Here is a 120,590-nt window from a genome sequence, read left to right as displayed (position 1 = left end):
ACAATGATACCATGTAAGGGCAGTGGGAGTGACAAAGTAGAACTTAATGTTACAGTACTGTGTCTATTTCAATTTTTCTTTTTTGAGTGGGTAATTTGGGCTGGGGCTTCATTACGCTTGAAACAAGACGAACAAACTTTGGAGAACGTATCAAAGCTTCTTTTTTTTTTTTTAAACAGAAAACAATTTTATCTTGCCTTTTTTCATTTACATTTTACTTTCTCGGTTCCTTTGAACTCTCACACAGCCTTAGTCTCTTTCTTTGTCTCTTTTCTCGTTCTTTTCTTGTTCTTTGGTTTTTGCGTTGTGTTGTTGTAAATGAGAATTTAAAAAAAAGCGTAATGTCTTTCAAGGTGCCAAAACTGAATGATTCTGAACTTGGATGCATCAATCCTGATGACGAATAAAAATCGAACCCCCCGTAGGGAACAGAACAAGTCATTGTTGTATCGTGTTTGCTCTAAAAAGACAAATATTACCGAGTGAAATTAGAGGCTTTGAGTGCCTCAGCCTAGGACAAAAGCAAACAGTGGCAGGATTTTGGGACCCGAATGTCTCAAAGCATTGAAAAGTAAGTGATGTAAGAATGACCTGGGAAAAAAAGGATGGAAGACGAACTATTAAAACCCTACAGTATGTAAATGTCCCCTTAGAATCGCTTTTGCCAACTGGGCCAGGACATTTCTTTTTTTCCAGGTTGTCTCCAAGATTACAGATGTACAAAAGTACACACAGCACACAACCACCACTCGCTGATTTGCGAGCGCTGACGTGCCCACGGAGACATGCGCAAAGTTTCGAAGGTGAGTTTAACCCATTAGTTTTCTTGCCAAGTGCAATGCCGACATTCATTTTGCTGACTAGCTAGCTAATTAGCTAATCAGCTGTGAAACAATGAATGGCCTAAAAGCTAACTTCCAGGAGCGCACGTAGGTAAGTGCTAAATAATGTACTTGTTGTTCTCCAGTACCACTCCAATGTCCGTCTTTGGCTTAGCACTGCCGTTACAGATACATGTTTGTGTTGCAGCGCCCCCCTCTTGATTTGTGGAGGTACTGCTCTGTTTCTTCTGTTTCATCCATATCTATAAGCCTGCGAGAGATGCGTTCAAATACAGACGACGTGAACGCATGAATGAACAAGTACGGACAGAGGGCTTCGTCCATTTCCGTCTACATATCTAACGTTGAGCATAAATGAGCCTTAAACGTTAGCATCGCTTTGCATTCATGCTGTAGACGAGTCGTGACCGTGGTCGTGACTATTTCAAAATGCTCAGATGTGTTTGAAAACTAAAATGTAGTCATGTTTTCTCAGAGAAACCGTTAGAATGGCTTTAGCTTACCGGAGTGATAGTGGTTAAAAGAACGCACCACTACATTGCAGCACAGCAGGACGTCCCCAGGGTGCAAACTGTGTATTACTACACGTCGGTGGGTGTTTATTTGCCACTGGTACAAGAGTTTATTTGTTTTATTCGATTTTTCATGTTCTCGCTCACTCGTGAGTTCAACGATTCCTGTGTCGTTCATTCCCTCATCATCTTCCCATCCTCGTTCACTCATCCACTCGACAACTCTCTCACACCCTCATTCACTTTCCCAGTCCGACCCCAGTCCCTCTTCCTCTTCTTCGCTCACACGTTCACTCCCTCACTCCATCCCCCTGTTAGCCTAATAGCCTTCCACTACCAGGCTGACCCGCCGCTCCATCAGCGGTGGAATAAAAGTCAAATCCTTCCCCATCAGCCTTGACGTCCTGCTGCATGATACTGTGTCTCTATGTGGCCCCTCGCTCCCTCCTTCTCTTTCTCCATCCCTCTGTCCCTCCCTCTCCCTCTCTCTCTCCTCCCCTGGTGCGATGATCAAAGTGGCTGGCATGTCTCTCTGCAGCACTGCTGTGATCACTGAAGAGAGGCGAGCGAGGGAGGGAGGGAGGGAGGGAGAGAAAAGGGAAAGGAGCAGTTGTTCAGCCTGATTCAAGCAGCATCACAGTGCCCCCTTCTGGTGTGGAGGTACATTTAATCTCCTATTAGTATTCGACCCCGGTGACCTCGCCGACCTGCATAAATCCTCCGCAGAACCATAAATACGGTGGGGGGTGAATTCAGTTCACTGACTTACTTGCAGAGCGAGACTTTCTTTGTTCAGATTAACATCAGTATGACCCTAAACCACATATTGTATCACCTATAACACCTATAAACTCAAGTTAAAGGATTTATTTTCTTAAGGGATGTTTGTAACACACAGCTCATCCTCAGACGACTGACGGACACTGAGGCGCCATCTTAAATACCCACAATCCAAGTTAACCAAGTCACGTGATGTATCACAATGGTCTGTATTATAAAGCTCTCAAAGCACTTTACAGTTTTTGCCATTCACCCACTCACACGTGTTCACACAGTGCGTCTATGTGCAGCACTTCCTGAACATCTCCAATCTGTGCGGCAGTTTTTAAACCCTTGAAACACAAATATCTAAAGGTAGAGATGTGTTGTTTTTTTCCACACACAATTCCACCAACACGTAACACATGTCCTGGCCAATCAGAGCCAATCAGAGCTCTGCCCTGTGCCACTGTTTACCCCTCTTCAGATTAAAAGAGGGACCATGAAACGTGTGATGTAATATGACAGGCGGACATTTATTGAGTAGATGGAAAAAGAAAAGTAAAATGTAAAAGCATTTTAAAAACAGTTTTTGCCATTTTGTCTTTTAAAATATTCAGTTTCTAATCCATAAAGACAGAATGAGGAGATCTGTTGCTTTTTGGCTGCAGGAAGTTTCTGCAGCCAAGAAATAGTTTGGCACACAAACGCCCCATAAACCGACAAACTGTCGCTTTTGCACTTTTGTTTTTGTATGGATTAAACAAATTAGATATGTTAATTAATGAGCTCCAAAGGTGCTGGTGGGCACATTTTTATTTTTATTCTATAATTGTATTTTATTACCTGTGGACAGAGCGTGGCTAGATGTTCCCCCTTGGTTCTGGTCCTTGCGTGAAGCTAAGCTAACTAGCTGCTGGATGTAGCTTCATGTTTAATGGACAGAGAGAAGAACGCAATGTCTTTGTGGTTGTGGACCATTGAGTTTTTTTTTTAGTTTTTTTCTACTTTTATTTTAATAATAGTTCAATTAAAAGTTGCAGCCCCCAGGTCAGGTCTCAAAATGTATACGTTAGATTAGTTAATGACAATAAACAGACAGAGAGCACAGACATTATTGTAATTTCAAAAACTAAATCATAATTTCTACATGTAGCACATACAAGCTTCACAATTACTGTTAAAATGTGAATGCTAATTATTTTTGAGGGGGCAGCAAGTCTAGACCTTTATTTTTTCGATGAGAAAAGAGGACCACGTTTCTTAAACGGCAGATAATAGCGTAATAGAACATTTTCTTTATCAGGTGAGCTCGGAGGCATCGTGGCTGATTGGTGTGACGCTGCAGCTCAGACAGGAGAGGAGCAGATTTGGGGGGAACAGCTGCTGTGTCCTCCCTCACCTGCAATTAGCAAGCTTTTTAGGTCACGGACAGTTAGGGGCTATGGAACAAGGCATGCTCAGACACTCAGACACACAGACACACACACACAGAGACAGACACACAAACACACACACACACACACAGAGCAAGAGAGAAAGAGACAACAGACTGAGGTTAAAGTCAATTCACTTCAAACATTAAATGAGTTATAATTAGCAGTCCTGACATGATGTTATAAGCTGGTGTGTCAGACTGAGAGAACAGGAGAACGTCTGCAGACAGACAGACAGACAGACAGACAGACAGACAGACGCTGATCTGCCGGAAAAAAAAGTGTGAGAAAGAGAAAAAGAACGAGTGTGGGTGAAAGATATGAGCTGGGACTCTTCGCCCCGTGCTCAGACTGTGTCATGAATACAAAACTCTGTGTTCGTGTTTGCTTGGGTGAGGAGCACTGCAGTAAAATGTAGTAAAATGAAGCCCTGATGCACCGGAGCAGATGTAGACCTTGCACCGATATGATGAGTTGCACAGATAGCAGGTACGCTGGGGACAAACGCATCCGTCAATTTTGTAATGGAGTCACTGGCGGACCACCAAACACAGTTAATGCGTTTTTATATGATGCGAAAGAGCACGGCGAGCGTATTTTGTAAAACTTGAACACATGACTGCGTGACATTTATCGGTAATCCAAGCTTGAATAAATTAGGTTTTTTGATCCAAGCGTAGTAATTAGCTCATGAGAAGATTTCCACATGCTCTACCTTTAAACAAATCATTTAAAGCACTTTTAATTGATGCTAATTGCCTGCAAATTTCTAACCAAATAAGAATTGACCTCCCAGTAGCAGAACAAGGATAATTCACGGTTTAAAGATAAGCTGCAGGTGTCAAGCTTCGTAAATACTCTGCTGCAAAGCTCACAACTGTATGGCACAAAGGGGGAAACTGCTGAGGAGGTTATGTTTTCACCCCTGTCCGTTTGTGTGTTGGTTTGTTTGTGAGCAAGATTACAGAAGAACAAGTGAACAGATTACGATGACACTTGGTGGAACGATGTGCTGTGGGTCAGGAAAGAACCCGTACAAGTTTGGTGCCGATCTGGATCAGGGGGCGGATCCAGGACTTTTGTTTTTATCACTTTCTTAAACATTGCGAAATATTTAAGTTTTCCAGGGAATAATTCATGGGTCTTGATGAAAAGGGAACTGATATCCATGATATGTGTGAAATCTGGTGCAGCGTGATTGAATTGGAGGGACTGTTGATGTTGAGATGTTTACTGACCAACATGCTAAGTCTAATTGTAAAGTCATGAAAGCCAATCGGTCGTCAGACCTTTGGCTTTGAAGTTTAAACGGAATCCTTTCTAGCCTGTATACAACGCTCCTTCACATTATCTATTCAAACACACACTGAAACGTCTGATAAGAACACAAGGTGCCTCCCTGCTGTATTGTTAGCACAATAAGAAAGCGCACGGCAGCAGTGCACAGTAGCAGCGCTGTGTCCATGATGAAATGCAAGTACTTGTGCTTCAAATGAAAGCAGCCCCCTAATGGCACATGTAAGCATCAATATATCATTTTGTGGTCGGCTGGATACTCCAGAAAAGAAAGTGCATTAACCACTGCACAGTACAACATCTCCAATATGAACCAAACTATGAAGACAAACTGCCACAGCACGTCCAGGAGCCTCCCAGTCGAACTCCATCACCTCCTGCAGACCCCCCTCCTTTTGCCCTCCCTTGTGGCCGAAAGGTGAACAGCACTTGTTTCTGCCGTGCTACAGGTCTGCACCACAGACCCTAACCCACCAAGGGAGCACACACGTTGTGAATACTAATTATTAAAAGAGATTGCCTGCATTTTTTTTTTTATAGCGCCGATGACTGAGCATGTTGGAGAGAGAAACACGGGGAAAAGACTCGGCTTGACATTTCTGTGATATCGGACCACCCGTTTCAATATCTGTGGAAATTAAGAAGTCTCTCCCAAAGCAATAAGCTGCAGCCCACACTCTATCCTGTGGTGTTATTAAGTGGTATTCCCAAAGCTTGATGCTCCATTTCACATGAACAGAAAACAGACTGTGGGATTGTGCTCAGTCATTTCTCAGAGACGGATAAGAGCTTGTGTTCCACCTCTATGTGTGTGTGTGTCTATACACTCTACACTCAAACCACTGTAGTTCCAAATGGTGCATCCATTATACACATTTATATGCACATTGTCAGGCAGAAATAAAGGGAACAGATGTAACATCGACATGCTGCTAAACAAAGCGCGCTAATGTGACAGACAATACTGCTGTTATTTGGATTCTGTTTCCGTACGCCTGGAAAACCCTGCAGACACGCTCACACACACACACACACACATTACAGAGACAAAAACAATAAGGACGGAGAGAACGAGAACAACAGAGATCCTAATTGCTATAATTATGATCACCCACTCAAGGAGGACAAAAACACTGTGCTGCAGTAACAATTACAAGTTGTTAAATACAGATTCTGCATTACAAATCAGTTTTCCTCTTACAGAGAAAAAGTTGCACGCTAAGTTTCTTTGCGTTTTATCAAAAGGAGGGTTCCCGGTTTGAATCCTGGTTCTCCGGCTTCCTCCCACAGTCCAAAGGCATAAATTGACCAGAAGTGTGAATGGTTGTTTGTCTCTGAATAGCCCCTTTTAGTCATAAAACCCACTAACATATGACCTTTTGTCTGCAATGAGAATGGATACAGTCGGAAATCCCTCCTTGGTATAAATGAGTCTGCAGTAGACATGTTTGTTATCTGCTCCGGCTCCGATCTGCAGTGATGGAAACATGACATTTTAATTTATCCTTTATTTTGGCAGTCGAGACGCTGACGCTGCACCGTGAACGTCCAGATATCGATAACAGCCGTGAGCGTTTTATGGTTTTATTTCCCTCGTATCGCGCAGGACGCAACACCGGCAAGACAGCAGGATGAGAGAGCTTCTCAGTTTCCAGTGCGTTTGTGACGTTGAACACGTTATTTCTTCAATTCTCACATGTTCGGGAACAAATCTGACATTTCTCAGCTGACACAGAAAACAGAAAGAAAAAAAAACAAACCTGATTGAGTGACTCCATGTTGCCCAAACAGGTAAGAGACTGTGTCCTTGTCAGAACAAGCACGAGCACTTTCAATGTGGCGCGCACCCAGATAAAACCCATTGTGTCTGACTTGAACTAGCGCGCCCTCATTTGAATGGTGGCAGGTGGTGCGAGACGCGGCGAGAGAACAAGGACACGGCTTTGACCTGGTTTGAATGGGAGAGCGCAGACGTAAAAGGTGATTACTGGTTGTTAGCATCGCTCGACTGAAAATGACGTGAGGGGCCGCAGCCGGAGAGTGAACACAACAAAAGAAAGAGACAGAAAGAACTCGAACGGGAAGGACGAGTTTAAAAAAAGCCACAAATCTAGGAGAAAGAAAAAGAGGAGAGGAAAGAAGCAGATGAGGACGACAAGGCCACGATCAAAGTGACATTGAGTTAAAGAGAAAACATTAAAAAGGGAGGAAGGAGGAGGAGCAGGAAAAAACTGTGAAACCTAAACCCAACTAAAATCAGGGACAGCCCTCGATGCAGAGGAGAGGAGGCGCAGACTCTTCCTCCACATCGGGCTGGAGGCTTATTGTGGTTTAGGCAATGACCCGACCATCACTGTGAGAGGAGCTAAGCTGTGCACGGAGAGGCAACGAGCAGATAAGAGAAAAACAAACTTTATTCATCAGGCAAATCAAAACCTCTTCTCTTCCACGCCTCTAACACAGCTGGTACAAAAACAACACGGGAGGTTTCTTTGAATTGCTTCCTCACATTTATTATCCACAAAGCTGATGAAGTCCGATGACTTGAAACATTGTGCCTTCTATCCTATTGGACGAAAAGTCAAGGTGTGTATGTGTGTGTGCGAGTGGGGGGGGGGGGGTCTAGCCTGGACTCAGGTTCTGGATGTTCTCCCGACGTTCTTGATAGAGAGACTGGAAGGTTCTGGCTAAACTGAGGAGCGGAGCGTCACAATTCTCCATCTCCCTCTGTGAAGTACAAACACAGTGAAGCACAGTGATTAAAGCTTGTTTAGCACTCGTAAACACAAAAGGGCACAGAGGATGTCCGCCATCTCCCCACGGAGTCAAATGAAGGCACAGTATACGGTGACATCTACATTGAACTACACTCACGGCTGATGTCTCGTGGTAATCCAAGCCCTGGCTCTGGGCCCACTCCTGGGCCACGGCGGTCTGGACCTCTCTTCTAGCGGACAGGTCGGACTTGTTGCCCACCAGGACGCCTGAAACACACAGATAGTTATTTACATGGACAATATGTAAAAAGAGCTACTGCCCTGTTTCTTAGTCTAAGGAGGTTAAAACAATCTGTGAACAGCTGATGGCCTTTTGATTGTAATTGTAAAAAATAAAATAAATTCTGGATGAGGCTTTTGAAACTTGTTCCCTAAATGATGTCTCGATTAGTTGCATTTGATCCTTTACTTCACCTGGAACGTGGAGACCCTGGACGTGGCCACGGACTCTCTCCATCCAGCGGCTGCAGTTGGCAAAAGACTGCTCGCTGGTCAGGTCGAAAACCAGGCACAGCAGAGATGGCTCACCCCACTGTGAAGGGGTCCACATTAGGGAATAAGGAGACGGGGGATAATAAAGGGAAGATTAGTTGTTTTTGGACAGGCACTGAAGTCCAGACATTTTCCCGAGATGTTCCAGAGGAGTTGTATGTGAAAAAACGCGAATGTCCGAGTCAGCTGTCCTGACATTTTCCAGAACTCGTCATCCGAAGATGTCAACGTGGAAAAATGACAAGATTCTAAAGCTTTTGACGATAACTGCTGACGCCGGCGTTGATGTAGTGTAAAAAAAAACACTTTGCAATCTGCAGTGAAATGAATACGTGATGTTCTGTTTCCTTTCTGCCTCTGTGACTTCACTTATCTTCCTTCAGTAGCTCCCCTGTGTTTGTACTTTATAAAATAAATGGATGGTGGAAATTGTCTAGTTTCATGCAAATGGAGAAAGTCTCACCATTTTCTCGCAGGCTTCCACTAACGTCTCCTTCCCTGCAGAGTCTGTGATGTAGAGCTCCTGGAGGGGGGAGCAGAGTAAAGTGGGGTTGCACATGGAGATTTAGGCAAATGACATGGTTTTAAACTTCCTAGTTTCTTGAGGCAAGGGAAGTAATGTTCCTCCCACAATGCTGCGCTATTGTCTACGGAATAGAGACGAGAAGCTGACAATATTATGTTGAGTGATAAGACTCAATTTCTAACCACCCACCTTCGATGATTTAGTTAATTATGACATAATAAAGAAGCTTGAATCGTGGAAGACAAGTGTGTGTTCTCAACGTGGCAGCTGGTAAAGTTAGAAGCAGTGTGGTTGAGACTGGAAGAAGAAGAGACACTCACCACACTGTCGTTGGTCTCTGGGATGTGGACACATTTTAACAGCAGCTCCACTCCGGTCGTCTGCAGAACAACAAGCAGGACATCATGAATTCCTTCTGTCATGTAAAGTTAAAAGACCTTCATGAAGCTTTAGGTGACGTCTTTTCTAAATGTGCTTCTAAAATAAAACGTAGGGGAGGGGAGGGGAGGAGGAGAGGAGGAGAGGAGGGGAGAGGAGAGGAGAGGAGAGGAGAGGAGAGGAGAGGGAGAGGAGGAGAGGAGAGGAGAGGAGAGGGGAGGAGAGGAGGGAGGAGGGGGGAGGGAGAGGAGAGGAGAGGAGAGGAGAGGAGAGGAGAGGAGAGGAGAGGAGAGGAGGAGGGAGAGGAGAGAGGAGAGGAGGGAGGGAGGGGAGAGGAGAGGAGAGGAGAGGAGGAGGAGGAGGAGAGGAGAGGAGGGGAGGGGAGGGAGGAGAGGAGAGGAGAGAGGAGAGGAGAGGAGGAGAGGAACTTGTCAAACAGTACAATAACCTCTCAGCTGTGATTTATAATTAATGTCAAAACATTGCTAATCAGCAGCTTTGGCCAAACCTTCTCTCCTGTGTCTCCATTACTCTGGTTCTTATTATTTTTAATGTCCCAATAAAGACGAGACGATCCTTTTGGGACCGTCAGCTCTTTCTAAGAAGCCTAACAATGATACAAGCCCCCCCCCCCCGAGTGCGTCAGTGGAAACAGTTAAGACTGTGAGACAGTGACCACACTGAGCTCATCGTTCGGACGTGAAGGGAGAATCTGTGCATTTTGACTTACAACTATATATGTTCACCTATAGTATAAATGATGTCATGATGGTCTCGACTGGTCGAACACGTATATTACTGGGACCGACTGCAGCTCCATCACTTGACCGCTACTGCTCAGACTCGTTTCTGGAGAGCGGGAGGAAGTGAGGACGCGTCTTCCATCTCTACATATGATCTATGTTATGTAGAAAAATGCCTTTTTTAACTACACATGCCGTCATTCTCTGAATTCTTTGAGACTTCTTCATGAGTCAATAGTTTTTTTGATCAATACAAGCTTTAGATTGCCCTCAGTTAGTAACTAATATATCTTGGAAATGTGTATTTTTACTATTACTTTTTATTAACCTTGACTGATCAACTGGTCACACACATAGGGGTGAAAACAACATCCTATTTCTGGTTTATCTGGTGCGCACGGTAAAAATATCTGCCCCAGTTGACAGCAAATACAAAACTCAGTTGTCTGAGTAAACCTAAAATGACCCCAGGTATTGTTCTCCGGTCTGTAAACATGTACGTGGTATATAATGTAGATGGCAAATGTCTCAGCCCCAGTAGCAGATTGTCTTGATGTAAAGAAAAATCTGCTGAGGTTGCAGTCATACAGCAAGTAGTTTTTGTTAAATGAATAAAGGGCAAACAGAGGAGAGCGTAAGGAGGATGTAACAAATCTGGTCTCGACAAGTTGCACCTTTTTTCAAAGAGTACGAGATCTGAAGACGTCCTAAGTGGCCGGGACGGTTGCGGGCGGCTGCCTTTAGCCACTATGCATCCAGGAGTATGAGATCAGTGGTGACCTTGAGGAAGCAAGTTGAGGATTCTTCACATCAGCAACAAACTCTAAATTGATCTGATCTCCAGAGCTCACACTTAAGTGAACGTGTCAAACCTCGAAAACACACTTTTCACACCCACTGCCTCTGTGATATACAATCACACACACACACACACTTCAACATACACCTGATTCCTACACAGAAACAGTTCATAGCAAGGATCCAGTGGCATACACACAAACACACAGATGCCGTGGTGGTCCCACTCAGGAGCGGTCTAATGAGCCGATGTGATGCATAGGAAGCCGCTCGCTGGAATGTCAATGAGGGCCTATTAGCCACAAATAAGCTCGGAATATTGCTAACGGGCCGTCTGACATTTTCAAAGGAGGACGTGATCAGCATGGCCGACAGCCTCCGCTACCCTTCAAAATGAAAAGTTGAAGAACATCGGGAATGACTTAGGCGTCTGCACAGGGAGTGACTCTTCACAGTGCAAGTTTCTTTCTCCCAGTCGCAGCGGTAAGGACACGCTGTTTGCTGTTTTCCGCCCGCAGAGAAAATTCAACCTGACATATTTAATACGGCTTTAAACTGCTACTTACAATGCACCTTGGATTCAGTGGAGCACAGTGTGTGTTCACAGTAACGTATGAATACACATAGGATAGGAATCCTGTCCTAATGTGTCCTGAAAGGCAGTGGGCTCCAAATCAAAAGAGTTTACTGCTTGTGGAGCACGAATGCACTTCGCTTATCAAATGGAAAGAACATTTACATTCTAGCCCGACGGTTGCACCAAATGAAGCCTAACATAGTGTCCAGAAGAGGCTTCATCCCATAGACTGTAAAAAGAGATGATGAGTATAGAAGAAATGATGTGGGAAACTTCCTATCTTTCTGTTATAGCTACTATCACTACCACTATAGAAAATGATCTAAATAATAACCGGGTACATACAGAAACTCCTGGAATCAGAAGATGTACGATGAACAGCTTGAACGTATTTGAAGGTGAAGCTGCTCTTACACGACACACACACACACACACACACACACACACACACACACACACACACACACACACACACACACACACACACACACACACACACACACACACACACACACACACACAAATATTTCAACAAATATAAAGCAAGTCACCGCCTTCGTATGGGTGTGTTAACGGTTGCATAGCAACAGCAAAGAGCGTGACCGGCAATTTCCCATGGGCATTTTCTCAGTGCATCCAGTTAATGAAGCAGAGTGTCTGGAGGAAACCGGGTGTTGATCTACAGGTGGACATGTTAATCTGTGTGTTACATCCCTTTTTCATTTTCCTACTGCTTTTATTTGCATGTGTTTTTTACCTTTTTACCGTCATGTTGTGTAGTAATGTGTTCAGACTTCAGCGAGCACACACACTAAGCCTGAGCAGATTAAAAAATGCAGCACGATTGAAGAAGCTTTCTGCTTTACGTTAATACTCTACTGGTCCGACATGATGAGACATGCACAGCATCACAAGTGACTCGAGGTTTAGGCCGCACGGAGAAACTGAACACTGTTGTCGTGGCGCTTGTTAAGTACCTGTTCTGGTGACTTTCCAGAATCCTGCTGTATTAATTATCGACATTCCTGTCACCTCCGAACCCCCAATACTGCTGACACAGCAAGAGCTGAACAAACAAACACACACACACACAGACACACACAGACACACACTTGGCTCTTGTCCAGTATTGTGGTCACTAACCTGTGCTGTACCCTAACCAGCTGCAAGGCTTAATAGTAAACTCAGTAAATGTAACACAATAAATGTGCACAAGCCTCTCAAGTGCATGTATTGATTCTCACATGTGAATGCATTCACTTGCATGTGCAGTGCAGGGACACAGTCAGCAGCCCTAGAAACATTGACAGAGGGGGAATCAGTGAACAGCCGTGACCCCATATATCACAGAGTCAGGTTAATGACACGGTTCCCTCCCTCGTGCAGATTAGCATAAATAATGCAGATTAGCCTTCTCTGCATCAGCATTAATTGGTGCACTGTGCTGTCTTGCACTTCAGTGATTCCTGCGGTAGATTTAAGAAGAGACCTCTACAGGTCCTTGAAAAGCTTGCAAGGAGTTCCATTAAAGAAACCGCCCACAGTATGATCGGGGTTTTAAGAGATCAGCATCGATCCATGATCATGTCTGAGATAAACTAAAAGACTTGACCTCACGCAAACGACCTTAAATTAAATTTGATGTTTCAATAATTGCCTGATTCTGCAATTATTGATTGAATTTCAAATATGTGACTCTACAACCTTGCTCCCCCAACCACTCTATTGCTGCTTAACCGCACTGGCTGTATCAGTAAAGATGTATGGATGTTGCGAAGACCTCCCTGGGGGCCTCCTGTAAATGTAATGTTGAATACTGAGTGGGGGGAAATTGTGCAAACTAAAGCAGCAGATTTTGCTGATCAACTCGCTGCTGTAGTCTCAGCTCAGAGCTGAATACTGGACAAACGCTGCAGCACTTCATAGCAGGTACATCAGGGTATTCCCAACATGCTGCTGTGTATTCTGGGCTGGCAATGAGCCAGGGCTAAGCTTCAAGAGTGGTCCCTTCAAAACACAGGTGAAAATCTCAGTTGCTCTACCTGCATGTAGAAATACAAGATAAGCCCGTAGCCAGGCTCTGCAACAGAGAGCGGCCCGATCCCTAAATCCCCCAAGCAGCTGTGCTACAAGTGATTCCTCTGTTAGGCTTGTGTGAGGTGGATATAAACTGTACATCCTTATCATTATGAGGAGGGGTGGTGCACTGGCTTTTCTCCACACACACACACACACACACACGCACACACACACACACACAGTGTATTGGGGATTGTGTGTCATCGCATTACACGAGTGATTTTATCCTCTCACCATGCTGTAGTTCTTCTGGAAGAGGGTACCATCACTGTGGAACACATGGGAGAGGGCACTTTTCCCCACGGCAGCATCTCCTGCACACACACACACACACACACACACACACACACACACACACACACACAGTGATAGAAACAGTGTGTTTACTTGTGAATTTACTGAGTGCCTCGACATTAATTTCAAGTTTTGGTAAATAATCCAACAAAAATGTCATAATCACTATAAATATACATCCTGCTGCACATTATTGTTAGTATAAACCCTGCATGCTGTAAATAATATGTGCATGTATAGAAACGTATAGTATACAATGTGCATGTTCCCCTGTTCACACAGTATTTATTTCATTGCACTGCATTGTTGTGTCTTTGCACAACTTACGTGCAGCACCAGGTGACTTGTGTTTAATACTCTCATGGTGTATATTTGTATGGTGTTGTTCCAATAAACTGTATATTAACCTACTTTCTTTGCACGTGCTATTGAACAGTGCACTGCCGATAATTTAAGTATTTTTTGTGCTATTCTTTAACTTGTTTGTTAAGTTGTTGTTGTTGTTGTTGTTGTCCTCCTCCCTGGCTGTGTGTCTACTTCTATGTAAGCAAACTGAGAGCAAAGTAAAACTCCTTGTATTTGTGCACGTGCTTCACCGTTAACACCTCACGATGCGTAACTACACTTTGACTGTTTGGCAAAGTGTAGAACAACAGATGTGTGTTTACTGATGCGTCTCTGGTGCTAAGTGTGAAGCGGGTGTTAGCATCGGACGTGTTAGCATCGGACGTGTTAGCTTTAGCTCGTGGAAGCGGAGCGATGAAGTTAGTTTATTAGAAACTCACCGACGAGCAGACATCTTGCCCTCAGCTTCACCATGACGCTGAAACAACGTCCGGACAATATAATTTAACGCGCCGGTTTTCATTAAAAACGTTAAATTATCAAAGTAATTCACACGTTCAGCTGCTAGAAATCCTCTTCCGCATCGGCAACATCCACACAACGCGTCGCTTAGCAACCAGCCTCAAGACAGGCTCTCATTGGCCTAACCGCGGAGGACGTAAGCGCGTAGCTGCGCTGTCATTGGCTGGTTGATGTGACGTAAGAGAGAGTCGCAGTGGAGGATTTTCCCTCTGAGTTTGTCTGTTCAGGTAAATTCCGTCCTCGTGCCTGCGTGTTAGAAGTTGAGAAACAGCTTTAAACTGGAAAAAATATAATAAATTAGACTTTGGTGAAGTTTATTTGTCGAACACGTTGATAAAATTCACAGTCTTCATTGTAGGAAATGCCTGAAAAGCTGATGTATAGTGAGAAAGACCTGATATGTCAAAGGTAAAACCAAGTTATACCACTAGAGGTCGGAATGTCTTCCCTGAGCATCGCAAATCACATATTCTTTGTTGTTATTGCAGATGTTTACATTATTATTATTATAGGAGAGCTTGATCTGACCCTCTAATTAAATCATTTTACAATGTTTCATTGTATCTTCACTCTGTTCTTATCTGTAACACTGTAACATTTTCTGTATCTGTTTTCTATTTCTGTTTGATCTTCAAATTGCTTTTGAATTGTTTCTTATTCTTTGCCCAACACGCACAATCAATGAACAATGAAAAATAGCTGTAGAAAATTAATGGGAAATTAAAGCAAAAAAAAGTAAATAAAAGTATCAGGTAAATGTAACTGAGACATGAGAACATGAATAAAATGTATATGTGTTAATTAATGGTTTAAAGACAGTTTTGTTTTATTTCCCTTTCTGTTAATGACAGGTCGTCCTCTACTGTGTAAATGATCTGTATCTGCTATTCAGTGTTGGTTACGTTGCACAACAAATAATTCAATTACATAATTCAATTACATAAAAAGAAAAATACAACATAAATATCTAATCCTCTCTTCAGCACAAATTAATCACATTTATATAACGTAGTTGTTTTTAATATTGAGGTTGAATTAACTTGTTTTCCTGTTTTTAGAAAAAACTCTGATAAATGTGAGAGCGCGTGACTCCCTGTGGCAAACCTGTGTGCACGAGCGTGTGCCCTCCACAAAGGCGTGCGCGCACTCGCCACGTAATTTGTGTGTGAGCGTGTGCACGACGAGGAGAGAGAGAGACAGAGAGAGAGAGAGAGAGAGAGAGAGACACACACACACACACACACACATGCATAGAGAGAGAGAAAGAGAGAGAGAGACACACACACACACACACACACACACACACACACATACAAACACACACATGCATAGAGAGAGAGAGACACACACACACACACACACACAAACACACACACACACACACACACACACACAGAGACAGAGAGAGCGAGCGAGCATCATCATCACAACACCGGCTGACAGCTCCCTCTGCCTGGACACCGAGCGGGAGGACGACCGGGGCTTTGGAGGTTAAATCCAGAGGAACCGGGCTGGAGGCCGAGCAGGAGCCGAGAGAGAGACGCGGGTGCACCGGTGGTTGCAGCAGCAGCAGCGGGGGACGGATCCGGGGAGAGTCGCTCGGTTTCCCGGTGCTTCACACACCCTGAGCCTCTGCAGCGGCAGCGGGGAGCAGGAGGAGCAGAGAGGAGCAGGAGGAGCAGGAGGACCATGGAGGGGATGCAGGCTTACGGAGCCGGGAAAGCCGGAGGAGCCTTCGACCCCGTCACCTTCTTCCAGCAGCCTCAGACCATTCTCCGCATAGTGTCTTGGGTGAGTGGCTGCTCCGGTGCAGAAAAAAATGAAGTTTATGCCTTAAACAGTGAATTACATCACTGCTTCTGCAAACAAACATGTGAAATGAAGGTTTAAATTGTCCTTTAATGTCTTTATCAAGGCTGCAAAGGGCCCAGAAATATCATATAATATAGTGAGAAAGTATTAATTCTTCTAGAGGTTGAAAGGGGGAATGTGTTACTCATCAAAAACACAACATTTCTACTATATTATCTTTCTTTTCCCTTTATCCCACACAATATATATATATAAATACCAAGTTATATATATATATGTTTTTCTCATATTCCTATGGCGTGTTTTGCTAGTTAGCTGGTGTAGGCCTCAAAACAACCCTCATTAGAAAGGCCCTATAATAAATCACTGCTTTGCCTTTTTAGATAATGTATTAATTACCCACTATCATTTCCTAATTAGCAGTGACATCACTGCACGAAGGACTTAATTACAAATAATCTCATTATTTCCAAATAACAAAAAGTAACAGTGGGCGACCGTTGACCCATGAATAATAAACCAGAGGAAACAAAAGTCTCCAAAACTCCAAGCAGCCACTTCACTGCCAAGTGGCGTTTGAGCAGATTATGTCACAATGAGCTATTTGTTGGGTTTCTCTCAACTTTGATTTACATTTTTGCATCAACAAGAAACACTCGCATGTTTTAAAGTCAGAGAGACACTGTTGGCCACTAATGGAGAATTGTGAAATGCAGCCACACCTGATTGTACATCACTGGATACATAAATAATCCTAAAGGTCCATTTCTTTGCCAAAATATGAAATAAACAGATTTATCTGTGCTCACCGTGAAAGTGAGTTTATGGACTCAGAAGTTCTTCATCACTCAGATCAAATCCACTTTCATTTTGATTTGCAAAAATGTGTTTATCAGTCTAACTTTATTCACTGACAGCAAATAAAAACGTCACTTATCAAGTTGACGGATGTTTTCTTGTCGGGATAAAGTCTTAAAAATGCACTTTTTATTTAAAAAGGGCTGATTAGTGACCAGCAGGCAGAGGACAGTTCACTTCGTTGACACATCTGCTCGTGGTATGTGTGAAGTTAGCTTTGCGTTAGCTGGTCTTTGTGAAATCAACTCCGAAAACATCAGACGTCTGTTTCTCCTCACAAGCTAAATACAACAGTGACAATATGAAAGGAAGTTTCTCTTTAGGCTCTTTACCGTGTCCCCGCTTGACAGCAGAAAACCACACAGTTGGGATTATTTCTTATCTATAGGAGTGTCTGTGTCCGCATGTCCTTAAACAACAGATAAAGATGCAGGTTGATGTGAACACACTGGCAGAGTCATGCTGGAACGATGGGTGAAGAAAGCACGAGGTCAGAGCGACTCGTTTCCCACCTGGAATCAAGACATTAGTTTATCATTATGACGTTTCCTGTCCCCCGTCACCAATACAAAGTATAACTGCTACAAACTGAAACGTTAAAACCTTAAATAGGATCTTTATCATTCAAACCCGATGAGAGAAGTGTGTTCGAGGTCGTGAGTGAAGCTCTGTGGCTCCTGGTTGTTCTGAAGTCATGTGACGATTCAGTGAACCATGAAAGACGTCACAGTCATGGAGGCAGCGAGTGTTGAACTCTGAGTTCTGAAGTTGTGTTTTCTTCTAGGAGTAACACACACATATCTAAATATACATATATATATTCTTTGCTATATACAATATGTGATAACCTATAAGTGAAAGTATTTAATATCCAAAACATCGTGAGAATGTATTTATAACGTCACTATTTTCCTTCCAGAGTCTTAAAACAGCTTGTTTAACGGTGAAAATATGAAAGAAGAAGCTGAAAGCATCAAATATTTGTTGTTTATTATTTGATTATTGGCTGAAATGATCATTATGATCATGAAAAGTAATTTAATTTATTATTATTGACTGATGAATTGGTCAATCCACAAACTTTTTGCAGCACTTAGGTTTCACCTGTGGTTTTTAACATCTTAACATTATTACACTACATTAAAGTATACACATTAAATGCAAACACACACACACACACACACACAGGTATGGAGAGTGTGTACGGCCCCTCGTCAGATTCCCCCGCCCCCTTTAGGTGTCACCAGAGCAACAACACATCTCCATAGTAACAGCCACAGCCTGAGTTGTGATGTTTTGTGTGATGGTGCTAATACTCAATCTGCTGCTGTGGTGAGGAGGAGGGGGGGTGACTATTAGCACTTAAAACAGTTAGTGATGTGGGGATGTCAAAAATGCGTGTGTGTGTGTGTGTGTGTGTGTGTGTGTGTGTCAGGAATGGATTATTTGTACGACCATTCTTGGAAAGAGGGAGAGAGAGAGTTCTTGAATGGTGGTTGAGGACTCTCTACCCTCCCTTTTCTCACTCTCTATCTCCCACTTCCTCTGGAGGAGGGCTGTGTGTGTGTGTGTGTGTGTGTGTGTGTGTGTGTGTGTGTGTGTGTGTGTGTGTGTGTGTGTGTGTGTGTGTGTGTGTGGTGTGCGTAGCCTCAGGAGTCGGTCCAGTGTGTCTGTGATGATGCTCGATACATGAAGGAGAGAGTAACATGGAGACAGATGGAGAGTGTGAGCCTCACGTGTGATAAAAAAGAAAAGTTTAATTAATTTATTGAATTAGAATAAAGGTTATCAACCTGAGGGCGGCACGGGGGTGCAGCCGCCTCACAGCAAGACGGTCCTCTGTTTGAATCCCACTTTGACTTGGGTCGTTCTAAGTGGAGTTTGCATCTTGTCCCTGTTTCTCCGGCTTCATCCTACAATCCAAAGACTCGCAGAATCGTTTAGGTTAATTGGAGACTTTCTCTGTTTAGCTGTTTTCAAACATGAACTCCAGATATTGTCCGGAGAATTGGGTGTAGACTTGATCCGGGCTTTACCTTTTGAAACATCAATCATGCAGCAGGAGATTGTCTGGGTTCTGGAGATCCTCTGGAGCAACTGACTTGAACATCTGCATCCTCACATACTGCCCCTCTGGAAAAGTTCAAGAGACACCTGGAGGTCAGTGAATGAATGAATGAAAGCAGATTATATCATATTTCCTGCTGTCCAGACTCAATTTTTCCAGAGTTCTTGTCTGAAAACACCACAGAAGTGTTACAGATCCTGGATGGATGGTGAATCAGACATGACAAGATGAGAGGACATCCTGTGCTTCTCTTTTTGATCGATATGGAAAACAGCTTTACTTTTGACTCTTTGCGTTTTTTGCTTCGCGTATTCTCTCTAAAATTCTGCTTTTGTTCAGGGATTAAGTTTTACTATCCCCCCGGCTGAACTTCCAGATCGAAGTTCAACATTAACTCGGCTCAAATGCTAAAAGAAAAATAGTATTTGACGTATGTGTGGGTTTCTTTGACGCAGTGAATGTGTTCAAGTCCATATTTACTCACTAAAATCAGACTCAACAACCTCTACACCACACGTACACAGTGATAATAAGCAGTAATAATTAACCTGCATCCTCTCGTTCATCTCATGCTTCTCCCTCCTCCCACCAGATTCTTGACATTTACGCTGCTGAAGAAAACTCCTCTGTTCTCATATTTTTTTCTCTTCCGCTCGACTTACATAAGTGAACGTGGGTTAACATTTCACGATGATTAACATTTCAGACGTCGACAGGGTTTTCTAATTGGTGGGTAACTATTTGATATCAGCAACACAAACACTCGGGCTGCTCGGTGTGGTGCATTCTGTCGTCGCCGTGTGAGACAGTAACACACACGCAAACAGTTAAAGTTTGTTGGTGCCTACACGTCAGAATCCAGACACGGTTTGGAAGCTATTTAGAGATGCGTACACGCAGCTTTGTGCGCCTGCAGAAGTCAACACAGTCTGTACATAACTGCGGTTTTGAAATAAGCCTATATCTGCACTTTCGCATTAAACATTTGCGAGTGTGCTCGGATTAACACACAAATGTCGTCTGGCAAACAGGGTTGTGAATAAATCCTGGCATTTGACTGGAGGGGGCCGGGTGGAGAAAGTCCATAGACGCCGTCTCAAAGGGAAAACTGCAGAGAATATACAGGGAATTCGCTCTCAAATCATAATGGACCTGTCATGTTAGTTATAGCTAACTGTACCGACACGTGATTCTGTTAGACTCGACTTTACAAGGTTGAGAAAGCGTCTGCTCCCTTGCAGCCTGGTCTTCTGGACTCATCTGATCCTGCTCTCACTGCCTCCTAAACCCCGATTGCAAAAGGGTGATAAGTAAAAAAAGAGGCATATTGACGGGAGCGGCGTGTGTGTGAGTGGGCAGAGGACAGCGTGGATGTGAGTGTCCTCGTGTCCTCGTGTCCTGGACGTGTGACTGTGTGTCTCCGTGTGTCTCCGTGTGTGTTCCCTCGCTGCTGCAGTGTCCCTCCTTGATTTGTACTTCGACCAGATCCGCTCGCTCCATCACTCTCACTCTCTCTCTCTTTCTCCCATTACATGAGCAGCTGCTGCCATGGCGACTGAAGCAATCAGGTATCCCCAGTCCAGGCCGACGCGCTGCAGCAGACAATAGCCCCCCCACACACACACACACACACACACAGTATATAATACCCTCCGTCCTGCATTATTCAGCAGTCTGGTCGACTCACTGTTGACTCTCTCGGCTTTCACATGTTTTTCTGATATCGTTGTTTTAGTTCGCTCCGTCCATTATCTGTATGTTGTGCGTGGGGCGGGAGGCCGGCCACACCCTGCACAGATCTCCAGCCAATCAGAGCCTTCCAGAGTTTTCCCTTTTATATATGAAGAAAGCAGCAGGAGACATATCAACGATAACAGGAAAATGTCCAGGACGTTCGGGTGAGAGGTGGAACTTGAGTAGAACATGGGACGCATCTAGGAATGTAGTTGTATCACTTTATTTAACATTACGACACAGGGCTCTTGGTGGAGGTAAGCGCTCTAATCAGAGTGATACCAGGCCAATTTAGTTTTCCTGTTTGTGAAGCTGTTTGGGGGCTTTTGGTCAAAGCAGAGGCAGTTCAGTGATTTATTCTTGAAAGTCCATCAACACAGGAAAAACTAGTAACTGGAGCCAAGGCCAAAAAACACAGAAACACGAAGACAGAGACACAACAGAAGTGAGAAGACAAACTGACTCAGAGGAGCTGGAGCTCAGAGGCTAAACACAGAAGTGAGGCTGCAGAGGGCTGATTGAACTCAGGTGGAACACATCAGGGCAGGTGGAGACAATTTGGGAAACAGAAAATCACCAAGTAAGAGACTCAACAGTAAAGTGGCTTCAAAATCAATGAGACAACGACTGGTGGAAAATCCCACAATACATTTTAAATGTTTATTTTACACTTATATTAATACCTTTAGGTTAAAAACATGTTGACTGACAATCCTTAAATGTAGAAATACACCTGTTTGTCTCAGTTTGTGCTGCGACGCTCTGCTCGTATTTAGGTGAAGCTGCTCTCTCTCCTCTCGTCTCTCCGCCACGAGCGCAATGCATGATGGGAGATATTGCTCGGTTAGTGACCATCGGTTGTACACTATAGTTTTCATGATGCATTATGGGAAACGATGAGCGCACCATCTATATATGGGGAATACAAAAAGTTCACTAAACAATCAGAAACCACTTACCTGAAAACGTTTGCATTTTGCGTTAAAGACTTGGACCAACTCACTTTTTCAGGGTTTTTTTTTTTATATATCGTGGCTAGAAAATCGTTTCTAAAACTCACCGATGAACCCCGGTGCTTTGCCACAGTTCTGCTGCGTCCCTGAACGTGCGTGACTGTTTCTAATGCGGGGTTTTGTGTGAGGTACAGTGTGAATACCAGGGTGATATGAGGCCCGGCTCAATTGTCTGCTCTCTACAATGGACCCCAAAGGCTTTTCAGGCAAACACAACAGCAGCCCTGAATCGTTCACAATGAGCCAGACTGGACTGATATGATTTGGGCCCGTAGCAAGTGGCTGACACGGCTGTTTGCTGTGCATGTGTGTGGAATGTATATATAGCAACCGACCGAAAGAAGAATTTCAGATTTTTAAATTTAGAGAAACACAGGAAGGGTAGAGATTAAAAATACAGCGAAAAATGAATAAATTAGCCAAAGGGAGATTCTGGAGGAAACGTATGCACGGGCACAGTTTCACAAGCACGTACACACACACACACACACACACACACACACACACACACACACACACACACACACACACACACACATGTGCAAAGTTCTGCCAATTGGCTTTTCTTAATGTGCAATTTGTATGTGAGCCTCTGACGGTCACAAGATCAGAAACCCACGTGGTGCTTCTCACAGTGCCGGCTTTCATCACCTCCAGGAACCTTGTGATCTGTCTGCGGATCAGAGAGGCGAGGGTTCAAGAACACACACACACACACACACACACACACACAAAATAAGTCATATATCTAAAGAGTTGAAGAGGAAAAGAGGGGGCAGGGTGTGAAGCGGCGTCGTATGCGAAACGTCTCACATGCTCCACTTCTCATGGCCCCTAAGCGAGTGAGGAATGTCGAGGTGCGAGCGAGTTCATACTGCTGCTCATACGACGCTGCTGCACCTTGCGTTGTGCCGTCGGTGTGCGTGTGAACGACCCGCTCCCGCTCTCACCGTCACCCTCCAACTCCCGGCTGGTCGTCCGCAGGCAGTCGCAGAAAAAGCTCAGTAATTCAATCTGTCCCCTCCGCCCCGCCCGCCTTGTGACAGCAATTATGGTGACCCTGAAGACGGCGTGTGTGTTTTCGTACCCGGTGAACTAGGTCATGCCAAAACCAATTCTTATTTCAAGTAAGGGTGTTTGTGTGTTTAGTGTTTGTGTGACCGGAGCGAGCAGAGGAAAAAAAGGCTGGTTTATCTCTCGGGGGAGCAACTGAAAACCAAACTGTGTCACATCACTAAAAAAACTACAGACGCCCTGCAGGTCCCGATGTCCTTGTTCGAGAAGCTGCACCCAGATCCACTCTGCTCACAGGGAACCAGAGACACAGGCTCCGTGGGGGCTCGAGCACCCATATAACCTCTTTTTCACAGTTTTCATCTGCGCCTGTTCATGCAATGGCTGTGACGAGGCGTTGTGTGACTAGTTACTGTAAAGATGGTGAACTATTGCACAGATTTGACATATATTACACCACACACACACACACACACACGGTATTTGTGTAAATTGATTTATTGATTGATTGATTGTTGACTCAGCAGTTTGCTGAGTCGGAGGATTCACAGCGGTTCCACCTCGTAAAGAAGGAAACAACACACATTGATTAATGAGTCAATAGCAGCACATGTTCACTGATGTAGATAAACTGAGCAGAACTGAGGAACAGTAAATCTAAATCTGTCAATCAACCTATCTCTGTCTGTGGATGGATGGATGGATGGATGGATGGATGGATGGATGGATGGATGGATGGACTGACTGATTGTTTCAAATTGATCCTGAGGGACATTTAAACATGTGGGCTGGTTAAATGATTGCACTTGTTTAAAATGTTTATAGGGAATTAATAAGGGATTATATTTGGGGGAAGGGGTGTGAATATTTATTATGGTGATAGATTTGGTAATGATTTTATTTAAATACTTATTCTTTATATATATATGTTGTGAGTATGAATATGATAAATTCTTATTTTGCATCCTTGGACTCCAATGAGGCCTCACTCCAAATCATAACCAGGGTCACTCATCTACACATTCAACAGTTATGTCTACAGATCTCAAATATACCTTTGGTGGTTTTGATACAGACTTGAAGTAATTTTTTGACGTCTCTAGAAACGGAAACATCAGCTTTTGAAAAACAAGTAAATCCTGTATTGCAGCCAAAATAAACAAATAACTAAAGATAAAGAACAAGATCCTGTTGCTATCGTTTAATGTAATATGTCAATAACAGTGATTAACAGCAATTTAAGTGAATCTGTTGAACCGAGTTAGTTTAAAAACGACTTTCTGTGACGAGCAATAAAATTATACGGAATATAAATGGAATAAAAAACACTTCCGTGTTTGCTGCAGTGCACAAAACCAAGTACTGGACAGTGAACATGTGTTTCCGGGTGTTTTAGCTGCAGGAGATCGACAGTGTGAGTCGTCGGCTTCACTCTGTCGGTCATGAGACTGTATTTAAAACTTTCACGATAACTGTGGCCTCTTTGTTTTAAAGTACATCGAGTTTGGGGGGAAAAAGTCTAAATTTAGATTTTGTGGGGAAATAAATAGTTTCGCAACAAAAAGAGGTTCATTAACTCCATATTTAGACGTTCCCCTGTTACAGAGACACAGATCTGGGGAAGGAAAAGAAATAAATGAAAGGAAATAAAGAGAAATAGTTACTGTTTGTGTGTAGGTTTCTTTATAATGACTATTCTGCTCCGACAGAGCGTTCTAACATCCCACCAGCATCATGTGATTGACTGTGTGTGTGTGTGTGTGTGTGTGTGTGTGTGTGTGTGTGTGTGTGTGTGTGTGTGTGTGTGTGTGTGTGTGTGTGTGTGTGTGTGTGTGTGTGTGTGTGTGTGTGTGTGTGACTTCGTGCTCTCTGACCTGAATCCTAAAGTAAGTCGGGCTTGGGAGGCAACTGTGCGTGTGTGAGAGCTGTGTATGGCTAAGTGTGTGTTTTTGTGTGTGTGCGTGTGTTTGTGTCGTTAGTGTCTCATTTTTCTCAAGAACACTCGTGGGCAGAGGCAGGGCCAGTAACGAGGGGAGATGGGAGAAGACGAGGGAGGGAGGAGCGATGATGCAGCCGCTCTATAAATAGCACCGCCTCCAAACCCCCTCTGCCCCCAGCACTTTGCTCGGCTCATCCCCCTCCAATCTCCTCATCTTCATCTTGCCCCCTCTTTAATGAAAAGGAGCGCAGGTACAGATGAAGGAGGTGTTACTATCCTCCTCTTCCTCCTCCATCCTTCGCTCCGTGGAGAGAGGAGCGACGGAGGGAGCAGAGAGGCAGGGAGGGGACGAAGGGGGGGGCGGAGGAAACAAAGGTTGTGCTCGCTCGTTCCAGTTTATCACCGACACACAGACTCTAAATGTCAACTCATGGTTCCTCCTCACGTTGTGTAAGGCTGGAGACTCACACTGTCTTTACAGGGGAATGTGTGTGTTCATCTTTACATTACAACTCACAGACTCATTTGTGTTTGCACTGATTCATTTGAAGTGACTCAGTAATTACTTCATCACCAGAATTCACTTTGACAGAGAAGCGTTCGCTCAACGGAAGACGCTGGGAAAAGATATTTCTGGTCTGAACCACTCACTGAACACAAACCGGCACAAAGTACTGAAAGGTTAAAGGAGAATATTTTATATACATTATATGGAGACAACCATAGTTAGGTCAAGTGTCTCATATACAAAGGTTAAATATTTCTTTTATAGCATTTCTGGAAGCCAAGAACTTTAAACTCATTGGAACATTTAGCCTTATTGTATACAATCTCAAATGGGCATCAGTCCAACTTGAATACTGATTGTTTACACGTTGTAAGTTTTTGTTAAAAATCCATGTCAGTCAACAAATACTTAGAAAATATAATATCGATTCTATATCAGAACTGAAGTTAAAAGATACAAGTGTCCCCTCGTTACTCTTACAGGGGGCGTGATTTTGCTTTCGATGTAATTAGCGAAGTTCTACGAATGCAGGCTGATTGGTCAGTTGAGGATTTACGACTTATTGTGACAATTCAAGGAAAGTGCGTGAAGTTGAAAAGTTGAAGTTGAACTATATCTATTGTTGTTTAACCCTTTAAACATTACGTTGTGAGGCTACAGCTCCATAGGACCCGCTTTATTCTGGATTACCTCATGAGCGCCGCCCCCTACACAATCTGGACCTTGTGATCCTCTGATTCTGTGCAGTCTGTCAGTTGTCATGGAGATTGCCTAATTGCTGTCACATGACTTTAGTGTAGAGCTGCACTCATGTGATGACTTAATCCACGTGGAACACCATGAGACGCAGCTGGAAGATCTGTAGAGAGAAGTGAGTTGAATTTAGGTTGAAACTTTTATCACCAGTTACAAGTTTCTTGTCTTTGCTCAATTCTTCTTTCAGACAATATTAAAAAAAACGTTTGATTTGTCTTTTCATGACATTGATTAAGTTCATTATTAGTTCAAAACAATAATAATTTTGTTACAATACTCCTATAATCACTACGTCTAAAAACACCCACAAGTACAAACTCTAAATGGTTTAAAATGTGAACATAACATATGAAGATGGAGGGCATGATAGCTTCCCAAAGGTGAAGCCAAACACTTGAAAACTGATATTCAAGTGTTCCATGTCTCTGATAAGTTTTGTTTTAATCAACTATTTGAGGATATTACACAGAATAAAGTGGAGACATGTCATCCGTCTTTCTATTGGCCAACACTCTATGGTTCTCATATACAGAGTCTCAGAGGAAGGATTACAGTCACTCATATGTCGGTGTGAACTGGGATAAAACAGCACTCCTTCAAAGAGAAGCACCATAACAAAGCAAGTTAACGCGATAGAGTCAAATGGATTAAAGCTACAAAATCTCACACTTCCGACAGTGGAAAGGAAGTGAAGGGCTCGCAGGTGACTAAAGAAGGAAAAGAGTGAAGAAATGAAATGTAATCCACATCCTGACTGACAGGCCCTCCTCCGCCCGGCCCGGTCGGCGTCGGTGGTAGTTGTGTGTCCTCCCTTTGTCTCGCTGTCATTTGTCACGCAAATAAAGAAGCTAAACTATACACACACACACACACACACACACACACACACACACATTCAGAATCCATCAGTCACCACAGCAGCATCCACGCACCGACTGCAGACAAACGTAAACACACTCAGCCTCGGCCTCATCCAGACACAAGCAGCTCCCCCGAGGTTCGGTCTGAGGCTTCGTCAGGTGGAGGGAGTCGTCTGATCCGCTGCTGTCGATAGAAAAGTACAAAGCCGACGCCGCACTGCAGGCTGGGAAACTGCTGCTGTTTGTATGTGACCTCATAGAGGAGAGGAGAGGAGAGGAGAGGAGAGGAGAGGAGAGGAGAGGAGAGGAGAGGGAGAGGAGAGGAGAGGAGGATTAGATGGTATACCTTAGGATCCTGCTCCTCCTGTTATTGACTCCATTTTGCAGCCCCTTGTGTCTCCACTCCTCCAGGCCCAGGGCAGACAGGAGAGAGGAACAGAGAAGGAGGGGCAGAGGAGAGAAAGAGGAGCATAAAGGAGTGATCATAGTAACCTCCTCCCTTCATTGACTCCATGTTGTTGCCGTCCATCCTCCACCTCAGACAGAACCTCACTGTGAGGATAAAATCTTCACCAAACCACGACGCATTCGTTTGAATCCAACACTTTTAATTACCTCCGTCGACAAGGTTATGATTTCACACCTGTTCGTTTGTGAACAAGATTACGCAAAAAACTCCTGGAGACATCACCTGGACGTTGGTGGAAGGATGCGGTGCGGGTCAGGGAAGAACCCAGTCAATCCCAGTGGTGCGGTTCTGAATCAGTGGAATTTTTTTTAACTTTGTGGGATATTTTAACCATTTTCTGAGGGAATAACTCATGAATGTTGATAACAAAAATCAGGCACATTTAGGGAACTGATATCTATCACAATATGTCAAATTTGGTGCAATTTGATTGAATCTGAAGGGAATATTGGGCCTTGCTGCAGATACGTGCTCGACTGATTGCTCTTGTTTGTTTGTTTGAGCTTCAGCAAGATTTCGCCAAAACTAGTCACAGATTTCTGTTAAATTATGTGGAGTGGTGGGGATTTTCCGTTAAGATCTGGATCTCGGGGCGAATGCAAAAAGTTCTTGTGTGTTTATTTTTTTTAATCACAAGATTGGGTTTTTCAAAACTTTTAATTGATTTCCCAGAGAATAATCCATGGATCTTGATTTAAAAAAACATCAGGCATGTTTAGAGAACTGATATCTCTGAGTTTGTCAAATAAAAACCTGGATCTAGTGAATTTTCATGTGCTTTCCTTGACGGAGTAATAACATTCTCCTTCTATATATGTAACCTTTACCAGCTTGTCTTTATTTGAATATCATAAAATCTTGACTCTTATCTTAATCATAACCTATCGTTATGTTTTATTCATAACATCGTGTCCCCAGTAGCTGTCACACTGGATTGCAGAGCAGCAGAGTGGAGGCTGATTCCTCCACAGTCAAACTCCACATTTACAGAGAAACCCCAGAGGCATGCTGGGTAAAAACTGTTTGACAAAGACATGAGGGATTAGTCATGGAACTCCCCTGCAGGGCTGTCGTGACATTACGGGCTGAGAGTGTCACGCTGAAGTGTTTTCTTATTCATAAATTTCCAGTCAGTCAGTCTAAATATACCAGCCGACTACAGCAGGTGGTGTTGTTTTGGGGCTGAAAGGGGCTTTTATGATTGTTATTGCAAAACGTCCAAGAGAAGAAGTGAGAGCGGTGTTGGTTCAGATCAATGCATTAACAACGTTTGCTCATTTTGTGACTAAAGAGACACATTCAGAAGAAAATGTGACTAATTCCGGACGGACCGTGGGAGGTGAAGCTCCGTCTGTAAAGACGGATGACGCGTCTCCACTTCCTCCCACTTTCTCAGAAATTAAGCCAAAACATCGTGTATGCGAGCGCCTCGCCACTTTGTACTGTGTTACATTAAATAAGTATTTAGAACCAAACTTATCAGAAACATGATCAAACATCAGTGTGATAAGAACTCTTTAGTTTGGTCCGTGTCCCATCTACTAACATGGAGGAGGCACATTTTATGACCTTTACCGCAGCCAGCCACCAGGGGGCGACCGAGATGCAATAGCTAAAGTTGCTTGATAGTAGAAAAGAATTGAGGCTTAAAATGTTACAGCTTAACCATAAAGTTTATTATAACAACATTTTAATAAAATTAAAACACAAATATATAGAAGTTGAAATTAAAATAAAGATTTATTTCAGAAATACAATTTTTCATATCGGCAAACATACAGAGAGTTCTTCGACCAACTGAAAAATCTAGTCTTGACCTTATTAAACGCTCACATGCTTCTTTCTATGACAGAGATGTAACCTAATAATCTTAAATATTGGAGGCATGTTATATAAATAATATTATACTAATTCTACCAGTCCTGGCACTACCACAAGTTATTTAGTCCATTACTTCTTCTCTCACCCTCACCCTCTCCCTTCTCTTCTTCTTCTCTGCAGCTCTTCTCCATCGTGATCTTCGGCTGCATCGCCAACGAGGGCTACATCAACCGCCCCAATGAGGTCGAGGAGTACTGCATCTTCAACCGCAACCAGAACGCCTGTAACTACGGCGTCTTCATGGGCTCCATGGCCTTCCTGTGCTGCATGGCCTTCCTGGCTCTGGACGTGTACTTCCCCCAGATCAGCAGCGTCAAAGACCGGAAGAGGGCCGTGCTGGCTGACATCGGGGTGTCGGGTAATTACAAGATCTGCAACTGCTTTGGTTTTCACTTGGTTTCTTATTAAGTACTCGTGTATGTTTGTCTTCATTCGGGCAAAGTTTAGGTAGATTTACAAACTGTCACACTGAACATAGATCATTGAAATTTAAAATATTCGAACATAAAAATCATTCTGTACATACATACAATTTATGGCTGATAAACATGGAAACATTAGCTAGGAACTAGAATGAAGAAGAAGCAAGAAGATATTTGGGATTCAAATATTACCTATTTTAAATATCAGAGAACACATCAGCACAGTTTTCCAGCTTTAAAGACGTAACGCTACAGAAATAAATGTATTTACTCTTTGCACATAGTCGGAAGATTTACACACATCTGTCGAGGGCCTCTAGAGTTTTCACATTTTGTGGGAATTAGTTTTTAATATCCAATCTTTGTGCAGCTTATTTATCAAAACTGTAGGATTCATGGTAACACAACAAACAACCTCTAATTTACTGATTGATGATAGGGCACATGATGAGACAGTGCTGGCAGAACAGAGATAGAGATTCAGTAGATCGACTCAAATGAAACCTTCATCAACTTGCACCTCTCAGGGCTGAATGAAGTTATACAGAGTAGTTATACAGAACTAGTATTGTTCTACAGAGTCCAAATGAATAACCCTCATTCACATAAAACCCCTCATGGATGTATTAAAGACATTATCACATTAGAAGGATTCATTTCAACCATGACATTTACTTTTTAGACTCCAAAAAACAAGACGGTCACGATTCAACATTTTCCAGGAAACACATTTGATATAATAAACCAGTATTTAGAGGTTATATCAGATTATAGAATAATCACTGTTACTGACACAGTCTGGGATATAAATGGTCGGAGATGAGCAATCACTATTGTATGAACCACAGAGATGAAGAAGTGACACAAGCAGTTTGTCAAAACATTGATCCGTCCATCTATTATCTTTACTGCTTATTGTTTGAGGGTCACTGGGAGCTGGAGCCAATCCCAGCAGACACTGGGCGAGATGCAGGGTTCACCGTTGGTCGCCAGCGTGTCACAGGGTCAAAATACAAAGACTCACATTCACAGGAGAGGAAACCCACAAACCCATTTCATTTCATTAAGCACTACACACAATGTAGTAGTACCTAATCAAGGGCCTGGAATAGATTTGAGTTTCTTATTAACGGGGCAGAACACGATATACTGCTCCGGAGTTTTAAAACTCACTCGTGTTACATTTGACCCAAAATGTATGGATAATGTGTTTGAAAGGATTATTCCTCATAAATTAGTTAAATATTAAAACACATGGAAAAGTGTATTTTATAAAGAAAGGAGCTCAGCGTTTAAAACACTCTGAAATCAGAGATTCTTATGTTCTGATTCATTAAATGTCATACAAGATTCTTAACCGTCATATTTCTATAAATGTAATACTGCAGTACATCTTCTTCCACACTCATGTAGTTCTACTCTTTCACACCAGTAATAAAAAATTTGTGTTACCAGAAAACCCTGTGGTCGAGCTCTTGCTTCTCTTTGCTTGTGAATACAACAGAGATTTTTTTTATTCCCCAGGTTTCCAGCTAATCAAAAGGCCCAAATAACTCTGTGAGAATGTGAGCGCTCCTTTCAGGTTACAATAAAATGACATACACACTGAGGTTATCCCAACAAAGGGAGAGGAGGAGTATGAGGGATAATGAGGAGAGGAGGACTCTTCCAACAAGGCTCTGAGACACTCGGCTTTGTTTCCTGTGACAGTGGCTTCCTCTTCTCCTCTGCTGCTGCAGTGAACTGAAGTTTTAATGACGTAAAGACAGTCAAGTGTTGAGTCAGTTAATGAGGCCGCTCCAAACTCCCACCCTGTTTTAATCACTCGCACTTCTCCTCTCTGTCTCCAACCATGTCCACGTTATTGGAGGCTCTGTACTTTACTGAAGCTTAGGGATGACTGGTACATGTGTCCCGATCGGACCTGGACGTTTCTGATTGAGCTTATTTTCTTAGCCTGCTAATTTCACATATGGTGTTCAACAGGGGTCAGTCCTCGGCCCCTTGTTGTTTCAATTTCACTCACTGTAGCAATTTAGCTATCTTGACTTTGCCTTTTATTATGTGAGTGGTATCATTAATACATTATTTTCCTTGTAGCCCAAACTCATGATGTCTCAGAGGCGACAGCCAGTGGCCGGAGGCATAATGTTTTGGGGTTGTCCGTCTGTCCCATTCCCGTGGATGTGATATCTCAAGAATGCCTGGAGAGAAACTCTTCAAATCTGGTGCAAATATTCAGTTGGACTCGAGGATGAAATGATTCGATTTTGGGGGTCAAAGGTCAAAAGCTAAAGGGCACGGTGACCTCACAAAGCACAGTTTGTGAAGGAGATATCTCTGGAACGTCGTCAAGAATTTGGTTCACATTTGGAACAAACATTCGCTTGGACTCAAAGGTTACCTCACTTGATTTTGGTAGCCAGAGGTTAAAGGTCAAGGTCACGGTAGCCTCATGAAGTATGTTTATGTGATATCTTAAGATCAGCACCTGCTGTCACTTCACCCTTGATTCATATGAGGAAAAAACTACACAAAATCTCTTTAACGCACTATTACAATCTGGTTGTTCTCAGTGAAAATACTCTCCAGGTGATGTCTAGTTATGTTTCTATTCTTATTTTAACACTGCTTCTGTATTTCTGTCTATTTCTGTCTCCAGCTTTCTGGTCCTTCATGTGGTTTGTGGGTTTCTGCTTCCTGGCCAACCAGTGGCAGGTGACAAACCATGATGACAACCCGCTGAGGGAGGGAGGTGACGCTGCCCGGGCAGCCATCACCTTCTCCTTCTTCTCCATCTTCACCTGGGTAAGTCGCTCCCCTCCTCATAACACAGCCTGACATCACACCTGCCATTATTTAAACTTACCAACAGCAGCAGTGCTGTGGGTGACATGACAACCTAAACTTGTGACTTGTGTTTTCCTTTACTTGCCAAAATAGCCATCAAGCTGTGTGAAGGTGTTTGAATTCATTAATGTTCCTCCATCTTCTTTTTGGTTTGTGTGTGGATGCGTGTGAACCATAGACTATAGATAAAGATGGACGACACAAAAGCCCCTCAAATAAAAGCCAAGTCATCTTGAGTACCACCTGGTGGCTGGCTGCAGTATAGGTCAGATTTTTTTTAATGAAATTCAATAAAATAGAATAAACTAATTCTGGTAAAATCAGGAAAGGCGATAAAAGTATGTTTTAAGAAGGGATTTAAATGAGATCTCTGACTCAGCTGACCTGATTTCCTCATAGACCCTGTGTCCTCCATGTTAGCATACAGGACATGGGACGGACAAAAATCTAGTGCTCATTTTTGTAAAACGATGAATGTGTCGTCCATCTTTTTTTACAATCTACGGTGTGAACATTTTGATTTGCGGGCATGTGAGATCATTAAGTGTGTGGATGTTGTTCCAACAGGCCGCCCAGACTCTCTTCTCTGTGGAGAAGTTAAAGAATGTGTCATTTGAAGAGGAATACATCAAGCTCTTCCCTCCTCAGCCTCATCAACCTTTTGTGTGACTCTGCTCTGTCTTCTGCTGCTTTAACCTCTCAGCAGCTGGTCGCACACACTCCTTTACTGTGTTGTTAAAAGGTCCCCCCCCAGCAACAACACGATACTGCTGGAAGTGAGTGTATTTGTAAACCAGAAGTGAGAAGAACAGCTGCTCCAGGTTTTTCCCTGACTGCAGCACATTATTATGATCATTTATGTGCAGGTGGGTTGATCCTGTGCTGAGTTGATACAGATGATTCAACGGTTACGTCACCAAACGCTGAGATTCGACTTAAACACCTATTTAAATTCCTGCAGAGCCAACGTTTTGGAAGGAGAGCTGCCTGCCTGCTGGAAATCTAAAGCAAAGCCTAATATCAGTTATTCATGTCTTTTTGATTTTGATGGAAAAGTAAACCTGGAAAAATAAACCAAAGGATTAAAAAAAAAGCATTCAAGCTGAATGTTTTAATGTTTGGTTTTTTTGTTCTCCGTCTTCTATGTGGTTTTTCTGTTTAGGTTTTAACATCTTATTCAAAGCTCAGCAGCTCAGCAGCTGGTTGGTGAGGACGTCGGGTTTCTGAAAAATTCTAACCTTAACTTGACGTCTTTGTCGGCGTCTTCTATGTTTATAGGGCTCATCTTTTTCAACCTGAGATATTTGTATTCTTCCAGTTTTACCCTCCGTTGCACGTTAGAAACATCAGTGAATTTTCCTGCTGTATTCTAACATGGACTCACACAGACACATAACAGACCTTTTACCAGAGGGTTGATGGAAAGGTTCCTCAAATATCTGCCCCTGATGTAAACTCAGATGAAAATATCAATACCACTCCAATATCTGTTTGTTCAATAAGCTGGACTAAGCAGCTCGTTAGCTTAGCTTAGTTTTAAGGCTGTAATTTCCCATATAACTGACAGACATTAAAGTGGTATCAATTTTCTTGTCATGAATTTGTTTTATAACATAACAACACTGACATCTTCTCTCTAAAACCTGAAAGGTTCAGGGTTGAGTCTGTGAAATGTTTTGTGTTGTGATGGAGCCGAGAGAAAACGCTTGATTCAGACTCTTTGAGCAGAGTCGGTGTGTCTGCAGCGTCTCGTCGGTCGAGACGCTTGAATAACATTTCCTCCTGAAACTTCCCAGAACTCTGAGCTTTAAATCAACTCTACTCTCTCTCTCTGTGGTTCTGTCTTCTCATAATATCTGTCGTGCATATTGAGAGAGTGAGGTCTGTGGTGTTTGACAGTGACGAGCCTCAGATATTCAATAATGCACAAAGTCTCTGTTGCAGCTGAACGATGGAGCCTGTTTTGCTTTGCTCTCAGAAGAACTAACCTGCTCTGACTAAATAACTCAGCTTCACGAGCTTCCCCCGGCAACTAATCAATGTTTCCTTCTGTCTTTCTCTTCTCTCTCTCCTCCCCCTGCTCTAACACCACCGCTCTCATCTCTGCTTCTTCATCTATCTCCACACCTTTCAATCACCTTTTCTGTTGCCTCCATCCTCCTCCGCCTCTCCAAGGCGGTCCAGTCCTTCCTGGGCTTCCAGAGGTACAAGCTGGGCGCCGACTCGGCCCTTTTCTCCCAGGAATACATGGACCCCAGCCAGGACGCAGCCGCAGCCCCCTACACCTCCTTCGGTGGAGACGTCCTGGAGAGCCCGGGAGGCGGAGGAGGAGGAGGAGAAGGAGGAGGAGGGACCCAGGCCAACAGCGACAGTGTATTCGATGGCACTGGAGGCTACCAGCGTCAGGACTACTGAGATGTTAGGAGAGGATCTGGATGACGTTGCCCAAAGTTTCTAATTTAGAGCAGTTTGTATTGTTTCTATGCGTAAATGTAGAACAGGCAACACGTGGTTAACTTATCCTGGTCCCAGTGGGTTGTCTTGATCCAGTATTAGACACAAATTTTACTCTGAAAAAATTATCATTCGAATATGGCATAGGCAAAGGATACACCAACAAATAGTAATAAACGGTGACATGTAATTTTAAAAAGGAAAATAATTATATTTTATGATGGATTCAAAAGAATACTAATATTGGGTCAGAACGATGTAGCTTAGTTTTAGTTTTGACCCGGTGATATTATTTAGCACATGCAAAGAATGAATTAATTATTATCCACAATCTGCAAATAAATACAACACAACATGGACTTAATTAACACAATGACAAAAATCATGAAAAACATCAGACAATGAAGATTTAAATATCACTAAAGGAAATTTAAGACAGCTTATTCAACTTAAGAGGTGCATTAACACCTGAACCCAGTTCTGGCCACATTAGTTCTCTTTAGCCAGCGTGACTGGACAGTTTCATACCCGTGTCAGATCAGTTATCGGACTCAAACATCAGCTTCTGTGGGACAAACCACAGAATCTGTCTCCAGGTCAGAAATCTTGGGCAACCTCTCAGATTTCCGGGTAGAAACTGGCGGTGGGATAAAAGATGTGTCTGTGAAGGTGTGATGGCAGAGACGCTGGTGTTCGATCGGAGGTCTTCCGGAGGGTTGAGGGATTTAGAAAGAAACGGTCACACTGTAGCAGATCAATGCTCGTGACCTCACTGCCTTCATCTTCAGAGGTCCACAGTCAGTCAGCTCAAACAAACACGTGCAAGCACAGGTCCACAGGCATATTGATTTTAAACAGTTACAAGGTTCTGCTGACGAAACTCCTCAGAGGTGCATTACAGGATATCAGCATCATGGTGTAACTGGCAACTAATCCCCTCGACCGTGAAACAGGAGTGTGTGTGTGTGTGTGTGTGTGTGTGTGTGTGTGTGTGTGTGTGTGTGTGTGTGTGTGTGTGTGTGTGTGTGTGTGTGTGTGTGTGTGTGTGTGTGTGTGTGTGTGTGTGTGTGTGTGTGTGGAAAAGAACTCCTCTGTTGTTAGTTTTTTTTTAAGTTGATGTGTGGATGTCTGTGTTTTCCTGTTTCCCTCTCTCTCTCCTCGATTAATGCCTTCGTGCTGACTGCCAAGCTAAATCCAACAAACACAGGGCAACGTACATTTACCCATCATGCACCGCATCACAGTTCTATTATGACATCTCTATGGTGAAACTGAATTTTAATCTGGTTTTGGTCCCTAAAACCCCCTCAAACAAAGACCAATCGTTTGACGTCATTCCAGAGCAGGTCAGTCAACCAACCACCCAGAAGAACATCAGTTTATTTATCTATCATTTCCAAAATTACATCTGCAAACAACCATGAACACCCTGAGTATTTATGAACATGCATTGCTCCTTTTTTCTTAAAGAATAAAGTATAACTATCTCTCTATAAATATGTGTAAATCTATAATTCAGTATATTATAGTGTTTATTTTAGGGCATTATGCTAGTTCTGTATAAAAAAGGAAAAGACAAAAGAAAGAAAATCTGTGGTCCGTCAAGTGTTATTGTGATAAGATATATACGGTTCAGTGAGGTCGTCCACGCCTCATCCTTTATGTTGCTTTCAGGGTAAGGAGATGCTTTTATTTTGGAATAATAATATCTACTATCAAAAAAAAAATACAGCAACAAAAAATGTGACCAAATTATTAAAAAAAAGTATATATGCACATATATATACTTTATACTGTACAACAGTGTAGACTTAGACATGTGTGTTCTGTGAAATATGTTAAAAAGTGAAGGTAAGATGTAAAGAAAACGATTGTGTACAAATGTTTTTGATGTGTTTGATTTTAACCAATAAAAATAAAGAAAATGCTGATAAAGGTTGAATTGAATGGTCTGGGCTTTCTGTTGTATCTTACATAGACATTCATAGAAATAAGAATATTAGATTCGTAGGTTTGAGTCTTTATCATTGATACACAACAACGTTTACACTTGTATGGGCTGTTTGTACAAGAATAATTTCTATTGTTCGTTTCACACAAACCAAATAACAGACTTTCTGGAGATAAGTGCTCATGCAAGTGTTTTTTACTTTGGCCCTGAAGTGCAAATCATAATGGCAACTCACAAAACACAACAGCAAATAACACTTTTATGCACTGCTGATTTATTGTTGTGTTTTGTGATTAGACGTTTGTGATTTGCACAGTGAAGCATGTTGTATTATACATTTTTTTCAAACATCCAGTCAGTCCAGAATTAAAGTCAGAGTGAAGCTGTTCAACGACATAATATTACTGATAGTTTAAGATTTATTTGATAATTACCATGATGTTCTAAACTTTTAACACAGACCTCTTACTGTGACTTATATTTATTTACATGCACCATCAATATATACATTTTCCTCCAGGGATAAATGTGTCACTATTAGTTTCTCAGATACATTTATTATGATCACATCAGGACGTGTTAATTAAAATAAGTTATGACAATGATTAATCACAAAATGATCCTCAGCTAATAGGCGTTATTGCAGTTGTAGTTAACAGTGAAGCCAGAGGGTGGAGGTGTTGTCAAGGTTACCCAGTGTAATATTCATTTTATTTTATATCACATTTGTTATTTACTGTTTGGACAATTAAAGAAAATCAATTCAATTCAATTTTATTTGTATAAACAAATCATAATATACATTATCTCAAATATAAATATTATTCATTATTCAATATTATTTATTTATAAATACAATAAATTGATAAATTATAAATAAATATAACAAAGATATTCTTAAACAATAATTTTACATAAACGTGCAGAAAAATAAACTGAAATTTAGGTGCTCTACAAAAATGTACAGATGCTGCCTTCAGGTGCTATCGGAAATTTAGCTAAGAACTTTTGAGGCTAACAAAAACAAGACGTCCGGAGATAAAACACTTTGAAATCAGTGCGAACTCTTCATCAGCAAGTGGCATCACAAAAGTGAATCAATGATCCATAAATAAAAACGTGTATTTATGGTTAATGCGCTGTTTTTGTTAGTAACGGTGAAACTCGTAAGGGAAGTGAGCCGCGGGTCCGTGAATGCAGCAGCACCCGTCCAACATGGCGGCGCAGCGCAGGACTTTGATGCAAAGCGTAAGTTAAAACTCAGCTTCTCGTCTCTCCCTCTCGCTCCTGTCTCTCCACTGACCCGTTGTTGGACACGTCCTCTGTCTCCCCCGGTGTCCGTCTCCGTCTCGTCGCAGCTGGAGCGTCGCTTCGTGTCCCTCAGCGACGCTCCAGCTGCTGCTAGCTGCTTTGGTTTAGCTCGTCCGGATGTTTGCTAACAGCTTCCTGAACCGAAGCCCTCCGAACATTGTCTTCGATCTGTGACAAGTGAGTGGGTGTTGGTGGAGTCACGAGCTGGACGCGAACCTCCAGTCCCTTTGGCATCGTTTGGTTTTTAACACGTCCACGTGGGAATTAGCTGAGAATCACGATTAGCTCACTAGCTACTTTGTAAACAAACAGGCTAAAGGAAGATTTGGCTTTTAATTCAAGTTTTAAAAATGTCCGTTTGTGGGAAGTGATGGTTTGATTCAGTGAGTTTCACTTGTATGATTCCTCAGAAACTTTAACACCTGTGCTTTCTGTGATAGTTGCTGCTGTCTGTTTGGTTTTATGTGTTCAAGTTTTCCTGTGACACAGCTCTGTGTTTATTCATTTAACTTATAAACGTGTTTATTTGTCACTTTGCATCCTGCTGATTGTCATTTCTCTTATATTTACTGTTCTGAGTTATTATTATAATTATTATTAGGTTTTCTAGTAGACTGTGGTCTAGGTCTTGTCACAACTGTTCACATGGAGAACTAAAATGAAATTCAAATCAGAATAGTTGTGTTATAATCTATATTTTACAGTGAATACATGTTTTTTTATTCTCTATTTACAGATGTTAACACATAATTTATGATATTATAGTGTTTAATAAATGATTATGCTTTGTTATTGGACATTATTCTTGTTTTCCGGATAAAAGCTTAAGAGTAGTTGAATCCAAGTAATGTTCTTAATAGTTCTTACTTTTTAACTTGTAGAGCACCTTGTAACTTTTGTAAACTTTTTTTTTAATCATCTTATTCTACAAGTTAAATAGCATTTGTTAACACTTTCTAGTAGCATTTTTGCGGTTGAGTTAATTGGTGTGTTCAATGGGGGGAAAACTATTAACGTCCCTGACTGTCTGAAGTAAAGAATTTGTCATTTAGAAAAAGTCTTTTGTGTCACTTACTGTAATCACAATAATTTGGTGGAAGATGTGAATGAATATAGTTTTCTTACAGTTACTGCTGATGTCTTCACGTGTGGAGTGATGCCTTTTCCCCTTTTTCTCTTTTGCCCCCGGCAGCATCAGAGCTGGACAGACGACCTGCCGCTGTGTCAGATGTGTGGAGTCGGCACAGCCACTAACTCTGTGTACAGCTCTGACGATAAAGGAACCCAGAGCCATCCCAATGAGGACGGACACCTCCGGTTCAGGTGAGACCTCAGTCAGAATGAAACAGAAACTGTACAACTAACTGCTGAGGAGGAAACAGCTGACTTGTGTTCAACATCTGCATCTCAGAAACCAATTGAAGTTTATTCAGATGTTAAAGTCAAAGTCACAGCAGTATATCACTGACAACTTCTCAAATGAGTTGCGTTATTTTTAAGGTAATTTAGAATTTGAAAAACTGTCAATTTCTACGATGACTCATTTAGTTTTTCTCAAAACATAAAAGCGCTTGGCCAACACGTCTCTCTCAACCTGCCAGATGTGAAGGATGTTTTGTTGTCCATAGTCTCACAGTCCTTCCTCCTTGAAGTGAAACAGGAGCCTCATGTTCGTTGTGTTTTCTCCACCAATCAGAGGCGAGGATGGCTGCTTCCTGTACGGGGTTTTTAATGGTTACGATGGCAGCAGAGTGGCCAGCTTCGCCTCCCAGTGTCTGACAGCTGAGCTGCTTCTGGGACAGCTCAAATCCAACCACACGGACAGCGACGTCCGCAGGATCCTCACTCAGGTCTGCAGGATTCTCACAAACATTTCTACAATATTAGGAGCGTGAACTTGGCATCGATGTGCGTGTGATCCACATATTACATGTAGATATCTGTTTTGTTTTGCAGGCGTTCGATGTGGTGGAGAAGAGCTACTTCGAGACTATAGACGATGCTCTGGCGGAGAAGGCTCACCTCTCCAACTACGTCCTACCGCACAACGAGGTAGACATGCACAAACCCTCGTACTCTGCTAAGCACATCCACAGATTAAGCTGAAAATTAACTTGGGAACTCCTCTGTCGGTTTCCATGGCAACCGCAGATTTGGGCATTAGCCTGAGCCATCGGAGACAGAGCCTGTTATGTTCTAATTGGTCTCATCAGCCTGTTTCATTAGATAAATGTCTCTCTGTTTTCCCTTCTCGGGATCGAGCTCTTCCTGCCCCCCCTTCCTTATTTCCCTCTTCAGTGTTCTGGTTGATATTGTGGCGGGTTGCCAACAAATAAAACATTATATGGCAAACACTAGTTTAATTAAGAACATCTAGTTATATTATCCCCTTCTCTGTTCTCTCCCTTTTTCTTGTTTTCTTATCTGTTTCTTTCATGCTCACTATCTCCTGTGTTCTCACTCATCTCTTTTCATATCACCTCCTGCCTGTTTCCTTTCTTCCCCCCCTCCTCCACCGCTCCTCCCTTTCCTCTCGTTTTCACCTGCACTTCATCTCGTCTCAACGCTCTTTTAATTCCCATCTCCTCTTTTATCTTTTCTCTCATTTCCTGTCTCACCTTCAATCTGCTCACGCCTACTGATTTTGTTTTCCCATTTCTTTGTTCCCCTTCCTTCCTCCTCCTTCTACCTACTATATTTTATTTGCTCACCTTGCCCACTACCACCCCCTTCCTCTCTCCTCCCCTCCTTCCTCTTCTTCATTTCCTGGCTGCTCAGAATGTGTCCTTCCACCAGCTTTCTCCTCAGAGTCAGAAGGTGCAGGAGCGTCTGAAGGAGCTCGAGCAGGAGGTGTCAGGAGGAGCTACAGCTGTGGTGGCGCTGATCCTCAACAACAAGCTCTACATCGCTAATGTTGGTACGGACACACACGTTCAGAGAACACCCAAAGTCTGACAGGATAGTCCTGATAGTGGGATTTAAATTTTGCTACCACCAATTCTATATATACGACCAAAGCACATTGATACTACATCATCTGATTTATAGTAATCAACACTGTGTTCTCCACCGAAATAGAAGTCAATTCAGTATCTGCTTTACGCCAGTAGATGGCAGTCTTCAAATAGATTTGGGTTTGCAGTAATTTCTCTCTTTCAAGTCAGACCTCACTAGTCTTCCCACTAGAGACCAGTGAGTTTGAATATATTTCAGGGGTGAAATCATAACCTGGCGAAGGTAATTAGTAACCAGAGACTAATGGTCAAGGGTTTATAAAGTATTTATTTATCAAATATTCAATATTTCTTGGGGTGATGTGCTCTTATTCACTCAAATGCACACATTTAAATACAAACTTGTCAACCAACGTGGGGATTGAAATACTATCTCAGATTATTGATCCAGATTATTTATGCATTTCCCATGGTTCTGAATGACCTAAACCAAGCTCAGTCTGTCTCACGCAGCCACCATGAAATGCCCTCCAGCAAACGCGTGTTTTACATCTTTTGCAGAGTGTTTATTTCCATAGAAAACCAGAAAACTGTTCCCACAGCTTCTGTTTTCTGTGGCCTTCACACAAATGTTGGAATCACATCGACTCCCTGGATTCAAAACATACCTACAGCATTGGTCATTGTTTTTTGAATCCCCGGTGCCAAATCTGGCTCCTGTGAACAACAGCTGCAGGGGCAGTAGCTCGATAGGTTGCTCTATGTGTATGTTTGTATTAGTGTGTGGGTGGGTGTGTATAAAGTGTTCACATTCCTACCTGAAACGGAAAAGAAGGCATCTGTCATTAATATTTTAGTACAGCAACCTGCAGGCCATTTTAAATGGGATAGGCAGACATTCACCGACACATCAACCATGAGGGGCCACAGACATTTATAAGAATCTCTATTCAAGAATCATCAAAGTTAAACATAAGGGTTCCAGACTGTAGTCACTGTAGATGGTACTTGTTTCATGTAACTAGGCACCGTGTGTCTTCTTACGTCTACTCAAACTTATAATCGGGAGAACGGCTTCTCTGCTCCGCTCTGGTGAGCCAGGCAGGAACACCAACCAGAGCGTTAGCAGCTAGCTATAAGAAGAAGATTATATTGGGCACATGGATCCTGAATCCTCCCTGTCTGCTGAGGATGGTAAAACAATTAAGCATCATCAGGACATAATAGGACAAATATAGTATATATAATATCCTTTACAAATGTAATGATCGGTTTTCATTCTTCCTGTTATATAAGTTGTAATGTTTGATGTCACAACAAGTAGATTATGCATCAACATTAGTAAACCCTGTTAGTGGACATGGTTCTTTGGCTTCTTAGGTTGCCGGTTCCTTTTCTGCCAGCTTGTCATGCATGTAGTTCTGACCATGGGGAGGCTCAAACTGCGTCTTGTATTTATGGCAATGATAAAAATGTGAATTATGCTTTGCACCTGCAGGGGGAACACAAGTGTACCAGAGAGGAATTCTTACGTGCTGCTTCCATCTGATTCTAGTGCTGCACTCTTTCTATATCACTTTAGTTAGGAGCGTTTCCTAAATCCCATAAATGTACGGTTGAGTTTGAAGCTTGGTTGCATCTTTCACTTTGTAGTCGCTAAAGAAAAGATCCCCAACCCCAACCACTCTTTCTCTGTGTGTTCGTTTTCTTTTGTCCTCAAGGACATGGCACAGAGTGCTGAAGTGGGGTGGGGGGGGGGTAGCAATTAGACGTGGGTAGGAAGGAGGACTGTTCTTCCTGCTGGTCGGTTGTGTGGGGGTCAGGAGTTCAAAGTTGACAGAACATGAATCCCACAGAGGTTTCAACATAAGCGTAGGAAGTGGGCTCTAAAAAGCACTCCCAGCTGTCTGTTGACGTGAAATATATTTGACAGTTAAGGTCATATGACCCATAATTTGATATGCTGGGACTAGGTGTGTGTGTGTGTGTGTGTGTGTGTGTGTGTGTGTGTGTGTGTGTGTGTGTGTGTGTGTGTGTGTGTGTGTGTGTGGGTGTGTGTGTGTGTGTGTGTGTGTGTGTGTGTGTGTGTGTGTGTGTGTGTGTGTGTGTGTGTGTGTGTAACGAGGATATATGAACATACAAAAAGCATGGTTGGCTATTCTTTACTGAAACGTTAATCACTAGCCTATTGAAGCCTATTAATCACTACAATGTCAACACTGCCAGGTTAGATCTACACAGCTGAGAGTATCACGGAAAGTTTCAACAGCAGACAGACTGACTTATTAAACAGCTTTAAGTGGTAACAATAATGGTTGCATTCCATTTAGATGTACGTATAAGAAAGACCGAGAATTTGCAGATATCTTTTACCTCATTTCATTTTATCAGCGGCACCGGGAGGCTGTTAAAACATTTATTTAGTTTTTACCATCCTATGCAGACAGGCAGGATTCAGCATACATTTGGTAGTTACCACTTTCGTATCCTCCCTGGTAGAAATCGACAAATACAAATGCTCTTTTTGTAAATACTCTTGTGCTTGTTGTTGTGTTCTGCGGCTCCAGGTACCAACAGGGTGCTGCTGTGTAAGTCCAGCAGCGATGGCCAGAATCAGGTTCTCCAGATCGGCCGACCACACAACACCGACAATGAGGACGAGCTGCAGCGACTCACCGCTCTGGGTGAGACACCGATAGACGGTCATGGAGAAAGATGATTCTTATTTTTGTGTAGATTTAATTTCGTTTCTGTTTCTGACTTTGCATTTAGACATTTTTGAAAAAGGGCTATAAGGATATTTCAAATTATCAGCTAGACGTCCACAATTCACCAATTTCTCATTAGTGTTGCCTCTTTCCTCTTGTTCTCAGCAGACTGCTTTTTTCCTGGGAATTAACAGGACACCAAGCAATGAATCCCATGAAAGGTTAAACAGAGTTTAGAGTTGATTTCTTTCATCTCATTTCGGTCTAGTTTTAACTTTGAAGAAAAGCTTTTTGAATTTGATTGTCCTTAAACTTTTATTAAGTTTTTATCAACTTGAATATCTGTGGTTCTTACAGATTAATAGACAGAAATATATCCTGGTTATATTGGAATAAAACGTGATTTTTACTACAGCAGACTAAGTCCATTCAGACACATCTGCCATTAGTGTGGACTAGCTTGCACTGTGTCATCTATCCATGGTGGACAGCCAAGCTAATGGACCAGTAATGAAGGTTGTGTGTGTAACAGAAAATACACACATTGTGAAAAGCTTTGCAGAAGAAGCGTTAGGTGTGGCTTGGCACCTGTAATAAATATTATGTGGAATTGGCTGCATCGATCCCCAGCGTTTCGCGGGGCGCCATTAGAGGAGGAGGCAGAGCTCCGTCTCTTTGTTCTGTTGCTCCTTCTCTTTGTCTCTGCCAGTCGGGAGTCACGTAATTGCTCTGCTTTTCAGGCCCTTCTCTGAATGATTTAAATGAAATGGCAGTCATTCCATTAACCCAGCTGAAGGTGACCTCTCCCCTCATATTTTCATCCCACCCTCCCGCTCCCTGCCTCCTCTTATTGCTCTTGTCTCATTGCTTTGTCCTCTTCTTCTCCCCCCCCATACAAAAATCTCCTGCTCGCTATCCACCTTCCTAAGACTCATCTGCTTTATGCTCCTCCATAACGCCTCTCGTCTCCTCTAGGTGTGGATTCTGCTCGTGTGAGGCAGGCGGGCCAGATAGCGGGACAGAGCAGCACCAGGAGACTGGGAGACTACCGGGTCAAATTTAACTACAATGAAATCGACTTGCTCAGGTGAAGCCACAAACACGCTGTCTGTTCATAAAGCACTTTATAAGACTCCCGAACTCCTCCAGATTGTTGCCTCGTTTGTTTAATCCACAAACAGAAATCCCAAACTGTCAAGTGGTGTTTTTACAGGTCAGAGAGTCATGTGCTTCTACTGTGTCTTCACTGGTCATAGTGATAATGTGTTAATCAGTCAAATTTGACTGAACCGGTCTTTATGCTAAGCTAAGATCAAATTAGCACCAGCTTGATCTGACTAATTAATATCTTTCACACAAAAAATGAGAGAGTGGCATCAATCCTGTCCTTTCCCTCTGGGCCACAAACTGATATTTGAGGTGAATATCAAACTATCTACTTAAAGAGCCGTGTTTCAAAGGAAAATGTTACGACTGAAGAAATATTTTGAAGTTGTGTCAGCGTGTGTGTGTTCAGCAGCACCTGGACAGTTCTGGCTTCATTATCAGAGCTGACTCTGTTCCAGTGATTACTTTTACGACACCTGAACCTCCTGAAATTCTATAATCCAGGGCCCGCCCCCTTCTCTCACATGTCTCATTTCCTGTTCTTGTCTGTTGCTCAGGCCAAGCAAGTGCGGCTCAAATATCTATGAGTCATGCCAAGAATGATCCTCAATGAGACGCACAAAAGAATCCTTATAGGATTTCCTCCTTAGTGCCGTCGGGGAGAGTGCAGGAAATTTGATGTGTTCAAAGTATAAGCAATCGATCTTTGGGTCGATGGGAGTAGCTGGATTTAATGTATTCATTTCAGATCCTCTTACAGTCAGACGTTTTACTGAAAAAGAGGCAAATGTTCGTGTCAGGCGGACATTTTCTGGAACTGTTCCTGCCTGCCCCCGGGTAGAGTCCGAGAAATGTCTGATTGAGGGAGAATACAACAGGACAATGTGCGGAAAATTCACAGCAAGTGGATGTGTTGATGACATTTCTAACACGTGGCGGACATCAAACTAAACAAACATAAACATAAACATTTTCTAGAGTCTGTGAAACTCTAGAAAATGTTCAGAGCCAACTTTCTGGACATTTTCCAGAGTTCATATCCGAAAACAGTTTGTGCTTGTTTCCTTCTTTATCTCTTTGTGTTGTTCATGTATCTACATATCTATCTTTTTGTCTTCCTCTGCCGTCAGTGTGGCAAAGACCAAACCAATCATTGCAGAGCCTGAGATTCCCGTCAGCCAATCTTTGGACAGTGTGACGGGCTTCTTGTTGCTCATGTCAGAAGGACTAATCAATGCTCTGGAGTCGGCCCATGGCACCGAACAGGCCAATCAGGTTCGTGCATTCATCCTGACAGTTTCTTTCCACCTCAGCCAATTTAACTTCACTTCATTTATGTCTTTAATCTGTGGTAATATTTCTCTACTTCCTACTCTGTCTCTAACCTTCAACCTTCTTTTGTCATTCTACCCAGACTTCCTTGCTCCTTTTTTACTAATGTAATCGTTGTGTTATTTTTCTTTGTCCTCTTCTTGTAATCACATCTACGTGACCACTTAGTCTGAAAGTCCATTATCGGCGTCTTTTCCTCTTCTTCTCTTCTCATTTTCAAATTTTTCGTTTTCATCCTCTTTATCATTCTTCCTCTAACTCAAACATCGATATATCTTTCTCCGACTCCCCGTCTCCTCTGCTGTCTCTGTAGGAAATTGTTGCCATGGTAGCAGCAGAGCTGGCCCTCCAGACCAGTCTGGAGGCTGTGGCTCAGTCGGTGGTGGAGCGCGTCAAGCGGCTGCACCACGACGTCTACGTGTCCGGCCGTCAGAGGGCGACCTTCTGTTCTCAGCACGAGGACATGACTCTGCTCATCCGTACGCTCAACTACCCGCTGGCTGATGGAGCGCTCACTCCCACTCAGGGTAGGATGGGTCCACGTATCACAGAAAGCCGGTCCTGGTTCACACCTCTGTACTGGTTACACCAACGCCAGTGTTCCTCACTTTGAACTTAGAGAAATGTGACAAATATATAATTCAAATTCATACAGTATGTTAAAGAATCATAAAGTCTTCATATCAGTGGTTTGTAACCTTTCTGGGCTGTAACTCTAAAAACTAATTCATCTTCAATCTTCTTGAGCTGTTACCAATTGTAGCACAAATCTATTTTTAACTTTTTTTAATCAGGCCCGAAGAGATGAAGCTTCACAGTATTTTTTTAAGATATTAACAGAGAAGAATATCCTACTTCTGATTACTTTTTTCAATTTTTTTATTAAAATCTGGCAAAGGAACGTTTCTGAAATAAAGGGTTTAAGAACCATTAGAAGAAGTTATGTCCTAAGCTGATCTTAAATATCAGTATCAGTTTTATAGTTCTGAATCATGACCTCCAAATATCTAACATCTTGTAGAAAGTATGTGTATGTGAAAGTATGTGAAGAGTGTTTTCACTCCTGAAAATACTACAAGCAGTTCCTCTGCTTCTTTTTCTTCTTCTACTGTTTAATGTTGTGTTTACTTCCTGCAACTGGTCCAAAAGTCCTAACTATTCAGAAAAGTGATCCCGAACTGCAACTCTACTGAAACCATGGTTCAGTTTGATCTGGACAGAGATCACCTCTTTAGAAGAAACCTTGAAATCACACTACGTCTATCCTTGTCTGAGCTTTTATTTTCTAAAGGCAAAGATGTTATGAAGTGTTGCCAAAAATATCACAACAAGGCCAAGGCAGAAAAAAAAAACCCAATTTACTCCAGGTCTCCGAGATATCTTTTTAATGCTGAGCTTTTCCCACTCTTGTTTTTCTTAATAATAGCACTTATGAAAAGTAAATAACAATATCGGCTCTTTTTTTTTATTCCCTCTTGTTTCAGGGGGCCGTATCTACCCTGTGTCTGTGCCCTACTCCAACAGCCAGAGCACCAGTAAAACGAGCGTCACCCTCTCACTGGTCATGCCCTCCCAAAATACCCTCACCAATGGAACCAACACTGCGTCCACCTTAGAGGAAGGCACCCCCACGCCAGGGTAAGCATGGTTTTTCTCCTCTGTCCACTTGCTCTGTGAGTAGACATGTTTTTCCGCCCCTGGTTCCCTCCCACTCTTTATGTTTGGTCTGGGTACGCTTGATTTTTATTCATTTGCATGTTTTTTCCCTGCTGTTCAGACCCTGATACGTGCTTTTTGTCTCGTATCTGTTCATATCATAAACTTGATTTCCACTTCGTGTCCCGCCGCCTACTCTACCTGTTTTGGATAAGCTTGTTTGAACTCCCACGTGCCGCTCTTTACTCTGAGTTATTCTGACTCAACACCTCCCTCCCTGCTGGGAAGTTTGTTTGTGTATTTTAGATAACCCTGTCCTCCCTCCCTTGTTCTATTTGTTTTAAGTAAGCTTGATATTCACTTCCCTGTGTCCCTCCTCTGCTTTGCTTATTTACGTGTGAGTGTAATTTTCACTTCCCCATTGTTCCAGTGTGTGTGAGGCCTGGATTCATTTCACAGTGTCCAAAGGGCAGATTGATCTTTTACAGCTGAATCAATATTTAGTAATTGTCATTTCCTCATAAGGATACGGTGTATATCACATACTACAAGTATGTAGATGTAATTACAGCAGTTAAGCTCTCGGGCGTCATCTTTACAATTGATTTACTGTGTTTGGCAGAAACAAACGACACAGGAAGTCATTCACGCTTTCCCAAGAAAAAAAATAATTTTACAAATTGCTGTGAGTAACTGGCCCCAGTCCTGCCTGCACTGCCAGCTGGTGTCGACCACATGCTTTTTCCATCACCTGCATCACAGCTGGTAAAATGGTAATGGACTGTGTTTGTTAAGAGTATTTCTAGGTGGCTCCTCGAAGCACTTACAATACAAGTCACATCCACACAGCACTTCTATACATCTTTTCTATCACTGACACTCCGGTGTGTGGACAAGGGAAGCAGGGGGATTGATGGGTTAGTCGACAATCCGCTCTACCCCCTGAGCCGCAGCCGCCCGGCTGGGTGTGATCACAGGACGTTTCAGCTCTCACCCAAGAGGCGTCTTCAGTTCTCTTCGATGGGAGGTGAAACGTCTTCAAGAAACACAAGCAAATCTACTGAAGACACCATGACCTGGATGACTGAGAATCTTCACAGTTATAACGATGATAATAGTAATACTTCTTTCAAGTTGGTAAAATCTTTCTTCTTAGTAGATCTGCAGTTCATTGGTTATCTGAGTCCCTCACTTTGCTATCTCGCTTGTCGCTCTGACACTAACTCACACAGACAACACATTTTGGTTTTCGTGAACAGAAATGATGTTTATTTGATGTCAGGTGTGAACAGACAAACTAAACGCTGTCCACTTGGGATTGAATCTCTCAGGATGGATGTTAATACCAGGTCTGAACTGGCTATATTGAATTAAATAATCTATGAAGTTCTTATTTAAATGATCAATATCCTTTTATCATCGTTTCAATGTTCTTTCACCAAGTTTATAGCAAAGCATGAATAATTGAGGAATGCGCCTTAACCTGCAGCTTTGGTTTTGATGCATGTGCAAACTTTCTCTCTCCTTATTTCCCCCCTGTGCTCAGTCGTCTGCAAGGATTACTTTCACCGTCTCTTCTTCCTTTAGGACCTCTGCTCTGTTTCTGTCTGTCACTCACTGTCAGACTCACATCTTCATTTCTCTTCCTCATGGTCCCTGACTCGCCTTTATCCGTCCCGTGTCCCACTCTTTTCGCTTTTCCTTTTGTCGCTCCTTCAGCATGTTTCACCCAACGTCCTCCCAAACCTGCGTCGACGTCCTGCAGCCCATAATTGAACTCCCTCTTTTCCCCATCTCTCCCCTTCCTCCTCTCACCCTCTCCACCTCCCTCTTCTCTCTTTCCACCACCCCACCTCCTCCCCGTCCTCTCCCCGTCTCCACCTCTCTCCTCTGCCTGTCCTCCCATGATATGGACCCCGTCCTCTCCTCCGATGCCCCCTCCTCTTCGTCCTCGATTCCAACTCTCATACCTGCCTCCTCCCCGTCCTCCACCCTCCCCAACCACCCACCTTACTCCTCCTCCTTCTACTCCTCCGCTCTCCCCAGCAGTCAGAGCCCAACGGCGACCCTCCAGTCCACCAACACCCAGACGCAGAGCTCCAGCTCCAGCTCGGGAGACGGGAGCCTGTTCCGCCAGAGGGGCAGTCAGGCAGCGCAGCCCGACGAGACGGGCAGAGTTCCGCCCTACGTGGACTTCAGTCAGTTTTACAGCCTGTGGGGAAGTGACCACTGTGACGGCCAGATCACCCAGGGAGGACTGGGACCCCAGTGATGAGGAGGGTGCAGCGGGGAGGCACATGGATTTTGACGGGACGGAGACTGTAAGAGGTGTTTGGGCTATTAATGTATCATAACTAAAAATAAGTGACCTAAAGGTGCATGAGGACGCATGGAGGACGGACAGAGGTTTTCACGGCCTTGCTATCAAAGAACTGTGAAGCCAAGTGAGAAAAAAAGTTTCACGACATGCCACGAAATGATCTTTGCTCTTCCGTAACAGATGCTGGTGATGAGTGATTGTGAATATATGTAATCCAGATTGTAGCCATTTTTGTCAGGTGTAAAAAAAAAAACGTGTAGGAATCTCACAGACCTAAGAATTTGTAGAGCTGAGAGTAATTACAAACTCTCAGGCCTTAAAATGGGATGAAATAATGCGTTTTGAAAGTATTTTTTTTATATGTACTGAAATATATCACTCAAATGAATCAACTCTTGGCTTCTCTTCGTGGTTACTCTCTCACCTGTCTTATTTTAGCTTGATGTCTTGAAACAAGACTTCAACATTACCTGTGGTGACAGGTGGTCACATACGATTTAAATAATACGTAACCAGTCAAGCTTCATTCAGACGGACACAGGTAGTCGATTGGGGAGCAGCTACATGGCACCGGGCCCTTCATTAGTCAGGACAAGAGGAAATCCACTGTACAGATTCACTCTCGGACAAACTAGAGAATAATTAAAACGTTTTATTAAGTAGATGAAGAAGTGCAAACAAATTATCATTCTTTATTTCTTGAAAATGAAATGACAATCCACTCACCTTCTCTACATCTAACAATAGACTTTATATGAAACTGGACGTTGACTCTAATGTGAAAGTGCCTCAACCATGTATTCTCTCAAATGACCAATAGAGGGCGACTCCACTGGTTTTTGTAGAAGTCTATGAGAAAATGACTCTACTACTGTGTTTACTATTTATGATCTAGTTTCAAGTCTTCTTCAATGCAGCAGGATGTTCATTCTCTATATTACGGTGTAGACAATAGACAATAAAGCTAAAAAACCAAGATGGCGCTGGACAAAACGCCAAACTCAAGGCTCCATACCAGCAGCTTACAAGCTAATGGGTGACGTTGCCGTGGGCACTTGCATCCGACATGTGCAATTTCATTTGTTGAAAATACAAACTGCTTTTTACAGGAGGACCAAAATGAAATAGAAATGTCTAAGATCTGGAGACCTTCCCTTCCTGGAGTGAAGTCAACAGTGATCACGCATTTGAAGGCTTCAGTAAATTTCAGTGGGTAAAAAAAGCTATAAAATAATAATCTTCATGAGATGAAAAGCCCGAACAACCAAATCGCTGACTGTGGTGGTTTTCAGCGATCGAAATGAAGAGAGTCAGTGTCGACCCAATGAAAGACGAGCTAGCGTGTAACAACAAGCGTTAACGCTGACACAAGGGTTGAATCGTAGCAAGGCTGTAAGTGTGTGTCCTTGGTTATGAGGCATGGTCTGCTCTTTCAACATGACAAGCAGGAGCAGCGGAGGAGGACTTCTCGCACACGACAGCGCCGCAGCGTTGATGGATGGGGTGAATGGAGACTTGAGCACGGGCAGATTGTGTTCATAACGCAGTCAAGTAAAAATATAATCGCACATCATGTGGTGGGTGAGGGCGAGGAGGAGGAGCAGGAGGAGCGGAGAGAGATTGTTGGCGCAAATGAAGCCATCCATCAAAGTCAGACTGAGACATCACTCTTTGGGTTTTCTGTCACCGCGTTGCCGCCGCCGCCATAATCTCCGGAGCACCGAAGCAAGAATCAGACGCTTGTACTCGCTGGCTGAGATGACATTTAAAAAAATAATTTCACTTTTGAAAATGATTTTCCGATGTATTTCAGGACATTATACCAGTGTTTTCTTCTTTCTGCCTCATAAATTTCTCCCACTCAAAGTAATCTGTTTTCCAGAATTACTTTCAAGAGGGAAAAGGGACTTTCTCATGTTTTCACTCCACCAATTCTAGATGTATAGATCTGCAGTCTGCGTCTGCCTGGGACTCTGTAATGCAGTATGTTAACTCTCTGAGAAAATCCAGCTGTGAGAAATCAGATATCTCAACATCTCTTGCTTTTGATCAGTGTGTTCATCAGTCGCAAGGCCAGAGGACAAAGGCATTAGGTTTTCTGGTTGTTCGTCCACCCGTCCCATTGTTGTGAACACAAAATCTCAAGAAGGCCTTGAGGAAATTTCTTCAAATTTGATAAAACTGTTCACTTGGACTCAAGGATGAATTGATTGAAATTTGGTGGTCGAAGGTCAAAGGTTGCTGTGACCTTGCAATACATGCTTTTAGTCTCGTGAAAGCAGCATCTCAGGAACACCTTCAGGGAATCTCTTCAAATTTGGCCTCAAAAAGGTCAAGTTCATTGTGACCTCATAAAACCCTGTTTTGCTTCTTGAATGCGAAATCTTAAAAAACGGCTCGATTTGGGGGATAAAAGATTAAGGTCTGGACAAGATATCGCAAGTCTGCCTTTAGGGAATATCTTCTTCAAATTTTAGCCAGTTGTCACTTGGACTCAAAGATGAACAGAATAGATGTTAGTGATCAAAGGTCACGTAGACCTCATATGTAGATTGAAACTGAACTAGTCGGCAGAGGCACACAACCACAGGGCGGTAATTCTAGTTTGTTGGGTTTTTTTACTATTTCATCCAGCAAATTCAGGAGTTAATTTCCTTCCCTAAGGTACACACTGCTAATAAACCTTAATTGGCTTTAATCAGTGAAGTTATTAGAAGAAGAAAAATGTGTAAATGGAAGAAAAACCCATTTACATGAAACCCTCAAATGACCAGTTGGAGCTGAATTGTAGCAGAGAGATGTTTAGTATCAAAGCAGACGCAAGGCGCGTTGCTAATTGTTCATTTCAGGGATAATTGGTGTTTTCCTCCTGCTTAGGCCACGACCTCATTCTTGAAGAGTGGGTTCAATTAACTTCATTGCTCCTCTTGGAAAATGAAAGGAACTGAATAGTCCAAGGTGAAGGATGAGAGGCTGAACCGAGCTGTAAAAGAAAACTTGTCCGTAGATCAGGTTTTGTCCTTATTTTCTATAAAATTTGAAACTGTAATGCTATGAAAAGAACGCCTCGACCATGATTTTCCCTTAAGACGGGCTAAATGTTTCCGAAATGATACTCTGCGCTGTGTGTGGGGAGGTTGGAGAGTTCGTCAGCTTGAAATGGCGCCTTGTATGGCTGAGCGGGGGATCTCCAGCAGGTCCAGTGTTGCAGCACTAAGTTCATAGTGTCTGGTCGTCTACTGTACATGCAGGTCCTTGTCCTAGCTGTATTATGCTGTATGATGTGGACCTGCGGTGAGCTGGGAGACACTCCTGTGTGTGTGTCACCATTGTATATTTCATTTGACAATATTTGCATGGTGTGGACCAGTGCTGTTCCTATCGGTGCAATCTTTATCAGCTCACACCTTATGAGACTACTTTCCATAAGTGTCCAAACAGAAGAGCCTTTGTCCTGCGTCTGTTTCACTGCAGGAGGCTTTAGTCACTGAAAACGTGTTGTGACCAGCCAGAGGTTCAGGGCGTGAAGTCAGTGGTGGAGGAAACATCCACATCTCCGTTTACTTTAAATGATCAGGCAGACTCATTGGTCAACAGACTGGTCCCTGTTGGGTTTTTATTCTCACTGATGCACCAGTGTAAATGCAACATTTTATATTATGACTTTAAGTAAATTGTATTACTCCAGATGCTGTGGTGGGATTTTGTCTGTTGAGTTTAAGTGCATAATATTTTAGAAAGAAATCACATTTTGTAGTTAAACCTTTGATCAGTTAAGACTTCTTGCGTAAATGTACTTTCCACTTTATTTTATCCAAACTGAAAGACTACAAGACTTGCTATACCATCTTATTTGGATGTAGTAATTGAATTTCCTCAAAATAAAAACCGTCCATGAAAATCAACGACATCCAGAACAGCACTTAAAATACATAAATGTCCACCATGGTCCAACGGTCCCAATAAAGTATGTCAAGCAGCACCAACACTCATCGATGTCAGTCCCCCAAATATACAAGATCAAGATCCATGAGTTACTTCACTGGGAAATTGGTGAAAATGTCCAGAAAACACACTTGTGGATTGGCCCCTTCATCCAGATTGACACCAAAAGTTAACGGGTGTATTTTCTTGGCTTGACGAACAAACTGATGAACAGGGGTGACAACATAACCTCCTTGGTGGCTGTGAAGCTGAATTCTAAGTGGGGCCTCCAGTCACTGCCACTTCCTGCTCAGCTGTTTGTTTTAGCCTGTCCATCAGGGGTCAGGGTGGAGCTAGATATCCAGACCTGCCTCAGACCACGTGATGGGAGAAGTGGCCTGTCCATTCAGGTTCAGACAGAATTTGACTTTGGCAGCAGGGTGTCCAAATGGTTAATAACAAAACCTGTAACCTGAAGCTTGAAGGCTTTATCTCATTAACACATCATGTCGGGCAAGATACACACTGCATGCTTTATACTTTGTCTTTCTGCGGACGGACATGTTTGGGGAATAACCTGAAAAGGGAATAGGAAGATGAGATGTTACTCTTCCTCTTTATATTCTCTTATTTTAATACTGTTTCCTGGACTGGTGATAAAGGGTTTTCATCCACAGGGTTGACCTGCAGCTCTGGGTGTGTTTCGGGTGTAAACACAAGTGATGAAGCAGCATCTCTGCTTCAGTTTGGCGGCCAGGAGAGTGTGGACTGTCATGTTTGCGCAGCCCACACTCACCTGAGTCTTCTCACCTTTAATGGCAGAGCTTGTTAGCGTCACCCGGGAGCAGGAGCACAGCAGGACAGGGAGCTGGTTGTATCTGGCACCGCTGAGGAGAACCATGGGCATGAGGACATGTTGGAGGTAAATACAAAAGACTCTTTAATAACAGTTAATCCTGCAATATGAGGAGGAGGAGGAGGAGGAGGAGGAGAGCTCAGTGTGTGTGTGTGTTGTAAAACAGATACGTGACTGCGTGTCTGATACTCTGTTCATGAAGGAGCAATGCTGGGATCTTCAGTCTGAAAGTAATTATCTTCTTTATTTTTATGTCAAATTTGCTTCTATATTGGAATTGTAGGCAGGAATGTATCGAATTGTGTCTTAAAAGTAGGAAAAAACTTTAAAAATACAATTTAGGTTTTAGGTGCAAACCGGCAAGAATCTGAAATCAAACAATGTGTCCAAGCTTTTATTGATATTTTGTTCACAGAACAGTTCACCACTCTTCTTTTTGACCTCTGCTAAGGAGATTATGTTTTCGCTGTGCTTTTTTTCACGTTCGTTAACATCCCGAGAACAAATAAAAATCTGGATCTGCTGAATGTAAACGTGCTGTATGGTAACAAGGGGTCTAGAAACCTGTTACTACAATGTGTAGCTGAGATACCGTAATGTGGCCTTGGCTATAAGGCTTGTTCTAAATTAACTGTTCCAGTTGTTTCTGTTTGTCCTTTAGTGATAAAGTGATTTTATTGAAATTCTTCGGGCATTTAACATGGATCTCATTTTCATAGAGGAACACGCACCCACGCGAGAGAGAGAGAGAGAGAGAGAGAGAGAGAGAGAGAGAGAGAATATATTCAGGAAAGGAGCCTTCTCAGATAACGCTGGAGATATGAATCTTATTCTGAGACTTTGATCCGAGTCCAGACGAACTGAACTGCTGGCTCCAGGTTTCACCTCCGCGACCAACGAGCTTCCTCTCAGATAAAATTCCACACTGACAGACAGAAATTTGGAGCTGGAGACTTGATCACCAGACTGAAGTCAAGGTTACAGGGACCAGAACTGGTGTGAGGATTAAGGGCATATCTGTGGTTTTGTTCTTGCCTTTGAGACAAAAGGCAGAGGGAGTCGATACCGGGACACAGACTGTGATGTGTCTGTAATTTAAACTAAACAAAACTATATGAAGTGGAAAAAGATTCATGTTGAACCAAAGTTTTATCTTCGGGGAGAAAATAAAGTCTCAAAAAGTGAAAATGTGCATAACTCCCACTCGCACCATTCTGTTACTTTTATATTGACGACAGCAGAGTGTTTAGATAAATATGGAGCTGGATGAGCTTTAAAACAACAAGATAATCATTTCTCTTTGACCTTCATTAAAGGAGATATGAACAGTCAGAGCACCTACAAAAAGTTCAAATTTCATTAGCCCCTATCGCCCCCTAATTAGGCTCAGAGACATTTGGATTCCACGTGTTTCTCATGTGACCAAATCAGCGTGAAAAGTTTCATTAAGAGCTGTGACAGTGTGAAATAAAAGTACGACGATTTGTCCCCGTATGACCCGGTTTCTCTTTCTCTAAATTCCAAGTGTCAGCCAGTTCCCCTTCAAAATGCAGATGGACATAAATCCTAAATGTAAGTAAACATTATTCCACGACTAGTAACACTACTGTTTGACTGGCTGATATCAAATATGATTATTATAAACAAGCTAAACCGTTAAAGTCTGATGGTAAAGACTGATGTGTCATTCTGCGTCACAATTGTTGGAGGTTGTTTCTTGTCTCCTCCAAACTTTTTTTTGTTTTTGTGGCTGACCAGAGGTGTAACTGTCAAACGTATAGGAAATATAAACCTAGGGAGGGAGAGGGCAAAACCTGGGGGAGTCTTTTACTTCAAACCATGTTCTCGGTTTGATGGGGCTCCAGGTATTACTAAAACTAACTTCATACCCCGGCTTCACGAGTCTCCTGCTGCCTGGGATTTAAAAACCCACCTCTGCCCCATTTGATGATGCTGACAGGCTGATATCAATATTTGATAAAAGGCAGACGCAGCGTGGGATGTGGGTCTCGGCGCCTCCCACCGATGGCTGCTGACCTCACGGGGGGAGAACACAGGGAGGGTGTGAGGTTGAACACCTCGGGCTGACATGAGATATGAAGGATGTAACGCTCCATGGAGGCCGACTGTTCAGCGGGATTTTAGTGTAAAACTATAACAAGCTGAGGTGTTCCATTTCACTGGCTTACTGCATGAACGCTGTTGTTAAAAGGTAACTCGGTCACAGGCCTTTGTCCTTGCAAATAGTATCAGTATCATCTGTATTATGAGCGTCTGGACTTTGAGTTCCCTTCTCGTGAATGAACAGCTCCCTCCTGACCTGAATCTGAGAGAGTGACCCAACTGTAACCTGAAGCCTGAAAGAGTCCCAGCAATTAGTGTCAAAAACCACAATCCTGTAATAAGTAGTTTGAAGCTTGTTTCATCAGACATAAATTAGTCTATCAGACGTCCTAACTGTGTAGTATAAAAGGTCAACAGGTCGACCCGATCAGTATTCATCACCTGCTGTATTATTCCACCGAACGGCTTCATTGCAACACAAATCAGTGGCTGCAGCATCAGCGCAGTACAAATTACCACAAACATTACAACACAACTGTGTCTGCAAAAACTGTCAAAAGCTGGAAAACTCCCAGAGTCACAGAGGCCTTGTGAAATGATCCAGCCTGAAACTGAACTTATTTAAATAGATGTGTTGCTTTTCAGGGCCTGATCTAAAGTTTTAGTTTCAAGTTCAGTATTTAGTCACACGGCAAACGCACCGTTCCTTCCTCTCTTAATTATTCTAAAAAACACATTTTGGTTTATACCTGAAAAACTAGCTGTACTTTGTGTTTAGTATTAATTAAAAAGGTTAGCACGTTAACACTCTGAACTAAGATGGTGACCGTATAGCTTTGTCCCAATTCAGGGGACGTGTCCTTCGGAGAACCTGATCTGTGTGGCCCCCGAAGGAGGCGTGTCTTCGTGGGCCACGTAGACTGCGAAGGCCGAACTTAAATGAGACGGTCTGGTCTCTAACTCTATTAGCCCCATTAGTTCCTCACTGGGAAAATTCACATGAACACCTTCTCGGAAAATCTGCATATATTTGCCAACAACTTATTGAACATACTACATGTTCATATACAGACGTTTTTATGATATGAGATGCATACATTTTGTATTTATGTCTGTCACATCTGAGTCTTTGCTCTTTGTTTGAATGTAAATATGGTAAATCGGTGTCAAGGTGTTGTATAAACACGGATGTACATACAAGGGTGTATCCAGGGGTGGAGCCAGGAGGGGAACAGGCCCGAGCTGAACTCTGATTGGCTCTTGAAGTGCCCCTGTTTTTTTTATAAAAGTAGTCACTTACGAACAATAAATATAACAGCAACATCAATAATAATCATAATAATTGAATGAATAATGTGATTTCTATTTTCCGAGATGTTTTTAAAGAACTTGCTTGAACATGTAATTACTTTCAAAATATATTCAGTGATGTGCGACTTTGCTCAAACCTATGGAGCCAAACAAGTTTTTATTTACATATTTATTTCTTGTACATTCAGCCTTTCACACAAATTGCAAAAAATTAAAAATATGACCCTCCTAAGTGGGTTTTTTGGAAGATATACACTTGCATGTCACTTATCATTACCTACTGATTGACTCTTGCTGCTGTAATATTGCAAATTTCTTATCTATTGCAAATTTCTCATCTTATCTTACTAACATGTGTCCCTGAATCTGGAAAGGTGCGTAGCTGTTGGTCATATAATGGGGCCCCTGTTCTCCGGAGCTCGGAAATGCACAGTAACCATCCCACGTACAGGGCTCTCTCTGGCGCCACCTTCAGGGCAAATGTTCCTGTTCTCGCAAGTTCATCCAAGTAGCACTTGTCTCTTTAACATTTCATCCGTGCAACTTTTGTGTGTCCTGGCCTGCAGTGAGCATCCCGGCCTCAGGGGGGGCTCACAGAGGAGTACCCCCTTCTCTGCATGACTCGTGTGTTGTTTGTGGGGGTTTGGATGAATCCAGGGTTTGAGCTGAGACTCCTCAGCAGGAGGAGGATGTCAGTGAAGCAGCAGTAATAATAAAATCAGTCTTCTCTGCATGCACACCCCCCCCAAGCTCCTCCCCCATCTCTCTCATATTTCCCTCCTGTGATGAGCGCCCCCCTCGTCCGCCGCTGATAAGCAACATAACGGGGGGAGGAGCTCTCTGGAGCTCTCCGCCTCCCAAACCCTTGGTTTCCCTTCACTTGCACCCCCCTCCTCCTCCTCCCCACACACACACACACACACCCGCACGCGCACACACTCGTATCCACCGCCTCCTTCTGCCTGATCGAGAGGGAAGGAGGTGATGAGAAAGCAGCAAAGCAGAGGAGAGACCCGGGGGGAGATCGTAGTGTCTTTACGCACCGAGGAGGCGTCGCACGGGGCGCGGACGAGCAGGGGACGCATCACGGGAGAGATAGAGAAGACCGAGGAAGGAGGAGGAGGAGGAGGAGGAGGCGACAGCGGCTCGTAAACACGACAGAAAAACGGCGAATAGGACGGAAGACAGCGGCGATCACCCCCCACACACACACACACACACACACACACACACAGCGCCACCCCGTGTCCCTCCTCATCTCTCCATCTCCATCCTCTTCCGCGCCGTTCCCTTCCCTGCGCACCTCCGCGGCTCCGCGTTCACTGGATGTGTTTTTCTGCCTCGGGACTAACCGCTGCTCGGTGTTTTCGTAGAATAAACACCGGAGAGGAGAGGGGGGGGGAGGGAGGGAGAGAGGGAGGCTGAGGCACTACCACCACCACCACCACCACCGAGAGGATCCACCGGATAGGTCCGGCTCGGGACGCCTCTGATCCGGCGGATAACACCGGAGGACAGGGGGGGGGGGTGGAGAGCACTACGAGATGCCCGTGGAGTAGCCGTGCTGGTGGGAGACACACGGAGAGGGACCCCGGCCCCTTGTTGTTATCACCGCGGCGCCAGCATCACCGATGCGATGGCATAGCGGCTCCTGCACCAAAACTACCCGACTAGAGATCAGCAGGAGTCTCATCCACCATGGACCTCTGAAATATCTGACACGGGCACAGATGGGTAAGAGGAGATGCTGTGTGTGTGCGTGTGTGTGTGTGTGTGTTTCTGTTTTTGCAATTCCGGGATATGAAGGTTAGGGAGGGGGGAGTGAAGGGGAGCAGGGAGGCTTGTGACGTGAGGACCCTTGTCATTGCACGTTCAGTAAAAAAAACTGCAGTTTAAAGGTGTTCAAAGCAAATGGGTTGATATGAACAGATACAGCATTTCTCTACTGGTCAGGCAGAGATATACTAAGTAGTGAAGCTCATGTCTTCTCAGGTGACTCACTTCTGCTCTGTTGTGTTTTCGGGGCTGTAAGATTTGACCTGGACCTTCCACGACTTCAGGTCAAGCTCGTTCCCCACTTTCAAAACTGTTTGGTTTTGAAGTTTCCCGCATCGTGGACAGTTTTTTTTCCGGTTTCAATGTTGCTCTTGAGTTCCCGGGATTGTGGCCTTGATTCATCCAGTGGCGGACATGTTCGTCTCCAGCTCACCCTCTGCACCTGAACTGAAGGCGGCGTTCAGCCTCGTCCCGGCTACGTCTTGCAGCCCAGAGGAAAGCCCATGCAGCTTCCTGTCACCTCACTGCGTCTGAATCACCGTGCCCCAGGCAGTTGTCTTCTGTATGCAGCGACTGCAAGCCTTGCTGACAAAACCCATATTCATCTCCCATCTGGTCAAACCAAAACCCAACGCCATTGCCTACTGAAGCCCTTTCTAATTTCCCACGAGAGCGGGCCTGTTGGGCCCAATGCAAGGGGGTCAGGTATTGATCCATGGCCCCAGATGGGTCTGAGAATTTGGGCTTGAGTTAAGTGCAAATGTAGAGCAAGTGAATGAGTAGGTGTTGGTTTTTGACAGCAAACACAAGCCTTTGTGTTTTGCCCCTGACATGTTGCCTTTGAGCAGTGCAATTAATCACCAATAACTCCATTAGAGTGGCCCAGAGGTGCAACAGCAGCAGACTGTAGCAGTTCCCAGGTGCGATTGAATGGGTTGAGAGCATGGATCCAAGGGATCGAATGTCACATGGGGACTCTTAACACCGTTACTTGCACATTTGTCCCAATCAGAGAGCAAGAGAATGACCATATAGCCAACTCTGTTAAGGACACACCTGGTGTTTGAGTTTTAGAGAAGCTACTTTGGAGAAGTTAGGAATCGCTGCTGGCTCGTTTCGGTTTTCAAAACTCTGGTGCTACATTTCAGTCTGCAAGGGCATAAACAGAAACAAGGATGTAGACACTCACAACTACTTGCTTATTGTGTCTGTCCAGTCACAAGGTATATTTGTCAGGCTTTATAAAACCATATGCTAAGAAAACCTCTAGCCAAATATCTTTAGTCGTGGCTGCGATAGTCAGTGATCATAACATCCAAGTGAACGCGATCATTTTATCTGCTTCTTCTTTATTTTGACAGTCTAGACCAGTGGTCACCGACCTTTTCGAGCCCAAGATCACTTTTTAATTCCAAACGTAAGCCGAGAGCTACCACCCTGATATCTTCCAAAAAACCCACTTAGGAGGGTCATATTTTTTATTTTTTGCAATTTGTGTGAAAGGCTGAATGTACAAGAAATAAATATACACAAAGAGAGGCAGTTGAGCAACCTTTTCTATTCAATGCACAATATTCAAATTAATATCAATTAATATTTACAATGCAAAATATGTAGCTTCTCAGTTCCACAACATGTTCTGCAGAGGAGCTGCTACTGCAGCACAATGTTTTACATATAGGCTTTGATTTAAATATGGCCACAAATATGATTATTGCCTTGTATGAAAGAAGTCCCTTGTACTAAAAATAAATACCAGTACTTGAAGGAAATGCAGGAGATAAACCAGCTGCTCAGACGCCAGTAGCGGACACACAGCGCGTGTGAAAAACAGACAAACGACACACAGCTGATCTGCGGCGCGACTACAGCCAGTGAGTCCAGAGAGTTCGGGGATCGACAGTGAAGACTGGGAGATCGACAGGTTGGCGAGCACTGGTCTAGACCTTTTACCGTAACCTTATGATACACATTGAACTTCCAGGCATTGACGAGTAAATAGCCGTAGCCTTTCATATCGTGCAAGGTGCGACACTGACAAGACGGCATGGTGAGAGAGCCCCTGAGTTTTCTGCGTGGTCGTCACACAAAGGCAAACTCTTCTATTAGCAATGGGAAAGGATGTATAAAGATATACCTGAGTAAAAGAGGAGTAAGTGAGGTGAATGTGTAGCTGCAGATTGAAATGTAAAGATGGAGACTGGAGGGAAGCCGAGTCTGAACGTAAAACAAAAGGAAAAGGGAGAGAACAGATAGCGGAGGAGAGGATGGAGTGATAGCGAGGTGTTATCCTGTCATCTGTCTGAAAGGGTGTTTGTGCAGATTCCAGAGATCCACCTGAGCCCCACAGCTGACGCTCTTTTGCCAGATTTGATTAGGAACACACTCCTGTGATGTCCTCTCCCCTCTCACAGACACTCTCAGCTTCACTATCAATTTGCCTTATTGACATGACACAAAAACACATGTGTTGCAAAGGACGACAAAAACAAGAGGAGATGCAGAGTATAAAACAGAATGACCATAGAAGAAGAGATAAATAAGTAGCTGTAGTTATTTTTACTTTATCAGAAAGACCTAAACAAGGGGGACACTTAAAGTAACAGATTTCACATAACATCACATTTAAATCTCAATAATGAACACATTATATTTTGTTTGTTTAATGTGTTAAAAATAGTTTAATAGTATATCTCACCAGCTTCTCTAGCGTTATGTTTTTCATATTTCTTGTTTTGGACCAGTAACTTCCTGGAGTCACAGCCAAGAACTAATCAAATTATTCCATCTCAGTTTTTTTGTTTACTGTTCTGATAAGGAAGTCAATCTTTTCATCTAAGTCATGACAAGAATGTAAACAAGTAGAGTTTCCAAAATGCCAAACTTTTCCTTTAGAGCAACAACATTAGTTCAGATTTGTCTGTTTTGGTTTTTTACCAGTCGATGGAAACTCAGCTTGTTTGTCTTTCTCTAATAAGAGAAAAAGGAGCTTTTGAAGCTTTTGAAGCTTTTTAAAAAGCTTGAATCTTATTTTGTTCCAATATTTTCGTAGTTTTTAAATTGGATGTCTGTTAGCAGAGGCTTCAGTTTTATTGTTGTAAGAACTAATGTGGAAAACCTGATGAACTATACCTCATTAATGAATCTATCTTTATCTAGGTGTTTCATTGATGCACAGCCTTTTCCACTCATCGATTCCTCCTTCCTCTCGTCCTCTCGCTCAGCTCTCTCATTCTGGCGCTCCCTCTTTTCACTGCCTGTGACTCAAGTTGCAAAAGCCAAATCAAACGGCCAAGAGGCTGTTGGTTCATATTTCCAGAGGTGATCTGAGTACGCAGAGATCGGCCGGCACTTCCTCTGCCCACAGCTTCCTGTTTTGGAGACTTTCCCGCTACAACGTGTTTTCTGAGGAAATCAGATGTTAGCTGTGAGTCACCCCCGTACAGTCAGATCAAAGCAAACTGATTTCAGCCTCACGGGCGGCGGTCACATCCAGAATGTTTGTTAATCCGTGGACGGGAGAAGGGAACCCTTTCTTTCAACTCTGGTTTCAGTAGGTGAGAACAGTGCTTTCACAAATGGAGGCCTTTGGCTTTTCTTAGTCAAACATATTGTGTTTCGTAAGAAGTGAGAATGTACGAACGTCTGCAGGAAATACCCACAAACCAAGCTTGTTGTGATAGGCAGATGGATGCAGACATCTGATGTCCTGGTGTGCGTGCGTGTGCGTGTGCGTGTGCGTGTGTGTGTGTGTGTGTGTGTGAACACCAGTGCAAGAGCAGAAAACACATTTTTGCCTTCTTTAGGAAAAGAGGATACCTGGGAACCAATGACTTTCGTTTGAACCTTTGCTGGAACTTGAGCAGACTTTATGTTATAAGTTAAAACCAATAAAATCACAACAAAGTCAACATTTCCTCCAAAAATAGGTCAGAAAACACATGGATTATGGAGCTGGTTTGTTCTCAGGATGCACATTTAGCTCATAACTTCTTTCATCATTTCTTTTCATGCGGTTTCTGAAAGGTTCTGGTCTCAAGCTGCAGCAGCTGTAGAAACAGATCCCGGTTACATTTACTTGTTTAGCTGCAAAGCTGTTGTCAGACTCAAAATGGGGCAGCAGCACAATAAGCTTTCAGTGATTGTAAAGGTTGGGCGGCTCACAGTTACAGGGACTGTAGATCACCTGTGTCTCTACACAGAAAGTGGAGCAAAGGTTGAGTGAAGCTGAACGATGTGGGAGGCCATGTTTGTCCCAGCAGCTTGGGTTACTTCCTGCCTCGGGAGGTCTTTGGTATTAATATGCTCTCTATTCCGTTGGATGGCGGCGGGACAAAGGGATGTTTTCACTGCTGAGACAAGGAGGCAAAAACCCTGGTGAGCGCGAAAGTAATTACTAGACATAGCTCAGCAGAGAGTGAAAGGAGAAGAAGAAAAAATGTGCAGCATCATGAGACACTGGGAAAAAAATTCAGTTTCTCTTCTCTTTCCACGCCTCATGCGCCTCAATGCTTGTTTTCCCTCCGCTGACCTGGATCATACAGAACAGCCAATCTCCACGTGCATCATCACTGCTGTGTGTGTAATCTCTGCAGTGCAGGCGGGGTCGCCCCAGTCTCCAGGATGTCCAAACAGCGGCGTGCTAACCCCACCAACGGGTTACCTACGGCTGAGCACAGCCTGCCGCTGCTGGGGGAATTAAGCTGTGTTCCACCTCTGATCTGGCATCTGTAGACGCACACACACACAAACACACACTCATGGACTGCCGGGCTTCTGGCTGTGCTCACGCTGTTCCTGGAAAGAGAGGGAGTCAGACACACCCATGCATCTCTTTCATTTTTATGACATCTATTCCATGCAGCGTGTGTATATCATTTCACTTGACTTATCGGTCTTCCGGTGAAGTTCTCAATTTCTTTTCCTCTGCCGAGACATCTCAAGTCAGCGCGCTATATATACCTGCGTTAAGAACACCCCTCCGCCCACACATGCTGCAGATTCTGTGTTGCGTTCTGAAGACGGCGCAGAGGAGGATGGAGGTAGAGGAAGAAAGAAGGAAAGAGGTCTCAGAAAACGCACATCCCCTCATTTGTCGCCCCCCTCTTGCCTCGGGGTTCAGTGTTCAGAGCCCTCATTAGTCGGTCGGAGGCGTTTGATGGCTCGGTACGCCAACAGCTCAAAGTTTTCCCCGTCACTAACCTGCTGTTGCCCGACAAGCTGCGGAGACAAAAATATAGTCCCCGAGCTCAACACATGAAAGGTGGCACTCGGCTGTTCTACTTTGACTTTGAAACTCACGTGTTTCAGACTGCGAAGCTGGGGTTTGTGTTGCAGGAGCACAGAACACAACCCAGTTCTCTGCGAGGGATTTAATGCACAGATAATGTAGCCGGTGTCAGAGGTGTGTGTCGACAGTGATGCTTATTTATACAAACTGGAACGAGAATCAGGAAACTTCCGTCATTAATTTCCCTTCTGATTGACGACAGGCTGATGAAACACATGTTGATGCCTGATGACACAGGCGGCCTCTGCAGCTGGGTTCCACCCCGACTCTGCATGGATATGTTTAGACTGTCATCTGTCCATCCACCGATGCAATTTAATTATTAGATCAAAAAAGATTAGAAGGAAAGTATAACATTTATTCTTATGAGTTATTGAACCTTAAGGTCCCGCTTACAGGAGCAGGACCTTTCAACACATTTTCTCTACCTATGACAATACACCTGACAAAAACACCGTACATGCCAACTGGACTCAGAATGTGTATGTGCCATCGGCCGATTTCCCCGGAGATGTGTCCTGACAATTGGGTCTGAACTTTCTCTGGAGTTTGCTTTTCACATGCAGGAGATTACAGTAGTTTACAGGAGGCAGGATGTGATGTATGAATTCCATTGTGTGGATCACGTGTTTGTGTTTACAGCACATCTACACTCTTATCTGCAAAACCTCTCGAATCTCCTTGTCTTTCCAAATTGACATCTTCGTCTTCTATGTGTTTGGCTTCCATTTTGCAACCGTCGTGTGTTATTAGCTTCGATGCGCCCGCTCGCTTGCTGTGAAACCTCTGGAGAGTCTCCTGGATCTCCTGGATGTGTCACATTTGCTTACACTGCACAGGAAAATGAGCTCTAACCATGCATGTGGGACAAGGAAGCACAAGCCCGGTGCATCTTGCATTAACTGCACCGGGCTTCGGTTACTTTGAGCTGCGGACACCATCCTTGCATGGAGCGTTCCATTCAAATGAATGGGTTTCAGAGCGCAGGGGTGCCACTGTTGCGTTATATCTGAAAGGGCCTTTAGGGCGATTTCATTCAGAAATTCAAACTGGAGGAGTTTTGTGCAGAATTAAATTTTTTCTTTTCCAGTCAAATTTATTAGCAGCAAATGAGTGTTCCCTGAGGGTTCTCCAATATGTACAGCATCCATCCTTTGCCCTTGTACCCTTTAATTATAATAATAACGAGGCCTTCATTATTAGTAAGTGATATATCCTCTGGGGTTGTCTGCCACATGTGTGTTAGAAGTTGTTTACCGTGCTCGCTGTCGACCCTCGTTCCAGCGTGAGCTCGTCACTCTGTGTTTGCTTGGGCTCTTACAGCAGGATTCTAGTAGGAGTCATTCTATGTGTTAACTGTGACCTTGCATAAGTGCCACCTCCCGGCCTGCGAAGACGACTTTCAGAAACCAGGATCTCGTACAACACAAACCCACAGGTGACCACATCTGCTGATCTGGTTCACGCGCATCACAAAAACTGCAGCCGCCAGTCGTCTGCTGTGAGATACACGCCCCCTGCTGTAGTCGACATTACACATAAACTTGCAATGCAGCGCTGCTTCCACTCGATAGCAATCACACAGTCTCTCAGACACATCGCATGTACGAACACAGTGGCTCTCTCCGGCTGGGTCTTGGGAGGGCAGCCGCTGTGATGATGAAGTATGGATTTCTGCTCTGGCAGGTCAAACCGAGCGGGGCTGGGCTTTTATGTGGGGGTGGATAAAGAGCACTCCACGCTCCGCTGCTGCTTGACACGCCGAGGGCCGACCGTTCGAAGGCCCCACATCGCAATCCTTCCCTGGCTTGTTCTCTCCCTCTGTTTTCCTCTCTCCTTTCGTCTCCCCCTTGCTGTTTGGAGGGTGCTCCCCTTTCCTAAATAAGGCTCTGTGTCGTGCTCTTGTCAGACGGCCAAGCCGAGTTCACCACCAGGCCAAAATAGAAGTTGTCTGTCCTTGAGGATGTCTCTCTCTCTCTGTTCTCTGTGTACCCTGCTCTCTCTCTCTCTCTCTCTCTCTCTCTCTCTCTCTCCCCCCCCTCTCTCCCACTCTCCCTCCTGGTCACCTTAGGATCAGCTTACAGCCATGTCTCTCTGTGGAGACCTCAGGAGACCCTGTACCGTGCAGGAGGAGAAAAGGCTGCTGACCTGTGCCTGACCAGAGTTTTGGAACATGCTACTGCTGCCCCATTTATAGGGGGCGTTTGGTGTCAGTTGGAAATGGACCACATACCTTGGTCAGAGATGAACATGCACATGTTTCGTCTGTGGGGGGAACCTGGTGGTCTGCGTTTTTAAATCTATGTAGAGCAGAGGATTTAATTCATATTGAGAATCTTTTAAGACGCAGTTTTGCAGTTTTGTAGGTCAGAAGATGAATTCAGCAAAATCTTATAAATTTTTAACCTGTATGAAAAGTTGTTTTTATAAACGTCCACTTTCTGGCTCTTAACTCTCTGGTTCTTAAAAAGTCCCAAATTTAATAATCTGGATTTTAGATTTAAAAAGTACATTAAATATTATTTATTAGCTCTTATATGTTTAGGAATGAAGGTGATGCTTTCATCTGTGTTTGTTTCTCAACCTGTTATTTAGAAAGATTACGCAAAAACTACCTAACGGATTTCCATGAAACTTGATGGAGGGATTAACATTGCGTGATAGAGCATTTTCAACACAATGTTTAAGGAACTGATATTTTTGCAATTTGCTGCAGATCCAAATAAAAATCTGGATCCAGTGACTTTAAGTGTGGTTTCATAAGGGAACTGTTGGACCTGGACATATGTCCACTGGGTGACTCGGCTTGTATGAAGGACAGACGAGGATACCCTCTGTCTCGCTCGGTATTTGAGAGATAACGTGGTGTTTCCAGGGTTATTCTACACTCTGCTACTTCACCTTATCTTCAGTTATGGAAAAGTGGAAGTAATTCTGGGATTCCGATATTCTTTTAATATCTGTCCTACTTGACATAGGTTTTTTTAAATGTCATTCATTATGGTCTTTCTTTTATGTAACTTGTGGAAATCCGCAGGAACCCAGACTTTACTTCCAATCATTATTTCAGCAGAATCTTAGTTCAATTATTTCAACTTCTACGACCTGGACAAACGTGCACAAAAGCACAAATTCAGATTTTGCTTCGCTCATGATATCCAAATTTAAAGCCACGTTGCTTAAATTGAAATATTTTTCACTCTGAATGTGGTGTCAACACCATCAACATTCTCCTGGTGAATACTCTTTTGCAACAGTGGTCATGAATGTCCTTCAGCAAACGTAATCTCCTCCTGTATCTTCAACAAATGGCGTTATCTGCAGATGCTGTTCACACCCGGATGTGATGACACTTAAAGTAAATATGTGGTCAAAACTAAGGAGGGAGAAGTGGGAGAAAGGTCAGTGTGACATTGCAGAGGATACTCACACCAAGCAGGTTATTTTCCTCTGTGTGTGTGTGTGTGCTTTAAAGTGCTTGAAGGTTGTCTCCATGCAGCATGCAACACTAACTTTTCACTCACTTGTGCTTTATTGCCTCCCACGAGTCTTCAGTTCTCGAAAAATGACACTGACAAACTGCCTCGTAACAGCAGGCGATGCTCACGTTGTTTTATTGAGAACAAACCCGAAGACGTACTGTCGAACTTGAGCTTGTCAAATCCAACTGTGTGTGAAGAGCAATAAAGCTTGTTTCTTGGATTGCACCAGCATGTGGTGTCGGTGCTGGACAGAGCGAGTGGATCTGTGTGAGAGAGAGAGAGAGACGACATTTCACCAACTTAAAGTCTTAATCAGAGCGTAACAGTGAACGTCCGCTTTTAGAAGGAAGTCGATTTCCCAACTATTTCCTCCATCGACGTTTCAGAAAATCCTGAAATCCTGGAGCCAGGTTGAGGAGCTGGCATTAGATGAACATAAGACATTCGATTTGGAGCAAAGACAAATATTGTAAACCAGAAAAAAGGCAAATGTACCAGATTATTTTAAGAGTAAAGGAACTCCGCATCCCATCCCCTTGAATTTAACATTGTTGTTATAGTTTTGCAATGTAATGTAGTTTGTTTCTTGAATGTTTGTTTCTAGAGTTTCATATTGTGTTGGGAACAGTAACCTAGCGTCGATCATAGACAACATTTCCATAGTAACTAGCTCTGCCAATCACAGAGTGGATATCATGCGGACTTGTGGCTTCCGCAAGAGAATATAACATTGTTTAATTATCTCGTAGCTTGTGGCAAGTCAACGCTGCATAGTTACAATTTTATAGCTGACAATCTTTTCAGAGATTGGATTTTTACTCCGAGAACCGCGCAGTCGAGCTCTATAACAAGCACCCAGGTAAGTGACGGAGAACGAGGGTGTGCCGAAAAAAAGAATGAAATGGAATCCTCAGTGGAGGCTAAGGTAAAAGCTGCAGACGGAAGAGAGGAGGAGTAGGAGGAGTAGGAGGAGGAGGAGGAGAGCAAGGACGTGAATATGATTCATTTGACACAACAAAAGCAGCCTGGCTGTCCGGCGTCTTTTATAAGAATGACAGTGACGCACGGGGCATCGCATTACTTTTCTCTTTAGCAGTGGAGAGAGATAAGTGCGTCAATGAGGGGTCTGTAGTGCAGCGGTAGTGCGAGGGAGGTGAGACGTGAACAAAGGTGGGAGAGGAAGAGCGAGGGAGGCCGGCCCGCGGTTTGTGTGTGGACGGACGGACGGACGGACGGACGGACGGATGGAGAGAGAGTGAGAGAGGGAGAGGAAAGACATTTTCATCAGGATTATCCTGCAGCAGAGAATCTCATCTGGGAAAGTGGCCGAGTGCCGACTGAGCGCACACACACAAATACACACTGCCGCAGGAGGCTGCAAAAAAATTTAAACCAGGAAGAGCTGAGCTTCACCTCAGTTTGCCCAGAAAAGCCCCCCCGTTCAGGCGGCTGCCCCCTGGTCAGCCACAGACCCTGCTGCATTTAATGCCGGGAATGTGTGTTTGTATTTGTTTGTTCTCCCTGTTGAATCTCAGTGGATTTCCTCCCACTTGATTACACTGTTTATTCACTGTGTGTCCCCAAACTCCTGCCCACCCACCAGCAGGCATGCAGCAGCTGGAGGGGGTTCCTGGAGAGCAATGTGCAGATTGAAGACTAAAATGATGTGTATGAACAAAGGTGGTGATTATGCAGTGGCTGAACATTTGGTCGACTCCTCGGATAATTGATGCGACAACAAAGTGGCAAAAATGCTTCTCGAACGTGAAGACTTGAACAAGTTGTGGGCTGTTCAGATCCAACCAGTTTTTTTCCGATGTCTCCGTGGGCACTGGGACATTACAAGATTTCGATTCATTGTCGTCTGACATTTTGAGTATTTGTTCAGGGACATTGTCGGCTTTATTTTCTGGAACGTGTGTAGAGTCGAGAGCTGACAGAAAATGGGAGTGGGGGGTGCCGCCCTCAGCCAGACAGCATCTTCATCCCACACGCTGCGACGACGCCCCATTTCCTAACAGCTACATACCATTAATCAGTTGTTTGAAAGAACAAAACACCCAACAGGTCTGCCTCAGATCCACCTCACCCGTCTTCATACGTACACGCTGCTGCAAACCTGTCATTATCATCAGGCCTCAGGGATGACGTGCATGGAAAGTTACATACTGATGTTCTGATTTAAATAAGTGAAGATTAGATTTTAAACAACTGCTGGTTTGACACAAGTAGATTCAATCAATTCAATATGTTTTTCTTTTCTGTTGAGGAAAACTGAAATGTCACTTAGTCAAGTGCAAACACTCAAGGCCCAACAGACCCCTCGTGAATTCAATGTATTTAGAACTGCATCAAGGACACTCCCTGGATGGACCTGTTGATCTGGATCCACTGTCTTGTGAAGAAATACCCAAAAGCTTCAGCAAACCGGAGAATCTAGTTTCAAATATCTTTAGCTGCTGATGCTGCTGTTACCTTCTTCCTTAACGTGTGTCTCCAGCTGTGGGTCCACTTGACGTCCTATTTGTATTTTTGTATTTACTCTCAATACAGGTAAGATATAATCACTACTACTACTACTACTACTACTACAAGTATTACTACTAATTCTCCTACTACTACTAACATGATAATGGTAAACTTTATTTATGTAGCACAATTTACCGATAACAAGTGTTTCACATAGAAGCAGTTAAAAACAAGAATTGAATGATTAATCAGAACAAAACAGTCGTCAGGTAAAACAGTATGTGAAATGAGTGAAGAGAAAAGAAAAGACGTCAGGAGCAGGCCGACGGTGAAGTTAAGTGTCTCGAGGTTTCTTTTGACCTCAAGTGCATTTTCTTACCTGAAAATCTGAACCAAGCTCTTTGTCTCTGTTCCATTGTTTTTCGTTTTTTTTTTTGGGGGGGTTTCTCTGCTTGGCTGCAGGAGATCAGGATCGAAGCGAAGGGTCGATATTTATTTAGACATTATTAATACTCGCTGCGTTAAAGATTTTTAATTTGCGGTTTTAAGTATGTGATTAAACGCTTCACATCATCATCATCATCATCATCATCATCATCATCATCATCAGGGGGGTTGTCTGGTTTCAACATCAGGATGAATAATCGTTTGAAGGAATTAAACCTTCCAGCAGATAAAAAAAACTTGTTTTTGCAGAATATTACTTGGTCTGGGAGCTTTACCTCAAACACAGGAATTGATTTTGTGTTTATTATTTTTCCAGCTTGTGAAAATGTAACGTCCTCGTCCCATTCGCCGATTTGTCATAATCATCAGAGGCCTGGATTTTCTTTAGCATATAGGCCAAGAATATGTGTGTGTGTGTGTGTGTGTGTTTGCATAAGCATATATGTTTTTGTGGAAAAAGAGGAATGTATGCATTTTTAAAAGGACAGTGGGATGTGGGAATGTTCATCATATCACACCTTGCTCCTCATCATCATCATCTCTTAACACATAGTTGCATATATTTATTGGTGTGTGTGTGTGTGTGTTACGGAGCGTTCACGGGTCTTTGTTTAAATTAGTTACACACACACACACACACACACACACATGCAGGTTGTGGTGTAGAGCAGCCTGGTAAACTGGTGGTTCAACTCTCCATCTCATATTAAGGTCATTTTGAGAAAAAGTGCAACCCTGGATGGACCTGTTGATCTGGATCCACTGTCTTGTGAAGAAATACCCAAAAGCTTCAGCAAACCGGAGAATCTAGTTTCAAATATCTTTAGCTGCTGATGCTGCTGTTACCTTCTTCCTTAACGTGTGTGTCTCCAGCTGTGGGTCCACTTGACGTCCTATTTGTATTTTTGTATTTACTCTCAGTACAGGTAAGATATAATCATTACCACTACTAATACTACTACTACTACTACTACTCTTACTACAACTATTACTACATACGAATCAATATGACAATACGCTTGAGTTTGTTTGGAAGCTCAAACTTTATTCCTAAATCACATAAACCATTTATCTCTTCATAACACAATCCATTTTTTATTGGTGGTTTTGTTTAGTAATAGAACTCGTGACTCTTGCAGAACAACTTCACAGTAAATTCAGTACATGTGTCCAAAAGTCTGATTTTAATTAGATCCCAAACATTTTTTCCCATTGAATTTGGATTTGATCCTATTAATAGTTAACATGTGATTGTCGGTCGCCTCATATGTTTTCTCACTTGATCTGGATTTGAACGCATCCCTCTGTGTTGCCAGCTCAACAAGGAGCCTCACATAAGAGCTGCACACCTCACTGCCCTCCCTGCCGCTGCCGCCTCACCACACTGGTGGTTCATTGTTCTGTAAAGGTTGTGTAAGAAGAGACACCAATTCCGCTGGCACAGTTTCCCTCTATTAGACCTGAAAGACCGAGTGGATGTGTGAGGATCAGGTGTGTTTGGGACTTTTGTAGCATCTAGGTTCACACTCTGCAAACACAAGGCAGCTCACGTGTATCGGCTCTCTGAGATAACTGTCAGTCTTACACGCCTTCTGTTTATTGCCAGTAAAACCGACGATACTAATTTCTACTCAAACAATGTGAGCAGAAATATGTTGACATAGATTTCAGGTCGCAGCCTTTGGTAAACTGTCTGTTCTCATACTTATCGAGTTTCGAGCTGTGAATTGATTCAAACCTTTTCCTCATTCAACTCTTCTGTACGAATTGTCCGTCTATTCCATTGAACTTACAGGACTTATGACATGTGTCATATTACACTCGTTATGTTAAATAATGTGACCATATATCCTGTTGTCACAGCCGATTACAGCTCTTAATCTCCACAGAGACGTGTGGCCATATCTTTATTCTGTCTTTATAATATGAAAATTGGTACTTAGAGCCACTATGTGAGTTTGGCCCGTGACATGATGAATTGCTCTCATGTAACGTGGTCTAGTGCACTGGCATTGTATGATAAAGGCATGTAGTTATTATACTTCACAGGCCAACACGTCAATCTGTCACCACGTTTGCGCCTGATGGGTTTATAGCCACGTAGTGACAATTCAAAGATGGCTTCATTGAGGATTATGTGAGGCAGACACACACACACACACACACTTGTTCCCCACCTCATCAGGAGCTGTGATACAGCACTATTCTAGAGACAGGAGGTGGTGCAGAGTTGAATGGGCTTCATTGTGTTCTAACGGCACTGTCTTGGAGACAGACTGGCGAGTCAGTACACACACACACACACACACACACAGTGCTCAGTCCTATGCTTGACCCCACAATTCTCTCTCCTTTCCGTTTTTTAAATGATGCAACAAAGGCAGTTGAGACGTTACAGAAATTACACACTGTCGGCTATCGAGTGTGTGCACACATGCTTTTATCTGTCTTATCACACACACACACACACACACACATATGCTTTACATCTATGCCACACTGTCTCACACTGTACAACACCATCAGTGTATATATAACACGCTGTTGAACCCGACTTGATTATAAATCAGCCAGCAGGTGATCAGCCTGCTGACAGGTGGAAGGGATCGTGCTGCCTGCGTCTACACACATAAATGACACATAATCGTCCTGCACAGAGTTCCCATGGGAAACGTCTGCATGGTGTTGTGTTACACGGATGCTTCACAGAAACGTTTCTTTCTAAATCAAAAGCTCTGACGTCTGTGTGTGTTGTAACTTCCTCTTCTATCAAGGTTGTGTGTTTTTCTCATGTCCTTATCTACCGACCTCTACACACTCCACTCACGTCAGGTTGGACAAGCAGGACTGTTCTGCGTGTGCACACTTAAACGTGAGCTGCAGTGAAAAAATAGAGATTTTCACATAGTTGCCCAAATTGAATTTCCTGTCAGGTTACAGACACCGGTGGGGAATCGTCTCCTCGCAGGGAGGAACTAATCGAAAAATTTAAATTAAACAAACACTGTTTTACTCCTTGGTCTCCAGGATGGCAAAAGTGTATTTGAACATTTTATTGGCTTTGCATAATTGGCACTCATTTCAGTCAATTTGCATTATTGTCATATAAAAACTGTTTCACAATTCCCAACTGTGGATTTAAGTGACTAAAGATATTTAATCTCGATCCAGTTTGGGCCAATGAGCAGAAAGGCTAAAGGATGTTTTCCCACCACTGTCCACACAGTATGATTGACAGGCACTTCCTGTAAATGGTATTGCAAAAACCACAGAAACCGGCACTTAGCTTGGAGGGTGTCACCTCAGAGAAAGATCACTACGCTCTTCAATCTTCTCATTTCACACAGCTAATGTGCAAAAGCCTGACATTTATTATCCAACATTTATGATTCTACACGTGAAATGTTCCCAGGACAACCCAAAACCCATCAGCTGGTGGACAAAGAGCAGATTTCATTGGGGCTGTTATGGCGTTAAGACCCTTGCTCAAGGGCAGACTGACTGCATTTACCAAGGGAGAGTCCACTATGTGTTTCCCCCTGAATCATCAAGGTTGTGCTTATCATCACAAGGTCACGTCTCTAATCTTATTGTAAAACACACACACACACACACACACACACACTTTCATGTCTCCCTGACTCTGGAAGACTTACATTGATTTCGTGGAGACCCCAACCATAGTGACCAGTTCCTCCTTGCCTAACGCTAACCCTTGACCTTAACGTGACCTTATACATGCTTTCACCGTAAAATGTATTTATTGACATTATGGTGACTTGTCCCTCTTTTGTCCACATAATGTGACTCAGACACACACACACACAGTCACACGGCTTCCCCCCCCACGTCCCTCTACCTATTTTTGTCTCTCTCTCTCTCTCTCAGACACACTCTTGTTCTGTGTCACGCTGCCTCTCTGCAGGTCTCCTGCCATTACTGCCAATCTACCATCACTGGGTCTTTCATCACTGCCGGGCTCTGGTGAAAAGGCTGTTGAAAGAAAGATCTATTTATATATAAGCGGATTTCACTTTCATACGAATTTGGTGGCTTCCAGTGAATCAAGTAGCTGTTGCAGGCTAAGTGATAAACACGAGACTTTAGAAGGTGTAAGTGAATCACTTTGTCACGCTTTTGTGTTTGTGTGAAGCAAACAATTGATAAATGCACATGGTTTTTCTTGCCTTATCTCCAGCACCATGATCAATAGCTCACTGCTTCTTGTCCCTTTGCACTGGATTAAAAACAGAAGGTGATGATGCATTTGAGGTCATGGCTCCGACGCTGAAAAAGCTCAAATCTCTGCTGTCCTGCGCCCAACAGCCTGCGCAGTATGGGGTCGTGATGCGAAGCTGCTACACGCGCTCCACCAATCACGAGTCGTCTTTTCACCCAATTTTTATCGCATCACGTAACTAAATCCTGATGCAACAAAATCTGGTGTATTGACGAGTGTGTGTAATTTGGTGGAGCTTGAATTTAAGGGGACGGTTTGACCTCGGCGAAGGTTTTACGCTATAGCTTTTGAGCGACGGGGTATTTATTTAAAAACTGATGTGTTAGTAAAACCATCAACAGAGACATGTTTGTATTGGGCTTTTTTTCCCCCCCGTTCTACTCAACAAAGCTTTTCATTATCATTTTGTAAACAAGTCTTGGTGTGAGGCAGGAAGAGAGTGTGTGTGTGTGTGTGTGTTTGTTTGTGTGTGTGTGTGTGCGCATCCTAACGTCCATAATTCGCTCTTAAAGACTCTGACACTGCACAAAGCTGGAGAAAAGCCCCCCGACTGTTCAGTATACCCCTCACTGTTTTAGTCCCATAATGCAGCAGTTTACCAGACAAGAGGCTGTTTGTGCGTCTAAATGATCCACTTTATCTATGTGAGCATACAGCTGTGTGTGTGTGTGTGTGTGTGTGTGTCTGTGTGTGTGTGGGTGTTCAAATTCCACCACAACAGTTTAAACAGATGGCCTCCTTCACCATTGTCAGATTAATTCAGAAATGTGTTGTTCTTCCGTCAGTTCAAGACTCTTATTGTCCCACATGGGAAACATCGATCTGCTGCCGTCAGGAGACGACAACACAAACACGAACGGGACACATTAAAGTCAACAATGGTGATGCAGCGACCTTCTCACCTTTTCCCCCGAGTGTGAGAAGCTGCAGGGTAGAAACGTTAAGAACAACTTGATGTCACCTCACTGAGCCGCAGCCTGTCCTCCTCTGCTGGCACTAATTACTCTCATTAAAGGAATTCACCGTCCTCCTCTCTCCTCACTCGATTCCAACTCCGCTCTGACGCCGTCCTTTTAAGGTCGCAGGGAATTTGTTCTGTCTCTCTTTTTGCTGTCAGTTGCTGGGGAGCAGAAGCAGAGGCTCTCTCCCCCCCCACCCCCGCTCGTCTTCGTACAGTTGGTTGATTTAAACAGAAGTGATCCAGGAAATGAAGCTTAATCTTTAAAAAAAAAAAAGGAGTCAAAATGTAAGCAATGCAAAGAGCAGGAAATTGAATGAGCAGCGGAGTGAAGGGCTGCCGGAGCCTGTCAGGGGTGAGACTTCTTAGCGAGCTCGGTGTCGGTGACGGCGAGTCCCTGCGGTTCACAGACACGGTTCACAAAGAGGTTTTGGGTTTGTGGCTCCTCTAGAGTCACTGAGCTGAGAGCAGCAGACATCTCCCCCTCTCACGTTATTTCATTTGAAAGATTTTTTTACAAACTTATCTTCTCGTAGTAGATTTGTTTTCTACCGATGGCAGTTTTTCATTTATTTTTATTTTGTATTTTATCTCGTTCGGCTCCTCTTTTATTATATTTTTTATTTTCGGAAATGTCGGGAGTAACTGACTGTGACTCTGAAAGCAGCTGAACATAATCGTTTTTAGGATTTGAATCTCTTAAATTGCCGGTTTACTCTTTTAACTTGATGCATGGCAGAGAAAAAAATGTCAGGTTTACCTTTTTTAATTATACTCTATAAAATATTTTTCTTACAGCAATTCTTAGCTCACTGAACACGACGTTATTCTTCATGGTCCAGTTCCAGCTAAAGGCCCGGATACGAAACAGAGGAGGACGACACATGCAAGCAGCCATTAGTCATAAACTCTCTCATCCTGCCACCACGAGCAGGAAGTCCTAATAGCACAAACAGACGGTGTGTGTGTGTGTGTGTGTGTGTGTGTGTGTGTGTGTGTGTGTGTGTGTGTGTGTGTGTGTGTGTGTGTGTGTGTGTGTGTGTGTGTGTGTGTGTGTGTGTGTGTGTGTGTGTGTGTGTGTGTGTGTGTGTGTGTGTGTGACGCAGATTGAATGCTGAAGAGTCGAGATGGGGAGCGGAGGACAGATGTTTCTGAATTGCCAGGAAATCAATTAGACGTCACTGCTTGATGGGAATTAAACAGTATTGTGTGACACCGGATCCTCTGCCTGTTTGTGTATATTTTCCTCTCTTGTTTATCTCGGTGTTTGCCTTTCTGTCGTCCCATACCGTCTTAATAGCGGGGGTAAGGTGCTAGCTGAGTGTTGCTCTCGCCCACCGCTCCGCTCGCATCATTAACGGGTCGTCTTGCAGGGTTTAATGAGCTGCCAGTCGCCGCTCCCTCCACTCACATTTCCCTCCAGAGACAGCCGGAGTGTGGCCTGATGGAGCAGGTGCTCCTCTGCTAATTTTGCGGGGGAAAAAATATTGTATTTGCCATAGTGTGAGTTTGGTTAGTGCCATGTGAAGCCCTGCATGTTTGAGCCAGGGCTTTTATTTCCTTCAACAGAAAAATGGAAGGTGATCATTACAGAGCGGGCTTGTTATTTCCTCTTGCTCTGAACCCCCAACCCTCCTCTGCTCTTCCTCCTCCATTAAAGCAGGAAATGAAGTCGGACTTTACACATTTTATATTTTTCATTTGCCTCCAAGCAGCCGAACCAGAGGAGAAACCTCGAGTGGCTCATCGAGCCTCTGTGACACATCTGCTCGAGTCCGATTCTACAGGATCCACTCAAAAAAGTAGCAGGAGCAGATGCCATGAATCATGCTGCTTATTTTTTTTATTTTGGTGGTGGTTGTTGAAATTGAGGCTCTGCTGAGCTGCGTCACAGTTTGATAAAACTGTATCAGGCACAAACACAGTGGTATCAGAGTTTGTTATTGAACATCAGTGTTTCTGCCGGCTGCACCCGGTGGTCACAGGCATTTTGTTTTCAGGTTGTCAGCCCGTCCCATTCTTGTGAACACGATATCTCTAGAACACCTTGAGGGAATATATGTAAATTTGGTACAAATGTTCTGTTGCACTTATGGATGAAGTGATTATATTTTGGTGGTCAAAGGTTAAGGTCACTGCCTTGTGAACGCAACAACCTCCAGGGAATCCTTTCAAATTTGGTGCCAGTCTTCAGTGAGACTCACGGATGAACTGACTAGTTTTGGTCAAGTTAAAAGGTCTTGGAACAGATTTGAACCAGTCTTAACTTGGACTTAACCTGGAAAGCAACTGCAGTAATTACATTTTTTATTCTTTCATTCCATCCCTCCGAGGCTGTTCTCACCTCAAAGTCCATTTAGTAGCTGTTACAGAGCTAAGACATGATATTCACCAGCAGAGGGAGTTTGTAGTTGTAGTGGAATTTCTCTTCAATTCTTTTTTCCTTGAGCTTTTTAGGGACTTTTAATGGAAGGCTTCTGAATAGGTACTACATGTCCCTGGTTGCAACGTGATTTAGCAACATACTTACTAGACCAGTAAAACAGGACTCAGGTGTGAGTACACAAGAAACCACTTGTTTGGACAAGTTGATGACAAAGTCACCGCCGCATGTTTTCCTGCAGTGTAAACTCAGACCAGGGCCGGAAACTCTTGTTTGCACATGTGCTCTGTTACCAGTTAATGACGTCTACGTGCACTGGTTCACACATTGTGGCTTGACCAGAGTTTGTTCATTGATCTGAAGCCCCTGTTGAGTTGTTCCTCTCTCTAAATGCATGCGGCTGCATTAGTGACACATGGTTCCGTGCAGGGGCTGATTAACGACCCTTGCTTGGTGTCAAATTCATTACTGAAACCTACGAATCTAATTTACTTCCCTCGTTTAATCATTATTTTACGTCGCCGCGCCGATACGCTGTGCTCCAGTCGCAGCTTTGCCTTTGAGCTGCTCCAACCGGCCTGAATTAACGTCCGTCTCACTTCTTCTGTCTGAGGCCATTTGTAGTTTCTCACCATCTCCAGCGATTTGTCGTAATACTAATGACAATGAATAATGCATCATGTTGTTACGCTGTAATGCTTTGCACAGAGCGAGACGTAGTCAGCGCTGAGAACAATGCAGCACTGGGAGCTTTAAAATGTCAGCAGAGTCCCTCCCTCTCTTTCATTGTAGGCGAGGAAAAAATGGGGGATTCTTATTGTGTTTAAAGGCCTGAAGCAGTGAGGATGATGGAGAGAGGGGGAAAAGTGTCAAGGAGCGACAGCAGGAGAAAAACAGAATGACAGTGAGGTGTCGGCGAGAGGAAGATGGAGAATGGTGACAATAGGTGCGGTGTGCGTGTGCGTGTGCAATCGGAGTGTGCACGGCTGTGTGAGGATTAGCATGAGCATGAGAGGGAGCACAGCAAACAGCCCAGGGTTATTTACCCAGCTCTCGGAGGGACCGGACATGCTAGCACGCCGCCTCCCCTCTCCAGCGCACGTCCTGCTGACAAGTAGCTCAGGGTGCCTGACATTTTCCTTTTCAATTTTCTCCCCCGTTTTCTTTTGCCTCTACATTCCTGACCTTTCCAGTTAGCTCTCAGGGGGCGCAGGTGGGGCCTGTGCTGCCGACGGGGGGGAGGAGGGTCGGCGGGGGGGGAGCACTTGAGATGCTGGTCTGTTAGTAGCCCGGCCGCCGAACGGTCAAGGTGGACGCCACATGAGCTTCACGTGTAGGTGCAGGGGCTGAATGAACGTTAGGGGCTTTTGAGCAGCAGCTGATAAATTATCCAATCAACAGCTTGAATTATCCGATCACACATTTACTGTATATTGTAAAAAAAATGACTTTTAATCCTCTGAAAACGTGCAATGCAACGGACCCCCCACATTTACACTAAAAACCATAATAGTCATCACATTTTGCGCTCGAGATGATATCAGTGTTGTTAGAAATATCCCCAAAATTAAAATCTACATACTTCAAATAACTTATGGATTGTTATGAAATCGTGTGTTCATGTTTTTATATTTAACAATCTTTTGGATCAATATGTTTTATGTGATCGAAAAACGCCTCATTTGACATAATTTCATTATTTTAATACTAGACTTGCATAACCTTTTAGCTCCGGTTGTGCAGAGTTTAGGGATATGAATTATTCTAAGATACTAAAAGAAATAACGTCACTGGACGCAAAACTACTAATTTAGTCCCTGGCAAACGATTTCCATTGCTGAGTTCAAAGGGTTAAAGGCTTTCATATTACAAAAAACATATTTTTTCATTACTGGTATCCATTCATTGAAGTTTGGTTTTACTTGCACAGGTTTTGCTTCCAGTCCAACACAAAGGAAGGGAGAATAAAACTGGTGAATATAAGCACATTTGTGGATCTCACATAATACCATCGCAGGCTTTGAACATTTTTTTCACAGGAACGTTTTATTTATTTATCAGAAACTAGTTCAAATAAAAAGTGTTCACAGTCAGGGTGGTGGATTATCCAGAGTTAGGGGGGGGGGATTTTGTTTCCGGGAACAGCGTGTTGCTTTTCAAATTTTTTTTTTTAAAGCTGCTCCAGTGGATATTTTTATATTGACAATGAAGTTAAAGCTAAAGGGGGGGGAACTTCAGAGTTGTCACACTCTCTCACTCTCTCGCTGCTCTTATCAAACCTTGTTTCCAGCAGCTGAATCTGTGATACACCCGCTTTACACTTCCCTGCCCGGCACAGAGCTGCACACAGACAGAGATGGCTACAAGCGGAAGAACATAGTGGATCATCATTCTGCAGCTTGAGGCGGTCGGACAGAAATACCTTTTGAAACACATGCAATAAGTATTGCTGTATGTTTACGTGATGTATGAATAGTATAAACGCCACAACAACTTTATAAGGTGCTTCTACTTTTTGACAGTGTTCTGACCTGGTTTTAACGACCGTACCCCAGCTCTAAGTAAGACTCGAACATCTCTGACCCGCTACAGTTTAAACTTATCTTTACACTTCTCCGCCCCTGACCCTCACACAACGCTTGATTCTTTACTGAAATTGGTCAAATCTTTCTTCACAGCTGTGTGCATTCATTCATTCAGTCCCCCCTGACTCTGCTTGCGCTCTCTTTCTCTTTCTCTCTCTCTCTTTCTCTCTCTCCCTCTCTCTCTCTCTCTCTCTCTCTCACTCTCTTTCGCTCTCGCTCTCGCTTGAACCGACACACACATACACCTCACATAGAGTTGTCGGCTTAATGAAACCTAAAGAGTTAAATATTTGCACGGTGAGAAATGACGAAGAGGAAGTGAGAGAAGCATATTTTGTGATTTTAGAGAAGTGACTCTTTCACATGAGAAACGTTGCAGGGTTAGAAAGAAGAGACGCCTCCCTGATAAGTGAAGCGTTTCCGGACTGCGGCCTCTGATGTGGCAGCTGAAAACCTTGACCACGTGTATCAGTCTGTATGTCGCCTCCACCCGGCTTCAGTGCTCTTATCGCGGTAATGCCTCTATCTCAGCCTGAATAAACTCTGATTGTGACAGCGACTGGTGAGACAGACCGCAGCCACCGCGTCCTCTGTCAGCCGAGAGGATAATAGAGTGTCTCCTGTCTTAAGGTGTCTTGTACTCCACCTGCACCGTTTTATCTTTTCATCTCCGTACCCTTCTCTTTTTGTGTCACTCCACATTTTTTAACATATGCATTCTTTATCATCCTCTTGTGCGCCCGCTTCTCTGTTTTTGTCTTTTGTCCATTCATCTTGTCCTTCTACCAAAACAATGCACAAAATGTACTGGAGGAAAAATGGTTTGAGCGCGGATGATGATTTACTCTGAAATGATTCGTGCACTATTCGGTTACAGTAATTATCTTCCCCGCTCTCTATCACCCCCCCCGCCTCCAAATGCTGCCTATTGGGTTATTATGCAACAGCACCGAGGTCAAGGACAGCAGTATTAATTTTTTTTTCAGCAGAGTTCTGCAATTTAATAGCTCTTCACCTAAAGTAGTCCCTGAACTGTGGTCAGGTTAGTCAGAGCCGGGCAGCTCTGCACAGAGACTTCCTGGTGGCATGGAGAGAAAGTTATAAATCACAAATCTGCACAAACTAATGTACGTCATGTTTAGGAGGTCGGGGGTTCGACTCCTACAGACTGAAGTGTCTTTGGGCAAAATGCTGAACCCCATGATGGCTGTGCATGTTATGTAAAAACTACTCGACAGATTTTTACATTTTGGTGCCGATCAGGAGCCAAATCCTGAAAGTTTATTTTTGTATCACTTTCTTTAACGTGGTGAGATGATATTTTCCAACATTTTCACGGATTTCCTGGCGTAGTTAGGGGACAGACGTGTTAAATCTGTGGAATTAAAGGTGTTTGGCCTAGGTAGAGGTAAAGACTCCCCTGAGTGCCAGTTGTTGGTGGATTTACAGCATTTCCTCCACCTCTAATTATTCGACACCCTCTAGCTGAAGTCCTGCGTTGAACAATGCCTGATTGAAACTATTCATAATATTTGATTTGACTGAAAATAGGATGGTGGTAGATGCATTTCCAGAAACCTGCCAAACCAGAGTCACCGTTGATCCCTGAAAATTAACAACAGAGCAGACGCCTAACGGTGTCTTTGTGTTGCTCTCGGAGGTAACTCAAATCAAACGGCCTCCAGCTCGTTCCCAAGCAAACGTCTTTATAATGACACACCCATTTGTATCCTCAGCCAGGTCACAGGGAGGTGACGGGAGGGTTTTAAGCCACAGGGAGTGAAGTTTGTTTTTTATGAAGTTGTATTTCCTGGCATTTTTATTCTGGGGCTGTACGACTTTATTTGCTTTCCATCTGCTTTCCTCCCCTGTTATATTCTCTACTGTTGCTTAAATTAACCTCATAATGTCAAGCCTGAACGTGAGACTGGGTGTGGCGTGCAGCCTTGTTTTGGGGATATCAGTGACACACACACACAAAGCGCCACAGTGTCTTAACAAACATGTATTCACTGGTACTGCAAAAAACACACACAAGCGTTTTTTTCCTTCTCCTACACAACCATGCACACTTTTCTACTTACATACACATTCAAGGGCCAACAGCTCTGAACTCCCAGCATGCACGGCGCCTCCTGAACTGTGCCTGTAACAGATAAGTGAGCTGTGAAGTCTGGTGATTGCAGTGGGCACCACACTGGTTACAAGCCTGGACAGCGTGGTGGCCTCGAATGGGCCAAACCTGATCGGATATTGTTTCTCTCACACGTGTGGCATCAAACTGCCGCTCTCCCCGAGGCATGAAAAAGAGCCGTTGGCAGCGAGAGAGAGTCAGCAAATGAGGGTGTGTGTGGGGGTGTGTGTGTGTGTGTGTGTGTGTGTGTGTGTGTGTGTGTGTGTGTGTACGCAGGGTGAGGTGAGGTGAAGTTATGGTGTGAGTCAACGTTACGGGTCTGGGAGTCAGCTGACCCTGGACAGTATAATGCAAATGTCGCTGACCGTGTTTTCTCATATTTCACTTTTAAAATAATTCACGATCAAAATTGTTTTACCAACCAATAATATCCTCAGAAGAAAAACGACTCATAATCACAGAGGCAGTTTCATGGTCTAAAGTTATTTCCAGAATGTTGATGAATGTTAATTAGCAGCATGTGTCGGCTTTTTGTGCCTCAGTTGTCCGTCAGGCCCATGAACACAATAACTCAAGAAGGCCTGGAGGGAATTTCCTCAAATCTGGTCCAAATATGGACTGATTGGAATGTTGTGGTTGAAGGTCAAAGGTCAAGGTCATATGACCCCACAAAAAACCCCTTTGTGCTTGAGAGACTGCGTGGAAGAGTTATCTCACAATATCATTGGAAAACTTGGCTGAAAGGACAAACTACTTTGTTTTCATTTGCCATTAACTGTGATTGTTGCTCTGCCTGGTCCACAATGAAGCAGTGTGACCATTGGACCAATCAGAGGCTTCACCACTTTGTATTCATCAAAGTATTTTGAGTTTCCATATATAAAGATGGACGACGTGGGAGCTGCCCTTAAAGCAGTGGAAGGCGCAGAACCAGTGGAAATGAAGATGTGCACCAACAGAAATTATTTCTGGCGGGTGCTACCACGCAGACGGACGGGAACGGCGAGCATAATACGATGCTTGAGAAAAGCCGAGTGCTTTCAGGCTTTTCAGCGGTTGTGCCTCCGGTCGGGGAAGAGACGATGCCGGCAGAGCCAGGCAGAGCTGACAGGAATCACCTGACTCCTGCTTTCATCTCACTCTGTGGGAATCTGTGTCTGCATCTCTGTTCAACCTCACTTCTCTGTTGCTGCTCTGCCTCCACTCCTCCCTCAGCATCTCTCCCTTTTTCTTTTCCTCCGCTACCCTCTGTGTTTACGTGCCCTCCAATAATTTGATTAGAGCCAACAGGGTAATATTGCAACTGTCGCATAAACCCCTTTAGAGTTATCTTACTCGCATTAAGGTTGTAATCGCAGAAGCAGAACTCGATTAACCCAGCTGGATTACTCAAATTCCTCTTGGCACCTACACAGCTTAGTGATTTCCCTCCCTGGAAGAAACATTTTTTATTTCTTGCAGCTTGCAGTTTTTGTGGTGGGTGACAACAGTGAAAACACCTTTTTTGAGGTGCCACTTTCATGACCTCAGAGGCAGTTTTCTTCCACACATGAAAGCAGCAGTAAACTGATTATGAAACACAGCATGTTATTGGAATGAGCCAGTATTACATAGAGTGTAGGTGCAGCTGCCTGTGCATAAATATGACTGTCAGGATAACTTAAACTGAGAGAGAAATACTGCCTCACTAATTTCAGACTAGATTTTTGTGTGCACGCTTCACGCTGACTGCCGCTTGGCTTCAGGTGTGAGATTGGGCCTTGAATGTAAATACTCACTGGTATCATCTTCATGAAGTCAGTATCAGTCGGGCTCTGTTACCGAGAACGCCGGGTTACTGTGAATCCTGCAGTTTCCCATATCAAACAATTATCCATCTGCACGGCCGGTGTTTGTGCACGTGCAGAATGTTTCATCTCTTCCTGTTCAACTCGCTGTCGTACATCCTCTCCCATCCAGCTCTCCTCCTCTCTGTGATCTCGTCTGCAGTCTTGATCTCACACACACACAAACACACAAACACACACACACACACACACACACACACACACACACACACACACACACACACACACACACACACACACACACACACACACACACACAGCTTCTGGCTCTTTCTTTATTTAGCACTTCCACTGCATCTCTCCAACACATATCTCCTGCTCGCTCTCTATTTCTGTTTCCTTCTCTTCCTCCCTCCTTTGTCAGTCACACATCCTTCTGCTGCACCACTATCCCTGCTAACAATCCTCTTCCTCTCTCTCACTCGTCCTCCCCCCTTTAAAACTGCTCGTCTCACCCCCCCTTTCTCCCCCTAGCTGTTTCATTTTTCATTTTCCCTCTCCACATTCCTCCGTCTATCCACACTCTTCTCTTTGTCTAATCACACTTTCTTCTCGAGTGCCTCCGTCGAACTGTAATTAAAAACAGTTGCAGAGGCTGAACGAGCTGCGTTCAGGACGCACGCCTGACTCCTGTCGTCTTCCTGTTCCTCGGCGCTGAGACGAGTTGCTGCTGCTGCAGAAAACTCACTAACAGCGTTAAAATACCTTTTTGCCTTGTCGCATGACAGAGGGGGGTTGATTTGAGCATTGGCCACGTCTCAGCCTTGAATATCCTGTTATGCATAACACAGCAACAATTCTGGACACAATGGCGCCATTCTCCATCAGGCCGGATTCTACACGTTCAGCAATTCCTGCCAGGAGCGAAGACTAATGCAAAGACCATACGGCTCAACCAGAGCCAAAATGGAACCTTTCTAATGGCTTCCATCCTCCAGTTTCCGTAATAAAAATGGCAGCCACACAGACAGTAGGAGTGCATCAGCGAATCCCTCAGTGTTTTTCGCGTGTTTGCCTTATACAACCCTGTGTATATCTGTGTTCTGTGTGTTGCTCAATTTACAAGTGACCTTTTGTGACGTGGAGTGTCGACGGCGTGGAGTCGACTCGTGGCCTGACCTTGCTGGTCGACCAGATCGTTAGCCCGCCGGCTGATTTTGTGAAATGCAACGCTTGCTGCTTTTACCTTGAGAGGACGCAGTGGATTGAAGGGTGCAGCAAAGATAGATGAGTGGATGCGGCGAGTGTGAGCAGGTGGGCTTTGCACGAAGGCTGGCTGGAGCCGCGGTGTGTGCTCACATGGATAAACAAATAGATAGAGAGAATCAGCAGTAAACCCGCTGCTGTTTCTTCCACACACACATATAGACGCAGCGAGGCCTGTACGTTCGATACTGAAGCACATACCCCCACAGATCCACTGCAGAGACCCCCGTCACTCCTCCGACTCTCACACACACAACATCTAATGACTTCAGTACTTCAGGTGCGAGTAGAGGAGGTGCACCTCGCAGCGAACAATTCTGCAGGCGTCCGAGAAGAAGAGAGGGAGGACAGAGAGGAGGAGAAGAACGGAGAGAGAATTTGTGTTTTCATCCTGTCTAGAAAATAATGACACACCTGGGGAGGACACTGCGTCTTTGTTTACTGTCAGAATGATGCGCGGAGCCCTGTCATTACCACTAATGGTAAACACAAGCGTGAGTCAGCGCAGTCCGCCTCACAATCACACGGCAGAGCGCCAACGAGCTAACACGCAGCCACTGGCCTTTTAGCCTCCGATAGAGTAGAAGCGAGTGGGCGTGGCAAACAGAAGAGGAGGACGGATGCTGCAAACAACTAAAGAAGTGAATCACTGCAGCGATAATTGTTTTGTTTTTTTAAAGAGAGCTGTGGTCATTAGCGGAGAGCAGCGCGGTGATGAACGACGGTGCCAATTGTATGAAATTAAGAAGATCGACGTTAAGGGCTTTGTAGTGGAGTTTTCCCCGAAGGCCCCTCGCGTATAATTGACTTCATTTTAATTTGGTTTTCAGTCAACATGGATGGGAGAGTGTCGCAGCTGAACATAGGTCAGGGGCCTGCAGCGATTATCATTGTTAGGGTTAATGTTTTAAGACAGAGGAAACAAAGGAAACAGTCTGGAAAGTGTAGATGATGATGAAACTATGGGAAGTTCATTGTATGGTGGACTAAATAAAGATGGACGAAAGGACAGCTCCCCAAAAGTGAAGCCAATGTGTCACAGTCACCCCTTAGTGGCTGGCTGCTGTATTGGTCATAAATCCAGCCTCCTCCATGTTAGTGGACGGGACAAAGAGTAAACTAAAAAGTCAAAGTTGAACTGAAGTCCATGTTTCTGATGAGTTTGGTTTGAATGAGTTATTTGATGCCATAAAAAGTTCAGTGTTGTTAAAGTTAAAGGTTTCAATTATTAGAAGTTAAGGTCGTTGCATTGGTCGGTGTCTCGGGCCCACGTTGTGAAATAATCTACAGAAACACGTTTAAATGGAAGCAGAGAGAAAGAAAGTGAGAGACGGAGAGGAAATGATGCCGCGCAGACAGGATCAGGATCCGAACATGTCCTCGTGTGAACTGCTGGTGTCAGAAGGTTTCAGCAGGAGAAAGTAGGAATGAAAGGAAGGAAGGAAGGAAGGAAGTGAATGGAGAAAACAGCTGAATCAGCCTCCACAGAGGAAAAGATAGAGTTGAGCTGAGCAAGACTTTCAAGTCCCTCAGGCCGTTTTCACAAACAGAAATATACAAGTGTATAAAATCAAAACACACACCAATACTTCTACACACAATACTGGTTGTACTTCAGTGAACAATTAAAGTCAACTGTTCATACTCCTTAATATTTATTTGATGAGAATTCGATTGATTTGCACCTAAACTTTGGTTCTAGCTTAATACGCAGTTTATTAGTCATGAGAGTTTCTTACTCAGCCTAAAAACACTTGTATGAAGTATTGTGTTTCTCTGGAGGAGCTTTGTCAAGTCTCAAGTGACTGGACATGGTTTTAGAGATGTTCCATAATAATGTAGGATTCTGTGTTGGTTGAGCTTGATTCCTAAAAGTCATTGTGTCTTGGCTAGAGACGCTGATATCTGATATCATTTTCCCTTCCTGATACTGATTTCAATACCAGTGCTCTTCAAAGAATAGAACAATGAACTAGTCAAGTTTGTCGGTTATCTCTCTTCCTGCCTGAATCTGAAGGAGCCTTGTTGTTGCTTTGGAAGAACTGAAGAGTCAAATTGTCCCAAAATGTCAGTTTGTCCCAGAGCAGATCAGAGACCGGATACAAGATGTTGAAAAAACACTGAAGGACATTGCCAGACATTTCTAGGTTGTCTCTCTGAGCTGAGATAAAACAACAAACATGACAAATACCAAACGACTAGTCATGTTTTGTTTGAGAGGTCACTGCCAAGTTTGATACAAGGGAGGAGCAGTTGTCTTTACAAGCCATGCATGGCACTACCAAAGAATTTAGTTTGCACAAGTTGTTTTCCATCGCTATCTAACATTAGACATCTCGCAGAAGAGTAAAGAAAGATAGCATAGATACAAAATCGTAAAGTGGAATTTGTAATATTTATTTTAATAGAAGTGAAGCAACATTAATGCATTTAACCTGGTTTTAAACTCTGTTACTCATTTAAACTGGTTCCCATCTTCATCCAGTGGATTTCACGGAGCTGCTGCTCACAGACGCTCTGCCTCCGGAGAGGGAGCAGTGGATTGGGATGGATGGATGTAGAGAGACAGTGAAATGTACCGTGGAACACTTGTCTCCTCCGTCAGTGCAGGGAGCGAACAGGGGGAACGAGAGAAAGACCTCACCCGCCGCTACAGAGCTGAATTATAGATCAGGTCCGACGAATGGAAGCACTCCTCCGGCTTTTTCCCATCCTCCCACCTCAATCCGTGCTCCCTCACACACAGACATAAACACACACACACACAAATCACGACTTCTACACCCAAACAATATTCCTCACACGCTCCGAGCCTCTCAGAGACATGCACACGCTCTCACTGCAGCTCCAGCTTCCCACCTCCCAGTGTTCGTGTACACCCGAACCCTGGTTCCATCCTAACATACAGTTTCACACAGGCACACATACACTCTTGCTGGGGCCCCCACCGGGTCTGCATTATTGAAACCCACTTAGCACACTGGCTTTCTGCTGACATCTGACTCACCAAAGCAGTGACCCGTGAGCCCAGAGAAGAAGAGCTGAATTCCCGGATTGTGGCACAAAAGAGACACGAGAGGAAGTGCTGCATTCTGATATTCTAGCAGAGGAGAGGAGTCTGGGAAGAGCTGCTGTTTGTGTGGAACTGAGAGAGGAAGTGTCCGAATGTAGAAGCTTTAATCCTTTGTCCTTCCCCTAGTGGGTTATTTATGTCACTGACGTTTGCATACTTCCCGTTTAGCGGCTCACCTGGCACGCTCCATAACAAAGCCAGGTAAAGTGAGAGCTGGAGCTGAAGTGGTTGACCAATTACAACCGAGTGGGGCAGCCGGCCAATCAGAGCTGACTGGGCTTTAGCAGGAGGGGGGGGCCTTAAAGAGACAGGAGGTAAAACCAAGTGTTTCAGTCAGAGGCTGAAACGAGGAGCTGCAGCAATGGACAGTTCGAGGAGAGGGACGTGTTTTCTGGACATTAGAGCATGTAAACCTTACTAACTAATAACACTAATACAAATTATGAACCTGAATATCAGCAGTCGCCTTTAAAAGCAACAACATCAAGTTTGCTGAAGAGCACAAAAAACGTGTCTTTTCCCACGATGCAGCAAATGCACCTAAATGTCCCCAAAGGAAAATTTAAAGCCAATAAAGGTTTTGTGGCATTAATCCAAAAGCATCATGCACATTTAAAAACAACTCATAACAATTCAAACAGATAAAGCCGGAGAAATATGATTTAAAAGCCAAGTGCATCAACAGAAAGACACTAATGCACGAAACGAGCAGCAAACCTGTATTTTAATCGATGGCTTGAATGAGCTGCCACGTTTTGATTTCCTTTCCTGTGTTAAACACGCCCACAGGAGCTAGTCACAGCTTCATAATAAAACACTAAAGGTGTCAACGCGTTCTAAAAATCCCGTTTTGAGTGTGATACTTTCTGGATGCTTTTATCCCGCAAATCAATCGCAACAACACAAACAGCAGCCATCAAGCCTCTGGTTGGTGCTGTAGCCAGAGTGTGAGCTTCCCGACATATGATGCACTCAGACCCAGAAAGGTTATGTGGCATCCGTCCAAAAGCAGCAGCTCAGAGCATCGCCTATATTGAAAAACAGCTTTCCCTGATTTGAGCCAATACCGTGGCTCCAATATTGTTTCAAAAGCCACCGATCAAGCATGGCGGTCGGCCTAGTGGACTCTGAACACCGCTCTCATACTCGTGCGTTATGGGCACATGAGTCCAAAAGAACCTTTCCATCGTATGCACAGGCTGACCACCTTTAACTAGCATGAATGGGCAGCCAAGACTCGATGCCATATCCAGTGGAGCTGGTCCCAAATTGCACACACTCATAGATATCAGCCCTCTAAATACGTCTGATCCGTGCATTATTATGATAATCTTTAAAAAGATAATACAATACAAGACACCTTTTCTGTTATATGTATTTATTTATTCAATATGTGCTTGCTTGTACCATATTTATCTATTCATTTCTTTATTTTGTAGGTTAGATGGCTTTTTGAAGTAGGAAGGAGCAGGATGCAAAGTCACTTTGTTCTACTGTGCACTTAAGTTAGGACAATACTGGGAATCTTGAATCGTAATTGGTTGAAATGCCAGATACAAAAAAAGAACCCTATCCTGCAATTTTCTAAAGCAAAAATAGTTTGGCCCACGTTCATCACCCAGTTTTGTAGAAATCCGTTCCGTGTTTGTTTAATCCTGCTGAGAATCAAACCAATGTCAAGGTTCCGATTGCAAAAAGAGCAAAGGTGGAAGTAAACAGTTAATAAACAGGTGCGTTCCAGCGAAGTGTCAGCGTACAGTTGTATTTAAGGAAATAGAAAGCAGCTGAGAATGAGGAAGTGCAGTGAAGTCAGAGAGAGTTGATGGTGAAGTGCTGTTTACTGATCCGTCTCATGTCACAATCCTCCAGTGAAATGAGTCTGTTTGCTAAGGAACGGAGGCAGAGGGGGGATTTTAGATTCACTCTCCAGCTCTGGCAGTGGTAGAATCAGACCTAATAAAACTCTACGGCAGAAGCATTTAATTCCCGAAACTCGTCCATCTTGAGAAGAAGTTGCAGCCTGATGTTCAATGAGTAAGGTATTTTTTTTCATATTCATTAACTTTCAGTTTCACGCCGGGGACTTTTAATAAGATCAGGAGTTACCCAACTCTTGAAATGCATTTTGAAGAAAACCCTTCAAGATAATTCAGATTTTTAAGGTTTCAGCCCGTTTTAATGAAATGTTGGTGGCTGCAGTTTCAGATTATTTTGATTCAAGTTTAATCCAAAAACAGAATCGTTATTTTACCTTAAAAATAAAGAGACACATGTCCTCATATTAATTACTTACTTACACATTAATAAAACAAAAGTTTGACCACAAAGAAAAGTATTAATTTTAGAGCAACTGCCAAATTAGAAGCTTCTCTGCATGTTTCCGCTTGTTTTATAGCTCTATTTATATTTTTAAAATAATATATTTGTGTGAGATCATGTGAAAGAGACATTGTATGACACTCGATTGAAGAGTGTTGAACTGTGGCATCGCCCCCTCTCTGTGTATAAGCTCCTGTTGGGTTTTGATTACACAGCCTGCTGCTCTGTGTCTGACCTTCGTGTGGGGGGGTATTAGATTACAGGCTGTGGGTGGGACTGTATTCTCTCCCTTTGTCTCCATGTTGACTCACGAGTCATGATAATGTTATCATCATGTTAATACTTGGCATTTTATTGTTTTTTGACTCAGTAACACCATCACAGCAGAGTATTAGGGCCATAGTGAAAATATATAAAATATATATAAAGTCATGACATTTGGAGAAAGAAACACACTTAACAGACTTAAAAAGCAGTAAATACAAATGAAAACAATAGGAACAATAAAACGATGACAACATAGAACAAACAATAAAAAGAATGGAAGCAACAAAACGACATTATGCCTTTTCTTTTTGTTCTTGTTATATTATGACCTCATTCTGGAAATGTCTGATTGGGTTTTTCCCCTTTAAGTGGCCCTAATACTCAACCATGGACTATAGATTTTAATTATTTCTCTGGATTTCCACCGTCCTGTGTTTTAGCGCTGATTCATGTCTTGCTCTGTTGCTCACAAACAAAGGCTTCGTTGGTAAAGACAGTCGAGGGAGGTGAAATGACTCAGTTTAGGAGTTTGTGGCTGATTTAAAGTTTTCAGATTTCAGTTTCTCTCTCGCACAATTTGCAATTAAGAGTTTCTCTTTTTCTCCACAAGTTTGGAGCCGTAACCAGCGGACATTTTGATTGGGCCGCAGCTTTTGATCTTGTGGTTGGAAGTCGGCCTCGGTAACTGCTGCACCCCGAGCACTTTGTTTTGTTTGGATATCCCCTCCGGGTGCTTGTTAGGTGAGATCAACAGGCTGGTCGGAGACTGAAGGTGGCGTCGGCGAAAGAGCCGAGAGACGCTTTGTAGTCCAGATGAGACGATAGCAAAGGCTGATCCCGTGTGAAAAGATGTGTCTGAGTTTTTCTGTGCGATGAAAGAGTAGAAAAGGGGATTTAGATGAGGTGGCTCGCCTTTCTCAGAGCATCATCACACACACACACACACACACACACACACACACACACACGGTGCAAAGCTGTACTGCCTTAAAGTCCTTATGAAATAAAGGCCCTTTAAGCACTGTGGAGAGGCAGTGCATCATTTATTATTCCACCTATGAAACTGTTTTCGCTGATATGGCAAAACAAATCCGGCCACAAACCACTAAGTGTGCGATTGTGTGTGCTGCAGTGTGTCCGCCCATGTTTGTGCGTGCACATTTTAATGTATCTGCTGAATGATAGGGTTTGTGCACTTTTTCCGTCAACTGGCAAATATTGAACCTCGCCTCTGTTTGAGTACTGACATGTCTTTACCTGTGTTACTGGTAAAATCTGTACTGGTTGTGTGTGTGTGTGTGTGTGTGTGTGTGTGTGTGTGTGTGTGTGTGTGTGTGTGTGTGTCAAGGTGTGGGTAGAGTGGCTCACTCAATATCTCCTCTGTGGGAACAAGTTGGCAGTTGACTTTCTGTGAGGGATGTATCTCATTTTACATTCGGTCACATGAAATCGTAGACGGTAATAATCAGGCTAGCTATACCCTCTGACCTCACTTTATTGGTATGTAACTCATATTTATACAGTTACAGTTATACATTTAATATACTTCAGATCTCTCTGTGTGTACATCTGTACTCTAGTGAACACTAAACTCGTGTGTTGATTAGATTTACATTTGTTTTCCTGTTTTTACAGATTTTGCCCAAACATACGACATCAGAATGTGTTTTCCCAGCAGCTCTTTGGTTAAATTGAACTGTTTTTAGGTTTTGAAGGTTTGACAGATGCAGCCGTGCAGGAGCACTCGGCCCCTCCGACCTCTCGTTTCAGTCCAAACTGATATCCAACCAGAAATCACACCCACACACAACCAAAGGTTTCCTGTTGCAAGAGTCGACTGTTCACCGCACATTTGCTTTCAGTTAACCAGGTTCCCTCTATGCAGTCCTACCTCAAATCCCACTTTTGATTACTTTAAAGCTGTGAAACACGGTTGACAACAACATGCTGATAAAGCACCAGAGTCTAAGAACATATACTATATGCATGTACGTATTAAAATGTATTTTAATTGTTTAAAAAAGCCAAAACATTTATTTCGAGCAGTGATACTGTGGCGTGACCTCCAACCGTTGCCATGACAATAGACAGACGCCCCCACATCCCAGACCCCCCCCCACCTCCATCTCTCCTCTGTCAGCCCCAAATTCTTAAATTCTTAGACAAGTCTCAGTGTTCGATGTAAAACTGGTTCAATAGGTCAGCAGTGGCAGTGCACACACACACACACACACACACACACACACACACACACACACACACACACACACACACACACACACACACACACAGATGAAATTAATAGCAGTTAGGTGGGAGAACCCCTGGCGTGGAGTCTGCCTCCCTCTCTGCAGTTGTTTATCACTTGGAATCGGCCTCAGCGTCTCCAAACCAAATGTTTGGACTGTGTTTGTCCACCGTTGGCCGGGGCTTCTCTAAACTCCCCGGGGGGGCACCAATAAACTTCAAAAATTTCCCACAGAGACAAAGTTAGTGGGTATAGAGCGACAGAGAGAGAGTGATATTTTGGAGGAGTGAAATCTACACGTAACACCAGTTTGATAAGATAAATAAACTGTGCCGTCGGGGGCTGCCGTCCCCTGCGCTCTCCACCTCCTCTGACATCAGACGGCGCACAAATAAAAGCTTTCGCTTGTATAAACACAGGAACTCAAGTCGGCCTGAATCAAAAACACACAAAAAGCAGATTTCAGAAAACGTCCTCCTCCCATAATTCAATGCATTCCAGTGCTGAACACATGCCCGGGTTTGATTGGCTGGCCCGTCACCAGAGAGGTGGGTGTTGCCCTCCCCCGTGTCTGGCCACATTTTAAAGAGTTTTTTTACTTCACAGATTTGTCTCAAAGTGGGTTTTTTTCGTTTTTTTTTACAGCAGAGAGGAATGTGAATTTAGATGAAAATGAAGATAGGAAGAGGAAAGGTCGAGGCCGGGCTCTGCTGGGTGTACAACACTTCTGTGACTTCATTATCAAGAAAAGTTGCGTTTGGACCCAGAGGCAGAAAACAGATTTTTCTAACTGAAAAACTTGAGGAGATGTGAAGTGAGATGTCTGAGTCAGAGTCGCTGACGGAGCGGAGGTCTTTACTTTACTAACTACTGCAGGTCCCTTCTACTGTATCAGAGAGACAAATGCAACCAGCATCACCACAGGCTGAGAAAACCTGTTCAAGACAGACAGGTTCAGCACGACTGCTTATATGTAAATAAAAAGCATGGCGACACTGGAGGTCACACACGGCACCTACACGGCCTTTATCGTCCATGAGCGCGTTGTATCTTGTGGGGCATATGCATCGTTAGAAGGAAGTCCTTAATTGGCTAATTAACCCTTGTGTTGTCCCTGCTTCCCCCGGCTGTTGGCCCCCTCACATAGCCCACCCCATATTAGGACGCACACATAGCGCAATAGACAAGTGAGCAGCCCTTGCAGATGTATTTGGGTCGAGCGTCGTAGTCAACAGCTCTGTGCGGCGGCGGCGGCGGCTTTTACAGCCTTCACAACCGCGGCGGACGCGATGAACGGAGTCACGAGAGCCTTTCCCAGCTGCTCTAGGAACACCCTCCGCTTGTTCCGCTTGCCCGGCATCCAGTCTGGGTTGATCTCTCTCCATATCACGAAGGCGTTGTAGGAAGAGACGTCGAGAATGTTGTGAAAGACGACCAGGGCCAGCGCGCGGTCATCCTCCTGCAGCTGTACGTTCCGATCACCTTGTCTAGGTTGTCCACGCCTTTGTTGCGGTTGTAGTCCAGGACGATGACCGGTTTCCCGTCCTCGCAGTTGCTGATGTCGGCCTCAGGGTGCCGTGTGTTCAGGAGCACCACGTTCCTGTTTTTCTTTGGGATGTAGGACACAAGAGTGGCAGTGGCCGTGAATGCGAACTTGGATGAGAACACCTCTCTTCCCTTGACCGCAAGCAGCCCAGTCGGGAGCTCGGGCTTGTTCTTCCGAACAGTGCCGACCACGGTGAGCTTCCTCTCCAGGAGCTGCCGCGCGAGTTCGTAGGAGGTGAAGTAATTGTCGCACGTGACGTTACGCCCGTACAGTCCCTCCGTTACATCGAGCACTACCCGCAACGCCTGGTTCCGTTCTGGGCGTCTGCCGCTCGGCTTTCCGGTGTACACTTGCATCTTCCAAGCGTAGCTTGATTTTGATGAGCTGCAGATTCATTCTCCAAACTCATATTCTGCTTCTTGGGAATCTGACTGTGGACAGAACTTTCTGTTTGGCCATTCATTGGGTTTTTGCTGCTGCCCAGTGAACAGCCTGTAAAAGCAGCCTGTAAAAACAGTGGTATAAATGTCTTCTGCGGCTCCAGAGGGGCTTTGTACATTCTGCCTCACCCTGATTATGTCACAGTGTCGTCAGCTCGGCCTCAAACAACAGAAAGACTTCGTTAAAAAGGGGCCACAGGTTGTAAATGAGTCGATGTTTACCAGAACAAACCCTCAAACAAAAGATCCCTTTGAGTTTCATTATGGGAAACACAGGATTTTCTTTACGAGAGGACTTAAAGTTTCTGGGCCTCTGCTGCATTCAATGATTCTTTGTCTCTTTCAAATCTCCCAATTTGTAGGGGGCACAATAATGGACGACCTTTGACCTCTGTCAGTCAGGTTACCAGTCAGTGTTTCTGCTCAGAAGGTATCAACCGTTCAGTGGGTGAACTCTCCTCTCTCTCTCTCTCTCTCTCTCTCTCTCTCTCTCTCTCTCTCTCTCTCTGTGGTCATGGATCGTCCTCTCAGAACTTTATGTCTTTAATCATAGACTGTTAATAAAATTCAACACTTCCACTTCCTCCCACTTTCCAGAAATGAAGCTTAAATATTCCAAATGCAAGGTCACTGGTATCAGGGGTGGAGCCGCTGTTTCAACTTCCTGTTGACACACACCACCAGTAGTGAGTCAGTCTCAGCTGTCATGACCACATATAACAGCTGATATAGTGTTTGGACATGTTTTATTGCCCAATATCGGCATAAGCCACTAGATGAGAGATAGAATCCACAGTTTATTTTTAAGTTAACATCGCCTGATTGGGGTTTCTATCATCTCCCCTCCGATGCTCCTCCTCCAAGAAGAAGAAGAAGAAGAAGAAGAAGAAGAAGAAGAAGAAGAAGAAGAAAGGAAAACTCTTCTTCTTCTACTCTCTCATTTTCTTTCCATCCCTCTGTGTATTAGGACAGAGAGAGAGAGTCTTTCACTCGGCCCTCGTTTCCTCCTCCCTGTCCTTCGTTCCGCGCTGTGTGAGAAGAGGAGTGAAGGAGTGAAGGAGTGAACATGAAGCGGAGTTAGAGATGACAGATCAGTGAGCTGAGAGCTGCAGAGCGGATGTGACAGCGGGAGCTGCAGCTTCCACCTCATCCCCAGTTTTTCCTCTGACCTCTCCTCCCCTCCTCCATGTATGATTGTGTTCAGCAGCATCTCAGCAGGGAGATGAAGTATCACTGCATAATGCATCGTATCCATATATACTTCTGCCCTAACTGCAGCGTTAGGGCCTGTGTGAGTGAGGATTAGGTTGAGTGAGGCCGGAAAACTCCTCCACCACCTCATCATGAATTGCTTCTATCTTCCTTTTTTTAATCCTGCGACTTTTTCAATCATCAGTTTTCTTTTTTCTAAAATGAGATCTCGGGGGGGGGGAGGCCACTTTACTCTGGGGTTGATGAAGCAGAGTGTTGCAGTGATGGATTTCAAACCGAGCCTCCTAAACCTTTAACGGCAAAGTCCAAGAACCTCTGATGACAATGTTATTACGTTTGACGGTTTGACATCGGTCAAAATTGAGTTTCTGTTTGTTTTGTTTACGTCACTTAAGCCGCGAAGACCTGGTCCCAGCAGTCAGGGTTCGAATCCTGCCTCTCCTGCCTCTCTTTTCACTGACTATCAGATAAGGGTACCAGGGGCTTCTGCTGGTGAAACATATGGTGTTTGACCCCCTGTAAGATTCCTGAGTCGTCTTATGTAAACTTCACAGCGAATCCAACCACCTAGAAGGTTGTGCAGTGTAAACTTGGCAGTAGCTTCGTCGTCTTCAGAATTGATTTGTAAACTACTCTTTGATGTGTCAGGATGTTAACACGAGTTTCAACACGAGTTTCAAAACAACCTGTTAAAGATGAACATGAAATCATCTCCACAGTTGACTCTCGCTCTCCTTCCTCCGCCTCACTCATTCTTCTCCTTCGTCTCCCCCTTGTCCTCTTCTTCCTCCCTGTCTTCTTCTTGACCCCCCCCCACACCTCTTCACAATCCTCTCCCCTCTTGTTTAATACTCTGTCATGGAGACGCTGTCGTTGGGCTGTCTGTGCTGAACAAGTGTCTGTGCTGAACAAGTGTCTGTGCTGAACAAGCGTCGCTGGGAGCTCACTGGCAGCACTGGCTCCTTCTCTCTCTACTTACCTCATGCTTTTGTTTTTATTCTCCTGCACGTTTCTTTGCTCAATGTGTTCAGATGTCCAACATTTCTGAAGATGGATTAGGGAGCAAAAATTTAGTTCAATCTGCTCTTTATCTTCGAGAAAATGAAGATGAATTGGATCAGACAGTTCTTGTGCAAACAGGACCGGATTAGGATTATGTGTAATTAGTCTGAGTCATGTTATATTTTTTGAACACCACGATCATTCCTTAATACCGAGTGCATTGTACCACATTTTCTCATCTCAATCTAAGACAGTCCATTGGATGCAGGTTACAAGTGTAGGTGGGCGTGTAGTGACCTCAAGATCTCAGTCAGGCTCCACCCCCCGCCCCTCCAAATATGGTTACTTCTGGTTTTGTGGTTTAACACTTGATTATCACTGATTCATGGCGATTTAGGAGAGATGCAACAAAATGTAAACCTTACTTTGACATACTATCCCCCTCTGTAAAGTCAACATGGCAGACAGATTAGTTTATTAACACTTATTTCCACATTAGGCAAACATGAAGCAAAGACGAGCTTTTACTTTGAGTCATGTTTTCAGCCAACTTATGAATATTACTCTTATTTCAGCTCTGGTTTGGTCTCCACCATCTACCGGCTCTTTAACTGTTAACAATGTTAACCAATTGGCCACAAACTCTGAGTGCTGATTGGTCCTGAGCAGCTACTGTTCTATAGGTGGAACATACAGAGGCACTATTTCTTCAGACTTACAGTGGTTCCATCTCAATTTTAAAACCAACAGTGGAAAAATAGTCTCTCGTCAAACAACTGGTAATAAAATCACATTTTTAATTTCCTTATCTTTGAACAAAGAGCCTGTTTCCCTGAGGTTCTTTATTTCTTCACAGTTTTCACTTCTCTTTAACTTTTAACAAGTATTTCTGGTAATTAGCAAAGAAAACAAGAGACTGAGGAGAAAATCACTGAAGGTTCATGTTCCGTATCTTCCTTCTGTTCTCCGGACTGCTGCTCTTATCAAATCCCAAAAGTGGTGATTGATTTATTTGTTTTTAATTATTAATACCCTAAACTATCCCAGAGGCCACTGTCTTATGAAGTTAATTACGGTTTACCCACAGCTATAAACGGTGCAGATGGGAATGAAGAGATTGCTCCGAAAACGGAAATTGTTTTTTTTAATCTTATTAGTCAGATTCATGTTTTTCATTTCTCTCCGTCACCTCCCGCCCCCTCCTTTCTCTTTTCGCAGGATGAAAATGCGGCGGCACAGGGTGTTCTTGCTCTGCACAGTGGGCCTGTGCGTCATCTCCTTCCTACACTACTACAAGGCCCTCCACTATGTCTCCCTGCTGCGCGAGCTCTCCGCCCCGTACCCCAACATCAAGTCCTTCATCATGGTCTCCGGCTTCTTCTGGAGGGAGAAGGGCGTGGCCTCCACCCCGATCAGCCCCGCCTCCCCCGAAGAGGCCCCACCCTTACCAGTTATCCGTCAGTCGGACGCCAAAGCCAGAGGCGCGTCGGGTGCTGCGGGAGGAGGAGGAGGAGGCGGGGAAGGAGGAGGGAAGGGTCTGGGGATTGGTGGACTCATGGTCGGAGGTGCTGGGATTATTAGCAGCGCAGGGCTGGAGATGAGGCTGAGGGAGGAGCCGGCAGCTCCTTACCCCTGGGAGAAGCCAGAGGAGAACCAGCGGGGAGATTCTCCCGATGAGGTAAAACTTCACCGTCACCTTTCAAACCACAGAGTGATCTGCACAATGTAGTGTAAAACCACTGACTGTATATAAAGACAGACACATGACAGATTCCCAAAAAGTGAAGCCAAAGCTGCTTGATCATGTCTTCTGGCTTCCTCCATGTTAGCAGATGGGACATAGACCAAAATAGAAAGTCCAAGTACAGGTTGAATAAAATTTCATTTTGTCGTTTTTGGTAGTTTCTAACACACTGATATTGGTCCAAGTTTTTGTTTCTGATAAGTTTGGTTTTCATTAGTTATTTGATGATATAAAAACGCAGTCAAACGCCATGATTGACAGCTGAGACTGACTCGCGATTGGTCAGGCGTGCTTAATTAACAAAACAGTTTATAGAAGCACAAGATGAAATATAGCTTCTTTCACTTTCTGAATAAAATATAATTATATAAAATATTCTAGAGTAAAATAAACAGATGAAAATTCCTCCTGTAAACCTGTATGGAGAATAGCACAAGTTGGAGGATTAATAATATAATAATTTATCATAAACTGCTGTCAGGCTCCGTGTTAAAAGTCAGTGTTTATGCAGTGCGGACAGTTTATTGGTTTTTATCTCCATCTCGTGAATGTGAGTGGGACCGCTTCGTGCTCACGTCAAGATACTGAGACTTAGTGGAGGCAAAATCCGTGACGCTTGCAGAAGAAAGAAAGTGAGACTGCATTTGACCTGAATAAATCCTGAATAAATAAACTGGTGGATCAGTGTAAACATTATCTCAGTTGTAAAAGCAGCATTTATAAAGCCAACTGGTTGTTTGTGATCACGTTATGATTGTTAATGTTTTCTGTCGCTGACACCTGCAAAATACTCCTTCAGAAATATAATATGTAACCTTGTCTGTCGTCTTATTTAAGGAATCTTTGTTCGTCGTTAAAACTTTACATTCCACACTTGATTTAGACGAGTGAAGGTGCAAAGAAACAACAAAATGTTTTTTATACCTCATATATATTTTCTCCTGTTTTTAAAATGACAGGAGATAGAGCATTGCTTTGATCCCATATCTTCTTTTATCTGTCCCTGCTACTTTTGGCCTTAATGCACATTTTTATTATCTCATCACATCTTTAAAATAAAGTGAACTGCTCGAGTCTCCAGTCACTTGTCAGAGGTCACATTGTCATGTAGTGATTTACTGTAGGAGCCAGTAAAGATTCCTGTTTGTCAAGGTGTCACCGTGCTGTGACTTTTATTTTCTCAACATGAACTGCAGCCTGTTTGTTCACTTATCTTTGATCTTGTTCGATGCACCTGACAAAGGTTACGTTCTCACCTGCTAATTCTCAACAGTGAGACAAACACTTTGAAAACTACAATACTACAAACAACCTTGTGGTTTACTGTCCAATGATAAGGTTCATCCTGCATTAATTCACACTCGCACACGGTAGGGAGAGTAATAACCCAGTTATGAAGACAGACTCGTTCAGACTGTGATTTAATAAATTCTTTGCAGGAGGAGCTGCTGCAAAATTTAAGTTTGACTAGCGTCTCGATGGTAGAGTGTGGATTTAAGTTTCTAATTTCATGGACTGTAAGTACGAGTCCATCCCGATGATACATTTTTGATGGGATATTCTCGTTCAAGTCATCTCACTTTAATTACACAGTTACTTCAAATCAGGATTCTTTTTGGCTGCTGGCCGAAGTTCGGTATTTGAATAAATCTGTGTTATTCACACATTTACAGACTTTTGCAACCGTTTGCATTGAACACATCAGTCTGTGTTTACTGAGGTGATTCAGAGGGGGAGACCAATACACAGGAGCACCTTTTGTGTAACTGTCTGAAATGCGACTTTTCAAAATTGTCACCACCTTCATCCTTAGGGTTAGGGTTAGCCCTCCTAGCCCTAAATATCAAATTGTTGCTCGGTGTGAAATGTACTTTTCTGATGGTAGATATTCATTTTAAGTTGAAGTGTCCTAAACAGTTTCCTCTCTCTGTCTCCTTCCAGGAGAGGGCTGAGGACCATTTGCGGCCGCAGAACCCCAACCTACAAGTTGAACCTGCTGAGCCTGACCTCCCTGATGTCCCATTTGCTGGAAAAGAACACAGGGTGGTGTCCCTCAGGGATCAATTGCCGGAACCCTTAGAATACTTGGGAGACATCCACACACACACACACCAGCTTAAAGATGACAAAACACCTTACTTTGTCCGAACCAAAGCCGGGGCTCTTTGCTTTAGGCAGGGGACGGAGGTGGCTACACCGAAGGAGTACTCGGGAAAATCAGGGGGGGCTGTGGCCAACGGAGCTGGGGAAGGGGCTCGGGCCGGGGCTGCTGGGCAACGGAAACCTCTGGAAGTCCAGCAGCAGCCCTCCATAGCGCCTAAAGCCAAGACGAGGGCCAGGGGCAACGGGAAGCGGCTGGTCAAGTGTGTGTGTCGGCCGGGGTGGCACGGACCTTACTGTGGGGTTCCCACCATGGTGTATCACTCCAATCTGCCAACCAAGGAGAGGCTGACACCCAGGGAGACCCCGCGGAGGGTGATCAACGCTATCAATGTTAACCACGAGTTTGACCTGCTGCACGTGCGCTTTCGCGAGCTCGCCCAAGCCGTTGATCTGTTCCTCGTATGTGAATCCAACTTTACTGCCTATGGCGAGAGACGGCCGCTGAGGTAAGACCCACATTTCTGGTGCATGTGTGGAAATTATACGAGCTCTGCCCCGAAGTTCAAGGTGTATTTCAGAAAGAGGTGTAATCCTCAGCTGAGCTGCTCTGTGGCCGTCAGCAGATGAGTCTGGTTGTAAAGGACATCCAGACTCAGCAAATCTCAAACTGGATTAAAGAGGAGAGACTTGTAGTGCAATGACTATCAAAGCTTGAGTTGGCAAAGGTGGTCTCATCTTACTTATGTTTTAATACAGATAAGGAATTCATTTGAGGCTCTAGCTTGAACTTGAGAAATTTATGTATCATCTGTTTTCATAAATATTCATCAGCACAAAGTTAAAGCAGGTTAAAGCGAAATCCCAACTTTTTTTTTATCACATTTTGACTCCTCCCAATGCGTTTGTGTTTACAGCTCACAGATTTTGTTTACAGCCCACCTTCACGCCTCTCGGGTGTCAGTGCGCTGAATAACAACGACAATGAACTTCCTTTGGCGATAACACGAAACGCCTCGGGAGCAATTTTACAGCTGATTATGACAAGAGCGACACCATTGACTCAGTGTGCCGGCCTGAGGGCAGAGATTGGTGTGTTCAATCATAGGATGTGACACTGCATGAAAGAAGCTACAGTCAGGGAACACGTTGTCTTTCGTCATGCATATCAACAAGTTAATTGAGTTGTTCTTCCCGTCACTTTGCATGTGGACACAGGGTTTCTGAGCTGAAAGGCGTCATTTGTCAAACAAGCCTGTTGTTCCTTATATTGTACTTCAGCCCTTTTCCACTGTATATCAATGAAATTCATACAGATACATTTTGGATGTTTTTCTCTCTATATTTTTTGCCAATAATTAGTGAAATCAATTGACATTTCAAACCTGTTTAGGTCTTATAATCAATATCAATACACATAATGTCTCCATTCATTTTCCTCAAACTCACATCACATAAAGGTGTAATGACACAACAATGAGTGTTTATGGACTTGGAGTAAATAGGCTGAAATATGCAAATCCATTGCATAACGATGCACAAACTAATGTCTCTGTGATCTTCCCAGTTTCCTGCGGCTCCTCCTCAACGGTACGTACGACTACGTGCGTCACAAGATCCTGTACGTGTTCCTCGACCACTTCCCAGAGGGCGGTCGGCAGGACGGCTGGATCGTTGATGACTACTTGCGAACCTTCCTGACACGTAACGGCATGTCCCGGGTGGTGGGGGCCAGGCCGGACGATGTCTTTGTCATCAATGACGCAGATGAGATCCCAGCACGCGAGGGCCTCCTTTTCCTCAAGCTATTCGATGGCTGGACAGAACCTTTTGCGATCCACATGCGCAAGGTAACGGCAATACTGTATATCAGCGTCTTTGTAATATGTCTCCTGCTGTGGTGACTGTGACTGGAACAAATGGCATCTTTTTCTAACTCTGTTTTCCTCTCCTCTCTCCACATCCAGTCACTGTATGGATTCTTCTGGAAGCAGTTCGGCTCTTTAGAGGTGGTGTCGGGTTGCACGGTGGGGATGCTCAGTGACGTCTACGACGGTGACGGTATCAAACTGCGTCGCCGGGAATACTACACCATGCCGGGATTTCGCAAGTACGAGAACGACACAGGCCACATCCTGGTGCAGTGGTCGGTGGGCAGCCCCTTCCACTTCGCCGGGTGGCACTGCTCCTGGTGCTTCACGCCGGAGGGTATCTACTTCAAGCTGGTGTCAGCGCAGAACGGAGACTTCCCGCGGTGGGGTGACTATGAGGACAAGCGAGATCTCAGCTACATCCAGGATCTGATCCGGACGGGGGGTTGGTTCGACGGCTCCCTGCAAGAATATCCTCCGGTGGACCCCAAAGAGCACATGTACGCCCCCAAGTACATGCTGGAGCACTTTGACAGGTACCGCTACCTCCTTGAGAACCCTTACAGCAAAGTGTCCAGTCCGAGCGAGGGCTAGGAGGTCAGCTGGGTGAATCCACGTGAAATAACTAGTAGGGCCCAGGTGGGGCCTCGGCACTGAGTTGGACGGAACGGTACTGATGAACTACATCTCTCCTTGGAGGGATACTAAATGTATCTCCACCAGGCAGCACTGATGTTGCAGAGATTAGAAATCTCGAAAAAAAATCTTTTTTTTGGGGGGGGTTAAAAAAGGGAACACTGAATCACATCCACCATGGATTTACGATGAGAGCATATAGAGGATACAACCACTGGATAAACAAAACCATAGATTTCCTCATTCCTCCCTTTTTGGGGGAGGGGTCAAGCTATCTCTCTTTTCGTCCCCCCCACCCCTGTCCTCCCTTTCTTCGCCCGATCTGATTGGACGCGCCTGCCGTCTGAGCGAGACGGACGCTGAGAAGAAAAACAAGGGATTATTTGCAGGCGTTTGAAACCTGTGGAGAGGAAAAACTTAGCGGGTGAAGGACTGGTTTATGTTTCTGTCTGTGTTTACTAAAGTTTACGAAGCAGGCTGATGTTCCCTTTTCACCCCCCCACCCCCCCCGCCTTCAGATGTCTTCCTGTCATATTCGGTGACATCCTTCCACAACCACGTTCAGATATTATGTTTGTCTTGTAGAAAATTATAAACCGCATTTGAACCCTGCTGGAGTCCCCATCGCCAAGTGAACGACTGCGTGGAGATGTTTCAGCTCGTTCATGTTTTCACACATCCACATGCACCTTAGACCTGTTTGAGTGTTTGTAAGAAAGTGTGTGTGTGTCTTTATATCATTGTTGTGAGGTTTTGGGGTGTGAAGGGGGAGAGAGAGAGAGAGAGAGAAACAGTCGGGGGAAAGAAAGAAAGGATGATAACGAGGGAGGAAGAGAGTGGTGATGAAAAGCAGAGAACGCTCTCGACGTTCCCTCTTCCCACAGCGTCTGCTGACGCACGAGGGATGTTGCAGGGTTGAGTGTGCAGAATGTGTGCGCTCCCCCGGCGCTCCCAGATAGCTCTGAATAAATCACGGCCCTGTCGATGGCGTGTGCGAGACGGATGAAACTCCAGCGTTAGTTTGTCCGATGAGAACAATTCGAGAGGAGCTGGGGAACGATCTCCCTCCGGTTTCGTCTCGCTGTCTATCTCGGAGCCGAGATGACTTTGTTTCCTTGGAAACTGAAGCATGTGAAAAAGGGAGACGGGATGGGTGTTGTTAAGATGAGTGGGCGGGTTCACATCAGGCGAGGAGCTGCAGCGTTCAGATGAGGTCAATGCCGAGAACAGGTCCCCCGGTTAAATATTCCTTCCTCCTCAGCTGCCAATCGCCCACTCTCTGAAACTGACTCTTTTTCTGTCTCTCTCCTGTCGTCTCTCTCTCTTTTTTTGTGCTGGTGTCTTCTTTTTTGTTTGTTCATTTGTTTGTCCTCTGTGTGTGTTTTCGTTTAATCCTCATTAACAAGGCGTACTTTATCCTCCGTCTTCAATTATTCTCTTTTTCATACCCTTTCTCTCAAGAAACGGCTTCCCTCGCTCATACACACACACACACACACACACACACGCGCACACACACACACAACACACACACACATTTGCATTGGCTCTCACACTCCATTTTTGGTGTGTATCTATTTCCACTTAATTCCTCGCAAGAATTCCCCATTTCAACAATAGGGGTGTATTTATCTCCGCTCTGCCTCATTTCTCTCGCCCTGTCTCTATAGGACAGGGCAGCCGTTACCATGGCAATGCCTTCCCTCTGCCCACAGATCACTATATCGTCTGAACGTGTAGGCATGAGCGCTCCTGCCGCTTGTCTTCCCCCTGTCGCAGACGGCTGCCGCTGTGGCAGGATGCCTGAATCCCCACCCTGAATTGTCCACGATGGGGTTAGCATACTTTCCCTCTGTGAGCGTGGGTCACGTGGGCTGAGGGCCAGTGGGGAAGCCGGGTTACATTCCTGTCAAGGGCAAGGAAATCACAGCAAAAGCTAAAACATGGAGCTCTGATCGAAAACAGCAAAACACAACGATTTCTCTTTTAATTGCAGATTGACTGAAATCCTCCGTCTGCTTCCTGGACGCCTGTCTGGGCCTCGCAGATACCTCGGCTTCAGATTAGACACCGTTTCAAGGTGAACGGATCCGCGAGAGGAATAACAAGTTCAGAGGAGAAATAGTTGATAAAGCTGCGACTGGGAATATTTAAAAAACCTGAAGACAAATGTTTGGCAAATCTGGCGTCGGTGTTTGTGTCCCTCAGTCCGTCGGGGCTGTAGGAAAATCAGATTAGCCAACAGGCCGATGACAGTTGCATCAGGGCTGCTCGGTTTGCCCGGGTGGCAGCGTGGTCTGCTGCGGCAGCTGTTCGGGGTCTGGTGTTGGTGCTGGGAGCCAAACTTCAATCCAAACCCAGAGGGGCTCAGAGGAACAAGCTTTAAATAGGATTTGACATGAGACGACAGAAGAGGCGACAACAGAGAGGGATGAATCCCGCTTTTTGTTCCTAAACTAGATTTTGTACCTAATGTCTGAGTCCAGGGTTGAAGAGCATCTTCTAGAGATGTAATTTCAGGCAGTTATTTAAATGGTTTGGCATCAAAGGCTGCGTTGGTTATTCCTGAGACCTTTTTAATCTTCTTTCAGTCAGACAACTCGTGTTTAAAGCAGAACATAGTGTTTGGTGTCTTGCCTCCAACTTCATCACTCCCCCAGATATGATTACATAGATGTAATGATGAGTGATGAGCTAATATCTTTAGCCCTCCCGTCGGAGCCTGCAGCTGGATGCTGGGGAGGAGGAGGGGCGGCGATACTGACGGAGAGGCAGAGGCAGTGACAAGCAAAGGGAGCGATGGGACATTTCTGCAGCTTGGGTAGAATAGGATTGTGGAGAGTGAGTCACAGTCGATTCAATTTGTTGACGTCCAGATAGCCATCGAAATAGAAAAAGAAAATAGCAGCAACACGGGCATCATTTCATTCGGACCAAATGAAATGATTGGCTGGCAGACCTGTCCGTCACTAACAGACCTACCGCTGAAGCAGAGACGATGTTGGCAAGCGAGTCACGGAAAAGTTGTCAGGCAGTTCTTGTTCATGTGTTTAGCTTGCATGGCTGTGACGATAGGGGGTTGTTGGGGGCAGTTTAGGCTGCTCTTGCTTTTCCAGGATTACCAACCCCAGCTTTAAATCACTTAAATGCTCCTATCTCGCAGGGTAGTTAACACAAACTGACCAAAGTATACAATTTGACTAACAACAGACAAACAAAATGTGTCTGCCTCCCTCTGATTCGGGGCCACAGACACACACACACTTTGTCTGTCACTCTGATGGAACATGAACGCAGCCTCTCATTTACACGCTTCCATATGAAAAAAACTAAACAAACAGCTTGGTGCTTCGCAGCTGAACGTCATCTCAGAAATGTGACCGTGTGACCGCAGGGGTGTCGGTTCAATCCCATCAGGCGTGGGGGCGTCTGTGTGTTTGTGTTTAAGCTCTGCCAAGAGGCATTTAACCAGAGTTTACTCCCAACTCTCAGCTGGCTGCACTCGGGCTGCACATCTGGTCCACAGCATTCGTGTGTGTTTGCATATCAGTATGAACGCTGTGCACTTTCAAAATCATGTCTGTGTGTGTGTGTGTGTGTGTGTGTGTGTGTGTGTGTGTGTCTGTGTGTGTGAGACAGAGAGAGAGAGAGAGAGAGAGAGCGCGACAGTGACTCATGCCAGATAAGGGTGTCTCGCCCGCTGAAAGACAAATCAGGGTTACCTCACTCAGCCTGTTGCCCCGTTATCGCCATGGCAACGATTCTCCTGATGAATTCCTGAGATCCGTAACAGCCTGAGGTCATCAACCAACATAACAGGCGCAGTGAGGGAGGGAGAACAGAGGGAGGATGGTCAGAGAAATCAAATAATTCTTCTTACACAACCACGACCGAGGTAAAAAAAACAAACAAACAAAGATCATCTCCGGTCAATGTCACAGCAGCGAGCAGCGGCGAGCAGCGGCACAAGCAGCGGACACCGTTACCCAGCACGCACTTCTCTTTTCTTAACAGTTTGTTTGTGTTTTCATCGATTTAAACGGCTCATCACAGCGAGCAGACGATTTGCTGGAGCAGAAAAACACTTTCAACGTGAGCCAGGAGTGAAACATGAATGGGAAGGATTCTTTCTTTGGCCTGGAAAACTAGAGAAAAAGGAATTGAAGCCAAGGCTTGATGAATGGAGACTCGAATCCCAAACAAAACACGTTTCAGAAATAATCTTTCCACCGCTGTCCCCGGTGGATGAAATGTGGTCATGACACAGGTTAGAGGAAGGGGGAGGGGGGGGATGACTTTGACCTAACAGCTTTGATTTCTCACTCTGATGAAGCAAAGTCGTTTGCTGGTGATGAAACAAGAAGCGTGCGAATGAGGAGAGCCGCTCATCATCCTTGTAAAAGAGAAAATCTATAAACCGGTGACAGTTTAAGTGAAAACGAGGTTGTGATGTCGACCGGCCGAAGCGGCGCTGGTGCCACCTCGCTGCGCTCGTAATGGATTTATCCAGATAGGAGGAGGGGCTACGTCCGGCTCGGGGGGTGCACTCAGCACTGAAACAAACCTGCAACGTTCACGTGAGTGGACGGACTGTAATTGCAGCACTGGACTGGTGCGTGATCGTTCATGAAATCAATAGGACAGTAACATATGGGAAAGGAAAGAGCTGAAGCCTGTAACCAAGATCAAGCCGCCTCCTTAATTCCATCAGGTTTTCTCAGGCGCTTTCGCCAAACAAATAAAACGCAGTAAACGCGTCTGCAGGCTTCAGGTGAGAAAATACAATACATAAATAAACCGAGTATGAAATGCTAAACTGTCGAGGAGGCGGACGGATGCAGCTCGTTGTTAATATTAGCAACAGGAAATGCTGTGACGTGTTGAATAAATATTTACATTCTTATTCTCTGTGCAGGTTTTCTGCCACAGTAGATTTAGGCCATTATCAGGATCCACTTCACTGCTGGACTTCAACAGCAGGTTCAAAAATGTATCTGTTGTTTAGGGTCACTGCTGCACATGAACTGGATTCTCCATTTCCCACCATGCAGCTCAGCAGCATCTTGCCTCAGAGGGAATTCAACAACAGTTTTCAAACTAATCTTCACGTGTAAAATCACTGATGATCATTTATTCTATCACAAAACTAGACTCATTCAAAGATACAGAGTTAAACATCAGGCTGAAATGATCAGCATCGTTGGTCCACTCGTCCTTTCAGCACACACACACACACACACACATTGTGTCTGACATGTGAAGCATTCCGCACATGTGTGTGTCTTGTGTACAGATGTGTTTCTGCAGGGCTGTGTTGCCCCCCCATCTGTTGTGCTTACGGAGCAGCTGACTGGCTGCTCGTCTACGTGCCTTCGCCCCCGCCCCCCCCAGCCCCGTGGCTTCCACCAATTGATCTTTTCCAAGAAACATTAGCAGCAGGCAGGAAATCAAGGAGAGGAGGGTGGCAGGAAAAAGAGTCGTTCTGCTGGGGTCACTTCTCAGTTCTGCAGGAGCAGAAAGCTGCTGTTCTCTCTGCTGTAAACAAGTTGATTCTCTACGTTTAACTCACGGAAATCATCCACATTCCACAATCACATTAACTGCGACAGCTGCAATGACGTGTCACCGCTGATTGGGAAAAAATTGGTGTCGCTGACCACAAGTTTCACCAAAACAAGAGCTTTAACCTCCTTTTTAGATACTTTCCAGTTGTATTAAAAGGCTCATTTGACCCTATAAAGAAACATTCTCCCTGTTCCCTCGGCTGTAACAAGTTTATAGTTGTGTAATTAGTGCTGCTTCGAGTTAACAAACAGAATTCCACTCACATTCTGTAGATTTTATTGTAATCGAGGCAGAAACATTGGAGGAAACTTGGGCAGAGTGATTCTTTATTTTCCTCAGGTGACTCCAGGTGAGCTCCGAACCTGAAAGACCCTAAAAAGTAGTGTAAAGTTTCAATCCCTGCAATTCTGTGACGGCCGCACGCTCTATATATGCTGACGATCCTGTGGTTTGCACCTGTTGTTCCCTAACATTGGTTGAACCGACTCTTTTCGAACATTGAAAAGTGTTGGAAGCTCAACTGAAGATCTGAAAATGTTGGATTCTTCCAGTGAGAATTAAAACCTTCCTTCTGTTTATGGGTCTTTTTAACGAGTTGGGTGCAGTTCAGTTCTGCTCAGAAAAGAAACCAACTCGTGGAACAGTCGCATTGGAAAATACTTTGAATCTGAAATAACGGAAACATTTGTAATCACGATTCCTCGTCTGTTAACATGTTTCACGTTTTGTCTGATGAGTGCGTGTTTGTAACGGCAGATCAAGGAGGTGTGTGTGTGTTTGTGTGTTTGTGTGAGCGTATGTGTTTGTACATCAGGAGTCACAACACGTCTGACTGTGTTCGAGGACAGATTGTTGGCTCCGGGGTGGATGTGGGACGAGTCTGGTCCAGGCGTCCATATGTCGTGACAGCGCAGATCAAAAAAGATGAAAGTCGGTGTTGCGCCGCAGCGACAGATGGACACAGCGACACATACATGTGCTAAAAGTCGGGCGGGCAGACAGGACGACACCTGGCTGCAGATCCAACGCCATCAGGAGCCGGAGGGAGGGGTCGAGCGTCCAATGTGTCTCTATTAATTTGTGCGTTTCCCGTGAGGTGGCTGATTGTTGTGATTTGAGCAAGGTCTCGTTTTAATTTAAAATCTGAAGCCAGTGTTTCTCTGTAACATTAAATATTCATGACAGAACAAGCAACAATCATAATAAAATATATATCCTCAGGCTTTTTAGGACTTTAAAGGAACAGTTCAGCATTTCAGAAGGAAGGAACTGATCAATGACTCTAAATACAGATGGACGACGCATCTCCATTTCCTCCCTCTGTCCAAAAATCAAGCCAAAATATCTCACTTACCAGAAACCAGGTTTTTAGTTTTGTCCCTGTCCCACATCCTAACATGGAGGAGACCAGGTTAATGACGTGTACTCCAACCAGCCACCAGGGGGCGATGGAGATGTTGTGGCTTCCCTTTTGAGGAGCTGTCATGTCGTCATATCTTTATTTACAGTCTATGGTACCGATCAGGAAACAGTCCAGGACATATACACGTCCCTGAGAAATGACAAATTAGTGGTTTCTACACTTTTGTTTTTGTTCATATATAAAACAGAGACCGAACATTTTGATTATTCAGCTTCAGGGGAGCTGTGAGGTAGATTCTCTTGTGTTCGGACGACTTATTGTTCCAGTCTGAGCGAAGCTAAGTTCTTGGCAGCAGCGTCGTGAGTGGTATGAATCTTCTAATCTAATTCTCAGCGAGAGAATAAACTTTCCAGAATGTCAAACTTTTACCCTTTCTAAAAGCTCAGACACTTTTATTCCTGTGCTGTGGGACTGTGTGTGGGCGGCACCACAACCCACCGACTGTGAACTAACTCTGATTCAACAACTGCCAAATCTTTATTGTTGCACAGAAGAACGAGACGCCACCTTCCTCTGGTGGAGAAAAAAACACTAAAGCTCTTTTGTGAAATAACCACAACTCAGATGTTCGTGTTTGGAATCAACACTACAACAAACAGTCATTGATCATTTTAGACTCATAGTGAACTCTCCTCGCAGATCTGGATATTAGAGATTATCCATCTTGAACTTTTGAAGATGCTCCGCTCAGCTTCACAGTGTGTATGTGTAATAAGGAAGATTTTAGGGTATTTTCTACTTTTGAAATGTACTGTGAAATTGACTCAAAAATAGTTTTATCTGGATTGTTATTCTGACCCGTACTAAATTAATCACAGTTATAGACCCACATGATTTATTCCCATGATTAAAATACTTCATTCGTCCCTCAGGGCGAGTGGGAGAGCGAATGCAGATAATTCATGCAAACACACAAAAGTTAAGACTAAATACTGATAAAAACAAATATGTCACAGTCGAAAATAACCAATCAGTCTCGTGGAAATCTGCTCGGGGGTGAGAACGTAACGTTGTTGGTGGAGGTGACAGTTGTTGGAATCAGATGTTCAGCGTCACATCCGGGTCTTAATGCTCCGGCCGCCGCACACGCTCTTTGCCATTTGGTGTGTTTCAATTCCTTTTTCGTGTCTTCGTGTGTGACTTTGTAACTTCAGCCTTTACCTGCAGTTCTCAGAAACTCGACGCCCCTGAGCGGCAGCCGGCCTGAAACGAGACAGAGGCAGAGGAAGGGAGGAGGAGGAGGAGGAGGAGGAGGAGGAGGAGGAGGAGTGAAGGGGGCGAGGGAAGGAGGGCGAGCCTCCAGAGGGGGTTCGAATTCCCTGCAATCAGAAACAGAGACGGAACGAGGGAGCGACTGCTACTTATAATCACAGACTCCCCCACGTTTCTCTCTCTGCCGCTTCTATTTTTTCCCTTTGTTTTTGCACTTATGCTTTTTTATGTGAAGTCAATCGACGTGTCTTTTTCTTCTGGGGTTTTTTCACTTTCACAGTTTGAATATTGTTCGGTGGAAGTCTGAGGAACGGAGGGAGGAGCGATGAGCGTCTCTGGTTTTCTGTTTAACTTTGTTTTGTACTTTTTTTTGTAACTTTATCCACTTGGCAGCTTGATATTTAATGTCTTTTTAAGGCGACCTGTGTGTGTGTGTGTGTGTCTGTGTGTGTGTAAGCTCATAAGCACTGTCTCAGCCCACTGCCACAGGAGACTCCACCTCACAGGTCTCTTACCTCCCTCGATGCCGGTAAAGGCGACTCCCGACCGCAGTGCGTCCGCCTTGTTTACGCTCTGTGACTCGTTTGTTGTGTTGATGACATCACCCCCGTGACCTTACCACCGTCACATAAACTCCTTTTTTTTTCTTTTTTTTTTACTCATAACTGATTTCCCTCAGTTCCCACATGGCAGATAACTACAAACGCACACATTCACAAACATAGGTGCACACTACGTAACACCCACACCCACCCACACACACACACACACACAGTACAGCCTCTGTGTTGTTGTTTTTAACTGTGGTGTGATTGTGGTCGTGTTAAACAGTCGGACACTGTAGCTGCTCTGTCTGTGGCCTCGCTGTTATGCGATGGCTATGAAGGCTCGCCATTGTGTGACCAAAAAACATTTTTGTCGTCGCTCGGGCCACTGAGAACCGGTTTGGGCCAACCCGAGAGAGAGAGAGAGAGAGAGAGAGGGAGGGAGGAAGAGAGAGAGAGAGAGAGAGAGAGAGAGAATGCCATTTCTGTCCTCATCTTTTGTTTAATGTTGTGTGTCTGTCACACAACAAACCGGTGCTGGTTTCATGCTTTTATTTTGTATTCACTACAAAACGTCCTCTCTGTTTTGTTTTTTTCCTCCAAATCGACAAAGATGTCAAAACAAAAACAAAAAAACATTACAAAAAAAGAAAAAGCTGATTCTTTTTCTTTACTTTTGGGAAGAAATTTGAGTTGCATGCTGAAAAGCAGAAAGTTCTTCTGCCTGTAAAACTATGAATTGCACCTTATCGGGGGGGATGTGGTTTTCTTTGTATTTTTGTTTTATGCATAGATAATTATATATATATATACACGTGGGGGATGTATGATGTTTTTGTGTATTTTTGATTTCGACAGGAGATGGAAGTGTTTGCTTGTCAGACGATGCATGTTTCTTAAGCAGGGTTTTCGGATTAATTATATTTTTTCATGCTTATTGACGCCGGGTTTCATCATAATTGTTTCAGGCACTGTTTGTGGTGGTGGGACGGCTTCGCTGAGCAGCGTCAGAGACCGGTGAACTATCATGACACTACAAAAAATGAAAGATCCGAATGATTCTCGATCGTGAAACTGAATAAAACTATAAGAGAAAAAAACCAACAGACTTAAAGATTCATGTTCGAAGACGTTTCACTTTCACGTGTTTCTCTTCTGCGTTGCAGAAACAGGTGGTTGAGACTGAAACCTCGTGTGATTTGACTCTGACAAGCTGCTGCTGCTTAGTGAAGCCTGGTCCACACACACACACACACACACACACACACACACTGGCCAGTCGTCACACAGCGACCACTAGGAGGCGCCCTGCTTATCCTCTCACATATCGCACATAGCAAACAGCTCCTCCACCTAACGTCTGTCTAGTCCTTGAAAAAAGGACAAATGACTAACAGACACAGGACGCCATGTTGCTCACTCACACACACACACACACACACACACACACACTCACCAACAGATGACTGGCAGCAGACATGGTGCTGCCACCCGGCCTCATGTCCCCGGGGGCGGAGTGCTGTCTGCAGCCAATTAAGCAGCAGGGCCGGTTGCCAGGTCCGTAGCCATCTAATCCCCTGCACCCTCCCACTGGGTTGCCAGATGTAAAAGCCCTCTCTTTACTCTCTATACACTTTGTTGTGTTTAAAAACAAAAAGAAGTAGTTTCGGGTTTCACACTGTGAGGGGACGTCGAGGGTTTGGACGTTTTGCAGGTTGCAGCACTTATTGACCTAAATGAGAGTTTATGAGAAAGTGGTCCGTTGTTGTTGAGACAAAGGCCCAACACACAGACACACAGACACACACACACACTCACACTCCTACCTGAGTAGCCACGTTCTGGTGTAGCCCGTAAAGAGGAAGCCTTTGTGTGTAAGAGCTGTCAGCGAAGGACAAAGGAAGGAAATTACACTTGTTCCTTTTACTTACTGACACAATGGCTTCATATGAGCGTAACACACGACGTGTTGTGGCAGCGAACATTAACACAACCTGTGTGCCCTGCCTCCCTCTGTCCCCCCTGCACTGATAATGATTGTATATGGCCACATAATTTTTTATTTTTTATATCATTGTTTGGGGTTGTTTTCTGGGTTTGTTGATTATTTTGTGTTTGGTTTTGAAATGGTTTTGTTGGGTCATTGTGTAACAGCGTGAGAGAGAGTGTGTGTGTGTGTGTGTGTTTGTGTGTGTGTGTGTGAGTGAGAGAGAGAAGGAAGCGATGGGGTGTGTTGTTCAGTGGCTCAGCTCCCAGTACACGTCAGCCCTTTGCTCGTGTTCATCATTGTGCCAGTGTGTTCAGGTGTTCCCTTACCTCCACATCTGTTCATCCAAATGGAAGAGAGAGAGAGCAGAGGAGGAGGAGGAGGAGGAGGAGGAGGAGGAGGAGGAGGAGGAGGAGGAGGAGAGGAGGAAGGCCTTTCCTCAGGGGAAAAAAACACGTATAAATGAGAAAAGATACTTTTGAAAAAAGGATATTTTTCTCCTGTTCAGTCACAAAGAAGAGTGTAAATTTCTAAGTTAATTGAAAATGATGAATAAAAAAAATGTGTTCTCTATATGAATGGCTGTATATGTTAACCAGGAACAAAAAGTAATGAGTTCTATGACAAAGACATATAATAAATTAATTTTAAAATTTTATCCCCCCCCTGTGTGTGTGTGTGTGTGTGTGTGTGTGTGTTCCTGTTTCAGCTGATGTGTGCAGATGTTACTTGATTGCGGTGGTTTGCATCATCCACTCATCACCTCACTAGAGGGCAGCACTGCAGCGCACAGGATCCCAGCTCATTAGGACGCATCACTCAGCGTCACGTTGATCCAGATCGACTTTGAACTGACGACGTTCACACGCTCCTGATGCACAGAGACGGGTTTCACACTGAATAATGTTCTCACTCGCGAAGCAGCAGCTTGGATCTGGAACTCAAAGGTTTGATCTGAAGCTTGGTTGTGTTTCAGCAGCTTTAGTTCAGGACTTTTAAATCGTAACCACGTTAACCAGTTAGAGGAATGCTGGGTAAATGTGTGTAGTTAGGCCTCGGTTTAACCTTCTGGTGCTTCTGAGTTCCCTGCTATCCTGAAGTTCCTTTAAAAATCGACCTCTTTCCTTTGTTGGAAAAAAGTAATTGCACCCAAAGTGTGTCGGGTAATTTGAGCTCATTTGATAAAACATAACTTAAAGTAGGTGTGTGAACAAAGTGAGGAAAACTAAAGCTGGAAAGAAACTCAGTAGAGCACAAACCTCAACCAACACATAAGAGTTATAAAACCACATTTAAATTCACTATTGATACAGGATTTTATTTGGATAAATATCATTGCTGTAAACCTCCATCAAGATCCATGAAAATCTCTGAGAAATTGATGAGAAATGACCAAAAAACTAAACGTATCTCACAAAAAAATCCTGGATCTGCCCTTTTATCCAGGTCTTCACTCAGGCCTCCTGACAATCAATCAAGCTGCACGCTCCGAGACACCGCTCCTCTAAATGAGCCGGATCTTTGTCATCAAGATTCATGATTATTCTCGGCAGGGAAAATGGTGAAAATGATCCGGATCCTCCCCACAGTGCTGACAATGAAGCAAAGAAACGGACGCAGTGAAAAACCTCGAGACGAAATGACAACGACTTTGACGATACGTCCACGAGTTAAAAGAATAAAGCAGAAGCTATGTTGCTGTAGTTAAAGTGATTGTTTGACGTGTTTAGACTTGTTGATGAGAGTGAGACGATGCATGTCACACTCTCACATCTGTCTTTTAAACATGGAGCTGCAGGAGTTGGTTTGTTTTTGCGTTGGACAAAGTCAAGTCTTGAAGTCAACCTAATAAAACGTGACATTCTAATTAGTGAGCCTTGAAGGTTTTTCTTACACTAAACTAAACAGCTGCTTGTCAAAGATTCAAATTTGTAAAACATATATTGATCAAACTTCCGATCTAACTCTTCCTTTATTCCTTGATTGTACAAATTTCCTCACCATGTTTTACTCTATACTAATATTTAATGAACCCGGTGCAGCTGCCAAATGTTTCCCAGTTGTAATCCAGCTTCTCTTTCAACCACCACAGTGAACATGTAATAAATTGACTCAAGGTGACTGTTAAACTCCAGGAGCACATGTGCACTGGGACTGTAACTGGGCTGAAACCATGAGGAGTCACCGTAACTACAGGGTGTGTGGACATGAACCACAATACAACAAGTACAGGGTGAAAAACTAAAACACACATATCTACAAAATACAACCACAGCGTCTTTCCACCGCCACACCACGTCCAGCTGTGAGGATCCAGCTGCTGCGTCCGATTCTCCGGTTCAGGTGCCAGAGGAGCCGCGGAGGAACCAAGGTGTCGCAGCCGCGAGCTCCACACACCAAGGAATGTCCTGCTCTTGTTTTTCTGAAGCTGAGACAATGAGTCACGGACAAAAAAGCTCTTTAAATATCCGAGGACACGTCGAGGAAAAGGCAAACAGCCGCGTGCACTGTACGCACATGAAATATACATGCAGCTGCAGCGACGCGTGAATATGCACACTGGCAAAAACAGATGTGAATATTAGAGCAGCGGGAAAAACCATGACAACTGTATTCTAATGCAGGAGACTGGTTGTGTTCATGTCCCATTAGTGGAGCGCGCTAAGAATAGTTCATATCCCACTGACGCCTCAGCAGATGGTCATAAACTGTGCGGTGAATAGTCATGACGGCCACAGGTTGGTTTTTAATCATTTCTGTCAACCGCGGAACACGAGACACAGATTTGTTCTTAACTGACGCTTGAGTCTGTCCGAGGCAGAATCTCCAGGAATCGGTGGATAAGAGGCCGAACCCAGAATGTGTCCCCGACCACAGGCCGTAAAAATAAACATGGACGACACGAGGGCACCGCAGAAAGTGAAGCCAAAGCGTCTCCACCACCAACGGGTCGCTGGCTGCAGACGTTAACCCCGTCTCCTCCCTGTTAGTGGACGGGACATGGACCAAGTTGTCATTTTAAGTTGTTTTTATCACACTGATGTTTAAGTGTTAATGTTTCTGCCCTTTCTGTGTTCCTATCTGGGATATTTTAGCTCATGTTTCAACACTTCAATGTGTGTTTGCAGACTCTTGAGTCCAGAAGCAGCTTCTCGGGTCTCACTGCTCCTCAGGAAATCACGGGGGGGGGGTGTTCAGCAGAACTCAGACTCTGTCATTTGCAACCAAAACTAAATAACTAGATGGAGGCCGGCAGCAGGTCACTGGGCAGGCTGGTGTGGCGGTGGCAGCTCGGGATACAGAGCAGCCACTGGAATGAGTTCAGGTGATTTCCAGTGGGACTTTCACTTGACAGGCTGTAAGATTAAGAACACAGTTGGATGATGTAAATAAAAACAGCACCGTACTGTGCCCGATTGTTTTCTGTGTCAAACCAGACTCCTAATTTGTTGAAGCATAGATATCCTCCCAGGACCCGTACACACTCTGCAGCACACACACACACGTACAGATGTTTTCCTCAGCTCACGCTCTCTCAGCTCCGCACCGACACCCTGCAGGCAGCAGATACGAGCTGTGACTCGGGGCGAGTGTTCAGGCGTCTGCGTTTTGTTCTGCAGCCCAGAGAGAAGCATCGGGGCAGATCCGGGATCAGAGGAGACGTCTCCTCCGTCTCCTGGAGGATTCGCCCTGTCAGCTGCATTCTCTGGCTCAGAAACAACTAAATCATCCTCTGATAGGAAGATAAGTCAAAGTGAGAGGGTGCTTGTTGTTTTTCTGGAGGTTCCTCTGCCCCCCGGAGACATCCTGCACAGAACCCTGGCCTGGTTTCTACTGTCCAGATGTAGTGACTGTGCAGTGTTGCTGAACAGACGCAGGTAAACCAGGACATTATAATATTCAGGAGCACTGAGCGTAAACTTCTCAGGAAAATGTTTACTGACGTTATAAATCAAGTCATTTCCTCATAGACTTCTACAAAATCTACTGTATTGTAACCAGTGGAGTCACCCTCTGCTGGTCAATTGAGAGAATACAGGTGTCAGGGCTATTCTTATATCCAGTCTGTATCTTT

The 120,590-nt window shown here is 44.0% G+C and overlaps 4 protein-coding genes across 6 annotated transcripts; 3 read left to right on the top strand and 1 right to left on the bottom strand.

Annotated features, from left to right (window-relative positions):
* Positions 1 to 7,241: 7,241 nt before the first annotated feature.
* ift27 (intraflagellar transport 27 homolog (Chlamydomonas)) lies at positions 7,242 to 14,484 on the bottom strand. Its single transcript, XM_035178536.2, has 7 exons — positions 14,295 to 14,484; positions 13,450 to 13,529; positions 8,961 to 9,020; positions 8,578 to 8,637; positions 8,037 to 8,154; positions 7,720 to 7,829; positions 7,242 to 7,572 (listed from the first exon to the last, which is right to left on the bottom strand). Exons 1-7 carry the CDS (start codon positions 14,326 to 14,328, stop codon positions 7,468 to 7,470), a joined length of 567 nt encoding a protein of 188 aa, XP_035034427.1. The 5' UTR covers positions 14,329 to 14,484; the 3' UTR covers positions 7,242 to 7,467.
* Positions 14,485 to 15,698: 1,214 nt separating this feature from the next.
* LOC118114907 (synaptogyrin-1) lies at positions 15,699 to 36,956 on the top strand. 2 transcript variants are annotated; one of them, XM_035165667.2, is made up of 4 exons: positions 15,699 to 16,167; positions 29,409 to 29,646; positions 32,373 to 32,518; positions 34,736 to 36,956. In XM_035165667.2, the coding sequence occupies exons 1-4, from the start codon at positions 16,066 to 16,068 to the stop codon at positions 34,973 to 34,975; spliced, it is 726 nt and encodes a 241-aa protein (XP_035021558.1). In that variant the 5' UTR covers positions 15,699 to 16,065; the 3' UTR covers positions 34,976 to 36,956. The 2 variants fall into 2 exon arrangements, with proteins under 2 accessions (XP_035021558.1, XP_035021566.1); XM_035165675.2 differs by lacking the exon at positions 34,736 to 36,956 and adding an exon at positions 33,128 to 33,661.
* A 1,195-nt stretch (positions 36,957 to 38,151) lies between these two features.
* Positions 38,152 to 50,745, top strand: tab1 (TGF-beta activated kinase 1/MAP3K7 binding protein 1). Of its 2 annotated transcripts, none has more exons than XM_035182558.2 (11): positions 38,152 to 38,213; positions 39,469 to 39,599; positions 39,973 to 40,126; positions 40,233 to 40,328; positions 41,055 to 41,193; positions 43,798 to 43,914; positions 44,914 to 45,025; positions 46,176 to 46,320; positions 46,691 to 46,904; positions 47,862 to 48,015; positions 50,083 to 50,745. In XM_035182558.2, the coding sequence occupies exons 1-11, from the start codon at positions 38,160 to 38,162 to the stop codon at positions 50,303 to 50,305; spliced, it is 1,539 nt and encodes a 512-aa protein (XP_035038449.1). In that variant the 5' UTR covers positions 38,152 to 38,159; the 3' UTR covers positions 50,306 to 50,745. The 2 variants fall into 2 exon arrangements, with proteins under 2 accessions (XP_035038449.1, XP_035038440.1); XM_035182549.2 differs by having other exon boundaries at positions 50,080 to 50,745.
* An 8,666-nt stretch (positions 50,746 to 59,411) lies between these two features.
* Positions 59,412 to 117,173, top strand: mgat3b (beta-1,4-mannosyl-glycoprotein 4-beta-N-acetylglucosaminyltransferase b). The gene is made up of 5 exons (XM_047337912.1): positions 59,412 to 60,242; positions 100,651 to 101,110; positions 103,118 to 103,785; positions 104,844 to 105,126; positions 105,244 to 117,173. Exons 2-5 carry the CDS (start codon positions 100,652 to 100,654, stop codon positions 105,739 to 105,741), a joined length of 1,908 nt encoding a protein of 635 aa, XP_047193868.1. The 5' UTR covers positions 59,412 to 60,242; position 100,651; the 3' UTR covers positions 105,742 to 117,173.
* The last annotated feature ends 3,417 nt before the right edge of the window (positions 117,174 to 120,590 follow it).

The sequence above is a fragment of the Hippoglossus stenolepis genome, chromosome 2, assembly GCF_022539355.2.
Source record: "Hippoglossus stenolepis isolate QCI-W04-F060 chromosome 2, HSTE1.2, whole genome shotgun sequence".
Lineage (NCBI taxonomy): Eukaryota > Metazoa > Chordata > Actinopteri > Pleuronectiformes > Pleuronectidae > Hippoglossus > Hippoglossus stenolepis.
Note: the sequence above shows the minus strand (reverse complement) of the source record. Positions and strands in the feature narration are given on the sequence as shown.

Excerpts from the sequence above, each read along its gene's own strand:
- LOC118114907 (XM_035165667.2), top strand. The coding sequence starts at position 16,066 with ATGGAGGGGATGCAGGCTTACGGAGCCGGGAAAGCCGGAGGAGCCTTC. Across the intron at positions 16,168-29,408 it reads TTCTCCGCATAGTGTCTTGG|CTCTTCTCCATCGTGATCTT; the intron begins GTGAGTGGCTGC and ends TCTTCTCTGCAG. Across the intron at positions 32,519-34,735 it reads TCTTCTCCATCTTCACCTGG|GCGGTCCAGTCCTTCCTGGG; the intron begins GTAAGTCGCTCC and ends CGCCTCTCCAAG.
- mgat3b (XM_047337912.1), top strand. The coding sequence starts at position 100,652 with ATGAAAATGCGGCGGCACAGGGTGTTCTTGCTCTGCACAGTGGGCCTG. Across the intron at positions 101,111-103,117 it reads GGGGAGATTCTCCCGATGAG|GAGAGGGCTGAGGACCATTT; the intron begins GTAAAACTTCAC and ends GTCTCCTTCCAG. Across the intron at positions 105,127-105,243 it reads TTGCGATCCACATGCGCAAG|TCACTGTATGGATTCTTCTG; the intron begins GTAACGGCAATA and ends CTCCACATCCAG.
- tab1 (XM_035182549.2), top strand. The coding sequence starts at position 38,160 with ATGCAGCAGCACCCGTCCAACATGGCGGCGCAGCGCAGGACTTTGATG. Across the intron at positions 38,214-39,468 it reads GCAGGACTTTGATGCAAAGC|CATCAGAGCTGGACAGACGA; the intron begins GTAAGTTAAAAC and ends TGCCCCCGGCAG. Across the intron at positions 46,321-46,690 it reads GCACCGAACAGGCCAATCAG|GAAATTGTTGCCATGGTAGC; the intron begins GTTCGTGCATTC and ends CTGTCTCTGTAG.
- ift27 (XM_035178536.2), bottom strand. The coding sequence starts at position 14,328 with ATGGTGAAGCTGAGGGCAAGATGTCTGCTCGTCG. Across the intron at positions 13,530-14,294 it reads GGCAAGATGTCTGCTCGTCG|GAGATGCTGCCGTGGGGAAA; the intron begins GTGAGTTTCTAA and ends GTGTGTGTGCAG. Across the intron at positions 7,830-8,036 it reads CCAGGGTCTCCACGTTCCAG|GCGTCCTGGTGGGCAACAAG; the intron begins GTGAAGTAAAGG and ends TGTGTGTTTCAG.